General features: G+C 35.8%; 21 protein-coding genes across 31 annotated transcripts in view; 12 read left to right on the plus strand and 9 right to left on the minus strand.

Moving 5' to 3' along the window:
* The window catches only part of LOC131005305 (pathogenesis-related homeodomain protein), an 8,723-nt gene extending 896 nt beyond the window's left edge, over window positions 1-7,827 (plus strand). For both annotated transcript variants that reach the window (XM_057932204.1, XM_057932205.1), the window contains exons 2-9: window positions 1-852; window positions 1,258-1,423; window positions 2,235-2,358; window positions 2,470-2,582; window positions 2,657-3,214; window positions 5,236-5,529; window positions 6,768-6,857; window positions 6,955-7,827. The exon at window positions 1-852 is cut by the window's left edge. In XM_057932204.1, coding sequence (XP_057788187.1) covers window positions 1-852; window positions 1,258-1,423; window positions 2,235-2,358; window positions 2,470-2,582; window positions 2,657-3,214; window positions 5,236-5,529; window positions 6,768-6,857; window positions 6,955-7,185 — 2,428 coding nt within the window. In that variant the 3' untranslated portion in view covers window positions 7,186-7,827. The remainder of the gene's footprint in view (window positions 853-1,257; window positions 1,424-2,234; window positions 2,359-2,469; window positions 2,583-2,656; window positions 3,215-5,235; window positions 5,530-6,767; window positions 6,858-6,954) is intronic.
* Window positions 7,828-10,655: 2,828 nt separating this feature from the next.
* LOC131005306 (cyclin-A3-1-like) lies at window positions 10,656-13,487 on the plus strand. Its single transcript, XM_057932206.1, has 8 exons — window positions 10,656-11,159; window positions 11,678-11,910; window positions 11,994-12,069; window positions 12,153-12,229; window positions 12,340-12,373; window positions 12,456-12,602; window positions 12,743-12,874; window positions 12,975-13,487. Exons 1-8 carry the CDS (start codon window positions 10,851-10,853, stop codon window positions 13,044-13,046), a joined length of 1,080 nt encoding a protein of 359 aa, XP_057788189.1. The 5' UTR covers window positions 10,656-10,850; the 3' UTR covers window positions 13,047-13,487.
* Window positions 13,488-14,418: 931 nt separating this feature from the next.
* Window positions 14,419-21,090, plus strand: LOC131005307 (TIP41-like protein). Its single transcript, XM_057932207.1, has 8 exons — window positions 14,419-14,718; window positions 16,511-16,696; window positions 18,733-18,820; window positions 19,121-19,234; window positions 19,351-19,410; window positions 19,484-19,525; window positions 19,779-19,907; window positions 20,839-21,090. The coding sequence occupies exons 1-8, from the start codon at window positions 14,579-14,581 to the stop codon at window positions 20,938-20,940; spliced, it is 861 nt and encodes a 286-aa protein (XP_057788190.1). The 5' UTR covers window positions 14,419-14,578; the 3' UTR covers window positions 20,941-21,090.
* Window positions 21,091-22,862: 1,772 nt separating this feature from the next.
* LOC131005308 (zinc finger protein 1-like) lies at window positions 22,863-23,965 on the minus strand. Its single transcript, XM_057932208.1, has one exon. It carries the CDS (start codon window positions 23,524-23,526, stop codon window positions 22,999-23,001), a length of 528 nt encoding a protein of 175 aa, XP_057788191.1. The 5' UTR covers window positions 23,527-23,965; the 3' UTR covers window positions 22,863-22,998.
* A 2,156-nt stretch (window positions 23,966-26,121) lies between these two features.
* Window positions 26,122-28,676, minus strand: LOC131005309 (uncharacterized). 3 transcript variants are annotated; one of them, XM_057932209.1, is made up of 3 exons: window positions 28,405-28,676; window positions 27,955-28,073; window positions 26,122-26,449 (listed from the first exon to the last, which is right to left on the minus strand). In XM_057932209.1, the coding sequence occupies exons 1-3, from the start codon at window positions 28,560-28,562 to the stop codon at window positions 26,406-26,408; spliced, it is 321 nt and encodes a 106-aa protein (XP_057788192.1). In that variant the 5' UTR covers window positions 28,563-28,676; the 3' UTR covers window positions 26,122-26,405. The 3 variants fall into 3 exon arrangements, with proteins under 3 accessions (XP_057788192.1, XP_057788194.1, XP_057788193.1); XM_057932211.1 differs by having other exon boundaries at window positions 26,122-26,458; window positions 28,405-28,663; XM_057932210.1 differs by lacking the exon at window positions 26,122-26,449 and having other exon boundaries at window positions 27,712-28,073; window positions 28,405-28,664.
* A 2,581-nt stretch (window positions 28,677-31,257) lies between these two features.
* Window positions 31,258-37,744, minus strand: LOC131005310 (alpha-L-fucosidase 2). The gene is made up of 10 exons (XM_057932212.1): window positions 37,374-37,744; window positions 35,137-35,282; window positions 34,013-34,902; window positions 33,768-33,900; window positions 33,224-33,382; window positions 32,664-32,888; window positions 32,465-32,563; window positions 32,248-32,383; window positions 31,979-32,174; window positions 31,258-31,904 (listed from the first exon to the last, which is right to left on the minus strand). Exons 1-10 carry the CDS (start codon window positions 37,633-37,635, stop codon window positions 31,595-31,597), a joined length of 2,556 nt encoding a protein of 851 aa, XP_057788195.1. The 5' UTR covers window positions 37,636-37,744; the 3' UTR covers window positions 31,258-31,594.
* An 8,421-nt stretch (window positions 37,745-46,165) lies between these two features.
* LOC131005311 (uncharacterized) lies at window positions 46,166-48,107 on the minus strand. The gene has a single exon (XM_057932213.1). The coding sequence runs from the start codon at window positions 47,888-47,890 to the stop codon at window positions 46,292-46,294; it is 1,599 nt and encodes a 532-aa protein (XP_057788196.1). The 5' UTR covers window positions 47,891-48,107; the 3' UTR covers window positions 46,166-46,291.
* A 1,139-nt stretch (window positions 48,108-49,246) lies between these two features.
* LOC131005312 (LYR motif-containing protein At3g19508) lies at window positions 49,247-50,267 on the plus strand. The gene is made up of 2 exons (XM_057932214.1): window positions 49,247-49,949; window positions 50,026-50,267. Exons 1-2 carry the CDS (start codon window positions 49,740-49,742, stop codon window positions 50,077-50,079), a joined length of 264 nt encoding a protein of 87 aa, XP_057788197.1. The 5' UTR covers window positions 49,247-49,739; the 3' UTR covers window positions 50,080-50,267.
* Window positions 50,268-52,177: 1,910 nt separating this feature from the next.
* Window positions 52,178-52,849, plus strand: LOC131011979 (uncharacterized). Its single transcript, XM_057939887.1, has one exon. The coding sequence runs from the start codon at window positions 52,178-52,180 to the stop codon at window positions 52,847-52,849; it is 672 nt and encodes a 223-aa protein (XP_057795870.1).
* A 3,141-nt stretch (window positions 52,850-55,990) lies between these two features.
* LOC131011986 (uncharacterized) lies at window positions 55,991-56,491 on the plus strand. The gene is made up of 2 exons (XM_057939897.1): window positions 55,991-56,215; window positions 56,309-56,491. The coding sequence occupies exons 1-2, from the start codon at window positions 55,991-55,993 to the stop codon at window positions 56,489-56,491; spliced, it is 408 nt and encodes a 135-aa protein (XP_057795880.1).
* A 5,378-nt stretch (window positions 56,492-61,869) lies between these two features.
* On the plus strand, window positions 61,870-62,629 carry LOC131011998 (uncharacterized). Its single transcript, XM_057939908.1, has one exon. It carries the CDS (start codon window positions 61,937-61,939, stop codon window positions 62,627-62,629), a length of 693 nt encoding a protein of 230 aa, XP_057795891.1. The 5' UTR covers window positions 61,870-61,936.
* A 3,186-nt stretch (window positions 62,630-65,815) lies between these two features.
* LOC131005313 (uncharacterized) lies at window positions 65,816-66,751 on the plus strand. The gene has a single exon (XM_057932215.1). The coding sequence runs from the start codon at window positions 65,915-65,917 to the stop codon at window positions 66,593-66,595; it is 681 nt and encodes a 226-aa protein (XP_057788198.1). The 5' UTR covers window positions 65,816-65,914; the 3' UTR covers window positions 66,596-66,751.
* Window positions 66,752-68,078: 1,327 nt separating this feature from the next.
* Window positions 68,079-72,026, plus strand: LOC131005314 (triacylglycerol lipase 1). Its single transcript, XM_057932216.1, has 9 exons — window positions 68,079-68,532; window positions 68,835-68,942; window positions 69,952-70,092; window positions 70,588-70,698; window positions 70,780-70,923; window positions 71,032-71,072; window positions 71,159-71,235; window positions 71,384-71,479; window positions 71,585-72,026. The coding sequence occupies exons 1-9, from the start codon at window positions 68,353-68,355 to the stop codon at window positions 71,905-71,907; spliced, it is 1,221 nt and encodes a 406-aa protein (XP_057788199.1). The 5' UTR covers window positions 68,079-68,352; the 3' UTR covers window positions 71,908-72,026.
* Window positions 72,027-73,710: 1,684 nt separating this feature from the next.
* On the plus strand, window positions 73,711-78,084 carry LOC131012004 (uncharacterized). Its single transcript, XM_057939916.1, has 6 exons — window positions 73,711-73,728; window positions 74,803-75,639; window positions 75,721-77,022; window positions 77,094-77,201; window positions 77,276-77,479; window positions 77,560-78,084. The coding sequence occupies exons 1-6, from the start codon at window positions 73,711-73,713 to the stop codon at window positions 78,013-78,015; spliced, it is 2,925 nt and encodes a 974-aa protein (XP_057795899.1). The 3' UTR covers window positions 78,016-78,084.
* Window positions 78,085-78,138: 54 nt separating this feature from the next.
* On the minus strand, window positions 78,139-81,418 carry LOC131005315 (uncharacterized). The gene is made up of 2 exons (XM_057932217.1): window positions 78,560-81,418; window positions 78,139-78,491 (listed from the first exon to the last, which is right to left on the minus strand). Exons 1-2 carry the CDS (start codon window positions 80,839-80,841, stop codon window positions 78,155-78,157), a joined length of 2,619 nt encoding a protein of 872 aa, XP_057788200.1. The 5' UTR covers window positions 80,842-81,418; the 3' UTR covers window positions 78,139-78,154.
* A 4,081-nt stretch (window positions 81,419-85,499) lies between these two features.
* Window positions 85,500-88,173, minus strand: LOC131005316 (gallate 1-beta-glucosyltransferase 84A24-like). The gene is made up of 2 exons (XM_057932218.1): window positions 87,024-88,173; window positions 85,500-86,475 (listed from the first exon to the last, which is right to left on the minus strand). Exons 1-2 carry the CDS (start codon window positions 87,927-87,929, stop codon window positions 85,924-85,926), a joined length of 1,458 nt encoding a protein of 485 aa, XP_057788201.1. The 5' UTR covers window positions 87,930-88,173; the 3' UTR covers window positions 85,500-85,923.
* A 17,806-nt stretch (window positions 88,174-105,979) lies between these two features.
* LOC131005317 (cinnamyl alcohol dehydrogenase 1) lies at window positions 105,980-108,837 on the plus strand. The gene is made up of 5 exons (XM_057932219.1): window positions 105,980-106,268; window positions 106,401-106,514; window positions 107,266-107,493; window positions 107,560-107,999; window positions 108,420-108,837. Exons 1-5 carry the CDS (start codon window positions 106,180-106,182, stop codon window positions 108,620-108,622), a joined length of 1,074 nt encoding a protein of 357 aa, XP_057788202.1. The 5' UTR covers window positions 105,980-106,179; the 3' UTR covers window positions 108,623-108,837.
* Window positions 108,838-111,847: 3,010 nt separating this feature from the next.
* On the minus strand, window positions 111,848-117,783 carry LOC131005319 (uncharacterized). Of its 7 annotated transcripts, none has more exons than XM_057932221.1 (10): window positions 117,503-117,783; window positions 115,812-115,879; window positions 115,132-115,157; window positions 114,239-114,329; window positions 114,005-114,100; window positions 113,161-113,229; window positions 112,808-112,866; window positions 112,613-112,735; window positions 112,324-112,395; window positions 111,848-112,245 (listed from the first exon to the last, which is right to left on the minus strand). In XM_057932221.1, the coding sequence occupies exons 1-10, from the start codon at window positions 117,590-117,592 to the stop codon at window positions 112,181-112,183; spliced, it is 759 nt and encodes a 252-aa protein (XP_057788204.1). In that variant the 5' UTR covers window positions 117,593-117,783; the 3' UTR covers window positions 111,848-112,180. The 7 variants fall into 7 exon arrangements, with proteins under 7 accessions (XP_057788204.1, XP_057788208.1, XP_057788209.1 ...); XM_057932225.1 differs by having other exon boundaries at window positions 114,037-114,100; window positions 115,812-115,948; window positions 117,503-117,747; XM_057932226.1 differs by having other exon boundaries at window positions 115,812-115,948; window positions 117,503-117,741.
* A 437-nt stretch (window positions 117,784-118,220) lies between these two features.
* On the minus strand, window positions 118,221-119,612 carry LOC131005318 (transcription factor MYB44-like). Its single transcript, XM_057932220.1, has one exon. The coding sequence runs from the start codon at window positions 119,447-119,449 to the stop codon at window positions 118,589-118,591; it is 861 nt and encodes a 286-aa protein (XP_057788203.1). The 5' UTR covers window positions 119,450-119,612; the 3' UTR covers window positions 118,221-118,588.
* A 7,084-nt stretch (window positions 119,613-126,696) lies between these two features.
* On the minus strand, window positions 126,697-132,946 carry LOC131005320 (tubulin-folding cofactor B). Of its 2 annotated transcripts, XM_057932230.1 has the most exons (10): window positions 132,809-132,863; window positions 132,656-132,698; window positions 132,234-132,365; window positions 131,510-131,661; window positions 130,895-131,013; window positions 130,473-130,531; window positions 130,115-130,156; window positions 129,183-129,316; window positions 127,995-128,064; window positions 126,697-127,017 (listed from the first exon to the last, which is right to left on the minus strand). In XM_057932230.1, the coding sequence occupies exons 3-10, from the start codon at window positions 132,333-132,335 to the stop codon at window positions 126,970-126,972; spliced, it is 726 nt and encodes a 241-aa protein (XP_057788213.1). In that variant the 5' UTR covers window positions 132,336-132,365; window positions 132,656-132,698; window positions 132,809-132,863; the 3' UTR covers window positions 126,697-126,969. The 2 variants fall into 2 exon arrangements, with proteins under 2 accessions (XP_057788213.1, XP_057788212.1); XM_057932229.1 differs by lacking the exon at window positions 132,656-132,698 and having other exon boundaries at window positions 132,809-132,946.
* A 6,602-nt stretch (window positions 132,947-139,548) lies between these two features.
* Window positions 139,549-140,830, plus strand: part of LOC131005330 (uncharacterized) — a 2,951-nt gene continuing 1,669 nt past the window's right edge. Inside the window, exon 1 of the mRNA XM_057932246.1 lies at window positions 139,549-140,083. Coding sequence (XP_057788229.1) covers window positions 139,817-140,083 — 267 coding nt within the window. The 5' untranslated portion in view covers window positions 139,549-139,816. The remainder of the gene's footprint in view (window positions 140,084-140,830) is intronic.

Consider the following 140,830-nt stretch of genomic DNA (forward strand, 5'->3'; position numbering starts at 1 on the left):
GGCAGCACAACCTGAGTCTAACATGGTAGAACAGCCGAGAACTCCTAAAGATCCAGCTCGAGATAAAAAATATGATCCACCATATGACTGTCGAATGGATCACAAAAGGTGTGTTGGTGAAACAATGGAGCAAAAAGAGATGAGTGAAGCTCAATATATTGAAAGGACATCAGTTTCAGCACAGGAAGAATCACATGATATTCGAGAAATAGGACTGAATACAAATAATAGAGAGACTCCCCATAATGAAGATACAAACAAACAAGAACCCACATTGGAAAATGTGAGTATTTTTTCAGATTCTAAATATTTGGAGTTTGCATCCCAGAATGGGCTCGGGTGTCTTGAAGATATGGTTATACCTCCTGGGACAACTTCTGTTAATCCTGGCTGTGGAACACTAGTACCGCTGAACGTAGAAGCTACTAACGATTCTGTTCTCCTGGAAAATGGTGATCGAGGGTCTTCCGGGGAAAGTCCTGGCTGTGGAAAGCTAATACCACTGAAGGTGGAAGCTACTAATGATTCTGTTCTCCTGGAAAACGATGGAATTGGTTCTTCCAGACAGCGAGTAAGGAGAAATGCTAAATTAGAAGGTCCATCAAGTAGTTCATGGCTTTTGCGTTCAAGATCGCAAGAAAAAACTAAGGCCCCTGAGCCTGTTGAGAATGTCAACGAAGGCAGTGCTATTGGAGAAAAGAAAAAGAGGGGAAGAAAACCAAAGAATATGCAGAAAACTACTGTCAGTGAGTTCTCTAGTAAAAAAACTCATCTAAGATATTTGATGCACAGGATAAACTATGAGCAAAACTTAATTGATGCTTATTCTGCTGAAGGCTGGAGAGGGCAAAGGTACATGTTGTATTTGTATGTATATTTTAATTTGTTTGCATTATTTTGTTGAAGCTGTTTCTAACTGTAGATGGGGCCTTCCGCTGCAATATATTGACAGTATCATGATTTGGATTAAGATAAGATGAAGTTCTGTGTGTTTCAGCCTCTATCGGTTGGGGAATTGAGTTTAAGATAACATACCATATGTAGTTCTTTGCTCTTCTTGGTAGAGATGGTATCGTATGATTCAATAGTTAAAGCGAAATTTTGCAGATTAAATGTAACATGTAGCGGAATTTTTCTGGACCTTTACAGATTAATCGAAACTTTGGCAGACTATGTTTGCGTGTCAAGTTTTATTTTACTTCTACAAGACATCTCTTTTTGTCAGAGAAAATCTTTCTCATCTCTCTGGATTTGCAGCTTGGACAAATTAAAGCCAGAGAAGGAGCTCGAGAAGGCTAAATCCCGGATTTTGCATTACAAATTGAAGATAAGAGCATTATTTCAGAGCCTTGATCAGTCACTCGCCATGGGAAAGCTTCCGGAATCTCTGTTTGACGCACAAGGAGAGATTGACAGCGAAGATGTAGGAAATAGTTATACGTTTTTCTTCTCTATTTAACTTGCACTAAACTGGAACTTGCTCACATTGCTTAATTCTATTGAAGTATGCAAATCTTGTCCGTGCAGAGATATGTCGCTCCAATGCTAAACACTCTATTCTGTTTCAGGAAACCTTCCCAAAGAGTGCTTAAATTAGCCTTTTGACTTTTTATGTAGAAAGTGTGTACTTTATGAAGAGTCTTGGGCTTTGGGATTCAATCTGGGGGTGGTAAGACAATAGGAAAAGGTCCTGACCTAGGACATACATATTCTATCCTTGGATTTTTCTTCGTTCTCTTTCAATTATTTTTTGTACTGTAGATAGATTTGGAGTAGTTTTCGTGCATATCATTTACATCCAAACAAAAGTATGATAAGAAAGGTTATTGCTTCTTGAGATCTGCAGTTGAGGTTAAATTGTTTGTTCTGAACCTTTTACTTTTGTTTCTCCCACCCGGATGATCTTAACTCATTTCCACGCAGATTCCCATGAGTACATAAATTGTCAAAACCTGATGACGGTAGATATGGGGTGCTTTTATGTATTGGATTTTTGGTCTGTCATTAAATAAATTGGCACAAACACTCTCACTATGAAGTGTTATGCATGCTATTCCATTTATGATCTGAAAGTACCATCTAAGGTTTAATGCTTTTCTTAAGGAAAATGGTAGTCTTACTTTTGCCTGGAGTAATGCTTTTTATGATTATATTTCTGTCGACATGAATTGACATCAAGCTTTATTATAGAAATTGGGCTTATAAGACTCTTGAGTTGTATCTTCTGGGTGCAGATTTTCTGTGCAAAATGTGGGTCTAAGGATCTGACTCTTGATAATGATATCATTCTATGTGATGGTGCCTGCGAACGAGGATTCCATCAATTCTGCTTGGAACCGCCTCTCTTAAAAACAGACAGTAATATCATGGCACTGAGTTGATTTTTATTTCTCTTACAATTTCCATATCAAGTTGTATCAAGTTGTTGATTTTTATTTCCTTCACTCTTTTTGGTGTGTGCATATATAGTTCCTCCGGGCGACGAAAGCTGGCTTTGCCCTGGATGTGATTGTAAAGCTGATTGCATTGACATGCTTAAGGATTTTCAAGAAACAAAAATTTCTATCGTTGATAGTTGGGAGGTCTAGTCTGTTCCAGATATGATTTTCTTTATAGTTGAAATTAGTTGCTCATTATTCATTGCTCTGATTTACAGAAGATCTTTCCTGAAGCTGCTGCTGCTGCATCAGGAAAGAAAATGGATGACGGTTCTGGGTCATCATCAGATGATTCTGAGGATGAGGAATATGATCCTGATAAGCCTGATAGTTCGGAGAAGGTTGAAGGAAATAAATCGAGTTCAGATGAATCTAGCTACATCTCTGCATCTGATGATTTGGATGCTTCTAATAATAATGAAAAGTATCTGGGGCTTCCTTCTGATGATTCAGAAGATGATGATTTTAATCCCTCTGCTACAAATCGAGATAATCAGGTGAAGCAGGGTAGTTCAAGTTCTGATTTTACCTCTGATTCAGAGGACCTTAGAGCTCTGATTGAAGATGAAACTGCCACTAGTGAAGATCCCTGGCAAACCTCATCTTCAGCACATCACAAACAAAAATCCGAAGGCTTTGGTGAAGAAATTTCCAATTTAGGTAGGAAAAAGAGGCAATCACTAAAAGATGAGTTGTCGTACCTTATGGAGGCTAGTGCAGAACCTCTATCCAGAAAAAGACATGTAGAACGGCTGGACTACAAAAAATTGAATGATGTCAGTCTCTTATTTCTCCCACTTTTATGTTTTACATGACATGTGCACATGGCATTAGATGTTTACACTTTGTAGTGGGTTATTTAATTAGGGTCGTATTAAGGGTTGCTTGCATCTGCATCCATTTTCACTGGATTTTAAGGCAATTTTGAGCTTTTATGGCGTGAATACAGATTAATCCATTTGTTATTGCTTGGCAGAGTTTCCCGATAGAGTTATTCATGTGTGTTTTTACAATGCAAAACTTAGAACTCGACTTAGTTGTCATTCTAGTTGCATTTAATAATCATGCTAACCAACATGGGAAAAGGGTTATGGTCAGATACCTGTTATTTCCTCTTTCATCTGTCTGAATGTTTAGGCAATATTCAGAAAAAAGGGGGAAGGTAAATGAAGTTGGTGTTTAGGTAGGATATTCTCTTTGACAGTTTTAAAACTCTTAGGGGGCGTTTACTTTGGAGGATTAGTCTTAATGGATAAAAATAGTAAGGCTAATTCCTTGTTTACTTTGATGGATTGAAACTTTGGAATATCCCAAGGTCCTTGATTATTTTTATCATTTAAGCTAGTTTTGCTTGATTCGTATCCCATTGAAAGGGTGGGATTGTAGAAATCCTACTCTTGAGGATAAAAATACTCAATCATGCATCTTATCAATCATGCAAAGTATATGCCCCCTTAGTATGATACTGCTATTATTATCTGCACCAAGGGGTATGCTATTTCTTTTATTTTTGCTTTCTGGTCAAATGCACAAGTCTAAATAGTTTAAGTAGAACTAGGATTTTGTTTGTCCAGTATGTTTACATGTTTATTAGTATTACTTTCTGGAGAGTCTTCTTCAGTACCTTGGCTGTCTTTAAGTTCTTAATACCGACGTCTTTTAAATGGTGTGTTGTTGGATGTTTTCTTATTGTGTTTTAGCTGCAAGAAAGCATAATATCTTGGTTGTATTCGTCAAGAGGGAAAATTATGTAGTATCTTGCTATATGAGGTTTTAAGAACATTACAGACTATATTTCTCAAGATAATGGAAAAGGTTGGGGCCATAACATGATCTTCTAGTTAATTGTTTATCAATGTCTTTCTCAACTCAATGCACTCGTTATTTTACATCTTTCCGGTTGATGCTTTTTCCTTAAGACATAGAAAGAGAATTTTAAGTTCTTACTGGACGGGACAAGTCCATTTCCACCTCTGCTCTTCACCAGGAAAGACTGGAGCAAATATTAAGTCTGTCCATAATGAATTGCTAGCAGGAGAAGACTGGTTGATGCTAGAAGCAGGTCATTTGGTTATTGTTTTAGTTGGTTCTCTGTGCGTCAAACAATAACTCACTATTACAATCTAGCTGGATTAGGCTATTATATGTCATCTGATGGGGTTTGATAGGGTTTGATAAAGCTCCTAAAAAACACCTAATGTTTTTTCATTCTCCTCATGTGGAAGAAAGGGCTGCTATATCTTCTTTTCCCCAATATGGTTCTTTTCCTGATTCTTTGTATTTTATCTTATGCGCCTCTTAAATTAATACTTAGCTAACGAAAACTTTGTCATACTCTTGCATGGACTTTTCGGATTGGTAAAGTAGTTTCATTTTCATGGTGAAAAATAGATGGAACGACGAGACCTTGCCTGCCAATTTGACTCACTAAAACACATGATACACATATGATGCAATGACACTTCATTATATGTGGAAATGTCTAGAATGTGAATGCTAAGTGCTATTTTACCTTAGTACAAACTTAAAGTCAAAGTCATTACGAGTTAAATGATTGGTTGAAGTTAATTGTGGAGAAATTTTGCAGGGAAGTAGGTTTCTCATTTTAAGCTAGAGAGAAGTTTCTTACTTGATCTTAATCAGCTTCATATTAACTAACAATTTCTTTCTTTAGATTTCATTTTTGTTTAATGATTCTCATTTTTAATTATATAGTATTCCAATTCATAACTTGTCTGACATGCTTTCTCTATTTCCCGGCTACCTTTTGTGGAAAATGATGCTCTAATTCTCAAAGGAAACATATGGGAATTCTTCTTCTGATTCAAGTGATGAGGATTTTGATGATACCATCACTCGGAAGAGAACAAAAAGTGATCGGGATGAGGTGAAGTTCTCAGATGAAACTCTTGTTACACCGAGTAACACACACAAAGAGGATGAAAACCAAATAGAGAAGAAACATTTTCCTAAACGAACCCGGAGAAATCGTTCCGATGGACACACAACTGAATCATCAGCCAAAGTTGGTTCTGCTAGTGCGAGTGCTAAAAAATCAACTCATAAACGGCTTGGAGAAGCTACAACACAGGTAGTTATTGAATAAACTTCTCTAAGCATTACTTGTGTGTCTGTGTTGGCCTAGCGGTAGGTGGTTAATGCCCAAGGCCTGAGGCCCTGGGTTCGAGTCTACCGTCGTGCGGTCTTTAAATTTCTTTATTTACTTGTGTAATTTATATATATATATATATGCACACACACACATATATATGCTTCTCTGAGCATTACTAGTGTCACAATCCATTTGATTGTAACATTTGTAATTTGTTCCATAATATATGTTTCGAACATTTTCCCCCTCTAGGGTGGGTGAAATGTAATCGACCACTCATCTGTGTGAATTGTTCCAGCTACAGATAAATCTAGAGGGAGGGCCAACTGCCAAAGGGGCAGTGGGACCCGCTTAAATTTTTACCAAGTATAGGGGTATTTAAGTATTTAACAATATTTAGTTAAAAATTAGAAGGGAAAATTCTACACTAATCTTATATACCAAGTCATTGTTTATTTAGATGAGTGCTAGCATCTTTTTTCGTTTCATTCATAATCTTATTAATGCATTTAGAAACTTATCAAGATTCACCTTAAACCTACGTACACTCATTTTAAGTTTTTGTAAACGCGTTTGTAGTTTCTTGCATTTTGCCAATCTTTATTTTTCCTTTTTTTTTTTTCCATCCTTGAGTGTGTTTTCTATATAAAGTTTACTTCATTTCCCAATTGGGTCGCTTAAATTAAAATTCTTTGCATTTATTATTCATAGGTTTTTCGTTGTATTAAAATTTAAATATGTTTAGTTGCAACTTACATGCGATAATCAATTTAGCTTGTCCCAACAACAATGTTATGTCACACGACCAATTTTAAATGTAGAAAATTTTATTAGAACTCAGCCATCTGTAAATTTACCAAGTTATGAGGTGATTATATTACCATTTGAATCTTTAATGTTGAAATGTAATTAAGATGATACTAGGACTTCATCGCTATTGTAACCCACTTGTTATTTCATTTGAGAGTTAATATGTTAGAAAATCTTGTATCATGTTAAGTCTCTCTCCCCCCCCCCCCCCCCCCCCCTTCTTCTACCATCACTTGTTCCAGCATGGTAAATGTTATATATCAATTGTATGTGGTATCTTGGACAATAATACATACCTGCAGTCTCTGTCATGGCAAGCCTTGAAATGCTTTGTATTTAGCTGTTTGTTCCATTTAGTTTAGGGATTTCTGATGGTGATTTTCAATAATGGATCTATGTTGGTACAGAGACTACTTGCATACTTTAATCTGGACCAGTACCCTGACAGAGTTGTCAAAGAAAATCTGGCGAAAGAATTAGGGCTCGCCGTCCGACAGGTCTGTCCGTGTTTATTATGATTAGTTTCTAATTTATGCAGGTTTGTTAAATTATTTTGCATCTTTGTTGTAATTAAGCCGGACATCTCTTGTGAAGGTTGGTAAATGGTTTGAGAATGCACGTTGGAGCTATAATCACAGACCTCGAGTGGAATCAGACTCATCCCATCAGAACGCCGAGTCAAGTGCGATCTCAGCACAGAACCATATTGCAAAATTGAGAGGGGGAGATTTGGTAACTGATACCAGTGGAGATTCTCCAGGAACACCGGCAACTAAAAAGAGGAAAGGTAATTTAGATCAGGCTCCAGGTGAAGAGGAAAGGTAATTTACATCAGGCTCCAGGTGACGAGCAGAATGGGCTACGGAATACCTTCATAGCAGCAACGCTGTTTCTTGGTCGTGCATTTGATGTTCCGTGCAGTTGCAGAATATGTTCGACTTCCATAGAACTCATGACATTTGCCTGTTGCTTTGTGTCCTAAAAAGTTACCTTGTGGCTCACATTTGAAATTCAATGCTCAGAAAATGCTCCTTGCCTCAAAATCGAATGCTCTTACGTCTCAGCAGCCAGGCTGCGATGGTCCTCTGCTTCATGGATCTGAACCAGTTTGGGCTCCAGCCCCCTGAGAATGGTGGAATTTGTCTGTCGTAACTCGATCTGGGAGTCGAAGCTTCGATACCAATGGTGAGAGTCTTTAGCGTGGCGATGAATCTCAAGTTCAAGCTCAACTTATCTGTTTTATTATACCGCCTTTGTAAAATGATGTACGCTCTCAGTTTTTTGAGCAGTCATTCGCTAAGTCTAATTGGTGGGGCCCGTAAAACATGGATTCATTTCGAGTTTAATCGAGCATAATTTTTACGAGTAACTGCCCGATTTATTACTTGGGGGTGAATAGTCTAATACTAATACCTGTCTATTTGATTACAGATGATCATTAGACTATTAATGTCAAATCTTTTAATATCTTGAGGCTTGATAGAGCTTGCGACTCTATTGAACTTAATATTGTTAAGTTCTTATTTTACTGGCATTTCTGTTTGCTATGTGCATCTATTGTAGGTTTTTTTTTTTTTTTTTTTAGTACAATGTTTTTTAAAGCTGTTATTATTGTTTTGATAGTAGACATTGTTTTTGGACTCCCAACTCCTATGAGAGTCAAGTTGTAGCATCAAATACATTCAGAACTCGTTTGGTACAGTGAGGGGTATAATGACACTCTAATGTTTTGTTGATAAGAAATAATATGAAACACACGGTTCGAAAATATTATACTGATTTGAGTGATTATGTATACCACTTACGACTATGGATATATTTGGTTTGGAGTTGGTTCATTTGCTGGTTTATTTCGTAAATAATAGTTGTAGGATTAGAATATCGCGTTTTATATTCATTTTTCACCACATTTAATCATTCTCTCTCTCTCTCTCTCTCTCTCTCTCTATATATATATATACTTTTCTCATCAATAAAAAAATAATTCTAGATAGGGACAACATGAATTTTAATAAAAATACTTGAATGTTTGAGAGTGGTGAAGGGGTACCACCTATAAAGTAGTTAATAATGATAATTAATTGTATCGTGAGTGAAAAAATGAGCACATCATATGATAGAAAGTTTTCAAAAATAAAAATGGACGTCTCAAAATTCAAAAAGGAACTACTTCTTCCGTCCCACTTATCTTGACACTTTTGATTTGGACACGATTAGGAATAAATGATTAAGAGTGTAAAGTGAGTAGGGCTCACTTATGTGTAGAGAAGGTACCATTTTTGGAAAGTGCCATTATAAATGAGACAAACTAAAAAGGAAAGTGTGCCGTGATAAGTGGAACGGATAAAGTACTATTTTTGTGGACGAAGGGAATATTCCCTCAGTCCAATTCAATAGGTCATAAAGCCTAGACACATATATTAAGAAACAAATAGTTTGTACTCCATCCGTTCGCGATATCGTTTCCACATTGTGGACGACACAAGTTTTAACAAAAATGATGGATAGCAGTAGATAGTAGTGAATATTGTAGTGAGTGAACTTTGAGCCCCACAATAAAGGTGAAAATATAAGGTTAAGAGAATAAAATATTATGTGGACCCTACAACTATAAATGTAAGTGGAAACCATATCGCGGACCAAGGAAGTAGTAATAAAATATGAATGATAAAATAAACTTTTCTGAGGTTAAATTTGAGCAAAATATATATATTCTTTATATTGAAAAGATAGATAACTATGTGTGAACCACAATGACATTTGTTGTAAATAATATAATAAGTTATGTGAAAATATTTAATATTGATTTTCTATTTTAAAAAGTGACATATTACAATGAAACATTGAAATAAGAAAATGTGGTTTGTTGAATTCAAACAGATATAATGAAATATTATTCAAATTAGCTTTTTATATATCGACAGAAATGGAATTATTTTGCGCAACATTGCATAATTGATTTTTATTTTGGGCTAATGGCCGCTAAATTCTATAACTATTTTGGTTTTCGCGTTTTGCATCGTTTTCAAAAAATCTGCCTCAGTATATCACAACTAATCCTCTTGTCGCAATTTGCATCATGCGAAGTTTTTTGGCAAAATTGAAGTTAACTTGGCAGCCGGACTAATCTACGTGGCATAGAATTCCGATAGGCAACGCGGCATCGTTTTGCTTCACGTTTATTTGATTTTATTACAATCAAAACGTCGTCGTTTTTGGTCTTTTCAGAATTTACATCCCTAATCTTATAACTAGGGTTCCGTTGGATTGAACCTCACCATCGCCGGAGCTTTCTCAAAGGAAGAGGAGGACGTTGGCGTGCGTCCGACGGACCTCAGAAACAGCAAGCATCGCCGGATTTGAGAGAAAGGCAACAACGGGTTCGATTTCATAAATGAGAGGAAGACTCCCTTCCCCTCTTCTCCAATTGATTGTGGGAGAGAGGCGACTTGAGAGAGAGGGAGAAGAAGCCACAACGGTGGCGGCGGCGACCCCTAAATTGGAAGAATTAGGGCTTGCCCCTCTGCCTTGAGCGTGGGTATTCGGAGAGGTCGTTGGGCAAGGATGTGGCGCCGACATTCGTCGGAGAAGAAGCCACAACGGTGGCGTCGGCGACCCCCTAAATTGGAAGAATTAGGGCTTGCCCCTCTTCCTTGAGTCGTTGAGCGTGGGTATTCAGAGAGGTCGTTGGGCAAGGATGTGGTGCTGACAGCAGTCAATGGCCGCCGGATTCGAGAGGCGGGCGGCAGCAGCGGGACTCACGAGAAAGAGGGAAGTGGGTCGTGCGTATTTGAGAAACGGTGTGAGTTGAGACTCAACAGGGGATTTGGAATTGAGAAGAGAGATTGATGGGTGGCAGTACAGCCTCGCCGACCCTCAGCTGCGGCGCCGCTGCCATAATTTCAAGGAAGGTGGCGGAGCTTCTAAAATTTTACCGCGCCTGTGAAACGACGTCGTTTCACTACACGTCATTAAAAAAATAAACAGGTAATTGCCATGTAGATGATAATCAACCTTGTCAGCAGATAAAATGCCACATAGATTAAGTTATGTTGCCGGAAAACTTCGCCGCATGCAAATCGCGACTGGAGGATTAATTGTGATATACTGAGGCAGATTTTCTGAAAACGATGCAAAACGCGAAAACCAAAATAGTTATAGGATTTAGAGGCCATTAACCCTTTTATTTTTGAGGTAAATTCATATTGTGTTTTTGAAAAAGAAAAAGAAAAATAGGAGTGTGGCAGCGATATCCACAGCGCGGTAAAACAAGCTTTTTGAATTGTGGAAATGGCGGTATCACTGTCTCCCTCTCACGCCCAAAACAAATAGTAAAATGCAAATTGAATGCGTCTTCTTCGCTCTTATAGTCTTATTCACCCCTCCAAAAACAGCTTTAAAATCATCCGTTTCTTCCACGAAAATAAGCGCTCAATAATCGGCCCAGGCATCCGCCAAAACGCTAACTCAACTCGAGAAAGATAGCCCTAATGGCTGGTGAAGAGAACCAAATACAGACCAGAAGCAAAGCATCTCGCAAACGGCGCAGTCAAGCTGCGGAAGGGAATCCGATGACGAAGAAGCGGGTCGTATTGGGGGAGATAACTAATGTATCATCCAATGTCTCTGGATCGAATAAAACTTCGAGTGAGGGGAAGGCCCTGAAACTCAAACCTGAATCCGTTTTGGATAAGTCGGGAAATGAAGTTAATCACGAGATAGCTGTCAGCCAGGGATCCGATGAGCCGCAAAAATACGGATGTGCTCCTTCGATGTTACAGTATTTAAGATCTCTAGAGGTATTCTCTCTTTCTTTTCTTTTTTTTTTCTTTTTTTTTCTGTTTAATTTGGAAACAAGTTTATTGATTGCTAAATTGTGGAGCTATAGAATGACAATTTAGGAAAATGAAAACTAGGATTTGTAGTGTTCATCGTGCTAAACAGAATACTTCATTACTTCTATGTATTCTCTTTATTGGTATCATATAAATTTGGATTGCCTGAACTTTGGAATAAAAGCATGTTATGATGAAGCTTTAGGCTGTATTTGGAATGGAATGTAATGGATGCAGATCGTACACTTTAATGTTTGAAGCTTCTGACAACTTATTATTATCCAAATGTAGGCAAACTTATTTTTGATTAGATGTGGATCTGTTAAGTTTTTGATGTTAATCTGCTATTTCTTTCGGTATCTATGAATTGATTGATAACATGAACCATAACTACTTTTAGGATTATAGATTGCTGATTAAATCTTGGTGATTCTCTGGTTGGTTAATATGATTGTTGCCTTACTATGGTATCTGTGTACTAGGTTGAGGCAAGAAGGAGACCTCTGTCTAACTACATGGAAAAGGTTCAGGATGACATAAACCCAGTCATGAGAGCAATTCTGGTGGATTGGTTGGTGGAGGTTGCCGAAGAGTACAAACTTGTTTCGGACACCCTGTATCTTACTGTAAACTATATTGACAGATACCTGTCTGCGCATAAACTGGCTAGGAATAAGCTTCAGCTTCTTGGAGTATCTTGCATGCTTGTTGCATCGTAAGTTCATTATTTCCTGCTGTAAATAATCTAGTATATTAATATTACGTGCATTTTCTTATTATTGTGGATACAAATTGCAGTAAATATGAAGAAATCAGTCCCCCAAACATTGAGGACTTTTGCTACATATCTGACAATACGTACACAAAAGGAGAGGTCAGTTTTGTCAGATGAATTTATCCTACAGTTGTCTAGTTGTAAGCGTAGTACATGTTTGCTTACTCATGACTGTATAACAGATTGCTCAAATGGAGAGAGAAGTACTAAGGTTTTTAGATTTTGAGCTGGGTAATCCAACTACTAAAACTTTTCTAAGGTTAGAATCCACAAATGATGCTCTACCCACACCTATTTTAAATAGGATCCTATCACTCAGTACTAAGATTGAAGAATAATAAGATCCCCCTTTTTTTTTGCTATTTGCAGGATCTTTACTAAAGCTTCTGAAGATATACCAATGGTAGGCTGATGTGCTGGAACTCTTTTCATATTATTACTATCAAAGTTCTTGCATATGCTGACCTTGCACTTGTTTTTCACAGTTCTCAGATCTTGAGTTCGACTTTTTGTGTTGTTATGTTGCTGAGCTGAGTTTACTAGATTATGGTTGTGCTCGCTACATTTCATCAATGGTTGCTGCATCAGCCATCTTTCTTGCAAAGTTTATTTTGCAGCCAAAAGTTCAATGGGTAAGCTATATACTATTTAAAGTGCTGCAATTGAAGTCCCTGTGTACCAGGCTGATTTTCCTGAACTGCTTCTCTAGGAAGCCTTTAACTGTACTACTGCTAAATAAACTCTTTTAATTCTTTGATGGCGCCTTTTGCAGACTCTAGCATTGCAACAGCGTACAGGTTATAAACCATATGAACTGAAAGAGTGTGTCCTCAGACTTCACCATTTGGTACTCAGAAGTGAGTCATCTGCACGGGCTGTTCGACAGAAATATTCAGATCATAAGGTATGCTGTCTCCCCTTTTCAAATGTTAACAGTGAAGTATACTCAACCCCATAATAAAGCTGTCATATCTGATTCACATTCTGTTATTTTCATGGATCAGTTCAAATGTGTTTCATCATTGAATCCACCTGCCCGAATTCCAGCATACCTTTTTGAATTCTCAAGTGAGTGAATTATCATGATCTACTCTATAAAGAGAACAGCCATAAGCATATCTATATGAAGAATGAGAGCTGTCAGTGCCACCAATTAGCGTTCTCTTTCAACCCATAGACTTGTGAAGGCATTCTTTATCTCCTGTATGCTGGAACAATTCCTTCGTAGCTTGACTTGAAGTTCATAGAGCATGCGACGTCTGCATCTTCAGCATCTCAGTCGTGTGGAAATTGGATCAGTAAATAAAGCAGGGCGATTATACTGTGCACCGTTGAGGAAGAGTAGTAACTGTATATACTTCTACATTTTGGTGAAATGAATAGCATTAGTTTATGGTTTGTCTACTTTTTCAGCTTTACACTTCAAGTCTGTAAACTTGGCTTGTTCATGATAGAATTAAGGGGTCTGCAACTGCAAGACATGAATAAGATAAATCAGTTTGGAATTTAATTTTCTACAGTGCCCACTAGGGGTGAGCAAAATATCCGAAATCCGAATATCCGATCCGAACCAAACCGAAATTTAAAATTTGGTTCGGATTTTTCGGATTTTCGGATCGGATTGAATTTTAAGCAAATTTCGGATTTTCGGATCGGATCGGATTGGCACCTTAAAAATCCGAAAAAATCCGAAATCCGAATTATATTTATAATATAATTAATATTATAATATTATAAATAAATATATATAATTATTAGTTTTTAAATAGTTAAATATTTCTAAATTCTAACCCTATACTCCCATTTTGGTTGATTATAATTAATGGCTTGTTAATTATGACCTTAATTTGATTGTAATTATTTAATATGTTAGATTGACATCTATTTTGGATTTTTCGAATTTTTTCGGTTTTCGGATTTTTTTTTGACATTTTGAATTTTTTTTCACATTTCGGGTTTTTCGGTTCGGATCAGATTTTATCCGAAATTTTTTGAATTTTCGAATTCGGATTTTCGGATAATACGGTTCGGATCGGATTGAATTTTAGAAAATTTTCGGATTTTCGGATCGGATCGGATCAGGCAAAAATTCGATCCGAAATCCGAATGCTCACCCCTAGTGCCCACACTGCTTTATTTTGCTAACCTCAAGATATTATCATTTATAGATTATTTGTATTAAGTTGTGATATCAAACTATGTGTTTAAAGATGTACTCATCAAACATCTAAGCAAGTCAAGTTATCAATAAATTTAAAAAAAAATGGTGGAAAAATATTATCATTAAAATATTATTATTAAAAAAATGGTGGACTAGTTATTACCTTATTTGAAAATGTGTCAAAATTCGTAAGACGATTAAAAAAAAAAATACGTGTCAAGATTCGTGGGACGTGTGAAGTATTTAACTTAGTAATGACTTATGAGTTATGAGCATTAGCTCCCGAGTGGAGGTGGAGGCCGCATTAACGTGTTTGTGTACACTGAAAGCGCGAGTCATGGAAAAGTCAAAACAATTGCAATTGGGAGCCAAGAATAAAAAAAAACATTCATCGTCTCATAGTAATTGTTAAAAACTTTCTTTTTAAAACTTCAAAATTAATCCGAGATGGAATGGGAAAGCGACGAGCGGGAGCTGAAGGCGGCCGGCGCTGTGGCGCTTGGCGGCGGACGCGTCGGATTCCTCATTCGTGGTTGGGAGATCGAGACCTCCAAGCGTTCAATTCTCAATTCCTCTCTTCTCCAACAGTACTGTCTTCTTACCCTTATATACTGAAAATTTAATTGTTTGTTTGTCAGTGAACTGCTGCAACTTATGTTGAAACTAGTTCGTAGGTCACAATATTTATTGCGAAATAAGATGTTCTTGATGATAATGATTCCGTTGTTGGCTTTGCTTTTATGCGCTTTTGAATTGAAAATGTTTGACTGTCATCAAAAGAGTTACACGGTTAGGGAGTTTGTTGATTGAGTTTGAAACTTTAGTATGTTTAGTTTGGTAAATAAGACTACTTTAATCTTCCATTTTCAATGCAAGAGATTATCCTTGTGCTACTGTCTCTAATTGATCTAGCGCAGCATCTTTTAATAAGGGGGAAGAACACTGGAAAAGAAAATACATTATGTTGGAATTGGAAAAATAAAAGAGGCAGATTTACAGGGTAAACCTGAAGAAGAATAGAAAGAGGAATGTACCAGCACTTATGAATGGGAGGATCAATAGAAAGGAAAATGTATTCTGTAAGTGTGACTATATCATGGAAACTAACTACCCAAAAATACAGATATTGAATAAACCAATTCTCCCCCTCAAGATGGGAGGGTAGATTTGTGGTAACTTCCATCTTGCAAATTAGAGACTGGAAAGCAGAAGCAGGCAACGACTTAGAGAGCACAAGATGAAATATGCTATTGTTTGTGTATGCCAGACTGTTTGTGGCCATCTGACAATCGATCTCAACATGTCTCATCCACTCTTGAAACTAAGGGCTTAAAAGCAATAAATGGACGGTTATATAGCATTGCAGCAAAAAATTGTAATTGGTTTGGGATGCAAATTGTGAAGAGCCTTGGTAAGGAAAGAATCCGAATAATCTCTAGTTTGTAAGGAAGAATCCTTGCATGAGCCATAAATTGATATTTGAATTCAGTAGAGGAACAAGAGACAATTGATTTATTTTATTATTTTCATTAGATTAATTTACTACCAAATAAAACACCTGATGAGTAGCAATGAGTATCCATGTAAGTGGCCCAATTAGCACAGGTGAATGCTGACAAAAAAAAAGAAGTAGTGGTAGAATAAGCAAGCCCTGGCTGATTGAACTGTTAATATAGCACAAGAAGTGAGAAGCGCCAGCAGCTGTGACTGACTAAGTTGATTAGGGAGAAAGTTAGCTGCGTAATGGAGGTAAAAGCTGAGAGATAAGACGATGGTAAATCATGACATTAGGGAGAAGAACATCTTTATCTTTTTGATAGAATATATTTGAACCCAAACGTGTTTTACATCCCTACATTCCAATTTCATTTAGAATCCATAGCACATTTGCATTGACACACAGGCTTTGAGAACTAAGAAAGTGTTTCAAGTATCCTGATAAAGTCAGGGTACTCGATCAACAGACAAGCCAACCAGAAACTAATTATCCCATATTAAATGGGAAACAATTGAAAATTTCACTTTTGATGTCATGGGACATGACACTGAATAATCGAGTCAGAGATCTGAATTCGTGAAATAGGCCTGTGAAACTGATGTAACAACTCTTGAATGGCAGGAGTGGGTTATTTTCGAGCACAATTTTCTTGATTGGTTCTCTAGCATTGACACAGAATCACCAGCGCTTGTTTTCCTTACAATTTACAAACTAGTAGTACTAAAATGGCACGGGGACTGGAACTTGGCTAAATAAGGGTTCATTGGTGATCTGCTGGATACGAACTATTGCTTCCTGATGACCCATATTATACTATTTCTTATATACAATTTGCTTGCCTCAAACTGTTACAAGCATGAAGCACCTTTCTGTACCTGCAGGTGGGAGGAGAAGCTTCAGACAACCCATTTGCCGGAGATGGTTTTTGGTGAGAGTTGTTTGATTCTTAAGCACGTGAACAGTGGCATTAAACTTCATTTTAATGCCTTTGATGCTCTACGCGGCTGGAAGCTGGAAGCATTGCCTCCAGTTGAAGTTCCAGCAGCTGCTCTTTGGAAATTCCGGTGGTATGCATTTTCATCTATTGATTTTGATAACTTTGTACTATGGTGTTATATTAACTTTGTGTCATAAACTGCTATGAACTTATATATTTAAATGTAATGACCTTGGTTGTCACCTCTTGGTGGGCTAGAGAACTAATATAGATTTAGGAAATACGTTCTTAGTTTAATTCCTATTGTCTACTCAAAATTTGAAACCTTTAACTTATGTTTGGTACTCTGTACTCAAGCATGACCTGAGGAATGTGTGCTCCTGCCAAAATATCTATTTAGTCTAGTTGTGTGATCACTTGTGAAGTATGGGTGACAACAAATCTGCTGAGGGCAATGCGAGTTCTGGCATGAAGGTTGAATACTGACTTCTGTCGTAGTCAAGGTAACTTCTGGCTTAGCCGCGGGACTTTTGACTTCTATGATGAGGTTCTGGCACGCAGACCTGTTCCAGTCAGACGTGTTCCAAGCCAGAGGTGCAACATTTCAGATGTGTTATGGGCCAGAAGTGTTACAAGCCAACTTATGGAGTTTTGTTCTTTCAAGTCTTTTTGACGCCAGATCTCATTATGACCTTTGTGACTTATAACTTTTTTCTATATATAACTGTGTAACCATATTAACTTAGCACAATTTACACACATTATCTGTTTCAGAGATTAGGTTACACAGATAGGAAGTGATTTGTGTAATGGCGAATAGTTGCCGGGTTTCGGTTTCTCTTTCCGTTTGTACTGTAAATCTCCCGTGATAGAATCCCCTTCGTTTGACCTCCCGTGGACGTAGGCATTTTGTCAAACCACGTAAAATTCTCTTGTCTTTCGTTTTACCATTTTATTCATTTTGTCACCCCTGCATCAAGTTAAGACTTTGAATTTGCTGGAAATATCAGGGACTTGGTCATTTGGCTGAAAACTGATCTCTGAGATGATCATCTTCATACAATTGAGAAAACCTAGTATCAGAAGTTTTCTCAGCTGGTTTGTTCAAATTATTATTTGATGGGCTTAGTGAAAAGGTTGATTAGTAAAGAATCTGAATGACTAGAATATTGCCCAATTTTTTATAGCAGTGCGCTATATTCATACATAAAATGTTAGAAAGAGATACTATACTAATAATTCTAAAAAAAAGTGTTAAGCAGGATCATTTTGCTAAAATTATTGTTGTTAATGCAGTTGTAAACTTTTAGTCAATCCATGGTAAGCATTTGGTTACCTGGAGGGGGGGGGGGGGGCTAATCTATTTTCATTTTTAGTGAATTCTGCAATTTTCTTTGAGTCCAGGAATGTTAACTTTTCCTGTGTTCTTTATGAACTAATTCAGTCGACAAAAGCAATTCTGCGACCTGTCCCAATAAGTGACTTTTTAAATGATCAAAGGTAGCATCAAAAGCATTTCACTGTCTTGGCCATTGGTTAGAATATTGATTGAGGGGAATTTGAGGGTAGTTACCTTTTTGTATCGGTCCTATATCCTGTATCCATGTCTTTAGCTTAAAGTACTCAGTACTCACATTTGAAAATTTGTGGAATGGTTTGTTGTCAGAAGTCTTTATTACTATTACTTTAAAAAAAATATATGAATTGTTAGGAAAAGTCTTACATGATCAAGGTAGAACTTTTGATGGTTGCTCCTTTTTTTGAATAATTGCAGTGCTATGACTTCCATCTTTGGATAAGATATTCTACAGCACATTTTGGAAATATTTAATGTGAATGAATCTTTGAGGTTGAGACTTCAAAATGGTTAAACTATCCCTTGTATACTACTTCAAAGATGTTTAACATGACTCTGGCCAGTTACATGTACGTGACTACGTGTGTTCTACAAATATTTGGTGAACATGTCTCATTTTACATATGGTTAATGCCAATTATAGGTCAAAACAGATCATCCAACAGATTGAATGACGGCTTTCTATTTCTGAATTGAGGAATAAAAACCTAGACTAGAGCCCAACCTAACTCGTTAAGCTTAACTAATCGGCACTTAAAGATTTCTCTCACTATTCCTCTTATCATTATTTGTTTTTCTAAATCCCACAGCAAGCCTACTGATCAGGTGATACTGGATTATGACTATACGTTCACAACACCATACTCTGGAAGTTTTGTTGTTGAAAAAAGTCCTGAGGTGTGTCTTATTTCTCTTATGCATCTCTGCTTTGTTTTCTTAAGTAAAGGATTCATAGATTTATTGAGTTTTGACGTTGTCATTGATTTTGAGATAGCAAGAAAATCAGTCATTTTGGCCACTTTATCTCTAATTCTCAGACACTTACTTTTGCTCCTAACATGCCTGGTTGCAACTTCATGTAGACTCCTGAGAAAATGGAAGGCCTTGCAAGTTTTATTGACGTATTTGTTATAGTTTGTCTTGATCTACTTCCTTTTCTCAATTGAATACTTAGAGGCTGTCTTATTTGTTGATTAGTCTGGAAGAGGGCCTCCTGAGGAAAGAAGCTGCAGTCCTCATTGGGAAGATTGCGAGGAACAAATTGATATGGTTGCATTATCAGCTAAAGAACCCATTCTTTTCTACGATGAAGTATGTAATTAGTTGATGGGTCATTCCAGGAGCTTTTACACCAGATTCTAAATGAAAATTCATTTCTGATTTAGTTTCTTAAGCTATGGCCAACATCATCTTTAATTTGCCAACAGGTCGTATTGTATGAAGATGAATTGGCTGATAATGGTGTCTCTCTTTTGACGGTTAAAGTGGTAAAATCTTGTCTTCGGTAAATTGTTATCTTCTTTTTTTCCGCATGAAAGGACTGATGGGTTAATATTGCAGAGAGTTATGCCAAGTGGATGGTTTCTTCTCTTGCGCTTCTGGGTGAGTCTAAGATCTCTCATATGTCCTTGAGCAGACAGCATATTAACCAACAAAATTTCTCTTTCATTTCTGAGTTTCCACAAGTGCGCAACAAACTTACTTTAATACTTCCTTTTCCCTTTATTTATGACTCTTATAGTGTGCATCTATGTTAGGGTGGCATATTTTTTGGACCCAAGTATATGGATAACATGTGTGTTACAACTGTTGCTTCTGTGATTTTTCATATTCAGTGTTGGACATTGTCTTACAGCTCAGAGTTGATGGAGTGCTCGTGAGATTGAGGGACACTCGTATGCATTGCAGTTTCAAGGAGAGTACAGAACCAGTTATTCTACGAGAAATCTGCTGGAGAGAAGCCACCTTTAAAGCCTTGTCATCTGTGAGTGTTATTCTATTTTCGTTAAGCCTTGTCATCTGTGAGTGTTATTCTATTTTCTATCTGCTTTCTTGGGTCTATATTTTGATTCATTACATTTGTTAATGCATTATTTTTTCTTTGTCTGAATTTTGGTTTATATGTCCTCAGAGTAAAAAATGATATTTTAACCTAGTTTTGCATTCATTTTTTAGGGTAAATATCCATTTAAATCCTAAACTATTAGAGTTTTCAAACAAATGTATCAATCAAAGACACGAAGTATTAAGAAAGTAACAAAAATGTTCCGAGCGTCATTTTTCAGTCCCCGAATGTTGACCAGCTGGATGACACATGGATTTACGTGGTATAAGAGTTGGTGATTAAGAATCAGCAGAAATATTTAATAATTTTGTGAAAAGAAATAAACTTTGATGTGAAACTTTTGAAAGAAATAAACATGGATTCAATTTATTCTCTTTCTATCACTGAAGTTCTATTAAAAAGGCATGAACTTTTATGGTGTTTTATGGAAAAAAGACTATCGCTTCCGTGCGCCATCGCCATATCACCGATTGTGTTCGGCTCGAGCTGGTAGTCCAGGCGGGAGTGATTAGGGGAAGTGGAACTGATGGAGATGGCAGAAGGATTTGATTTTAAGTTTTTTAGTTTTTTATTTAATTAATGATATGTATTTATTAAGAAGTTAGCCTAAATCCCACGTAAGCATCAGGCTAGACACGTCACTCTATCAGGGCTGGAAATGACCTTCAGGACATTTTTGTTAACTTCTGTATAGTTCCTGCTTATAATTGATAGTATTATCGACATTTTTTTGTGAAAACGCTAATAGTTTAGGATTTAAATGGATATTTACCCTTCATTTTAATAGGTATCATTCCTTAACTGTTTCCTTTTTTATCCTTTGAATGTTACTCTATGTCAATTGTTGCAGAAAGGATATCCTACAGATTCTGCTGCATACAGTGATCCTGGTATCATTAGTGAAAGGCTCCCAATGGCCATGCGCAAGACCCAAAAGCTTATAGTAAAATAAATACTGTAAGCTATAACAAGACTTACTGTTATTTAAATAACTGAAGACATACTCGTCAATCTTCGTGAAGATTTAGAGCGATATGTGATGTAGATTTCGAACTTGTTTTGAGGAAACTATAACCTATTTGATGTGAAGTTTCGGTCTTAATTATTCTTCTAAGTTATTTTTTATTTTATTTTTTTCCTTTTTTTTTAAACGATCTCTTTAATATTTGGTAAATGTTGAGTAGCCACTGGGTGATTGAAAGAAATCGGAGTCTATGTTGCATGTGTATGGTTTTCTTGATAAGAAACATTAAATGGCAATGAGAGCTCTGCTTGAAAATGTAAAAGTCTGACAGATGATGATGTATTGCACATAGGGGGAAGCATGGTTGGTTGTTTACAACTTAGCTAATCATGAAAGATGCTCATGACACTTTCTGGTGGAGCCAATAATTATTTAATCACATGCTATTCGAGTCAATCATATATCCCCAAGTGGTGTATTATGCAGTAATACCTAGAGCCATGTATGTTAAATTTTTGTTGACATCAACAGAAAGTGAGATAGTATTAAGTCCTGCCTTGCCATATTCATTTGCTTCCTGGAAGATGAAAGACTCATGAACTAGGCTTTAGAAACTTAAGTACGGATCCGTGGACCGTAGTTGATTATTAAGACAAGACATTTGAGCCAATTTTGTTGACCCAACTGCAGCTTATGTACAGTATGCCTTTTTCATATTTTATCATCCTTCAGTGCTGCCAATTACCACCTCTTTGCCTCTCAAAACTGCCTGCCTCTTGAAAGTTGAAACAAAACTGCTGCTTGAGGTCCCACTTGTCACTCCTCACCATGAGCTCCTCAATCCTCCAAAATCTCTTCAAAAGATCAGATCTATCACCTGAGTTTCTGAAATGGGGACTAAATTAGTATTTTGGTTATATATTCTCTGTAATTAGTCTCCATAAATTAAGGATGCACATTTCATCTATAGAACTCGGCAGATGCAACAATTGATGGGTGAATTTTTGTTGGTTGCTATGTGAGCCTGTACAATTACAGGGGGGATGTTCAGTACCAATTCTTATAGTACTGTTTGAGGAGTCGATAAACTAATCCCATGCATTTTTCATCTGGCATGATCTAGCTTCTCATTCCTATGGCAATCTCATAATTTCATGGATAGGGATCCATATGCTGCCAGCTTGCGTTGCTGCTTCTTCAGCTGTAAATTTGGTTTTCTCATTTTCAGTCTTCTAAGCACAACCCTTTTGACTTATACTAATGATTGCTATCCACCTAAATTACCCTTGATTTTTGAACTATTTTTAATGTGGCTTAGAGATGCTAAAGGTCGATGAGTGTATTTCTTGCGCTCCTATCCTTTAAGCTATGAGATTTCCGTGACATATGCCTACCCCTTCAATATGTTTTGGGTTAACGTGATAATTTGCATGTCTGTGGAATCAGTAATGAAAGTTTTATTGTACTGTGCATCTTATGTAAGAAGCACACATGAGAAAAAGTAACAGTATATACTCTGACACAGTATAATGTTGAGGGGTATTTTATGCTTGGAACTATTCATAGGCCGTTAGAAATGCAAAATAAATGGATATTCGATCAAATTAAATGAATTTATGGAACTTATGTTATGTGATCAATCACGGAAACAGTTGCTGCACTGAGATTTTTCAATGTAATGTTTTAACAGACATTTGTAAGAAGAAACTAAGACACTGTTACGGCTAAACAGATATTGCTGCTAATGCTCTTCTTTCATTTGTGCACACACCCAGTAGAATATAGTGTTGACTTTTGACAGGGAAACATGCAGTGCAAGAAGTGCTTAGGGATTGAGGTGTCTAATAACAGCCAGTAATTTATTGTTTACTCACTAGAATACTAGATCACAAATAAAGAGTTGGGAGTTCTTTTCAGCCAGAAACTTCAGTAATGATGCATTGAAGTGAGCTTTTAAGTAGTCACTCTTCTTATCTTCTGGAAATTCTCTGGAAAGCATAGGTTACAATACAATCTATAATATTTGCCCTAACACATACAGAATTTTCAAAGTTTGAGATTTAAGTCGAGCATAGTTGAGTTGGATGATTTCTGCTCTGGTTGTTGGGGTTCCGATCTGAAACTTCCAGGCCACATCAAATCTGCTGCTCCTTCCAGTGTGCCTTGCTGCCGTGCTATGTCAAATCTTGTGGTAGCCTCACTAAATCTGGCTACAGTCGTATTTCCATCTCTGCCAGGTTTGTGCACAAGGGAATGGGCTTGGACCCCAAGTGATCTGAACATGGAGGTACGGATAGGCATGGGCAGGGCCATCATCGCCATCATTTTGTGTGACTGGTAATGTCGTACTGCGCCTCTTTCCCTTTTGTGAGCATTCTGGTGTCCACCCAATGCTTGTGAGCTGTAGAACTTACGCATGCAGAAGTTGCATGAGAAAACCTTGGCTGAAGCAAGTCTTGATTGTACCTCAGATTCTTTGGATGCTTGTGATGGATCCCCTCCGAGGCTCAAATTCAACCACTCTCCTGGATTCAGTTGTGGTGTGCCTTGATTACCAGTTTCTTCACTTGGCATCTTAGCTTGTAGTAGCTGCCAATTCCTTCCTTGGAGAAATCTTCTTTTCCTAATGCTCAGCTCACTTGTTGGTGCTGAATGGAGGTAATCTGTTGAATCCTTCTCCTGACTCTCAAATTGGTTCTATATATGAGGGATGGAATAATTTGAGACTGACAAGATGAAGCAGTGTGGTATAAGACATCGTAGATCTATCATATGTCTCTTCACTGTCCCCACCAGGTGATGCTTGGGTCTTCCCAAGGGGATGGTTACGTCATCTTTAATCGTTTCCTCTGTCAAGTTTGAGATTCCCCACTCACCAATTTTTCTCCTTATCTGTTGAAAGCACTTCAACTTTAATTGGTTTCTATTGGATCAGTTAAAAGTAAACTAATGTTGCCACTCCTATAGTCCTATGACATTTCCACTTACAGTCAAATCAAATCCTTGTGATTTTCTTTTATGCCTGCCATGATTTGAGCTTTTTCAAATTTATTACAACTTTATATGATTGGTGGTAAAGAGTTCATAAATGATGTTATCTTGATCTGCTTTAGAAAACCTGATCTTAAACCAAAAGCTATTGGAATAAATTTCAGCTATTAATTTAATCTGGATCTCTTGTGGTAATTTTTTTCCATGTATTTCTCTTAGGTTGACATGAGTTTCTAAAAGCTCTCAGGCCAGGTAGGTATGAAAGATAATGGAGGTGGAACCCACTTATAAAATGTGTTCCCCTCTATAATGGAAGTGTTGTGAGTGAATAATAAGATTGATTTAGAATATAGATGTGGGGAGCTAGTGGTTGCGGAATTATGTTGAACTGTGTGTTTCGGTGTTTGATCCATAAAATTATCGTCGAAAGTAGTGGGTCTGGAAACTTGGTAATAGTGTTTGGAATAGTAGGGAAAATAAAAAGAGATTTGTGGGTATCTTAAGCAGTAGTTTTTTTAGTTTTATATGAGAACATGAGTATCAAGGTGGGGCGCCTTGCTGTTGGGGGCTTCTTGGCAGTTTTTGTGCCTTTCTGGCATTCAGTGAGCACTGTGTGCTTTGATCTTAAACAGTTAAACTTTTCATCTTATGTGTTGGATAAAGCAGGAGAGGAGAAAGCCTATTATTTCTCATCTTCAACTGTCTGATTTATCAGCTTTATTCTGTAGTGAGTGTGTATTACGTTATTGGGGCCTCTAATCACACACACACACCAAGCATATCTTTCTTATCCTATGCTGAGGTGGTGTCCACCACATACACCTTAATTTGAGCTCTATGTTAAGGGTTTTTAGTATCAGTGTCACATGCCACTTATAAGCATAGTGTAATGGTGTTTTCGCTTCGAAATTGAAAATATTGAGGATAGAGCAAATTACTTTGCGATTCTTGTTTCTGCACTTGGTGAAGGATCATAAATTTTGAGTACCATGATTTTCTGTGGGAAATTGGCAGTCCAATAAATACCAGGGAAAGAAATGAGCTCTACTCGGCAAAGACATAAACTTGTGTGCATTCTAATGTACGGTGTATCATCCATCCTAATTAAATTTAAGTAGGGTTCATTAATTTTTAATTGAGTTTATAAATCTTGACATGAGATGAAGTGATGTTGACTTGAGGGACATGATACAGATGGCGTTGTCAACGGAAGTGGTTGTTTTTAGGAGGTGTTGAGAGTTGAAAAGCTAAGTAGAAAGGAAAAGGAAGAGATTAGGTTGCAGAGTGGAAGAATCAGCTCTGAACATCATGTGGAAGGAAATGAGAATATTAGATTATGATTACGTCGCCCCTTCTTATCTCAAGGCCACATCTTCTTATCGGATAAAATAGGAATATGTTGGATATAATTTTGTAGTTGTATTAGTTGAATGATTTGCAAAATGGAGAGATTCGAAAGTGGAGCTGGAGCAGGAGGAATCTTGATCTTGAGTTGCCCCTCAAACACAGAGATCCTATGAATTATTGATGAGGTATTAGAGGACAAGTAAACAGCATCTGAAAGGACCAGTTTGAAGAAGATGCTTTAGTACTTGTGTTTGGCCGACTAAAGCTTTGTCATAGGATAAGTTTGATGCTTCTATACTATTCCACCTAATGGCACGTTACCATAATTTATGTGTGGCCCCAAAATTATTGGCCATTCAAGCTTACAGTAGGACCACATTGTAGCTCCACTCCAATAATATCTACTGCTTAACTCCATTGCTTTCACTGTATTCTGGGCCTAACACCTTTTTCCTTCATGTGGTGGACATGTGTTTCGTCTTCATATCGGGTGTTGTCTTGATACTTCATACTCGTCTCGTTTCTTCAGTTTGGTGCGATGAAACGAAATACGAGGTCAGATGATGAACAATGGCAGAATTCAAACAGTCCCTTATCTGTTTGAGATGCCTCTGCCTCTACTTGGATTTTATTATAATCTTAACATCATTCAACGTAGTTTTCAAGATCAACAAATGGATAATTTGCTCACGTTCAACAAAACTTCATACGAAACCATGCCGATTAAAAAAAGGCTAAGATTATAATTGCAAGTGACAATTTACTAATTCACACTCCTTGCTATATAAGAAAAGGCCTCAGTCGGAATTACTCGAGCACCAGAAATGCAAATTTCTCTAGTAAAATTGTGACAGCATGGTATAACAGTTTGTTGGTGGATAAATGTACTAAACAAGTTTACAAAACCGAGCAACAACAAACTGTTATACCATGCTGTCACAATTTTACTAGATAAAGTATTCAGCTGCCTAAAAAAATGTCTTAAATTTACTCTACCTGAAATAGTCTAAACTAAGAAAACATGAAAATGAATAACCAGAACCACCTATTTATTAGTTTTTTCAATTTTTCCCCAAAAGGGAAAAATTCCTGCAGAACCACCAATTAACCAAGTCCTAGATTTGAGCACCGGCTCTTCTGGTCCAAATATGTTCAGGACCTCAGGTACCTGCAACAATCCAAAACTCGATATATTAATGGGGATGACAAGAACTTTGGGGTCCTGTGTCTACCTAAAAAAATTGAAATTAGGTTAAAAGAACATGAAGATGTCTGTCTGCTTAGAATATGCTTGTGAGTCATTAGTCACTTCAAGAAGCATTAGTATGTAGAGCCACTTGTGTTTCCATTACTAATGTAGTGGAGCTGAACAGACATCCTAAAGGCCACAAACTAAGCAACAAATGCCAGAGTACTTTAACAGTTCTAAAAACGGCTCATGGAAAGGTCCTACAGCAAACATGCCTGTTTCTCATTTCTTTGCCCAATTTTCTCTCGTCCACAATTTCTAGAAGATAAGCCATCACACGATGAGTTTGCCAGATTCAGTTAAATTAACCAGATTTTACCAACAGCTTATCTAGGTAAACATCGTGGGACTTATATATTAATGATAAGTGTTAATAAAAAAAACCCGATAACACTCGATTTTTATGCAGAACAAATAAGAAAAGCATGGGAAAATACAGACTCTATACCTAAGCTAGATTGAAATTATGAAAGCATACATGTCTGACTAACTAACCGTAGCCTCTGATGGGTACCACAAAGCATGAAGTAAAAGCCAGTTACACAGGTAAAATAAATAGATAATAGCCACACATAGAACCCCCCCCCCCCCTCCCCCCAAAAAAAAAAAAATTCAGCTACCATAATCCTAAAATGAAAGTGAACAGAAATGGTTTCACAGAGAGCCAGAGACCATATAATCTTTCTTCAACCAATAGAAGCTAGAACCAGGGCTGAGGTTGTATTCTATTAATTTGAAAGAAAGACGGGACTTTAACTTTGATCAGCTACCGTGATCAGCATAACTGAAATTAATTTCTCCCCAATAGAAGTAGAAAATGCACGTTAATTTAACTCCATTTATTAAAAATTAAAATAATAGTGATTTTATTAGTTTACTTGAGTAAAAATAATAAATATCTATTAGTACATTGTGGTGTGATTGTTACATAATCAGTTTGCATAACTGGATATGTTAGTAACTTATGATACTTTTTGCTACTATTGAATTCACTAACAGTCTAACCTACTGCCCATGATACATAAAGTAGTCAAAGATATCCTCCACTAGATCAACTTACAAGTTCATAAGAGAAAAGAACCTCAAAGTTTCACAAAGAAAAACCTAAAAAGTCAGTCAGTCCGCGCTTCTATTAAATGAAATATCTGCTAACCTTACCATTATTCAACTCCTATGATCATCAATAAATTCTAAATTCTAACTTGTTATCAACTAATAACGTGAAACAAAATCATAATTACACCCTTTTTCAGCAGAACATTAACATATAGCACCATTGGTAGCAGTAGGGCAACTATAGCAACAAAAGTTTTCAGTTTATACACATGCATCTACCACCAGTGCAATCCTAATGACAATAGCATTAGACTCACAAAGAAACTATTAGCGATCCTGACAAGAACGGCAGAGGGTACCATGGGACAGCTCACAGAAAGCTCGGACATTATCAGCCAAATGAGACGTCGACCGTGCTCCGGCCACTGTCCTATGCAGTGACAATAGTGATTGGGCGCATCCCAGCTCCCCCAGTGTGCTGCATCAAATTATCAAACTGGAAGCATCAGCAAGACAGTAATCAAGCAGATAAGTTCCACACGACCCAATGAGCCGGGAAACGAGAATAATCACAGCTCAAGTACAACCTTCAGGTACTAAGCTTCAAATTGATTAGCAAGTCAGATGTTTCTCCCGGGAAACAAAATGAAATTCTCGTTCAGGAAAGCCAAATACATACAAAGATGTGAAAATATTTTTTTATACTTCCAAACTTAGAAAACGTGCGAGAACAGATTCAACACCGGATTGATAAAGCGTTTCCCTAAAATTCGAAGATACAATGAATGGGGTGAACACAAAATTTAGACCTGGGATTGGAAAAGGAGAGGCGGCGTGAGTTGAGGCGAGTGGACGAAACGGGAGGAGAACGCAGGGTGCGTAGGGTGGAGAGCGGCGGCGATGAGCGGGAGGCGGAAGCCCTAGCGGTGGACATGAGTGACCGGGAAAGCGAGCCGCGCCAAGCCATTGTTGCTGCTTCGTGTGAAATTAGGGAGAAATGCGAGGGTTTTAGAAAATGATGCAGGATAGTCTATAGCGCGGTCACTCATTTTTCAAAATTAATCTTAACTACATTAATAATTCTTCAAATCTGAAATAATTATACTAAGATTTTAGACGACTGTCTCATAATTGTTTTTTCTTTTAAGCAATCTCATATATATTTTTTTTTTTCTGAAGGAAGTATCTCATAATTTTGAGACTACTAATTAAGGAAAATAAATCAATTCCCATAAAAAAATATGACCTGTACTTTAACTAATTTTTGTATCCAGTTAATTTTTTTTTGGGAAGGTTTTTTTTTATACAGATACTCCTATTAGACAGAATAGGTCTTGACAATTAAAAGTCAATCCACTTTTATACTTGCGGGCCAAATAAATTTGAGTTAAAAACCCTAGCCCAGAAAAAAAAAAAAAAAAGCTTTCGATAAATTTGCTTTAAATATAAATTAATTTTTTTTGTAGCTGTTAGATTATAAAAATATTTTTTTAAATGAATTTTTAGTTATGATTCAAATTACATAAGGGCCAACTTTTTGTTTTTTGAATTCGTCTTATTACTCATAAAATTTAGAGTGGATTTTTAAAATGGCCACTTTCATATTGTAAAGATAAAAAATGTCCACTAAAATAAAAAACATAAAAAATGTCCACTGTTACCAAAATACCCTTCACATTAAAAATTAAAAAAATGTCCACTTTACATCACCCCTTTAAAAAATCCCGCAATTCACAACCAGTGTGAATTCACAACCAAATTGGTTGTGAATTCACACTGGTTGTGAATTGTGAATTCACAACCAATCGAATTCACAACCAGAATTTTTTGTTTGTGAATTCACAACCAATCGAATTCACAATCAAAATTTAATTCACAACCAAATTTTTTTGTTTGCGAATTCACAACCTAAATTTAATTCACAATCAGAATTTTTTGATTGTGAATTCACAACCAAAATTTAATTCACAACCAGAATTTTTTTTGTTGTGAATTCACAACCAGAAATTATTTTGGTTGTGAATTCAAGGAGTTGTGAATTTGAGTTTTTAAAGTTTGAATTCACAACTGAAATTAGAATTTATTTTGGTTGTGAATTCGAGTTTTAGTTGTGAATTCGAGAATATTAAGTTGTGAATTCATCGAGCTGATTGTGAATTCAAAAACATTAAGTTGTGAATTCATCGAATTGGTTGTGAATTCATAGATCTAGTTGTGAATTTAAAAACATTAAGTTGTGAATTTATAAATGTGATTGTGAATTTAAGAAAATTAAATTGTGAATTCATAAATCTCATAAACACCATTGCAAAACCGCATCTTGAAATAGCTTCAACATCTCATTGAGGACTTCCATCAAACAGGTTGCATTCAATATCATTATGTGAGAAAAAAAAAAATTTAGTCCAAGCAAGGGAATCAAATCTACATCCCATCTAGGAAATTCCCGTCAATTCAGTAGTGAATAAACAAAAAATACAGTAAATAGCACCAGAATTTATTCCAAATGTCGAACAAATGTAGCAAAATAGGTTGAGCCGAACGTTCCGCCGCGCCGGCAGCCTCCATGCGCCGGCGGCGGCTGAGCCACCTGCTGCAAATCATGACCTCAGCTCCTCCAATTCTACTTCCGCCGACTCCGATCTGAGCTCGTACGAAGCGGCGTGCCGCTCCGACCCCGACCTCCAAAACTTCGACTCGAAGCTCCAGATCCGCACAAGCCGCGCCATCAACTCCATCTCCGTGGTCCTCGACGTCTGCTCCCTCCCCCTCGACTCCCTCCGCGAAGTCACCGAATACCTCCTCGAGATGAACCAGGAGGTCGTCACAATCATCCTCCAAAACAAGCGCGACATTTGGAAAGACGACGAATTCTCCGATCTCGTCGTCTTTGAGAATTGCCTCCTCACCTTGGATTTTTGCACCACCCTGCGATTCGTGCCTCAAACGCGCCGCGCGCATCGAATCCATCGTCAACGTCGCCCTCCGCAAATTCGACGACGACCGAGCAAATGCGGGGAGGAATTACTCGAGAACTCTGGCGGAATTGAGGAATTTCAGCGCCGTCCGTCGCAGGAGAGAGAGGAGAGAGGGAGTGGGGCATACCAGTGGCTGAACGTGTAGCGGAGCAGAAGAAATAGCGTGAGAGAGAATTTCTCATATGAAGCTACAGTGACAGCGCAGCTGGCGGCGATCGACGGCAACGCCACTCCAGATCTCCGGCGATCGATGGTGGCTGTGCGGCGTTTGAATCTAGATGGGCGGCGTCGTTTTCGGCGTTGCTATGGGCGGAGATGACGAGGCCGGGGCGGCGGCGCTTCGCCGGAGGAGAGAAAGAAGAAGGGAGGGGAGAGAGAGGGCGAGAGAATTGAGCGAGCGTAGAGAGAGACAAAGTGTAGCTAATTTTTTTAATTTTAAAGGAGGGTATTTCCGTCTTTTCAATTAAAAAGTGGACAGTTTTTATTATTTTTATCTTAGTGGACAATTTTTATCTTTACAATATGAAAGTGGATAGTTTTATATATTAACTCTAAAATTTATCATAATTTTACACTAATTTTTATTTTTATTTTAAAATTGATTTGTAGCTATACCACCCCATAGGATTTATACATATTTAGGCCAAGTAAATGATTGTTTTCGACGAACTACACAAGGCCCAATTTTAGGAACTTTCTAAAATTTATTAATTAGAATTTTAAAAATAGATTTTTTGTCTTGCACTAGAAGTAGAAAGAAATGTGCTTCACTATCTGCCATTTCAATGATACACTAATATCATATCTCTTGTACATATAAGATTCAACATGAAGTGGCCATCTTTTTTAGCATCAACATCTACAATAATTATATGTGGTCAGATATATAGATGGCGAACTTCTATTACAATTGCACTTCAATCTCTAAAGCCACATACCAAGGGAGAGGTTTGGTGGCAATAATTCTTCAAATGAAATCAACAAAGTTTTGAGTCATTCTTTGTGAAGCGTGAAGATCCATTTACAAGAGTGTACGCTTGTCTACGCATTCCAAGTGGTGGTTGAAAGTGTAAAGCATGCCCGATGAGATATTAGCAGTGACCGTAGTTCCTCTATAATGCAACCTCTTCAAACCATTTCCACCATTCTTGGACCAAATGCCAAGTTGATCGAGCTCTCCTCCACTCCAGCAAACACTCACAGTAAGGCTGCCGCGCACCTTGAGCCCCTTCACGCACCCGTTTGCCCATTTCTCTCGCGGAAGAGCTGGTAGCAGGTACAAGTCTCTCACGCTGCTCTGCACTAGCATCTCTGCCACTGCTGCCGAAAACCTGGTACAGAATCATTCATATCTCAGTTGTTCAGCTTCAACAGAGAGAGATTTGTTGATTTGTTGTTATGTTACCCGAAGTTTGCATCGATCTGGAAAGGTGGATGAGCAGTGAAGAGGTTGGCGTATAGCCCTCCTTCAAAGTCGCTCTCGTGGTCAGGCTCTACTAGATCGAAGAGATGCTTTACCATCCGGTATGAATGCTCACTGTTATGCAGCCGTGCCCATGATGCAGCTTTCCATGTGGTCGACCATCCCGGACCCTCCTCTCCTGCTCAAAAACACGATGAATCAGGTTCAAGCGAGGCAACTAATAATTATTTGAAGTTCGTTACACCACAAACCTCTTTTGATTAAGGTGTTCTCAGCTGCTTTACATAGATCAGGGGTCTGCTCGATGTTGATGCTATGCCCGGGGAAAAGCCCAAATAGATGTGACAGATGCCTGTGGTGCACCTCTGGATCTGCAAACTCCTCTGCCTACAAACGGTGAAGGAACATGAAAATAAAATTAACTTACTCGCACAACTTGCAGAGGCCCGTTAGATAACTGAGACTTACCCATTCCATGATGGAGCCATCCTTTGCAACCATGGTTGGCCTAAGGCGTGCTTGAGCTTTATGGACTCGTGCAACTAGATCATCGCTTTTTCCCAGTTCCTACATTTCAGTTTTGAACTCAGTTGGCTCATAACGGCATATAGAAGTCAAGATTCTAGAGTATGTGATGTGATGTGATGATTCAGCGGAAGAGATTTACCTCAGCAGCAGAAACAATGTTGGAGAAAACCTCGCTAATAATTTGCATGTCCATGGTTGCAGAGTAGCTTACACTAGCAGGCCTACCATCCGGAGCAGTAAACATATGCTCCGGGGAGGTTGATGGATTTGTTTCAAGTCTCCCGCCAGGGCCTTCAATTAACCAATCCAGTAAAAACGATGCGCAGCCTTCCATTAATGGATATGCTTTGTTTCTTAAGAATTCCTACAAGCACGAAATTCAGATATTCAAATTTATAATCTGTGGGGCGACATGCCTTGCAAGAATAAAGGGGCAGGTGCTTTTCATGTGGCTTCTTCAGTATGCCCCTATGCAAAAATCTTGAGCAATACTTCCTCTAGACAAAGTATTTTAAATTAATGTTAAGTAGAAACATGCTTAAATAAGTAGGGAGCACCTTAGTAAATGGATGCTATACACAATATACTCTCATGAATTGATAATATCCAATATCAATAAGATGAGTCTCGTAAAACCACACATATCTAATTTGCAAATGTTAGATGTAGAAACATCTAATTTGGGGAGAGGATTCTTACTTTGTCCATTGTATAAGCATAATGCTCCCATAAATGAGTACTAAGCCATGCTCCACCCATCGGCCACAAAGCCCACACAGCTTGACCACGATCTGGAGATGTTTTGGCCCATATATCAGATACCTGATGTGTAACCCAACCGCTTGCTCCATAGTTCACCTGTAACATTCTGCAGCTAAATGCTGAAGGTTGTACAAAACAAGAAGTGTTCTTCTAAGCTAAGATAAATAGGTGTTTTCAAGAATATGCCCTCCTGAAACTTAACCACGTAACAGGCCTCTCATTGATCATGAAAAGCATAACATATAATGTCGAGGGAGGGAGAGTGGGTGGTGACTCAATATCCAGCTTAAGCTATTGCATCTAGGGAGTTTCTTTCTATGTATTTCTGTATTGAGTTGTTCATCATTTCTGTATTGAGTTGTATCTAGCCATCATTTGTTCATCATTTCTGGTTGTGAAAGGTACTTGTGAAAGAACTGAGCATATCGTGTTATAAAATTTAAGATGAAAAAATTAACAAAAAGAAACGAGACGTACGCACCTGAGCAGTTTTTTTCCCATTTACGGACAGAGAAGAAATATAGTCAAACAAAGGCTCTTGGCACTCTTTGAGGTTGCAAGAGAGAGAAGGCCAATAGTTCATTTGGAGATTGATATTCAAGTGGGGAGCACCACTGGCCAGGAAAACATAGCATAAGGTATATGATATCCACAATTATATCAAAAGGAAATTGAACTGAAAAGATTAATAAATGTGAAAGCATGTTTGCAAAGCTAGAAACATACTCCCATGCTGGCTCAATATCCTTGTTCCAGATGCCTTGAAGGTTTGCAGGCTGGGATCCAGGACGCGAACAAGCAATCAACAGGTATCGACCATACTGGAACAGAAGGTCAACTAGCGAAGGATCTTCATCAATTTTAAAAGACTTAACCCTCTCTGCAGTCGTCATCACCCCATCCTTATCATTTTTTGTAGCATTCATGGGGCTCTTGGAAAGCTGCAGTGAGACGCGATGGAAAAGTGCTTGATAGTCATTGACATGGCGTGAGTAAAGATCAGCATACGAGCGTGCTTTGGCAGCGTCCATTTTACTCAGAGACTCCGAGCTAGGATCCCTTTTGGAATCCACAGGGTTGGTAAAGGGTCCGTTAAATGTTGATGCTGCAGCAAGACGGATAACAGCCCAGTTGCAACCCACCACCTGTAGCTTTCTACCATCCACAACACGCACCTCACCTACACCATCTCCAATCTGCAAATCTAGAACTGCAAAATACTCAATCCCTGTGGGATTGGTGTTCTGAACAGGCCCGAGAGGTTCTCTATCTTTGGGACTAGAGTTTCCAAAGACATGTGGAGGGATTCTTCTGCCTGGACAGCGTCCGTCTAAAATGATTTGGCTGTTGTTATTTACATACGCATGATGATGCAGTTTGCTGTCTAGAGACACTGTAAAGTTTAGAGACGAGGACTTGTTTCCAGAAATCTTCATCACAATAACTTCATCCGGATACGAGGCAAAATAGTCCCTTTCATACTCGACTTCATTGGCAGAATACTGTACTTTAACGGTCGCCGTGTCTAAATCCAGCACCCTATGATAAGTTCCTTCATCATAAGCAGCATGATACTCATCAAACTCTAGTTTTATGTCTCCCAAGAGCTGGTACACCTATATTTTCCGAATTTTAAGAACATTAGAGATCATCAGGCAGAAATGGTAGGTTAATTTCCAAATACAAAAAATTTAGTTATAGGAAGAACCTAGTAAACATTTCATAATGCAGAGACTAAGCCAGTTTGGTTTAATGAAACTGCATTCCTTCTAACTCAATTCAACATGCGGAATATGTCGCAATCTACAAATATATTCTATCTCAAATACTGAAGTAAAGAAGCAGCTTACAGCAGAAGCATTTCCTGAGAGATTGGCTGCAACTGCAGTAGCATCTGCATATTGCCCGTTGTCGACGAGTTTCCTAACCTTAGATAGGGTGGTTGGAGCATCAGGATTTGCATAATCACCAGGAGTCCCTGTCCAAAGTGTGTCTTCTGCACCAAGAGATAAAGGAGAAGATCCAATGACTATACGTTAAACCTCTTTTCTTTAAATTGAAGTATTTCTCTATGGCATTCCCAAAATTTATGAGAAAAAGATTTACCTTGTTATAGTAGTTATCCATATGGCCCCCATGTCCCTACAAAATCGCAGAGTAATTCCGTTCATACCATCCGGCTGAGTTGATTCTGCTTTTGTGAGGTAGTAAATACTTTCGTCGTGTGGTGGGGAGTTTTAATGGGTTTGCAGTTTTATTTTCATGTTCGTAGCACATGTTTACAATTCCAAGCTGTTTAGGATTTCTCTCTTGATTCAAAATATGAGCAATTTTGTATAGCTTTGACGATTTTCATAAAATCTTCTGATTTGAATGACTCTTTTCTTAGGCGTTCTCACCGTCAAATAATTCTTTAACAAGCTATATCCCTTAAGCTTGTAGGTGCCATTAATTTGGCTTCCCAATACAATATAACTATAATAAAAGAAAAAAAAAATTAAAACAAAGTCTATCTAAATGATAAAAAAAATAATTAAAAAAAATTGTACCTCATTTGGGGTGATACAAATTATAAAATAGATCCTGAACATCGGGTGGTACATGTGTATTATTATTGACACTAAATAAATTTGTAATTACTTCACCAACTAATTCAAAATCTTTTATCTTAGATTTTTTTTATGCTTATTTTCCTGTTGGACAGAAAAATGGAAGACAACAAAGCCTTAATTTTTTTATTTTGAACATAAAATTTTCACTCAAATCAAGGTCATGTAATGAATAACTATGTTTATGTATATACCGGAAAAATTTTATAGTACTCCTTATAATACGGCGGAATACATCAAACAGACAAGTATAAGATTATGGGAATAGTACTCCTTATAATACGGCGGAATACATCAAAGAGACAAGTAAAAGATTATGCGCAAGAGTCCCGCAATTATAAACAAGGTTATTCCAATTCTGTCTAAGGTATTTCGCCGTATTATAAGGGGTATTATAAAATTTTTCCGGTATATGCATAAATAAGGTTATTCATTGCATAGTCTTGATTTGAATGAAAATTTTTATGTTCAAAACAAAAAATTAAAACTTTATTGTCTTTTATTTTTCCGTCCAGCAGGAAAACAAGCAGCAAAAAATTGAAGATAAAATATTTTGAATTACTACCTGAATTATTACGAATTTATTTAGTGTCAATAATAATACATAGGAACCGCCTGATGCTCAAGATCTACTTTATAATTAGAAACATCTCAAATGTGTACAATTTTTTTAATTATTTTTTTTGTCATTTAGATAGACTTTATTTTAATTTTTTTTTTCTTTTATTATAATCATATTGTAACGGAAAGTCAAATTAATGGCACCTATAAACTTAAGGGATATAGCTTATTAAAGAATCATTTGGCGGTGCTAACACCTAAGAAAAGAGTCATTCAAATAAGAAGATTTTATGAAAACCGTCAACGCCTATACAAAATTGCTTAAGAAGTTCAATCAAGAGAGAAATCTGGAACAGTATAGAATTGTATACATGTGCTACCAACATGAAAATAAAACTACAAACCCATCAAGCTCCCAGCAAAACTTCCCACTACACGTCCGGAGTGTTTACTACCTCACAAAAGGAGATTCAACTCAGCTAAATGTTGTGAACAGAACTACTCTGCGATTTTGTGTCAAAATTTATGCAAAACTTCAACATACCTAAAATCGGTAGAATGAAACAGAGAATTCACAATAGAAAATCCTATGCCATTTTTCAAGTGTCAAAATTTATGCAAAACTTCACCATACCTAAAATCGGTAGAATGAAACAGAGAATTCACAATAGAAAATCCTATGCCATTTTTCAAGTGTCGTACTAATACCCTTCAACACTATAATACATATCAAGATTACTACTATAAAACATCATTTTCTCTCTCTCTAATACATACACAGTCCGACTATCACTGCTCAAACCTCACCATGTAAGCAATGCAGAAAAAAGAAAGTATCTTCTCGTTTTCTTTCAACGCAAAACAGAACAGCAGCAGCTCAACATAATGGAAGTATTGAGAAAGAAAGAAAGAATTACCATTGAGATTAATAGTGTCGTTGGTAATGCCACCCCAAATCATAGCACCAAGACGCCCATTCCCAATGGGAAGAGCATCAGTCCAGTGCGCAGCAGGGGCATCGAACCTAACCTCAAGAATCCTCGCACCATTCCACCTTTCCTCCCAACTCGAGCTCCACACATCCTTATCTCGCACAGTCGCACCAACTCCAACCCACAAACTTGGCTCCACAACCAATATACTAACAAACAACAAAATGGAAAACCCTTTTGGCAACATAGTAAAAGAACTATGTCACTTTTTTAAATTAAAAAAAAAAATGCGAAAAAGACCCTTGGAGTCGGAAGCAATCATAGTCTGACACTTTGGGTGTGTATTTATAGTTGCGGGCGGCAAGCAGGGACGGAGCCAGGGGGGGGGGCTAGGGGGGGCTAGAGCCCCCTCCCAAATTTTGAGTTTTTTTTTTTTTTTTTTTTTTTTTTTTAATTTTAAAATATATAGATATATGTTTATACCTATTATAAAATAATTTTGTTTTATAAAAGAGTATCTGGTTATTATATTCTCTCATATATACTTAATTTAAGGATAATTTTGTTTTTTAAAACTATATGATCTATGAAATATTGTTTGTTATTATTACTATTATACTTGTCTTTTAATAAAAAATGCCTAATATGTATGAAATGCTAAAAAAAATTATAATGTATTGAAACTAATTTGTAATATATTGAAAATATATAATCTATGGACATGTTGTTTGTTATTATTATTATTATGCTTGCCTTTTAATAAAAAATGTCTTGAATATGCGGAATTTCCAAAAAAAGTTTTGTGATATATTGAAACTATATAATCTATGAAAATATTGTTCGTAATTATTAGTATTATGCTCGTATTTTAATTAAAAAAATACCTTAAATATACTGAATGCCTAAAAAAAAATCTCGGGGGCTACCGCCCCCGAACCCCCGTACAGGTTCAGCCCCCCCGAACTAAATTCCTGGCTCCGTCCCTGGCGGCAAGATAAGATAAATTAAAATACAAAAGGAAAATATAGTATAGAAAAGAAAGCGGAGTGTTTTGAGCGGAAGTGTATATATATGTGTATGTATAAAGTAACAGTAGCAGAGTCCGTAGCAAAGCCGGCTGCAACGGGCAGAAGGCGGTTGGTGAAGAGATGACAGCCATTGCCTTGAATGCACACGGCACCACTGTGGACCCCACCCTCTCTGGCATTGCCTATTCTTAGCATCTCATGTCATGTGCTGCACCTGCATTCCCCACTCACTCCACCCTTTTTTTCTCAACTTTCCCCACCACACCGATTTCTTCATCCAGATTTTAACATTTCATTTTTGGTCAAGTAAATGGGAATGCCAGCTACTGTATCTCCAAAGTATCCAAACATGGAACAAACTTGGGGGATGTTCTGGTTTTAATTCTACTTCCAGTTTTCAATTCCAAGTATTTTCGATGCTAGTATTTTGAAGTCTACTGATTTTTTGCTACATGGTAATGGTTTTTTTTTTTTTTTTTTTTTTGAATGTACATGTAACATGGTAATGATTTTGGTAAGACGAGTGATCTGATTCTTCTTAAAGTTATATATTTGAAGATGAAAATATGTTTGTTTGATTAAGTTTTCCATATGAAATTGTGAAAAATTAATATTTTTGTAGCTCATGAATAATATCAATATTTTTCCACTTCTTTGGGATTGAAAGAAAATAAAGCCGCTCGCATGCTATTTGGATTTCGGCTCAAAATTTTTTTATTCAAAATTATTTAGTGAAGTTCAATAAATAATTTAACCAAATTTGAGATTGATAATACTCCTGATATGTTAATTTGCGCACAAGCTTGTTAAGTGATTTAACTTGAAAATAAAAATTATTACTACTAGATACAAGTTATATTTATATATTATAATTACTAGTAATTATATTAAAATTTAAATTAACTCAATTTTTTATATTAAAATAAGGGTTAATGAAAGCTTTTACTCATTCCTGAAGAAAAAAAAAACTCAATATAAAATACTCCCTCTGTCCCGCAAAGCGTGACCCACTTTTCTTTTTGGGTTGTCCCACGAAGCTTGACCTGTTTCTAAAAATAGCAAAAAATTTACCATTTATTCACTTTTTCACTTTTTCACCTACCACACTTAACACACAAAACATCAATTTCTTAATTCCCGTGCCGAGAAGAAATGAGTCACGCTTCATGGGACGGAGGGAGTAATATTATAAAAACTACTCATTTTTTAGCTTGAAAAAAAAAGTTGTCTTTAATTAAATCTTGAACTTTGCACCAATGCTCGATCACTATAAGTCGATCAATCGAACATTTTTAAAAGTGCACCAATACTCGATATACTTGACCATTGAATGTCAAGCATCAATGATGGAGCATCAGCTCAAACTGAATTATACTCGCCTATGTGCACTGCATTGATGGCTGGTGCATGTTTGATTGACCGTTGATATTTATTAAATTTTGCAACAGTTTATTAATTTTACGATTTACTCCCTTCATCCCAATAATCGATCTTTTTTATTACACGAGAATTAAGGAAATAATGTTTTGTGTGTAGATAAGAAAGTAAAAATGTGAATAAAGAATAAATTTTTTGTCAAATAAAAAAATGTCTCAAAATAAGTGGAACGCCTAAAATAAAAATAATCTCAAGATAGGTGGAACGATGAGAATAATAATTTTATTGTACAATCCAAATTTTATTACGGTTGAATTTCATTACACAAATAGCATGTCATAAATTTGTGGGGCATACCTTACCATATTCTAACTCTATTCGTTCTCAGTAATTCAAAAAAAAAACTCTATTCGTTCTCTGTATTTGTGGTGGAGATCATCCTCGTATGTATTTAAAAAAAGTGAAAAATGACTAAAATTAAGGGTGAGTTAGAATAGGCAAATTTTCAACTTTTCATATTTATTGAGACACATAGAGAATAATTAAGAAGTGTTAATAGCTATAAACTTACATGAATTTGCCCCTTCAATTTATTTTGTTAAATTATGTGCAAAGTTTCAAAACTTCCCCAATCTTGAGCTTGATATGGCATAGCTATATCTAACATAATTGAATGATAGTTGAATATTAAATTAACGGTGAGTTAGAATTGGCAAATTTTCAACTTTTCATATTTATTGAGAAGCATATAGAATAATTAAGAAGTATTAATAGCTATAGATAATTATTTTGCTTCACAAAAAGTTAATATATTTTTTTGAATTCTAATGAGACCCTTCACATATAATGAGATTTTATATTGATTTATAGGGGACTGATTTAATGTATCTTATGGTTGATATTTATCTGAATGAGGGAAATTTGATCTGGGTTCAAATCTTGGCGGGAGCGAAAATTTTACTACTATTCAATACTATATATTGACTTATTTATTATTCATATTTCTCACGAAAAATAGCAATCTCACTAGAACATAACTATATATATAATAATATAAACAAAACATTGAAACGAAAATACAGAACTGAATTAAACAGCTTAAACGAAACCCACCTGCTACCCTGCACCTTCACCATCGGTCGTCGGCCGCTCGTACAACCATCGTCAGCTGCCGACCACCTTGTTTCTTCCACCACCGTCTGAACACCATCCAATTTGGGAGATAGGGTCCAATTTGCTATTCGAATTTCATTGTTAATTTGTGGTGAATTTGTGATGTATATATTCCACTGAATTTGTGGTGAATTTAAGCATTTTGGACTATTTGTGAATTTAAGCAAGGGAATTCCATGTTCATGCACCAGAAAATAATTAAGGAATTCCCATTGCAAGGTTTATTTGGAAAGATGAATAATTATGAGTTTGCGTTTGTGATGCACTTGACGAAATATTTACGAAACACAAATGAGCGAGTTGTCATTTGCCTTATAAAAAAATGATCAAAATATTGTGCAAATCATGTCATTGATTGATATAGTGAAATTTCAATTGCATGATTAGAATAACTAGGTGGAAAATAATTTGTGATGAAGTAAATAGATTTTGTGAGGTGAATGTTATTTCTCTGATTCGTATGGAAGACACCTTAACTCGATCCGGTTATAAAAGGCATAGCATCACCAATGATCATTATTACCGTGTGCAGATTTTTAATGATGTATTTATTTAAATTTTTTAATATTTAATTTATTTTATTTGTATTAATTATTCATGTCTTAACAATAAGTTAGGCTATTAATTTAATCATACAAGGAATGAATAAACGTTTTTCCGAAGCTAGCACCAATCTACTTAGGTGTATGGCATGTCTTGATCCGAAAATTTCTTTCTCTCAATTCGACAATGATCAACTCATACGTTTTATTGCTTGGTATTCTGAAGACTTCTTGACATGTGATTATTTGTATTTTTCACAATAATTATCATTATTAATGTGCACTTTTTAACAGGTCATTGTTTATGCCTTCCACAACAATTCCGTAATTCCATAGCATTTTTGTGGCATGATCCTCGTTTTTCTACAATCTTTGATTTGAGAAGTTTTGCTTAAGAATTAAATGGTTAAAAGTGACAATCATTTAATTTTTCAATTGGTTTATCGGGCAATTGAGTTGACATTGATTTTACATGTAACCACTGCTTATGTTGAGAGAGCATTTTCTATACTGAATAATATCAAAGTGATTTGTGAAATCATATGTAGAACGAGTGGATGAATGACCGTTTGATCGTGTATATTGAAAAATATATTTTCTCAATAATTGGTAAGATATTGTAACATTTTTAATCGATTAGTACATGTTGCAATTAATTGTCATTGATTTTCTCAAATAAAAATAATTAACTCACCAAATATTTATATTTAAATTATTTATAATGTATTGAAACTATATAACCGACCATTTAACCTCCCCAAAATAAATTATTGGCTCCTGTCCTGCCCCCACCCCGCCGCTCCCAGTTTCTTCTTCTTGCCGCCCCTAACTTAGCCATCCATTTCATTCTTCACTATCCTTGCATGCATTTTTGTCGAATTAAAACAAAGACAAGATTTTGTGAGACATATGGTCGAATGAAATATATCCTTTTTTTTTCAATGATCATTTGATTGGATAATTAATTACTCCGTATTTAATATTTGTCGCATGTTTATACGGTTTAATATGATTAATAAAAAAGAGACACGTATTACGAGTGAAATTGGGCAAGATTGTAAATTGAGTCGAACTAATCATTAGCTATCTGATGAATGCTCATATATCTGAACTCATTTATAAACACAAGCAATATCTAATTTATTAGTTGGTGAATAAAGTTGTGAAATAAAGATATTCAGCCGGAAGACGAAGCAAGATTTGATGTATTAAACAGATAAGCTGTCGCAATACCAAACGCGTTTTTCTTTTTCAGGTACCTCAAATCACATTAATATATCGATTACGAATTTACCGTGGCCACAAATGAGTAGGGATGTCAATCGGGCCAATCCACCGGGTTTTCGGGTTAGCCCTATCGGGTTTCGAGTTAGTCGGGTGCGGGCTAATCGGGTTGGAGATTTTTTCGGGTTGTAAATCTTCAACCCTAACCCTAAACTTTCGGGTTTCGGGCTAGCCCATCGGGCTAATCAGATTAAAGGCGTAAAAATAAAATTATCATTTGTATTTTATTATTCCTAATGATCTTAATGTATAATGTATAAAATATACATAGATATTAAAGATATAAATTATATAGCAAAGCCTGAAATGCAAAAATATAAGATATTCAAGATTACATAACAAAATTATATTAAAATGAGATAGTAAAATTTAACATGTATCAATGCACTAGAATCAATCTAGATTATTACTGAATAATTAGTAGATTTGCCATGCACGTCTCATTCACAGAAAAAAAAAAAAATTGGTATCACTTTAAAATGAGATAGAACATACACACACATATATATTCTAACTAATTAATTTCACTTTTTTTTAACGAGGCTACATATATATATATATATATATATATATATATATATATTTAAGCAAATACCACAGATCTAAACATAGCAGAAGTTGTAACTGGATGCATCAATCACAATTCCGTCAGCCCACCGGGTTTTCGGGCTAGCCCTATCGTGTTCCGGGTTAGTCGGGTGCGGGCTAATCGGGTTGGAGGTTTTTTCGGGTTGCGATTTTTCAACCCTAACCCTCTAATTTTGTCGGGTTATTCGGGTCGGCCCACGGGTTTTGGGCTGCATTGACATCCCTACAAATGAGGGAAGTTAAAACATTTTTTTTTGTCTTCAAGAGAACATCAAGCGGTGCGAACTCCTGTATGCAAATAATGAGGTCTAAGGTTTAAATTCCACCGGCACCGCTCCCCCTTCCTAATATATATATATATATATATATATATATATATATATATATATAATCTTTTTTAATCATAAAGCGTCATTTTTATTAAATAAAATTTCATTTGTTAATTCAAGTTTATATATGTCAATATAATAATAATAATAATAATAATAATAATAATAATAATAATAATAATCCATCGCTAGTCATTGACTCATTGGTGGGTCAGTTAGTAATACTAACTTCCAATATTTTTATTTATTAGAAGAAGTCTGTATTTTTAAAAGGGATTTGAATTATTTAGATTTCTAATAAACTCTTAAAATCCTTAAATAATAATAATAATAATAATAATAATAATAATAATAATAATAATAATAATAATAATAATAAAAGGGATTTGAATTATTCAGATTTTGTGTTAAAGTATTCACATGGCACTGAAATAGTTGGATAAATCCAACTAATTCGAGTCCAGTCCCGTCCCGTCCGTGGCATTCAAGACGCCACGAATTCATACGCCTGGTTTTGTGAGTTTTAGTTTGTTTCTAAATAGTGATGGGTCCATTCCGATGAAGACAATTCTCAACAGATAATTTCGAAAATAATGCTTATTTTTTTGGTCACAAAATCATCCCATGTAAACATCAGACGGTGCCATTTTCTACAACATTTTCTGTCATTTTTTCAAATTATCATTATGCCATGCCGTGTCCTGCGTATTGAATATCGCGTCTTATGTGTAATGTATCAAATTATAAATAGTGGAAATATATAAAACTACCCACCTTTCTCAATCTTAATTTACACTATACCCACTTTTCCTAACAATAAATCTATGTAGCCACATTGTGGCCACCCACACACTAATATAATAAGGATAATCTTGATTTATTTAATTAATTTTTTTAAATAAAAATAGGATTTAGTTATTTTATTATATTTTCTACATTGTACTTATTTTTTTAAATTTTTTTTGTATTTTTTATTTTTTATTTATTTTTTTAATAAAAATAAAAAAGTTACCAAAAAAATTGCAAAAAAATTACGATAATGTAGAGAATATGATAAAATGACTAAATCTTATTTTTATTTTAAAAAATAAGTTAAATAAATTAAATTATTTTCTACTTAAGTAAATTGTGGGTAGCCACAATGTGGCTATTTAGCATTACTCTTTTCCTAATGCATTCACTCCATACCCATTGCAATAAAAAAATTGAGAAAGGTACATAAAAGGTACATAGCTGGGCAGAACTTTTTACTTTTTGTAGTTCCAAAGTTGTGTCAGTTGACCAATTTATGATTGCGCAAAATTGATTGAGTGTCGTATAAATTGATTGCGCAAAATTGATTGAGTGTCGTTAAAATAAATGCGCAAAATTGGTTAAATGTGGTTGAAATTGAAGGCGCATAATTGGGACCAACTTTGCGCAAAAAATGATGCGGAAGAATTAATTATTATCAATTATGCGCAAAATTAAACCAACTATGCTATGCGCCCAAATTAATATCACCAGCCCAAAATTAAACCAAACTCTGCGCAAAATTAAAACAATTAACCAACTATGCGCCAAAAATTAAACCAAACTCTGCGCAAAATTAAACCAATTAAACCAACTATGCGCAAAAATAGACCAAACTCTGCGCAAAGTTAATATCACCGAATTAAACCAACTATGCGCAAAAAATTGGGTACTCTGCGCAAACAAAAATTAACTCTGCGCATATTAATTGCGCAGAGTTAAAGCTATGCGCAAGCAATAACCTGTGGACAAACTCATTACACGGAAATCCACACTGCAAATCACACGCCCAATCATTAGCCATAGCTTTTTTCAGCATAAGAAATATTAAAATAATATAATGGGTATGGGGTAAATCATTTTTAAAAAGTGGGTATACGGGAAATGTAGTTTGCAAAAGGTGGGTATTTTAGATTTCCTCCCTTATAAATAGGTGTGTAGTTAATAGTATATAATATCAATTTAAATGCCCACAAACAAAGGATCCTATCCACTTATCGTAGATTGAATGTCTGCAAAAATAGATCGGATCCCTTGTTCCCATCCTCACACCCCAATGATCACTTCATGGATCTGAGGCCTTAGTACTACTATACATAATTTTGGGGAAAATAAAATTGTCACAAAACCAAGTACGGAAATTTGCGAAGAAGAAGAACAAAAGATTGATGATAAATCGATAAATATATTCATACCCAAATTCTGTGCAGATGATAGAAATCCCAATTTTTCAGTGGAGAGTGACAATTTCAAAAAGCGAATCAGCACAATTAAGAAGGATTAAATCATTTGTTCCCAAAACGAGGCGGTATTAGACTTGGGACATGAAATGAAACAAAGGTTTGAAAACAGGGGATCCAATATAATAAAATTAATAGTAAGGCACATTACGCTATAAATTATACTCAGAAGATAAGATCTCATCCAATTAATTAGACTACATGTATCAGAATATCTTATAACCATATATATATATAGCATCAAACTAGTGAAAATTAAAATGAAGAGCATAGGTTCGTAGAGTGTATACAATATTGAGTTATGCATGTATATAATTCATGTGTGTAAAACTAAATTAAATTAGCAGTAGGTATCAAGGGCAAATCAACCTCATCACACCAGTCAATACACCTGGTCTCGTAGTAAGAAGTGGTTACTTGGTTAGGCCAATAGCTCAACCATACTTGCCCTCCAATCCTCCACTTCAACACACTCCCTTCCATCTCCTTGCTCACCCTCCACCCCACCCCCTCCCCGCACTCCTCGCCGGCAAAAACCATCCCGCCGGATTTCGTGAACGCCCGCCCATTCCCGCTATACCGTCGCCTAAAATTTATCCCTATCTCCCCACCAACACCATCGCCACCAGCCGGCGGCTTCCACGTGGCGATCTCTACTCCCGTGGTGTTGTCGCACAACGTGGCATCGAATACGGCAGCGTTTCCATCGACGTCTTGGTCCCACCTCCAATTCTTAATTTTCGACCTTGTTGCAGTCCTCGCCATTGCTTTCACCTTTGGGACCTTCAATTTTCCCGAACTGCCCTTGAACGTCTTCTGCATCTCCATCTCCATCTCCACGTTCTCGGTCGACCGCCCCAAGCTCAGCCCGCCCACGTAGCTCGCCCCGACCTCCGGACCCACCCAAACCCGGACCCTCGAGGGGAAGTGCTTCTCGTTCAACAAGCTCTCCTCGTTCTTCTTAAACCCTAGTTTCGCCACGTGGATCCTCAGATTGTCCACACGTGCGTTCACTTGGATGTAGTTCTCGTGGAATTGGACTTTATATTCCAGCTGAATCACAGCCTCCAGTTGCTGGTGAGCTAAGGCGTATTTTAGCAGGGACTCTTTAGCCTCTATCACCGCTGGGAAAAGACCGTTTTGACCATAAGACTGCATGCACTGCATGGATTTCACCGGAGCGTAGCCCTTCAAAATCCACAGCCCATGAGACTCCACGGCGTACGAGAACCCAAGGTTCTTCGACGACGGCGAAGGAGGCGCCAGGGATTTCAGCCCGACCTCGACGTCTCTTAAAATGAGCCATTTCGCTAACATGTACCCGGAGGTGCGCATGAAGCAGAGCTCCACGTCAGCCCCGACCGCGATGAAAAAGTTCCTCAGGACCGGCGCGTGGCCGCACGCGAACGTCTCGATGTTTGGCGCGAGCAGGGAGTGGAAGTAGAAGGAGCCGACGTCCGACGGCGCGTCGCACGCGCAGACCCAGAAGAGGCGCGTGAGGAGGACGAGGTTGAAGAAGCTGGAGAAGGACTCCGGCGCGTGGGAGTCGAGAATCCAGGAGACCGGCTCCGGCTTCAGCCGCTGGAGCTGGGAGCGCGGGCAGGTGCTATCCTGCGCGGTGGGGGAGCGCGACACGATTTCTTGAAGGAGTTGGAGGACGAGAGGGAGGAAGGGCTTCTCCGACGACAGAGGACACGCGTCGGAAGCCCAGATGGCCTTCTCCCCGTGGCTGAAACCCACTAATCGGACGGAGAGACGAATCGAAGCTTCCGATTCCGAGTTGAAACTGCGGTCGGCCAGGAGCTGAATGGACTGAGTGGAGTAGGTGGAACTGGGTGCGGAAGATGCGAGGGTGAAGGTGAGCTGAGAATCGGACTGGTTCCACTCGTCCGAGTTGGGGAGTTCGCATATCCATGACCAGACATCCATGATTGTCTAGTTAGAGAAATTGTGGTAGTGAAAGAATGGAGGCGAAGCAGGGAAGGATTTTGTAGAGGGAATGGGTGGCGGAGAGGAGGCCAAGATGGAGGGGGTTTTGTCCGCTGAAGAAGAAGCGATTCATATGAGGTTTACGTTTTGGGCGTCTTTAATGCAGACATCTCATGCATCATTTTTCCTTCTTTTGTTTTTTCTTTATTCTACCATGCATTTTAAGGGAAAATAAGAAAAATAATTTGATCCTTTTTTTTTTTTTTTTTTTTTTTTTTGATCGGTCAAAGTCATGTTAGATGTTAGTAGTTAGTTCCCCATCCACTCCAAGAACCACCTTATCTCTCCATTCACCAAACTCCACCTTATATCTCCAATCAGCAATTCGTTCCCAAGAGGGATCGAACCCGGGTCACTTCACTTAAGTGAGGACCCGGTGGCCAGTGGGCTAAGCCGGGTCACTTCACCTTATCTCTCCATTCACCAAACTCCACCTTATATTTCCTATTTGTATATATAGGAAATAGACAAATAAAATGATGAATTAATAGTATTTTTTTTCTTCGTTTAATGTACAAAATAAATCTTATAATGTATATATATATGTATATATATATATATATTAAATTATTAAACTATCTTGAGAAATAAAAATGGGTAAGAATAGTTAATGATTACCCATTAATTAGTTTATTTCTGATTGCTAACTGATATGATTAAAGTGAACATACCAAAACTTTGCGGGGAGTAGCAATAGAACTAGATACTACTATAACGTCAACATATAGTTTTTATCGAAAAAAAAAATTAACGTCAATATAATTATTATTGTCACATATATGCTCGCAATAAATGAAATAATGTCTAATTTTTGATGAGGTCTATAGCATGGAACGTTCATCCGGTGCTAGCTGAACAATTTGCGTGGCTGTTGAGGTCGTCTAGAACCAACACAATTACTTTAATTATATTGACTGTTCTCATTAACTAACATAAAATGATAATTCCCACTTTAAAATATGTTATATATCATACAAAATGAAATAATGAGCAAAAGATAAACAATAGCGAACAGAAATTAATAATAATATAAAACCTACTAACTAGCATGTCTCAATTCTGAATATGCCTTAAAACTTCATTGAATCGTGAATATTTCTGTAATTACATATTCGTGTTAAATCTATAATATAAAAGCTACTAGTTTCGTTTTGTATGCTTATATTGAAGAGGTATATATATATTACACACGTTCGTATTTAATCAAATTCCCAATGAACTTACGTCATTTGTGGGAATAGAATATCCCACATCGAAATAATAGGACTAGCTATATCTGTTTATCTACATCCAAAGATGTAGATATGTCGCCGAGCCTTGTGACGTGGGCTTGTAACCCAAGTTGGGGGCGCTAAGGTGTTTGGAGGCTGGGCCGAATCAACTGGTTGGGTCCTGGTGGCTGCTTTCTGGCCCGCCCATTCCAAGCTGGGTGTTGGTCTATGAGGCCCGGGCGAAGGTCCGGACTTCGTGGGCCTTAGAGAGGAGGGCACTGCGTCAGGCTGGCCTCACAGAGCAGCGACTACCTCCCGCTCTCTGCAGTGGAAGGATAACGGGCCGTTGCCATCTTGGCCCATCAAAGCCCGTGGGTTGGTCCAGTTCGACAAACACCTTTTTTTTAAATTTTTAAATTTAAATTCCATATGTATAAATTGGCAACCCGTTTTGGGGGATTTTTCGTTTTTTTATTTTAAATAAATACAAAATTCCATGTGTAAAAAATCGTAAATTTTGGGGCGATAAGTTAAATTTACCTTCATCTTTTTTAATTGCGAATTCGATCTAATTAATAATGGTTTGCCGAGAAATGCAGAAGGTGTTAAGAGCCTATGGCGAGGTGCTGCGACTGGTGCGCCGCCTGCCGGAGGACAGTAGGCCTTACTACGCTAAATTCGCTCGCGAAAACTTCGTCAATTACAGAGAAGTCGACCCCAACGATGACGTCGCCGTCGACGAACTCCTCCGCCGGACCTACAATCATTCTCTTTGGGTCCTCAACAAGGTTCCTTTCTCTCTCTCTCATATTCACATATTTCATGCAAAAATTCGTAACTGTGATGTACGGTGATTTGTTGCAGTATGGCGTGGATGAATCTGTGGCGGGTAAGCTCAAAGGGATTTGCTCGGCTTGATCGATTTGGCTTCTGCATACCAACAGTTTGTTAAAATTACTGACCGGAATTCTGTTTTGTTGCTTTCCTTTACGACTTGGATTACAAGTTGGGCTTTTGATGGGCCCAAAACAATATACTATGCTTTTGAGTAGGCCCTCAGCCGAAAAGAAGAAAATAATAATCTAAGTAGCACAATGTTTGAGCAATTTTTTGGGCAAAATAAGTAATAGTAATTGCTTAAACTTTAAGGTTAAGCCATGATTCCACATGGTAATAATCATTCTCGTCTTTAATATTAAAACCCTTCAAATATGTTGGATACTCGTGAATAAACTCTTCTTAGATTATGTGTTGCTGAACATATTTGCATTGTATTAACTAATTACTTACTGCACAAATTTATGTAGTTTGTATGTGTATCCAGTGTTCAGTGAAAGAAGTGGTCGCTCTTATTGAGGATGGCGCTTTTCTTTTTAGCAAGCTTTGAGATATTAGCTAAGGTTATAAGTCAGATCTACCAATTGTTTCCTTAACAATTGAATGAGAATTGATTATCTATATATCCAATAATGTTTATTGGTGCTTAAATGGGATTGTGTATTGGTTTATTAGGTTACTAGTTTCACTACCCGATAATCTTTTTTAAGATTTATTGGTTGTTGAATGGGAGAATTTATTGGTTTATTGATTTACTAGTTCAGCTGGTTGAACTAAAAAAAATGTGAAAATTGGACTAATACGTTATTATATTAACAATCACATGTACTCATCGCTGATGATGTGATTGTGGAATATGCGCTGCCACACGTCTAAAATATGTATATGGATAGAATTAATATCATTTTTATTTCAAACTTTATCGTTTTCAATTTCAAAAATATATATACCGCAACTTGGATATATATATATTAATAGAATAATATTCAATAAATTGATATGGTTTTCAAACCTAAATCATGCATAGTATATGCAACGCAACTGTAAAGTGGTTCGTCTCGATTTAAAATGAGATTCACTTATTGGGTAATATTGTGTCAAGATTGAAAATATGGTTTGTTTACGAAAAAAATCTGCAAAGTGATCATGTGAAATTATAAATCCTAAAATAATAAACATGATTGTGAAAGTAACGCTAGCTAGTTATGTGAAATATATATACTGAAAATGAACTCTACCAATTTTAATAGGGGGTTTACTTCAATTGATATATATGATCGTAAAAGTAATATAGATTAATATATCATATTAATCTTGATAGATTGATTAATTTTAATCAAGTGTTTTATTTATCTATAATATTACATAAAGTATACCCCTTACATTATTAATGATTCTGACTGGGTTTGCGAGTCTCATGACTACTCAAATTATTATTCAATTAATTTCTTATTTGATTTCGTCATAAGAAAAAGAAACAAAATACAGGTACCTTTGTCATAATATATAGAACCAATATGGGCGAGCGTCATTTGTGAGCATGTGACGTAAGTATAATTGATGTTAGTAAATACTCCCTTACTAACTCCCTCCTAAAGATGCGTTTACTTTGAAGGATTAGGTTTGATAGATTAAAATAATAAAACTAATCATTTTTATGAGACAGACGAAAATAAAAAATGTGATACTTTCTTATAGGACAAAAGGGAGTATTAACGTTTGTTTTCCTACTATCTCATAAATTACGACCAAAATTATCAAATTTACAGATTACATAAATATATATAATTTAGATCCGACTTATCAATTACTACATAACATTTACAACTTTTTTTAATAATAATAATAATATATATGACCCGGGGACGTCAAATCCTCTCTAATGTATACATAATTAAGTATTAATTAACTAATATATATGTATGCATAATCAAGGAGTATTATTTAATTAGTTTGCCCGTGTTTATATAGATGGCAGATTCTCATATAGCAATACAAGAAATGAAAATTGAAGTAAGTTTGACTCCGAATTGAAAATGGAAATCCAATATCTCAAATTCAAAATATGGATTCATGAAGAAATGGAATGTCACGAGGTGGCTTACCAAATCGCCATCTCCTACACTCGTATATATAATAAACACCAAGACAACACAAAATAAACCAGCAGCAGCTAGGCATGAAACCACAGCATCTCCTCCTCGTCGTCCTCCCATATTTGCCGGCCATCCTGGCCGTCAAATACGTGGCCATCAACGACGCGCAGAGCAGCCCGGGAGGGGCGAGGTTCGAGGCGGAGATCGGGATCCCCTACACATTAGAGATCATGAAGGACATCAACTACTTCATTTGGGACATTTTTCAACAATATAACGAATCGGAGAGGAAGGCCGTGGAGCTCGTGAAGGTGTTCATCCAGCAATACGACGGCGCGGAGGCCATCACCTACGGCGAGAACGTGAACGTGAGCGCGCTCTACTTGCAGGGCTACCAAGGGAACCTCAAGTGGGAGTACACCTCTCTCCTCCACCACGAGCTGACGCATGTGTTCCAGTGGAACGGCGAGGGGCAGGCGCCCGTGGGCCTCGTGGAGGGGATGGCCGATTACATGATACTCAAATCCAACTACTATCCGCCGGCGTTCGCCAAGGCCGGGACGGGGGATAGGTGGGATCAGGGCTATGATTTCACGGCCAGGTTTTTGGAGTATTGTGAGGAGCTGAGGTCGGGGTTTGTGGCGGAGTTGAATAAGAAGATGAGGCACAGCTTTTCTGAGGATTTGTTTGTGGAACTCATGGGGAAGCCGCTGCCGCAGCTGTGGGCGGAGTATAAGGCCAAGTATGCACATTAGATGATATTCTTTCTCATTTCGCGTCCAATAATACACACACTGTTCTGCACCAAAAACAATTTCATGCACAAATATATATATATATATATATATATATATATATATATATATATGAAATCTTCTATATATAGATAATTTGGAGTTGATTGTCTATTACAGGATCTTTGTTCTTGTCTTTCCTAAATTTAAGAGTACTTGATAAAATTTACATCTTGAATTTGGCGATCTCTAAATTTCCCAAAATTTAAAAGGACGCCGTTCAACTCCCACATGATATACAGATTATAGTTCGAGGCTTCGAGCTCGAAAGTTTGGGCTCATCATGCAATTTCTAAATGTTTAAATATTTTTTATTTTTTGCATTTTTTTAAACACCAGGGTGGCCATACACTACAGTTAATTAATTCAATATTTAATAAACTTAAGTAAATTGAAGTGGTCGATACAATTAAAGAAAATCAAATAATCTGATGTTTCATGTATATATATTAACAAACACAAGGGTTTCAAGTATTTATGGAGTTTAAAATTCTTTAAAGTCATTTATAAAAATAGACCTTTTTTTTTAACTTTTAAAATTATGTCAATTATTTTAAATTTCGGTGTTTTTGGTCATATTTGGGCCCAATTTGGTGTCTGTAGGCACATTTGAGCCTAAATATGAGCATAAATGTAGCCCAAAATAGCTTAATTGAGTCCGAATATGGCTCATGAACGCCGAAATTTAAAATAATTGATTTATATCTCCAAGTTCAAAAATATTGTATTTTGGAACTTAAAAAAATTTAAACTTAATATTTTTGTGTTACCTATTTCTATAATATGTTGATTCTATATATAACATTTTCATGGATTGACACTATAATAGAGAAATACAAATATATATTAACGAATTGATAGATATGAATTTAATTTAGATCATATATAGAGGCTAGTTTGCTTTTTCTTTTCTTTTAATAGGGGCTAATTTAATTTGCTTGAGAGTATATGGGACAAAATTCATTATGTTTGATTGATATGTCTTATATTGTATAAAGTATCAATATTATATTTGATTTAAATGTATTATATTATTTGTTCTATAAATAAATTATGTTAGAAAAATGAAAATTCGGTAGTTTAAATATAGGAGTATATTAATTAACAGTAAGAAGGGTAACAGTAAGAAGGGTTAAGTAATTTAATCTATTACTAAATTAATAAATGATATAATAGGATTTTTATTATGCATCCAACCTAAAAGATGATATATAAAATCTCTTTTATTTGGGAGTGTAGAAAATAAATAACGATAAATGGAAAAAGATTCAAAACCGAGGCAAGATTAAATCTCTCTCCGTAAGGCAAAATTATTTCCGCTCTGTGCTCGCGGATCTACAGTAATTGCCCCCAAGATACAACGGTTTAGGGATGATAGACAGGTCCTTAGCACTAGGAGATCGCTATTCGGTCAAACGGCTTGATACTCGGGACTGAGTATGTAAACTAAACTAATATGACAAGTTGATTATCTGAATTCGTTAGTGTTTTTAATATTGTTCTGGAGGGCTCTATTTATAGTGTTCCAAGGGTTTCCTTGAACGGACGTGACTCTTCAGTTCGAAGAGGCGCACCCTTCTGGTTCGAAGATATGTGTCTCTTCAGTCCGAAAGGGTGCACTGTTTGGGCAAACAGGTGGTCTGGATCAGCGTCTCTTTGGTCCTGAACCGCCGCCACGTGCACTGTTTGGGCAAACAGGTGGTCTGAACCAACGTGTCTCTTCGGTCCTGAACCGCCGCCACGTGCACTGTTTGGGCAAACAGGTGGTCCGAATTTTGGCTATCTTTGGGCATTAATTACTCATTCAATTCTTTATAGATTTGAACAAGTAAATATACCAAATTAATCTACTAAACATGTAGATTCCAAAAATACTTTTTAATTTCATTAGTTACAAAATAAGTATGGCATTAAATAAACTATTTATTCCAACAATCTCAAGGATCTATATAATACATATCAATCGGGTCCTAACTTTATGAAGGGCATACTTTTATTATACACCATAATCACCCCTATTAAACAAGCCCTAAGTGTATAATTAAAAAGTTAATATTATTTAGGATATTACTTACAAGTCATTTAAATTTGGGCAACACTAATAGCATTTGATATTTGAATCTCATTTTTTTTTGTATTTTGGCTCAATTATTAATTAATTATGGTCAATTAATTACATCCAACTATGGTCTATTATTATTTTTTCAACATTTCATATTTAATTTGTGATTTATATTTAACAATTTATTATTCAATAAATCGAGCATATAATTTTTTGTTCTTCAATTCGGCTGTATTTCTCTTTAGGATGTCTCATTATATTTGGCATATTTTCTTTATGATAATTAGTACTTCACAATATATATAGTATTAAATATGTGTGAGTCATCACTCGTCTACATTACAAAACAATCTTAAACTCTCAAAATAATCGTGTCAAAAGGAGATAAAGTAATTCTACGAAACAAATTAAAGAAATTAATTAATATAGAAAAATGAATATTTTATAATAAATATTATTAAAATAATAAATAATAAATTTATTACGAGAACACGGTTGTGGTCCTCGTGGAACTAAGGATTCGAACTAACTAAAACTGAATAACATGCAAAATACATTTATTACTCAAAATCTCCATTATCCCGCAAATTTGCCGATAGGCAATAGAAGGCATGCAAATCAATTAAATTACTTTGACTACATATTAAGCAAGGCAAAATCACGAATACCAAATCTATCTATCTTCGATCTATCTCTATTCCCTACTACTCTTTTTCTTTTTGGATTATCTCTGCTACTCTTATATACTCCCTCCGTCCCACTCCAAATGTTCCATTTTCTATTTTGGATTGTCCCACTCCAAATGTCTCATTTCCTTTTTTGGCAATACATTCTCTCTCTATACTTAATATTTAAACAATTTCCACCAACCCACTTTATTTACTTTATATCCACTTTATCTACTTTATACATATTTCTTAATCTCTGTGCCCAAAAGAAAGGAGACATTTGGAGCAGGACGGAGGGAATATATATATATAATCAACATCTCACATAAAAAATAACCATACGTCCTCATTTCCGTCTGCAAAGTCTTAGCCATGAAAGCACCCCATTTCTTCTTCCTCCTCCTCCTGCAACTCCTCCCGTATTTCCCGGCCATCGCCGCCGTCAAATACGTGGCCTACAACGACGCGAAGAACACTCCGGGAGGGGCGAGGTTCGAGAAGGAGATCGGAGTCCCGTACACGCTAAAGATCATGCGCGACATCAACAACTTCGTGTGGGACACTTTTCAGCAGCACAGCGAAGCCGACCGGAAACAGGTGGACACCGCGACGGTGAACATCCGGCAGTAGGACGGCGCGGAGGCCATAACCTTGGGCAACACCATCAACGTGAGCGCGCTGTACCTGCAGGGCTACCAAGGGAACCTCAAGTCTCTCCTCTACCACGAGCTGACGCATGTCTTCCAGTGGAACGGCGAGGGGCAGGCCGAATACATGATACTCAAAGCCAACTATTATCCGCCGGGATGGGGGAGAGGTGGGATCAGGGCTATGATTTCACGGCTAGGTTTTTGGAGTACTGCGAGAGGTTGAGGTTGCGGCGTTGAATAGGAAGATGAGGCATAGCTTTTCTGAGCATTTCTTTGTGGAGCTCATGGGGTGTTAGTCAAAAGCAACAATCAGCAATTGTCAAAAAGGGAAGGCAGCAATTGTAAAAAAGGGGCATCACAAATTTCCACTTATGCTGCCACCTACCACAGCTCCATTGCCTATAAATTGAGCCCCTCGCAGCAGCATTAAAACCACCCAGAACCCCACCACCCCAGAACAACACCACTAAGCAGAAGGAAAATTTTGCTAGAGAGAGAGAAAAATCTTGTGAGAGAAAACTTCAGTGTGGAAGTTATACACGAGTGATAAAAGTGAGTTGAGAGATAGCCTCTGCGTAGGCAGATACAAAATACAGTGTGGTATTTTTTGTTGTACTCCTCCTTTTGAGATTCTCTAATATATTGGTGTGGGTCCGTGGACGTAGGCAGTTTGGCCGAACCACGTTAAAAATATCGGTGTCATTTTTCTTCTCGTTTCATATCGGTCGATATCCACAATATTGAATCACACTTGATCCCGGGCGGAATTAGTTGTGTCTAATTTCCCATCAACAATCCTGGGCGGAATTATTGGCGTCTATAATTCCCAACAACTGGTATCAGAGCCACGGTGGTGGCAGATATTTTTTGATGTTTTTTCGCTGTTACTATTCACGCGAATAGTGAATTTCGTGAATAGTGAAATTTGTCGGCGGTTCCGGTTTGTCGACAAAAGGTGTTCTAAACACGGTGGTTAGCTGAAAAATCAGAAACGATCCAAGGAGTCCAGATCGAGTGGGAGCAATGTCGACAGACGATAAAATTTCCAAAATTGATAAATTCAACGATGTGAATTTTGGATTTTTTGGAAAATGCAAATGGAGGATTACTTGTACCAGAAGGACCTGTATAAGCCCTTGAAGGAAAATCCAGAAGTCAAGGACATGGACGGAGCAAGTCAAGGAATGACAGGCAGAGCTCCAGAATCCACAAGAATTCCAACAAATCAAAGTCTGTTGAATGTTGGAACTGTGGTCAGGTCGGGCACTACAGAACGCAGTGCAAAGTACCTTCAAAGGGAAACGAGAAAAAGACCGAAGCCAATGTTGTGGCTGAAGGAGAAGGACGTGAGACATATTCCAGAGTTGAGGAATAACTTGATCTCCGTCAAGCAATTGTCGAGAGAAGGATGTGATACACACCTCTCAGGTGATTGTTGGAAAATCACTAGGGGCGCAATGATTCTTGCACGTGGCAAGAATACTGGCAGCCTATACACAGCGATGAATGCGTGTGTGACAATTGCAGTTGCTGATAGCAAGAAGAATGCAAATTTGTGGCACCAAAGACTTGGGCACATGAGCCAGAAAGGGCTCAAGTATATGCATTCGAAAGGGAAACTACCAGAAGAGGGTGAGTTTCAACACAAGTGGTAGAACTCTGAAGCAAGTAAAGCTTGAGTTAGTCCACACAGTTGGGGTCCAGCAAGAGTTTCATCCATTGGCGGAAAGTCTTTACCTTTATGACTTTCATCGATGACCACTCGAAAAAGGCGTGGGTTTACTTCTTGAGACAAAAGTCAGAGGTGTTTGAGGCGTTCAAGAAGTGGAAGGCCATGGTGGAGAATGAAACTGGCTTACGGATAAAGAGATCCGATAATGGCGGAGAATACGAAGATATGGCGTTCAAGAAATTTTGTTACCGGAATGGCATCAAGTTGGAAATGCCAGAGACCCCACAACAAAATAGAGTCGCAGAACGCATGAACCGGACGTTGACAGAAAGAGCTAGGAGCATGAGGATACATGCAGAACTGCCAACACAATTTTGGGCAGAAGCTGTCAACACAACGGCATATCTCGTTAACCATGGGACATCTGTACCAGGAGTACAGAATACCGGAGGAAGTTTTGAGTGGCAAAGAAATTAAACTTTCTCACTTAAAAGTATTTGGCTGTGTCGCGTATGTACACATTAGTGATATTGCCAGGAGTAAGCTCGACTCCAAATCACTAAAATGTACTTTCATTGGATATGGTGGAGATGAGTTCGGGTGTCGTTTTTGAGATGACAAAAACAGGAAGGTCATCCGAAGTAGGGACGTAATATTCAATGAAAATGTGCTGTAAAAGGACAGGAATGCAGTGCAGTTCACCGACACAACAACGGAGGATCCAACATATGTTGATCCAGATGATACTGCAGAGTGCAGTACATCGAAGCAAACAGATGAAAGTTTGCACACGGAGGAGCCCAACTCTAAGGCTGATTCACCACAGTCTCCAGTTCCAGCTCTAACTCCTATTCCTAGGAGGTCATCTCGACCTCGGGTTCCTTGTATCGAAAGTCTTCCTGATAGTGTGGTCAGGCAGCGAGTCCCGTTGCGTGGTAACGGCGGTGCAAGATATACGGAGGTGTAACCCCAGTGAACTCACGATTGAATCCGGTGGTTCCTTGTATCGAAAGTCTTCCTGATAGTGTGGTCAGGCAGCGAGTCCCGTTGAGTGGTAACGGCGGTGCAAGATGTACGGATTGTCGTTCGAGGGAGGACATGATGTGGTCCTTGGTTTGAGGGGAGGATTTAGGAGAAGCAAAGCGAATTCTTGGGATGAGAATTTACAGAGACAAGCAAAAAGGTGTTTTGCAGTTGTCTCAGGCCAAATACGTTGATCGAATCTTGCAAAGATTCAACATGAGCAGTGCTAAGCCGGTTAGCTCAGCGTTAACTAACCATTTCCGCCTATGCAAAGAGCACTCTCAAAAGACAAAGGAGGAAAGAGACTTCATGGCTAAAATTCCTTACGCCTCAGCCATTGGAAGTCTGATGTATGTCATGGTCTGTACTAGACCAGATATCGCTCATGCAGTGGGAGTTGTGAGCAGAATTATGGCAAATCCAGGAAAGCAGCATTGGGAAGCAGTAAGGTGGATATTGAGATATCTACGTGGATCTACTGATAGATGTTTGTGCTTTCGACGAGGTGTTGTAGCACTACAAGGTTTTGTAGATGCAAATTTTGGCAGTGCGGTAGATCGCAGGAGAAACACTACCAGTTATGTCTTTACAGTTAAGACAGAAAGGCTGCTGGGTTGATCGAGGTGTGAAGACAGATTGAAATCAGTCTTCAAGTGGGAGATTGTTAGTCAAAAGCAACAATCAGCAATTGTCAAAAAGGGAAGGCAGCAATTGTCAAAAAGGGGCAGCTCAAATTTCCACTTATGCTGCCACCTACCACAGCTCCATTGCCTATAAATTGAGCCCCTCGCAGCAGCATTAAAACCACCCAGAACCCCACCACCCCAGAACAACACCACTAAGCAGATGGAAAATTTTGCTAGAGAGAGAGAAAAATCTTGTGAGAGAAAACTTCAGTGTGGAAGTTATACACGAGTGATAAAAGTGAGTTGAGAGATAGCCTCTGCGTAGGCAGATACAAAATACAGTGTGGTATTTTTGTTATACTCCTCCTTTTGAGATTCTCTAATATATTGGTGTGGGTCCGTGGACGTAGGCAGTTTGGCCGAACCACGTTAAAAATATCGGTGTCATTTTTCTTCTCGTTTCATATCGGTCGATATCCACAATATTGAATCACACTTGATCCCGGGCGGAATTAGTTGTGTCTAATTTCCCATCAACAATCCTGGGCGGAATTATTGGCGTCTATAATTCCCAACATGGGGAAGCCGGTGGCGCAGCTGTGGAAGGAGTATAAGGCTAAATATGGGCATTAGGCGATTTTCAGCTCATGCTCACAATGGAATGTAATACATCAAATAATTCATATATATGCATGTTTAAATTAAAGAACAAATATATACTAATCATTTGGTATATAAAATCCTTGGTTATGCATGTGATGTTGATTGCACGCGTGAATTCTTGATTTGGATCCGTTCCCGTTTTGTTATTGGAAATTAGTGCTCGTTTGGTTCAAGTAGAGGAATGGAAAGGGAATGGAATCAAATAAAGGAGTGGAATGGTAACAATAACCATTACTTTTATTGAGTGTTTGGTTTAACAATGGAAATGAATCATTAGTAAGGGATTCCCTTTCTTTTGTTTCCCCTCTATTTTGAGGGGTAACAAATTGGGTGATTGGGTTACCCTCAAGTAAGGGTAATGGTTAAGTCATTACCCAAACCAAACAACAAGTAATGGATTCAATTAATTGAATTCCTTTCCAACCTCTAAAAGCACCCAACCAAACGTGGGCTTAATAGAGTTTACTTAAGGTGATCAACTTTTCAAATAGTTTGACAACACACATATATATATATATATATATACACACCTTGATTTTAAACTTTTGAAACATTTTATTATATATATACTAGAGTTATAAGACATATGTCTAACCTTCGCCAATGACCGGCCACCCCGATCACAAAACACAAATTAATGAATTTTTATAATTCAGTAAAAATTAAGCAAATGAAAAAGGTATTCGTTTTTTTTTTTGAAAATTATTTATTTTAATATTTAAATTAGGGTTAATACTACAACAAAATGTTCTAGTAGTGACATAACCTTTTAAAAAATTGTTACTCTAAAAGGTCACTAATTAAATCAAATTGTGACATCTTGTGATAGGTAGGTATTAGCGTGTCACCAAAATAAAAACATGTCACAAATTAAATATATGACATTAATTTGAGGGTATATAGATCAATTTATTATTTATGTAACTAACTAAATTTACTTACATATTTTATATGTAGCAAAAGGTATGCATATAGATGCTAAGATACATGCGTAAATGCAACTAAATTTTGTTACACATGATATAGAAAATTTTGTGATACGCTTGATGTCATTAAAATGTTTCACTATTTGACAATTTGGTTGTAATATAAATTCATCTAAAAGTATAAATTATATAGAATTTATGATATGAACAAAGCATTTATTTAATTTATGATCTCAACTTCAAGTTATTCTTAAATGATCTTTGTCAGTTTTTTTTTTAATTATGACTCAGTAAAACGATTTGAATCGAAAGTCTAACCAGCGTCACCGGCCGTAAAATGTGATAATTTTTTTTTTTTTTTTTCATCTCATGTAAAACGACGTCCCATTTTCCCAGCTGATCACGAAAGAAATTAATTATAATTAAAAATTAATGTTCGTTCAAGAGCCATAACATCAATAATCTTGAATATATATCAATAATTACAGTGCAATAAAATCGACAAGAGAGAAACACAATCCTTTCCTTCAAAACAAATAAACAACAATGAGAATTATCAAATTAAATAACAGGAAAACTACATAATATCGAAATCATGCCTAAATTAATTAGTAAATCCTCCAATTTCCATAAGTTTATAAATCCATTAAATGCTACGAGGTTCCACAAATTAAGACAGCAAGAATCCAACAATATATATATAACACATGCATCAAAGCCCTAAATTCCTCCAAAAATAAAATAAAAAAACATCAAGCATGGCCAGAAGCCCCCACATTTTCCTCTCTTCACTTCTCCTCGCAGCATCAATACTCGAGGGAACCCTAGCTGCCAAAATCATCGTCACGAACAACGCCTCCACCTCCCCCGGCGGAATCCGTTTCGACCGCGAGATCGGCGCTCCCTTCACCATCGCCACCGTCAAATCCATCAACGACTTCATCTGGAAGCTGTTCCGACAGAACTCCGACGCGGAAAGAAAGCACGTTCCCGTTCTAAACGTCGTCGTCAAACACCTCGACGACGGCGCTCTGGCGGAGACGGGCGGGGACAACATCTACGTGAACGATTGGGGAATCCGGAGCTTCGGCAATGCCAGGTTTGACTTCACGGCGCTGATGTACCATGAAACCACCCACATTTTCCAGTGGTCGGGGCGGGGCACCGCGCCGGGGGGTCTGACGGAAGGAATTGCAGACTACGTGGTGATGAAATCCAAGTACTTTGTTGCGGAGGGTTATACTAAGCCCGGCGAAGGGAGCCGGTGGGATGAGGGTTACGGCGTGACGGCGAGGTTTTTGGAGTACTGTGACGGTTTGAGGGCGGGGTTTACGGTGGATTTGAATAACAAGATGAGAGAGGTGTATAGAGATGAGTATTTTCGTGATTTGTTGGGGAAACCTTTGGAACAGGTTTGGAAGGAGTATAAGGCTAAGTATGGCCGCTCATGAATTGTTAGTTTCCATGTTTTTGGATAATTGGTGTTAAATCGCTCTAACGACTTAATATATCAAAATAATCATTTATCGTATGGTAATTAAAAATCATATAGTCTTAAAATAGTCATTTTCGTATGGTAATTAAAGATAACAACATATTATTTTGACAGAGAATGGTATATACTGATTTTAAGTTAAGAAATATAAATAATCCCACTATTGTTATTATTAAATTAAATTTTATAAAGAAAAAAAAAAACCTTGAAGGCACATGAACGCAAACTGTGGACACATAAATACTCACACAACGTCGAGCATGTGAGAATGTATACATAGTCTAACGTGTATTACCCATATTTCGTGTAAGGATAAACAAGAACAAAAAACCATTGAAATGCGATTGTATTCAAGAACTCGTCGAGCTGCTATGAGGACCTTAACGAGATGATTAAAATGAAGTTTTGGTTTTGGCCTTTTGGGTATCAAATCTATTTCCTAGTATTGTTTGTTATAGTTTGAGTGATTGAATTTGTAATTCATCTTATTGTCTTAAGTTATTGTAATTTGGCTCTTAATTTTTGTCCGTGTGTAACTGTGTATTTCACTTTTGAGTTGCACTCCTAGTGCGTGAATGAAATTTTCATCTACAAAAAAAATAAAAGAACAAAAATCCATATTAATTTTAGCAGCCGCAATATATGCCGGCTACAACAACATCAATAACGATTGAATGATGAAGAGAATGGGGTGCAGATAGAGGAATGACAGAGAGTTTGGAGATTAAGGAGAGGGTTGGGGTCGTGGAGTTTTAGATGATTTCGGGGGTTTCGGAATTTGGGATGATTGCCCACGGGTTTGGAGTTTTGGGGGCTATGATTGCCGCTGGGGCGTTGCAGACAAGATCATCTGTCCCATAATTAATTAGTGTGTACCACCGTTTGTCATTTCTAATTTTTTTATTTTATAATTATTTTTTATAAAAATAAAAATTATTATTATACTATGAATTCTAATAATTATAAACTCTAATCGGATGAGTGAACCCGTGTTAATTATCTTTATATTATATTAAAACATAATAATTTAATATTAAAAAATAATTAAAAATTATAATAAATTAAGAATGGTACATGATGGTACACACTAAATTATGGGACAATGGATATAGTAACTAGCTAGTAAGATAAATTATAAACAAACAATTAAGTTATTTCAATGGAAGATGCATATGTGGTTTTGATTTAATAATTTTATGCTTCATCGAAAGTATAAACATAATTTTATTTCAATGGAGTATAAAAATAAACTCAATCTTTTGAATGAAAATTTAAAATATAAACTCTTAGGGTGCGTTCTCTTTGGTTGTAAATTTATTATGAGAAAATGAAGGATAAACAAAATTTAACCCTTTAAATCCTTTCTTTCTTTTCCCACATTTCCTACTTGACCCTTACTCATTCCTCATTTACACTACAAAGAAGAGATAATATTATCACACCATTTTTGGAGGGATAATAGTATCCCTCCTTTGTAGTGTAATTGAGGAATGAGTAAGGGTCAAATAGGAAATATGGAAAAAAAAATAATTAAAGAGTGAAATTTTAGTTATCTCTCATTTTCTCATAATAAATTTACAACCAAAGAGAACGCACGCTTATAAGTTAATTAATTGCGTATGGTGGAAAAGGAAAATAAAATCAAACACGTTCCTAAACCGGCGCTCATGAGTCATGAGTCAATTCCTGACGAGCAAAGGTCCAAATTTTAATGATGTCACCAAAATAGTAATAAAAAAGAAACAAATCAAATTTGTAAGAGTGTTAAAATATCTAGGCAACATTCTAGTGTAGCCAAAATCTTTTAGCTCTAAGAGCATCTGCAACGGGCTACTCGATGCCCCTAACTCGAGTAGCCCAATGCAGGACTTGCCTACTCGAGGGCTACTCATTTGTTCGAGTATACCCAAGAATCACCCATTTTCTCTTCTTTTTTTCTTTTTTTTTCTTTTTTTTGAAATTAGATATTTTAATGTTAGTTTTAAATATGTTTTTTAGGATTTAAGTAATTTTTAATTTATGACTTTAGGTTTTTTTAATATAATTTTTAGGATCTTTATTTTAATGCAATTTTAATTATTAGTAAACTATTTTATTTAAATTTGAGCAATTAAAATTAAATAAAAAGCATAAAAATCAAAATTAAAAAAATCAAGTAGAGTACTATCAAGTAATCTCAATGCGGCCTCCTTACTCAATGTGGTCCCCTCCTATCAAGTAAGCTATCAAGTAGGCACCAATGCGGATGCTCTAAAAAATTCTAGCCATACAAATCAAAATATAAAAATCTTTTAGCTCTAAAAAATTCTAGCCATACAAATCAAAATATAAAATAATAGTAATATTTATAACCAATGTACAATAGCGTAAAATACAATATTATTATACACTTTTTAGACGCAAAAGTGTGTAATAATGTATTTTAAATTGTTACACAATTTTACTATTATTATATACTTTTTGAGAAAAAGTGTACAATTAATTATAAAGTATAATGTTACACGATTATCGTGATTATTATACGATTTAGTGAAAATTGTGAAATAGTGTATTTTATACTATTGCACAATTTACATACTTTTACAAAAGTGTGTAATAGTCGTCATTTTAGAGGCGACAAAAGACGGTGGTGGTGAGGAGAATCAAGAAAGAGAGGGCGGGCGATTGCGGTGGCGGAGGGCAGCACAGGAGGCGACATAGATGGTGGATGGCGATGAGAAATTTGGGTTTGGGATGAGGGGGGAGGGGAAGGTCGACAGGTTTAGGGGGAGGGGGGATTTTTTTTAAAAAAAATTCTAATAATTTATTATATTAATTAAATTTTTTGAAAATTAACAAATTAAAAAGTTATTATTAGTATTCCCTTCGTCCATGATATCATTTCTATTTATTCATTTTGATTCGTCCATAATATTATTTAAATTTTTATTTATAATAATAGGGTTCATAAACTCCACTCACAATAATAATGAGACCCAAATTGTATTGACAATAATATTCACTACAATAAATTGTTATTCACCATTTCTTTTTAAATTCGTGCCGTATAAAAAATAAAGACGATCTTGTAGACGGAAAATGTATTCCATCCACATTACTTAACTTATTTATAGTATCCAAGTTGGATACTATAAAGTATAAACCAGACTATTCCACGTTGACCACGTCAACCCCTTTGGTTTCCCGCTCCATATAAACCAGACAAACGCACTTCATCTCATAACAATTAACAATCTCGAAAATGGCCAGCTTAGCGTTGATTACGCTCTCTTCTTTGGTGATTCTCTCCGCCATCGGAGGCGGCTCCGCCTTGGAATACACGGTGACCAACACCGCGGAGAACACTCCCGGCGGGGCCAAGTTCAACACCGACGTTGGCGCGCAATACAGCCGGGAAACACTAGATGCCGCCACCAATTTCATATGGGGTATCTTCCAGCAGACTAACCCCGCCGACAGGAAATCCGTCGCCAGAGTTAGCTTGTTCATCGACGACATGGATGGCGTTGCCTATGCTAATTCCAACAACGAAATCCATGTCAGCGCCAGGTACATCAACGGTTTGTCCGGCGACGTGAGGAGGGAGATAACGGGCGTGCTGTACCATGAGATGACACACGTGTGGCAGTGGAACGGGAGCGGCCAAGCTCCGGTACTTCTGATTGAAGGAATAGCGGACTTTGTGAGGCTCAAGGCGGGATACGCGCCGGCACACTGGGTGGGCCCCGGTGGGGGAGACCGGTGGGATCAGGGCTACGACGTCACGGCGAGGTTCCTCGACTACTGCGACGGGCTGAGGAGTGGCAGCTTTGTGGCGGAGCTGAACAAGAAGATGAGAGGCGGTTATAGTCCGATCTTCTTTCAGGAGTTGCTTGGAAAATCTGTCGACACGCTCTGGGCAGATTATAAAGCTAGCACCTAATTCTTCTCACCTACACATGCATATACTACAATATTCAAATAAGGCTAGGCTCCCTCCCATCCCATTTTGTAACACTCCATTGAATTTTACGTTTCATGTATTTCTATTTTAAAACAACTTTGATACAAAATAATTTTTATTTTATATCACAATAAATAAGTTATGTATATATATATATATATATAAAAGAAATTATTAATCTTATAATTTTTAAAATAATCTCATAAGTATATCAAACTTTATTATAAGAATACATAAATACGTAAAAGTGACACGTGACAATCGTTACAGGGCCTCATATTTCTAAGAGAAAATATATTTCAATTCTAATCAATAAAATTAAGTACTTTATGATTTGTAATAAACATATATATTATTACAAATTTAATACTAGCACTTATAATAAAACTCTCTAAACATATGGGTGTTTAAGTAAGGTTATTTTAGAAAACTTATAAGCTTTTGAAGCTTACAAGATGTTTCAAGAATTTATAAAATATATTGGATCAAAAGTTTATATGCACTGGCGGATGCAGCTTGGAACATGGGGGTGCAGCTGCATCCCCCCCCCCCCCCCAAAAAAAATAAATTAGTAGTATTAATATTCATATATAAATTATTTTAGATTTAGTTTTTGCACCCCAATTAAAAGTTTTAATCCAAAATAAAAGAGAAATTCAGTTTTTAAAATCCTAAATTCCATTGGCCCAACTAAAAAGAGAGCTCATCATCTCTTTCTTTTTCATTCTTTTGATCAAGCCCATCATTTAATCAATCAATTACCTCAATTCTTAATTAAACAAAAAAGTTGAAAGTATACATTTTGCATTTGGAATGCAAAGTTATTACTATTATATTTGTATTTTAGTAAAAAAAATGTCTAAAATGTATTGAAGGCCTAAAAAAAAAAAAAAAAAACCGTAGAAGTTCAACTCCCTCAAAAAAATCCTAGCTCCACCAGTGTTTATAAGATTATTTTTTGCATCCCCAATTTAGAAATCCTGGATCCGCCACTGTTTATATGTTGTCAATATTTTGTAGATAATTGAGTTTATAAGTTAGTGAAATAATTCGAGTTAAAAAGAGAAATGAGAGAATAAATTGAAAATGTATAAATGTTGAGGCACCCAAAGACTCTCCTCGGTGAGAGGTCTTGGGTTCAATCTCACATGTGTGCGGTGATGTGTTCCCACTTTTAGATGATGCTTTATTCCCGCCTGTGTGCGGTGTAGCTTTCCCACAGTTGTGTGATGTTGAGGTCTCGCCTGCATGCAAAGGTCTATACTGAAAATAACAAATTATTTTGGAGTTATATTAGTAAATTAATTGTTACATATATCATTAAAAAAAACTTAATGAAATTGAAGAACTTCTTTTATGAACTTATAAATTATTGAAAATTATTTTTATAACTTTAAAAAAAGAAAGTATTTTTACCTTATTATTTGAATTTGTTGATGGATCCAAATCGATATTGTGTGAGAGATCAGGTCCGACTGAAATTGGGCCTAAAAATCAAAATAAAAATTGGGAGCCCATTTCCGCACCTAATTATGGCAGCTTATACTCTCTCTCTCTTTTCGCACGTGCTGTTTGGAGCAACGCGCCGTTGCAGCGCGTGACTTAAGATTTCGCACCACACTGCAAATTGCTTAGATATTGTAACTGAAGATTTCAACGCACTCCCAACTGATACAACTAGGTGGTGGTTGGTGGAGATCTCTTCCCGCCATCGCCTCCACGGAAAGACCCAAACCATGGAGTTCCCGGCAGTGGCGATCGACGTGACGGTGGCGCTATTCATTTTGTTCGCATCTACCGCAGTTTATTCAACTCAAGACTTTGCCGTCGCCTCGAAGCTCCGCTTCAAGTCGTCCACAGCCGGTCTTTGCGCTAATGTCATCGAGCCTTCTGGATTCCCTTGCACCGAACACACTGTAAATTCTCGCTTCGGATAATGATATCCATATCGGTAGTTCAATTTAATTGGCAGTCTAACTTCTTTTGATTGCTTTTTATGTTACTGCTGATTTTCCCTTAATTGCGGAGTTTCTTATGTTGATAAATGCTGCGAAAAAATCGTGTACCTGCTACTTTGTGATCACGATTAGAGTATTTATTTAGCTGATCAATTTTTGTAAAGCATGGTCAAGGACGGTATTTTGTGTAGGAGTGTCGTATGAAATTTCTTGTTGAATTATTGGTTAATTGTGATGTATGTTTTATAAAACTGTTGCAGACTCGGACAAAAGATGGATATGTATTGGGACTTCAGCGTGTTACATCTCCTTCCGTAACTGTGCAGGAATGGACCCCTCCAGTTTTGCTCATTCATGGACTTTTTATGGTATTTGCTTTCGTGGCTTTGGTTTTTAGTTAATATGTATATGGAATGTGAATACATGGAGATTATTTGAGCTGAGAGTAACGGTTGATTGTTGTTTTTGTATGACATTATTAGTTAACAGCGTGCTTCTCACTTCCGATTTCTGGATCACAGTTCAGTGGTAGAACACATTGTTTTGATGGAAATGACAAATTTCGTTGAATCTGAGGAACTGTAGTAGCTTTTGTTTTCCTATTTCTTCACTAGATGGTGACTAGATTCATGTAGATGCCAGTGCAGTATTGTCAATGTTAATAGATGAATATTACATATTAATATGTAGATAGTGATTCTAAAAAAAAAAAAAAAATGTAGATAGTCTATCAGACCCCATTGATATGTTCAGTTTTCTTTTGTTTCATCCTGGCCTACCACTCTCTATCAAGAAAAATAGTTCGATTTGCTATGCAATATTGTAGTGCTCTTTCTTTGTAGACTGAGGTTAGACAGTTGGTATAAGAATTAGGCAATTAAACTGAAACCCCTAAATGATGGTAACAACTGCAACCTTTCTAGGTATTTTTATAAAAATATATACTTCGAATGGAAATTTGAAGAATAAACTGGAGCAAACTTACAGAGATTATACCAAAGAAGTCTTTTTTTTCTTCTTTTCCTATATTCAGGCTGATCTTCTCTTGGAAGTGGATTTTTAGAAACAGAGAATATTTAGTTATTCAAAATAGCATTCTCTGTATGTAGGGATCCTTTGTACATTCTTCCCATCAAATCAAACTACATATTTTTGCTCCATGTGCTTGGCATTTAGTCTAGTTTTACCTGTAACTATACATGTAGAGTAATTGCTTGCCTTCTCTATTTTGTTTGTCAATAATGCAACTTTCTATCAAATGTTTCTTTTCTTGTTAGATAAGTTACTTATGTTTGTGTTAATTATTGAACCAAGTTAAAAACCATAACTTATGACCTTTTTTTCTGTTGTCCACTTTCACATTTAACAATTAAACAGGCAGGTGATGCATGGTTCTTGGATTCCCCAAATCAATCCTTGGGTTTTATCCTTGCCAACCACGGTTATGATGTTTGGGTTGGTAATGTACGTGGGACACATTGGAGTCATGGTCATGTATCTCTGTCAGAGGAAGATAAGGTAAATGTTTGTTCCTTTGGTTCTTACATTGTCAAAGCAATCAAAATATAGGCATAAGGAAATTAATTTCATCTCCTCTCTCTCTCTCTCTCTCTCTCTCTCTCTCTCTCTCTCTCTCTCTCTCTCTCTCCCCCATATTCGTATCTGGCATAAAACAATAACAACTCGATTGATATCTCAATGTGAACTAGCGAAACTTTGAACTGTACTGTCAGTTTTATCAATTAGAATATGGCTGTTCATCAAACACACTTGCATTGATAGGAGAGGTTTACTGGACTTTGATCATTCAATGGAAAACTATCATTGCCTGGATAATGCTCAAATCTATGTTAACCTTATTTCACACTGCAAGAAATGTTATTTTTGTAGTTTACTCTGTTAGACCTCATAGGTACATTAGGAAAAGGGAAGGATATCTCCTCCTTCTCACAATGATCATTGTTTTGGAGTGATTTACACTGATTTACGTTTGATGCTTTATATTTGTTTCAGGAATTCTGGGATTGGAGTTGGCAAGAGCTGGCTCTTTATGACCTGGGAGAAATGATTAATTACATATATTTAACTACAAATTCCAAAGTATTAGTTGTCGGACATTCACAGGTCTCTGATCTCGTGACACATGCAAATATTTAGCTAATCATGTTAAATTCTTATATGCGCTTCTTCTGTACATTGTTACAGGGAACAATCATGTCTCTGGCGGCCTTAACTCAACCAGATATAGCAAAAATGGTTAAGGGTGCTGCACTTCTCTGTCCTATATCATACCTGGAGCATATCACTGCTCCTTTCGTTCTAAGATTAGTTAAAATGCGTCTCGACGAGGTTTGTTTGGCGCTGCCAAAGCTCTTTCCTTTCTGAAATGCTTGTTTCCTCTGTTGGATTGATGTTTGTAAATGTTTACTCGTAGTAAAAAACAACTACTTGTTCTAGGTAATTCTGGCATTGGGCATTCATGAGCTCAATTTCAAAAGGTATACAATATTTGATCTCTCTATAATTATTACATACTGTTCAATTCTTCTCTGAGCTTTCTGCTTGTTGAATTTCAATATTTCAGTAACTGGGGCACTCGCATCATGGATATGATGTGCGATGGACATCTGGACTGTGCTGACATGCTTTCTTCAGTTACAGGTCTAGGATTCTTACGAACTCCTCTTCATCTCTGTTTCATTCCCTTAGCCTTTAGGGTTACTAATCTGAAGTTTAGTTGTGACAAACATTGCTGAAGTGCAATATATATTTGATCATATTGCCTCACTAAATTTCTTATAATCTTCAGGGGAGAATTGCTGCTTCAATAGCTCGCGAATTGAATCCTATCTTGAATATGAGCCTCACCCATCATCCTCAAAGAACTTGCATCATCTCTTCCAGAGTATGTGCTTAGAAGATGGTTTGGTTCTTAGCTCTTGGTGCTCTGATGTTTGTAGCGTGACATATATATTCTGCCTCTGATGTTGGTGGTTGTTGTTCATGGCAGTGATCCGTGAAGGGACGTTTGCGATGTATGACTATGGAGTGTGGAAAAATCTAATGTACTACAGGCAGACAAAGCCACCGGCTTTCGATGTGAGCTCCATCCCCAGTTCATTGCCAATATGGATGGGATATGGGGGCAATGATGCATTAGCAGATGTTGTAGATGTGCAGCATACAATCAAGGAATTGACATCAAAGCCAGATTTGCTTTATCTTGAAAATTACGGCCACATAGATTTCCTTTTAAGTACGAGAGGTAAGGAAGATGTTTATGACAGTATGCTTGCATTCTTTAGCTCCTTGGGGAAATCTAGCTCTTATTGATTACACTACTCCCTTCGTGTCTTGTACATAACATATCCACCTAAGGTTAATGTAATACGAGGATTCATACTTCTTTTTCATGGTATCAAGGAATGCTACTCTGTTTTTGTTGGATGTCACGTATATTCTCATTTCCACTTTGAAACATTTTATGAAAGAGGTCACACTACTCGCAACAGAAAGTGAGTGCTCATCACGCCCCTCCGTTTTCCTATGAAAATATCTTCTTCTTCGCATGTTATTTGGGTAGACACGTAATTAAGGAAAGATATACAAATCGACTTTTCTAACCAGCATACGATAATTAGAAATATCGCAAAAATTTCAATTTGATTTGTTGGCTGAAACCCACTCACATCAGTTGGATTTACATATATTCACATCACTTGCATTTGATTCAGATATATTTTTCGCTTCATACTATATTTTCCCTATAGTACTTGCTACTTAAGATCAATATTTTTTTGTTTGTTTTGAATTAAAATTGATGTTTTCCTTAAATTCACGTAATTGTTTATTTTGCTACTTAATTAGATAGCGTTTTTGTTAATTAAGCACTTAAATTTTCAATCGAGTGTGAGCTATAGCATATACAAAAACGAAGAAAATGAAATGATATAGTAAAAGATAAGAGATCAGATTTCCCGATATCACACAAGAAATTTGCTTGATTCTTGTCGGTCACATTGTGCGAAACCACCACATGCATCGGCCGAAATAATAACATTATGTTAAGTGAAGTGTTAATAGGCAAAAGTGCCCCATTCCTTATTCATATTTTGAAAAATGCCCACCCTTATCATGCAAAGCTACCCATGCCCTAAATTACTAATTAACTCTTAAGTGGGTCAACATCAAATGTAATGATTTCGGTTCTCTTACACAATCTTACACATTTTTGAGTTTCAATGCATTTCTTTACAATAATGACCGAAATGATTTCAATCTGTGCATGCAATGATTTTGTAAGTCACTGTATATATATATATAGTGTTCATATCTTTAAATTGTAAATATATCGACCGGACACTAATTAACACTTAAACAATATATTAAATTAAATTCAGCAAAATAGTAAAAATTAATATAAAGATATAAATAGATAGAATACAAACTTTTATGTCGATATATCATCGATCCGGCCGGTAAAATGGCCAGAGAAATGTATCCGACCGGGTACATTTCAATTTACAAATGACCCGGCCGGATACATTTTTCCTTGACAATTACCGGCCGGATCGATGATATTTAGGCATAAAATATTCTATTTTATTCAATTTCATAAAAAAAAAAAAAAATCAAGACGCTAATAATATATATCCATGCGTATCTATCTTAAATTTTTTATTTTTTTCCCTTTAATATCTTAATTTCAATACATATATTCTTTGAAATTATTTGTATATATATATATATTTATATATATATATTGTGTTATTCTTGAATGTTGATATATAGTACTATATAACACTATATATATCGTGTAAATCAATTGATATCTTTAAATTTAAAATATACTCAATATCCGTCCCAAATAAATGCATGCTTGTTACCCAAAAAAATCATGCATGTTACCGATACATAAAGGTAAAAATATCTTTCTTCAAAATTTGATTCCCTTTTGATAGACATAAAGCCGATACAATCGGCTTCTTCACTTTTACCTACTTACTTTAAAATACTAGGGTTTTTTACTCCACCACACACCTCTATCGGCTTCTTCACTTTTACCCACCGAGAGAGAGAGTTCAAAAGATTGAAGCACAGAGAGTTCAAAAGATTGAAGCACACTCGGACTCATCCATGGCATCTTCTTCACAGGTATTTATTTTTAATTTTCATGAAATTGAATAGAATAATGTATGCTAAAACACGATCGGTCCGGCCGGTGAAGTGGCCGGATAAATCGATCCGTCCGAGAACATTATTTAAATGAAACATACGGCCGAATCGATTTATCCGGCCACTTCACCAGCCGGACCGATCGTGTTTTAGCATAAATTATTCCATTTTAATTAGTTGTATGTTTATATTAATCAGTTAGTAATTTACTGAATTTAATTTAATTATATTTGGTTAAGTAATTAGTATTGCGAGTTTTGCTGGGTATTACTGAATTTGTTTCAATCTGAAATATTTGTTTAAGTAATTATAATTGCATTGTGTATGTGGGCTTTGTGCGATTTGATAAATTAAAGTATTTTATGCCGATAGAACAACTACCCGGCCGGCACTATGCCCGGAATAATGAGTCCGGCCGGGACAGTTTCAATCTGAAATGTACCCGGCCGGATTCATTTTCCCGGACACTTCGCCGGCCGGATAGTTGTTATTTAGGTATAAAATACTTTTTTCCATGTATCTGTATGTTTACGTTAATTATTACTATTTTACTGAATTTAATTTAATTATAATTGTTGAATTATTAATTAATGAAACTGTTATTTTTTGGTATTAATTAAATTGCCGTTTTTTAATATTTTACTGAATTTAATTAAATTGCTTGGTATTAATTGCAGTTTAATATTTTACTGAATTTTTACTGAATTTAATATTAAATTGCTGAATTACTAATTTTACTGAATTTAATATTAAATTGCTGAATTTTACTGAATTTAATTGCAGTTTAATATTACTGAATTACTATTTTAATATTTTACTGAATTTGACTATTTTTCTCGAATTTTAGTATTTTACTGAATTATTGAATTTTAATATTTTGCGGAATTTAATTGCAGTTTAATATTACTGAATTTTACTGAATTTAGTATTAAATTGCAGTTTAATTAAATTGGTTGGTATTGATTAAATTGTAGTTATTTAATTATGCCTATTTGTATTATTTTTTAATTTTTTTACTGAATTTAATATGGTATTCATTTTGTAAATGAATAGGCGAATGTCCCATATCTTCGTCGCGACACTATAGACCAGACGGAGGTTGCTATCAGCACCTACTATAGGGATTCACATTTTCCGGATCTGGTTGAAACTTTAAATGTGGTCGGCGAACAGTGCAATTCAGATTTATTGGGAAGATTTAGAGCATCATGTTTTGGGCATTTCACTGATTGGAGGCCCGGCGCGAAGAGCAATAAAGCATTACACCAGATTGTATCGAGGCAGATTGTGTCAGAAGAAAATGAGATGTGCTTCTTTCTGTGCGGAGCACGAGTCAGATTTTCCCCTGCGGACTACGCATTAGTGACTGGGCTCAATTTCGGGGGATCGAGGTTCGATGCGACATTACAGCACGACTGCAGTCGCGTGGAGGCATACCGACGATTCTGCGGTGCGCGAAGCATGACCATACAGTCGCTCATCAAACGCGTGTGCGATTTGGATCGTCGAGTGGATGATGAGGATGGGAGCCTGTACCTTCGTGCTGTCCTCGTGTGTGTGGCTCACACCCTTGTTCTTGGGTTGGATGCGCGGGTACAGCCGTGGCTTTGGGTGTTGGTGGATGATCTGGCTGCATTTGATAGATTCCCCTGGGGCGCGTATTCGTATAAGATGTTATGCCATTATACGAGAGAGACAGGAAAGGGCGAGAAGTATCACTTCTACGGTCCTTCGTGGGCTTTATATGTCTGGGCATTGGAGCGCGTCCCGGGCTTCGGACACATGGTCGCAGCATCTAGCGGTGATCCGACAGCGCACCCTCGGTGTTTGAGATGGACTTTCAGGGGTAAGCCGAAGCTTCACGGTCTGCGCGATCTATTCGAGGGACAGGTAATCAGTTATTTAAGATTATCCTCCACACCGTTACTGGTTTTACTTATGTTCTAATATATTATCTTTGTTGCTTTCTAGGGTGGTGTCATGCCCCTGGACCCCGATGATGACGATCTGTCGAGTCACTACTTCATATCAGCGCTGACACCGGGCGAACTCTCGGTGAGCTTCAGGCCCCCCGACAACCCATTAGCTCGGGGTGTCCAATTTCCACAGGGCACCGGAGCCCGTGTTGTGGAGGAGCGCGGGGACGAGGAGGATGTACCTAGACAGCCTCGTACGACTCGCAGTCACAGTGTCCGGGGCCCTGTGAGGGATGCTCGACAGCACGAGCCGGCTCGTCTTTCAGTAGATCCGGGCTCGCGCCCTGTGAGGGATGCTCGACCCCACGAGCCGGCTCGTCATTCAGTAGATCCGGGCAAGCGCCCAGCGCCGCATACTTCTTCATCGTCGAGCGGATCTCGGACTGTATCCAGTCCCAGCGAGGGTGAGGTGGATCGTAAGTGGGTGAAGAAGACGATCCGTCAGGAGATTAAGAAGGCCTTCGGCAAATTCGTGGAGAAACTGAAGAGCAAGGGTAAAAAGGATAGGTGCAAGAAGAGCAAACATTTCCGAGTGCCCGACTCCCCTGATGATGATGACCAGCGACGGTCCCCTGATCCTCCACAGCCACGGTCTCCTCCACAGCCACGGTCTCCTCCACCCAGTGCTTCAGGGCCCGACGCTTCAGGGCCAAGCGTTTCACGTCCCTGCGACGACGACCCCCGCGATGAGGAACCACGCCATCCAGAGACCCAGGCCTACCCATCACGCCCTTCAGATTATGCCCATTCCCGCCCAGCAGAGACCCCGGATTACAACGAGCAGTGGCGGGCCATGAATCAGTCTGTTCAGGGCGACTACACACCGGCAGCGCAGACTTTTGACTGGTCGACCCAGGTCTACCCTCATTGGTCTTCCCCATTCCTGAAGCCGCAGTATAGGACAGAGACCCCGATATTCTTTGCTGAACCGCTCACTTCTATTGCACCACATGAGTGGGGACAGTCCAGTTCGGCAGGGCAGGCTCAGACGGAGGAGCCTGAGCCACAGGCAGAGCAGCCACAGGTACTGCTGCTGCAGCACCCAGAGCAGCCGCCAGCAGAGCTCCCGCGTCGCAGTCAGAGGGTGAGACGTCCGTCTAACTTTCAGAGATCGCCTTGGGTTAATAGCCAAATGCCACGTCCAGTGACACAAACCTGCAGTGACCATTATGAGAAGTGGATGGCTAGGTGTCGAGAGGGTAGGGGTCGTGAGATTTATGTCAAGGCAAGTGGTGGTTTGCGGGAGTACGACGACTTCGCGCGGGTGGATAATGTCAGCCAGGAATTCACAACTGGGGTAAATAATCTATTGATTTTAACATTGTTAAATTACTGTCTACTAACTTATTGATTTTAACATTGTTGCAGGATATTGACTTGTATTTCTTGACCTTGAGAAATAGACTTCGAGGTTCCCTGGATTTACTGGATGACGTAGATATGAATAACACAATCATAGTAGACACGGATTGGTTTGTAAGTAAACTTTCATTATTTATATGTTTTCATTGGTGCGGATATAAATTATTAATTACTTATTTGATCTGTAGATATACCTCAAGAAAGAGTTTGACGCTCTATTGGATAAGTGGGCAGGAAGTGAGTTCGGCCCCAAGGAGTTTCATGTATTGACTAGTACAGCACTGGCTGATGATTGGCAGCCTGCTATAGAGTGGGTCTGCCAAGTACGTGGAAAATCACTTAAGGGCCATGAACTTCCTCCTGGTCATATAGGATGGATGGATGCCGCACAGGTTATCAGTTAAACAATTATTGTTACTTGTCATTTGTGATTTATCGTTGTTTCTTATCAATTCATTGTGGTTTGTCATAGGTTCTCATGCCAGTCATAATTGGCCACCATTTTATCCTATGTCGGATTCGGTTAGGAGACGCCGTATGCGAGGTCTATGACCCAGTATTCCACAAGCTAACACCTCGACAACAGAATGATCGAGTTGGTGATTTATTACCTTTACTGAGATTGTTGCCAGCTGTCCTTCAGGTGTCGAGGTGGCTAGACGACACATCCATTGATGCGACAGTGGCAAAGAGCAAGTGGCCACTTATGACGGCAGTGTTTGCTCCAGCGGAGGTTCAGTTTCACCAGCAGGACTCTGTCAGCTGCGGGCCTTTCGTCTGCATGTATGCTGAACGACTGATATCTGGCTCTCCATCCATTGAGTGGGGTAACCACAACGTGGCGGCATACAGGGCCAAGATTGCTAGATCTATATTTTCGTTGTGTGAAACTAGGACACATCGTATCACTAGACTTGGTTTTGCATAGTTTTGTATATTGTTACATTAATGTGTGCTTCTATTTGGTTATTCAACGAGCATTATTTCCTGTAAATCATTCCAGCTTATCGAATATTAAGATAATTCAATCAATATCATTAACTGTTACAGCACACAAATGGATCCCACTACTCCCTGGGCTCAGTCGCCCTGCCAGCGCACGTTCTCTTGCTGTGTCCTTCTTCATGGCAGATGCTGCACTTCTTTGGTTTACGACGCCTGATACTAGAAGACTCATCGGCTTGTGTGCTGGTGCCTTCACCACCGCCTCGATGTCTACCTTCTTTTGGGCGCCCCGCTTGACCTTTTACAATCAGAGGTAATACAACCTGCTCCGCGATGTGCTCGGGAACCAACCACTGGCGTCTCGGCGGGAGATTATTAACTTCGCGAGAGTAAGTATCGATAAGAAAGTCATTCGTGTAGTACGAGTCTACATACTCCGCGATCGTATCACCGGCTTCACTATAAAAACAAACAAACTCCGATAGTAATCAATATAACGAACATTAGAACATATTTCATGATCGTACCTTATTGCAGCGATTGAATGAGAACAGGGCAGTTGGTCTAGCTGAAATACTCGACATTCGCATTTTTTCTTCTCTAGATCCACCTTGAAGCTTCTGTCAGCAGTTTGCACCTTATACTTCATGCCACTCAACCTTTGTGCAGTGTATCGACGACTTTTTTGGACTTCAATAGCTACCCTTTTACCAGCCTCAACAGTCAAGCCTTGCTCGATTTGTTGTGCAGCCCTTAGTCGCTCGCTGAACCATTTCTCAATAACAATTCTGATTGCCTCTAACATCGAGCATATAGGAAGTCTTCTTGCCCACAACAATCTGGAATTAAAAGCTTCAGCAGCATTTGATGTCATAAAACTGTAGCGTCGCACAGGCATAGAACACATCGAACGAGCCCACTTCTCCGGCCCAATCCCCATTAGTTTATCGTACGCGGCTCTCTTCATAACCTTCAGGGCGTTCATAGCCCTATTGAAGTCGGACTTCTCGTACGCAAATGCAGCTTGTCGATACACCTCGACCACTGCCTTACCGTAATGCTTCAGGTTATTTTGCAAATGGTAGTAGCATAGGCCGTGGGTTGCATTTGGTAACTCATTCCTGATAGCATTGGCAATGGAGATATGCTGATCAGAGACAATCAAAAGTGGATCGGCTTGGCCATAAACACGTCGAATGCGTGACATGAAATAACTCCACGATTCATCGTTTTCTTTCGGGCCAACACCATACGCGAGTGGGAACAAACTCTCGTTGCCGTCCTTCGTCACTGCAACAAACAAAATACCCCTATTCTTGCCCTTCAAGTGTGTGCCATCGACGACAATCACTGGCCGTAAGCTGAACATGAAAGGGGTAGCCGAAGCTGCAAGAGCAACAAATAAGTGTTTGAATCGGCCATCATCGTCAACTTCCCACTCCACCCTCGAACCGGGATTGGATTGTCTCAACATGTATAAGTACTTGGGCAGCATCTCGAAGGACTGATCATGTCGACCATAAACCATCTCAGTGGCTCGATTACGGGCTCGCAATGCAACATCGTACTTGATCTGTACGCCAAACTCACGTCGCAGCTCCAGCTGGATGGCCTTCGGCTTCAAGATCTCGCAATCGTCGTGTATCTTCTGTGCTAAATATGCTGCGACGACTTTTGCGGGGGCCTTTATTCGCGCTACGCGCCCTAGCTCACCGTCGCATGAGTGCTCATTGGTGAACTTATACACTCCCCAAATGACTCCATCTTGTGACGATGCATGGAGCTTGAAGGGGCACGTATCTGAATGCTTGCATTTGACGTAGACTCGTCTGCTGTCTGATTTGCTGACAGAAAATTCCTTGCCCTGCTTCATGTTCCACAGACCGATTGCAACGATCAGATCATCTTTGCTATTGAAATACATATTCTTTGACAACTCCCGAGGCAATAGCTGATAATCTTCAATATCCACAACTGTCGCTGCGGCGTCCAACGGGATAACCGGAACTAACCAATTAGTTAGTTCATCTGCTCCAGGAACCTGTTCGTCATCATCCTCGTCGATCTGCAAATTCTGCCAACCTGCATATTCAATCCCCGCCCTTCTCACGTTCTCTGGCTCCGACAAGTCTTCAGAGGCGCTTGTATCAGTCTCGGCTTCAGACGATGGAACATAATCTTCATCTACATTACCAGCATCCTCCACGAACTGAGGCTCGTACGTATATTGATCATCAGCTGGACCCCAACAACGATCAGTTATTAGGCGATCGTACTGGTACGGATTTGGCTCATCCCATGAAGGCCAACCCGTTGACTGATCATTACCCCAAGTGACCGACGGTTCAACACTTTGTTGCGCCGGTGAATCTCCGGCTGATAGGTCTAAATAAGCATATCTTTGGATTGCTTCCAATCCGTCCCCACCTTCGAATGTTGCACTGGATTCACCTCCATACCCGAAAGATTGAGGGAGATCGAACGAAGGAACATACACTCCTCCACTGTAATCGTCTTCAACAACATAAATCTCAGGAAAATGTGGCTGCGACGCCAGCAACTGAAGCAAATCATTGTCATCGGCAAGAATATTTTTACTGTATACCCTGCCATTTAATCTCTTCGTCAAATAATACAAGCTGTAATTAGTGCTCAATGAATTCTCCATCATCAGGTAATTTATCATGTACACCGTACTGGCCATTGTGTCTCCGAAAATATGCAAATTCTTAGAAGAGCCGCCGATGTACTCATAACCATTGAAGGCACCTCCATAATTAACCACAAAGTATCTCCCATATTCATTCATCTACAGAAAAAATAATAAATAAATAAATATATGATGTAAATGGAATACAATGTTAAAATACAACATATAACATGTTAATACACTCGAAAAACATCTATCCGCCCGGGGAAGTAGCCGAGGAAATGTGTCCGGCCGTGTATTACATGATATACAATTACACACGGCCGGACACATTTTCAAGGACACTTGTCCGGGCGGATACATAATTTTCGAGCATAATAACATGAGTTATGTAGCAATATATATGTATAGAACTAAAATGCAACTAATAATTACTAATTAATACTTTAAAACATGATAGAATTTGCTCTAATTCACATGTATTTCCTTCAAACGTGGCTTTAAATCATAGTATGCTATAATATGCTAATAATTCACATAAGCATATAGGATCAAACAAAACATTGAAAATAAACAATAACCAACTTAAATTACATTTCAAACGTAAAATGACATACCTTTAAACGTTCGGATGAGAGAATTCACAAATAATAGCTTCACCACTTGGAAAATATTAGAATTTCTAATGAGTTTGAGTGTTTTTTCACTTTGAGTGTTCGGATGAGAGGATGAGAGAATGAGAGAATTCACTCATATATAAACAAAGATTCCTTCATTTCAGGTGAATTTCAATGAAATTACAGTGTTTGACATGAATACTTTACTGACAAAGCTATTTCACATCATATTTGTCGTTTATCATCAATTTAAAAAAAAAAAAAAAATATGTCCCTTAATTGAAGGCTAATTAATCGATGGAATATAAATACAAAAAATTAACACAATCCATATTAGCACTCAAAACACACATAGGAACCAAAAAAACATCTATCCGACCGGAACATATATGTGTCCGCCCGGTGAAAACTTGTGTCCGGTCGGACACTTGTTTTTCCCGGTCGGACGCTTGTTTTTTTTTTCCAATGTGTGTTTTGAGTGCTAATATCGATTGTGTTAATTTTTAGTATTTATTTTCCATTGATTAATTAGCCTACGATTTACTTGTAAAACCTTCGATTTTAATTCAAAAATAAATAAATATTAACTTCTCTGTCAGTATTTCACATGTTCCAACACATATTTGACCGATTTCAATGTTTAAATTGTTGAATTGATGTTTTTCTTACACTTTAACAACTTTTGTCATAGATGTGTAAGTACTTTTGCGGAAAACAATGCACATCCATCACATTCAAAGGGCATTTTCGGTTCTTCACTTATTTAGGGCATGTAGTGCTTTGCATGATAAGGGTGGGCATTTTTCAAATTATTCATAAGAGAAAGGGCACTTTAAATTTTGCCTCTGAAGTGAATGTTTACTTTTTCTTATTAGTATATTTTCTTCAATCGTATCCTTTCAGTAGAATATGAATCAAATAACTAAGTTAGTTCAAATATTTATATAAATTATTAATATTTTGAAATATTTCAAAATTTTAATCCATTTTAATAAACTATTAGTCTATAGTATATATATGTTTTATATATCCAGGCCAATTCTTAAGATTCAGATTAGTAGTGTTTCAATATTTTTCTGTGTCTTACTCATGTCTCACTATCAAATTCTTTTTAATAATATTTAGTTTAAAATAAAATTTATTGTAATATAATGAATCGTAATTAACACTTATATACTCTGATTATGAATTTATTAATCCCAATAATTAATTATTAATTACTAAAGCAAAATTAAATATTAAAAAATAATTAAACTAAATGAAAATTACTAAAATTGAAGAAAATAAAAATAAAAAATGAAAATGATACTGAATGGGACGCAAAAAAGTAAGGCACTGAATGTTAATTAGTGTTATAATTACCCTCCAAGGAAAGGAAGGATTATCAAATAATCAAGCAAGGGATAAATTTTAACTCGGCTTCAAATTTTTTAATTATGTTGTCATGATCCTTCAATTGAAACGCTTTCGTATAGTAAACTGTAAATAAGTAATTATCTATTATATACTATATATACATCACGTATAATTGACAATTATACATCACGTGCACGTATTTATGGAGTATACATTTCATTTCTATATATAAATAAAATAAGCGTACGTTTTAGTTTGGTTTAATTTGTTATTTGCAATCAAACATTGTTAAAAAAACAACTTATGATAGTAATAGAAAATAATTGAATGGTGGTAATAAATTTATCTTCATCACCTTTCGTTTTCATTCTGAATCAGACCCATATTTGTACACGCAATTCATTAACTCAATCAGTCAATCGGTTAAATTATTTGACTGGTAGCACCCGTTTGGTGTTATTATTAATTAGTAATTAATTACTTCGTTTAACTTAGTATTTTATTTTTGATTTTTTTTACTTGGAAATTTTGTGAATCACTTTTGCTAATTTTGTGTAAAAGCTAGCACTTTTGTAAATCAATATCTATGGCTAGAAAGGACATAGGCAAAGGAACAAACAATTGCTGCTTTTATAGACAATAACGTTCTTTTCACATTTCATTTTCTGTGTATGCTTTTCTTGCCCAAGATTTACACGGCTCTTTCAATTTTCTAGGACCTCATTTATTTGACTAATAATTTATGTGGGATATCAATAATACAAACGTACTACAAAATTTCGGAAATGTTGTCTGTCTGTCCTCAAATGATCGAAAGACGCAGAAAAATAATTTTATTACATTATTTTTTGGGAAATCAATAATACAACCCCCCATTAAAATGCTCTTAGTTAAATCATTTTTCTCTCATTTTTTGCCTTTTTGTTGGAATTTTAGGGGCTGTCAATGTGAAAATCTGAACTGTTTATGTATTGATTTTATAGATGGATGATGGATGTATTTGGATGTTAATAGAGGGAAATTTAAATCCCTTCAAAAATTCTGAATGAAATATTTTGAAGCTCCAATTCTTAATTTCAACTTTTGTTTTGGTGAAATTGGGCACCAGAAATTGACGTACGGTGGAAACAAATAAGAACAACAATTTTTTAAAAAAAAATGGAATCTGAAAAGCTAATTTTTCGGTTAGTGTGGGTGTTTTCAATAAAGTGAAGGTGAAATTGTACTATTTAATTGATTTAGATTACCTAACAATTATTTTTACTAATAAAATCTTTAAACTTGCGAGCCACCACCTTTATCTTCTTAATTTTAGTGTCCCAAAAACATAGACCATGAATATTGGGATGGATATAGTATTTGTAAGTAGATCACATGCTAAATGTACTTGGATTAAACATTTTGTGTTTTAAAATTTTATTTTGGTGGTCATTCACACACACTAACTACATTCTAAGTGATTCTAACCCCTCTAAATTAAATACTTTTATTTTTAATTTTTAAATAATAGTATTGTTTACATAAGAAGTTGCTTAAATATCAATTGTAAAGCATAAACGTCGAGAGTGTTGCGTTGAGCTTATATGCTCTTGAGAAGTACTTGCTAAAATAAGCTACTCTCACCGTTTCATTTGAATCGGCCTCAAGGTTCAGACACAAATATTGTTAAGATATATGTAGTTTATTATAATAAAACATGCAAAATGTAACTATTTTGAGGGTACATTTGTCAAAACAAATAGTATCGGAGACACATATAATTATGTGTTGGATGGAATAATTGTTTGTGATCACAATGATATACGATGTAAATAATGAGTTACATATGTTGAGGTGTTTGTTATATATGTATTGAATTTTTATTTTATGCAGCGACTTATTAAAATGAAACATCAAAATAAGATAAAGTAGCCTATTGCAATGAGACGAAGGGGTACTAAACAACTTATAAGTTTTTAAAATAAATTTCTTAACATCCATCATATTTTTTTCTCATGATCTTATAAGTAAACCAAGTTTTAAAAATAATCCTAGTATGATGTGTTATTTTCCAATATATATTATTTTAGTTTAATTTCTCTTCAGTTATGTCTCTCTAATTCGCAATTCTTTCTTCAATTTATAAGTTCAATTACCTAAGCAGACACTTTGATAATTTATAAAATCTCACATTAATTACATTTGAATTATATAACAATAAATTTATGCAGTCACGTTGTGACCACCCATAATTAGTTCAATAGAAAAAAATTTGATTTATTTAATATTTATTTTTTAAATAAAAATAGAATTTAATTATTTTATTGTATTCTCTATATTGTACTTATTTTTTAATAACTTTTTTACATTTTTTAGTTTTATTTTATTTTCTAACTAAATATTATTTTTATTTTAAAAATAAGTTATATATAAATTTAAAAAAAATTCTATTTAATTAATTTGTGGGTGGCTACGTGGCTGCATCACTCTGATCTAAAATAATCTTAATCAGACTACTGATCCACCCCTTTAAATGCTACTACTGATTTCGTATATTTAGCTTGTTAAATGCTATTTTAATGAACTTCATACTTTATCTCTAAGCTATAAACCCTAGTTTCTCAATGACGTTGGATTTCCTTACTTCAAGGGTTTTTGTTTGAACCATCCCTTTTTTCTTTTTTTCTTTTAGAATTTGTTTGAACTATCATTGTTTCAAGTTTACTTCACGATATTTTTTACATTAACATGAAACGTATGTAATTACAAATTAGTAATAAACTCCTCCGGTTCCCTAATAAAAATTACTAATTTCAAAAGCAACATGTTGAAATCGTACGTATAAAGTTATAAACACATCCACATAACGGAGAACACAAACAAAAAGAAATTAAATATTAATTAAATGGATAACAAAATTACTATTTTAACATATGGTTAATTGCATATAAATTACCACTTTCAACAAATTCTCATTTTGCATATGAACTTTAAAATCTCTATTAAAATTGTTCAACTATTATTTTTTTCTCATTTTATATATTTGTCAATTTTTCATCGTGGTAACATGATATAAATATACTCGCTTGACATGAATATGTTTGTATAGTTGGATGAAAACAACGTCATTTCAAAACCTAAAATTTAATCGAAAAATGAACGAATATACAAAATGAGAAGAAATTAATAGTTGAATAATTTTAATAAAAAATTTAAAGTTTATGTGCAAAACGAGAATTTATTGAAAGTTGAATAATTTATATGCAGTTAACCCTTTAACATATTACCTCTATTTTAATTTGTCACTAAAGCGTGCCACCTCATCAACAAAGTACTGCATATTCCTATAAGACGAACCGCCCTCCGCCACCGCCGCCTCCGCCGCTTTCTTCCAGTTCAACGCATTGGTCCTCATCTCCTCCGCGCGCGGGCCGGTGACCGCCGCCTCCAACACCGTGGCCACCTCATCCCGGGGAACCAGCCTCCCCTCGGCCTCCCCCCTACACATCCTCACCCCTACCTTATAAACATCGACCAGAAACTTGGCGTTGGTGACCTGATCCCCCCACTGCGGGAACGCCACCACCGGCACCCCGCTGGCCAGCGCCTCCATCGTCGAGTTCCAGCCGCAGTGCGTCATGAAGCAGGCGGTGGATGGGTGAGCCAGCACCTCCTCCTGCGGGCTCCACTGCACAATCCTTCCCCTCTCCCCGACCCTATCCACAAACCCCTCCGGCAGAACATGCGCCTTCCAGTTCTTCTCCCGCGGCGGCGGCCTCACCACCCACAGAAACGCCACCCACGAATCCGCCAGCCCATTCGCTATCTCGTCCACCTGCTCCTGTAGTGCCAGAATCATTTTTAGAAAATTAAAAAAAAAAAAAAAAAAACATTAATCATATACTCCATGTTTTATATATCCCAGTGTTCGTAAAATAAGTCCAAAATGAACTCTCAACTTCAACGTTTTTCAACAAACGTCCCGTCATATAAAATTTGAAGGTAGAAAAAGTTTATGGAACCACATCGTGTTGGGTGTGAAATTGAGAAAAAGTTTTGATTAAATAATTCGAAAAGCTGATTCATCATTTTTAAATTGTTGAAATTTGTGTGTATATATATAGTGAAATACTTTTTGGAAAACACTGAAAAATTGTGAAGTTTTGAATAGAAAATAAAAGTTTGAGATATTTTGTGAAAAAACACTAAAAATTGAGGTAAAATAATATGATTAATTCAAAAAAATTAAAGTCACGTGCAACTCAATTAGTGAGACCTTTATCTTCCAATCAATGTAGATCATGGTTTCGAACTTTCGAGTGATCACCACATGAACTAAATGAAAAACTATTATTAATCCTCTAAAGAAAAGAAAAAAAACGAAATGACCTGCGGCAAGTGTACGATGCTCCCGAAAGATATGTACACGACCGATCGCGGCGGCTTGGAGTCGAGCCAGCCGACGCAATCCTCGGCCGCGAAGAAGTCGGCACGAAACGCCTTGGATTGGGACTGAGAAGCAGCTCCGGCGTGGCGCTCCAGCTCCTTAAAGAGTGGGCCGACAGTCTTGATGGGGCGGCCGATGAGTCCGGACATGTATTGGATGTTTTCATGTTCCAACTCTTGAAAAGTATCCATGAATACGCAAAACGGTATGGACAAATTACGGAACTGCCCCAAGATGACATCCCGTAGGACAACGTACGGGGTCCGAGGATGCAAGAAATCGGGAAACTCGTCGTGCTTGAGGAGCGGCAAACACGGCAGCTGAACGTCCGTTTCCGGGTGCTGCTCCGTCGGAAACGGAACGACGCCGTGGTAATAATGGTAGTAGGCGGAGAAACAAGCGCAGGACTGAACCCACAGCATGGCGCTGGGGATGCCTAGAGTCTTGGCCACGTCGCAAACCCACGGAATGAAGGGATTGTTGATGACGCACGAAACGGGGCGCCCTAATTCCGCCTCTTTGCCGATCAGTTGCGGGAGCTTCTCTCTGCCGACGGCCTCCAGCTGAGCCAGGTAGGCGCAGATGTCGTCGCGGTTGGGGTTGTCGAAGTCCCAACCGTCGTCGAAGAACTCGAACCGGATGGAGCCGGCGCCGCAGGGGGTGGGCTGCTCGGCGTCGCTGATCTTGCTGGCTTTGCGGATGCTCGCGCCGGCGGCTTCCGGGGCGCAGAAGGTGACGGCTGCGCCGAAGTTGGCCAGCCGCCGCCCCAGGCGGAGGAGCGGGTTGACGTGGCCTTGCGCCGGGAAGGAGACCATGAAAGCGTGGATGTTTTCACCGTTCCCGCTCATATCTACTCTCGATAGCTTCTGATAATTCTTCTTTTTTTCTTTCTTAATTTTTTATTTCTATTATTGATGTTATATTTATAATGTAGGATTGTATTTTCATACGTTTTGTTTTGCTACGTTTTAGGAGGTTTTATTTGTTTGTTTGTTTGGAGGTGTGGGGTTGAATATTAAATGTATGGCTGCGAATGACGGCGTATGTGTTTGGGTTCGAAGTGGTTATATCATAATGTCATCTGGACTTTTTCGGTTGGGGACACATTTATGTTACTCCGCTTCCCAGCTTGCCCATCATAACCAGGGGTATGTAGCTCATGTCATGTTGTAAAGTACAATTTTAGTGAGATGTCTATTGAATATTAAAATAGGCCCGTACGTAACTTTTAGTATTTTAATTTGAAAAAGAAAATTATATATTACGAAATTTGAAAATGAGGATTATAATTTTATTTTTTATATTTCCACTCCTATTTCGGGTCATGATGAAAGCTATAATTTCATAACATATAGTACTTTTTAAATTTCATATACAACATATATATAATTATATTTTTCAAAAGCACTAAAAGTTACGGTCATGTTTTAACAATTAACTCCATCTAAGGTTAGCTGAAACCGGTTGAATCGGCCCGTAATCAACATTTCGAGCTTGGAACCAACCAAACGATCATAATTAACTCTTTCTGGTTCCCTTTCACTTTCTGACTCCCCCAATCGAACGATCATAACTCTTTTTTAGATTTTCGTGTAACTCAACTTTAAGTCTATTGTATTGTTTGTAAAAACAGAATTATGTTAATTTCATCATAGTACTTCCTAGCATTTTAATGTATCCGAATACGAACAAATACGGGCAGTGCATGGATCTACAGAGACGCCGCCGCCACTAACGGCCAACGCGACCGCCACGACGACGCGGCAGGTTGCACAAGTGGCACCTACTGCTTCATTTCCATTTTTCTATATGGTTTTCATCCGCGTTAATTAATTTTAATTTAATTAATGCATTATATGTTTTTATTTGTTTCAACTGTAGCAGTAGCTGTGACAAGAAGTAGCTACGTATTGCGACAAACATTCGCCGATTTGCTGATTCAAACGAGCTGCGCATTCCAGATTTATATAATCTCTAGCTACATCATTATTGTTTATTGGATATAAATTAATTCTCGAGAATAAACTTTGCCAAGCACCAGTCATTTCTATCTTAAAATTAGTATTGGCAATGCGAATCATGCATAGGGGTTCATAGAGTTTTCCTAATAAATGATATCCATCGTAGTCTCTCTCTCTCTCTCTATTTTTGTCTTCTTTACGCGTCGCTATATACTCCTTTTGTTTAGAGGGATTTACATTCAATTCCTTTAGTTTCAAATTAAATGAGATCCTAGAATTGTCAAAATTAATTGTACTACATTAATACATAATGGCGGACCCACATATAGGTTAGGTTGAGTTGAAGGCCACCTCCAATTTTTATTTTTTTTTTTAGATTTTATAACATGTATGAACAATTTTCTTTTTTTAGAATTTATAACATGTATGAACCATTTTAGGTTGTTAATCTAATCATATGAGAGATGAACAATCACAATCGTTTCTTCAGGTTGTTAATCTAATCATATGAGAGATGAACAAATATCACAATCACTCACTACAAGAAAAATATAAAAAGACTACACCTAAAAGATAAATGTTTTAACAAAAAACCGTGATCGTAGACTCTAAAAGCGTTGTTGTATATAAAACCGTGGTCTATTAGCATCTTTTTATGCTAAAAGACTACGATTTTTTAGTAGCCTTGTCGTCGTTTCAGTGTGGTGGTACTTATTTTACGACAACGCTTTTAAAAAACACATGTTAAAGAGCTAAAAAATGTAGTCTTTTTGAATTAATTTAATAAATAAGTAAAAAATAGCAAAAACAATTTAAAATATCCCTAACCTATCCCAAACACTCAAACGCGCTAATTCTCTCTTTGAAGAAGCTAGCGTTGATCTATTCAAATGCATAGCATATCTTGATTTGAGATATTATTTTTTGCAATTCAACATTGATTAATTCGTGTGATTTATTACTTTGTATCATAAAAACTTCGCTACAAGTGATTGTTTATACTTCTCACAATAATTCTATAATTTCATTATTAATGTGCACTTTTTAATATGAGTAATTGTTTATATCTTCCACAACAGTTCCTTAATTATATTTCATAGCATCAATTTTCTACATCAATTAGTAATTTGGGAAGCTTCTTGCTCACAACGTGATTAAAAGTGACAATCATTTAATTTTTCAATTGATTTATCGAATAATTGAGTTTACATTGATTTTAACCATAGTTGAGAGATCATTCTATGAGCAATGAAGTTTGTCAAAAATAATTTACGAAATTATAGTCAAAAAGCTCTTGCAATACTTTTACGATTTAAACATTCAAAATGGTTTATTGAAAGGAGGAGGAATCCGCATAATGTCATATCTCACTATATATAGAATTGAATAGGTGAGTATGAGTTGCAGGGTGGTATTATCGTGTGCAGGTTCATTGATGCTATAGACTGCAGGGTGGGATTATTACGTGCAGGTTGCCGTCACCCGTGATGCGCCAGAATAACCCACTTGACCAATCACAAATCGTATACGTTGATAAAAAAAAATATATATATATCATTAGACGAGAACGATTATATTATAGTTCTTCATTCGTCCCAATATATGACCTACTATTTAATTATATTATTAATTAATTTAAGTATTATTAATTAAGTAATAGGCAATTCTTTAAAATTATGTTGTCGACGTCGCTCTCAATACCGGCGAGCCCGGCGCCGTCAGCGCCGCCTTCCCTTTACCTCGTCTGTCCTCGTCGTCTCCCTCCACCGGAAATGTCTATCCTAGGCCGAAGTGTGGTAGGCTGGGACGTTGATCTCATGACACGTCATTTGTTGTGGAGAACCGGTCCTTTTCACTTTACTCAACCCAGGCCGGTACTATAGTAACTTTGAATACCACCTTTGGATTTATGTACTGTTTTGGTGTTAAAGAATCGCTCCTTTTTTTGAATATACATACAAACACACAAACTAGACAAGCACATTCAAAGTAGATACTGAGAAACATAATATAGAAAATATATTAATTTAGTCTAATACAGTAGTTATCTATATTCCTAACAAAACTATTTAATAGTGTTATTTACGGAGGATTCCCGTTGAGTTTTATTTAAGCTTACTTCTTTATAAAAAAATAAAAAACTATTTAATAGTGTTAATTCCACAATTATGCACGATATATAATGTGGAAAATACATTAATGTAGTCTGATACGATCTTTAATTTGTAACATGGTTATTGGCGTATAAATACATGAACTTTACTCAATTTTTGGTATTTAATATGAACTTTAAATCCTAATTATAAATATATGAACTTTACTCATTTTTTATATTTAACATACACTTTAAAATATAGTTATAAATACATGAACTTTAAATTTATTCAATTTTAACATGTTTTTCATTTTTCTCAAATTAAAGCTGACTTGGAATGCTTGAATCTTAATGTGGACAATTCGGCGTTGAGATACGACGGCATCATTTTTTGTTAGAGAAAAATAACCCAAAACTAAAATATGAAAGTGAACGATAAAAATTTGTGTACAAATTTCACAAATTCAGAAAAAAAAAATCGTCTTTAAGATTTGGGGATTTCATAAAGCCAATTTAATCATTCAGAAAGCCAAATTTAGAAATTCGGAATATAAAAAATAGATCAAAAATTGAACCGTGAAGATTAATTTTTATAGAGAGAAATTGTCCTCGTCAAAATTCAGGCATTCCAAGTCAACTTTAATTTGGGAAAAAATGAAAAACGAGTAAAAAATTTAGTAAGTTTAAAGTTCATGTATTTATAACTATACTTTAAAGTTCATGTTAAATACCAAAAGAAAGTAAAGTTCATATATTTATAACTATGATTTAAAATTCATGTTAAATACCAAAAAGTGAGTAAAGTTCGTGTACTTGTACACCAATTACCCTTTGTAATATATTAAAAGGTCAAATTTCAATTTGAAATTAATTTTAAATCAATTTTATAATTAAATGATAATTTGTACTTATAAAAAAAATTAAAATTTATTTGTAAAGTATATATTTTTTTTCATTATTTATAAAAAAAATTAAAATTTATTTGTACTTATCTTCATTTTTTCAAGTGTGATTAGTGAAAATCAAATCGAGGATTATGAAATTCAAGTGTGATTAGTGAAAATTGAATCGAGGATTATGACATTCAAGTTTGATTAGTGAAAATTGAATAGAGTATTATTAAAGTTCCCACTAATCATATTTGAATCTGAAAATTCCCAATCGATTTCCCACTAATTATACTTGAATTAGAGAATCCCCAATTCATTTTCCACTAATCATACTTGAATTTGATAATCCCCAATTCATTTCCCACTAATCATACTTGAATTTGATAATCTCCAATTGATTTTTCACTAATCATACTTAAATTTGAGAATCTTCAATCGATTTCCCACTAATCATACTTGGATTTGAGAATCCCCAATCGATTTCCCACTAATCATACTTAAATTTGAGATTCTCCAATCGATTTCCCACTAATTATACCTGAATTTGAGAATCCCCAATTAATTTTTCACTAATCATACTTGAATGTGAAAATCCTCAATCGATTTTTCACTAATCATTCTTGAATTTGAGAATTCCTAATCGATTCTCCACTAATCATACTTGAATTTGAGAATCTCCAATTGATTTTCTACTAATCATACTTGAATTTGAGAATCCTCAATCGATTTTCCACTAATCATACTTGATTTTGAGATTCTCCAATCGATTTCCCACTAATTATACTTGAATTTGAGAATCCCCAATTAATTTTTCACTAATCATACTTGAATGTGAAAATCCTCAATCGATTTTTCACTAATCATTCTTGAATTTGAGAATTCCTAATCGATTCTCCACTAATCATACTTGAATTTGAGAATCTCCAATTGATTTTCCACAAATCATACTTGAATTTGAGAATCCCCAATCGATTTTCCACTAATCATACTTGATTTTAAGAATCTCCAATTGATTTCCCACTAATCATACTTGAATTTGAGAATCCCCTATTGATCTTCCACTAATCATACTTGAATTTGGAAATCCCCAATCGATTTCCCACTAATTATACTTGAATTTGAGAATCCCCAATTGATTTTCCACAATCGATTCTCCACTAATCATACTTAAATTTGAGAATCCTCAATTGATTTCCCACTAATCATGCTTAAATTTGAAAATCCTCAATCGATTTTCAACTAATCATACTTGGATTTGAGAATCCCCAATGAATCTCTCACTAATCATACTTGAATTTGAGAATCCCCAATCGATTTCCCACTAATCATACTTGAATTTGAGAATCCCCAATCGATTTCCCACTAATCATACTTAAATTTGAGAATCCTCAATCGATTTTCCACTAATCATAATTGAATCTGAAAATTCCCAATCGATTCTCCACTAATCATACTTGAATTTGAGAATCCTCAATTGATTTTCCACTAATCATACTTAAATTTGAGAATCCTCAATCGATTCTCCACTAATCATACTTGGATTTGAGAATCCTCAATGAATTTCTCACTAATCATACTTGAATTTCAGAATCCCCAATCGATTTCCCACTAATCATACTTGGATTTGAGAATCCTCAATTAATTTCTCACTAATCATACTTGAATTTCAGAATCCCCAATCGATTTTCCACTAATCATACTTGAATTTGAGAATTCCCAATCGATTTCCCACTAATCATACTTAAATTTGAGAATCCCCAATTGATTTTCCACTAATTATACTTGAATTTGAGAATCCCCAATTGATTTTTCACTAATCATACTTGAATGTGAAAATCCTCAATCGATTTTTCACTAATCATTCTTGAATTTGAGAATTCCTAATCGATTCTCCACTAATCATACTTGAATTTGGGAATCCTCAATCGATTTCCCACTAATTATACTTGAATTTGAGAATCCCCAATTGATTTCCCACAATCGATTCTCCACTAATCATACTTGAATTTGAGAATCCTCAATTGATTTTCCACTAATCATACTTAAATTTGAGAATCCCCAATCGATTTTTCACTAATCATACTTGGATTTGAGAATCCTCAATGAATTTCTCACTAATCATACTTGAATTTCAGAATCCCCAATCGATTTCCCACTAATCATACTTGAATTTGAGAATCCCCAATCGATTTCCCACTAATCATACTTAAATTTGAGAATCCTCAATCGATTTTCCATTAATCATAATTGAATCTGAAAATTTCCAATCGATTTCCTACTAATTATACTTGAATTTGAGAATCCACAATTCATTTTCCACTAATCATACTTGAATAGTATAATCCCCAATTCATTTTCCACTAATCATACTTGAATTTGATAATCTCCAATTGATTTTTCACTAATCATACTTAAATTTGAGAATCTTCAATCGATTTCCCACTAATCATACTTGGATTTGAGAATCCCCAATCGATTTCCCACTAATCATACTTAAATTTGAGAATCCCCAATCGATTTCCCACTAATTATACTTGAATTTGAGAATCCCCAATTGATTTTTCACTAATCATGCTCTATTTCACATATATTCCTTAATAACTTTGGTTTAAATAATAAAACATGCCAAGAATTCACATTTATAACTAATCTCAAATTTAAATAATATAACATGCAAATTTATTCAATAAAACATATCTTAAACCATAGCGAAGTCCCCCCATTAGAATTATGCAAATTGAGATTTAATCTAAATGAATTGATTTTCAATAGTGAAATCACCCATTTAAATTTATCTAAGTGAAGGTCTAGATTACATAACAATTTTATCGTATTATTATCAAAATTATTAATATAATACCTATACATTATGTCATGGTTACCCAATTGAAAGCACCTCCATGATTAACCGTAAAGCATATTGTATATTAATCCATCTAAACCAAATACAATAAATAAATAAAAATATGATTTATAGGGAATTTAATGTCAAAATCTAGTAAGTATCATGTTATAATGCACGAATATCATTTGACTGCCTGAAGAAGTGACCGGAAAAATATGACTGGTCATAAACTACATCATTTTCAATGACATACGGTCGAACACATTTTCGGGGCCACTTTAACAGGCGATCAGATGATTTTTGTTCATTTTATCATGTATTATCAATGAATTAGTGTCTATTACTAATATAAATATAGAACCGATCATCTACTCACTGTGGGCAAGCATAACGTGCTCACCACTGATATGACAATTTCAACTAATGTCACTACATCATGTCATGTTTGCCTAATAGTCTAATAAATGTCAAAATTCAATAAATAATCTCTAATACTATTTAATTTTCTAAATTCTAAATTTCATTAATTACAACGTTTACATTCACATATAATATTACATATCCCTGTCACTAATTAACTACTAATATTAATTAGCATACATTTGCAAAGTGTCAATAATAATAATAATAATAATAATTTGATATATAAATTAAATATACTAAAAGAATGAGATGTCATAGTTACTAGTACTACTCCCTTGGCTTTTTGATATATAAATTGAATTATTTTTCTCTCTCACACGTGTCTTCCCAGCATCCATTTTTTTTTTTCTCTCCCTTGGCTTTTCTCCCACATCTCCATTTTCTCTCTCTTCTACCTTGTCCCTCCAGAATAGAAAAAAAACGTCTTTCTTCTCTCTCTTTCTGGCTTTGCTTCTCTATTTACAAAGCCAATTAATTTATTCTGCAATTTCAGATGGATTTTGCAAAATTCGTCGGAAATTTCTTCGTTCCCGCCCAAGGAGACGCGCATTTTCTTCTCTTTTTCAAGGAGGGAGACACGGTAAGTCCTGCTGGAAGGGCTGGAGATGGTGCCGGCGTAGAATTTCGGCGCCGGAGAAGAGCCTGCTTCTGTTGAGGCCGTCGAACTCGTTGATGGCGGTCACCACCATGGAGTCCGCCGTGGAGACCACGATTTTGGCGGAGGGGAAGTCTTTCTTCGAGTAAATCGCACTCATGCTTGGATGTTGGTAGACTCAGAGAATCAATTCAACCAGATTTTTGATATTTCTGATAGTGAAGGAATTCTACTGTAACTGGTTTGAAAAAAATGGGAGAGATTTAGAAAGAGGGGAGACCGCAGCCGAGGGATACCGAGAAGGGGAACCGGCGGCGAGTCGGCGATGAGGCGAAAGGCGAGACCCAAAAAGATAATGAAATTAAAAAATAAACAAAAATTAAATTAAAACTTGCATTTAATCATGGTAAATGCATTTAGAATAAAACATTTTGTGCTAGGATCGAATTTCCCCTCAAATACTAACTTAGAAGGGCACAAATTTCGAAACAAAAAGCTGCTTATTAAACCAGCAGTACAAATACCACTGGTGGTATTGTTTTGGGGGAAACCGGTCTGGTTAATCAATTGGAATTGAACCGCTACTTTTAACTTTTGACGTGTCGTGAGATCAACGTCCCAGCCTACCACACATCGGCCTAGGATAGACATTTCCCCCTCCACCCGCTATACACAATCATTCAAACAACCAATAAAATGTGTTTCCCAAATTTAGAAGTGTTTAAAGAAATTCAAGAAATGGGCAACAAAGACACCATCATTTTCCCCAAATACAAGAAGTGTTTAAAGAAATTATATAAATTTAAGGAAATTAATGAAACACCCCATCATTCTTCATTAAGAAATTCTGCAAATTTCTTTATTAAACAACAACAGAACAGCAACAAGTAAAGCAACAATTAAATCAGGTAATTGAATCTAGCCGCCATTGCCGACGACGTCCCCCAGATCCACAAAAAAGAGAAGCGATCGGCAGAGGGCACTCTCCGTCGCCGCTGCAACTAGTCCAGTGAGCGAATCAGTGGAGGAGAAGGACAACGGTGAAGGAGAGGGAATGCGACGGATGAGAGGCAGCGGAAGAGAGGCGGTGGATGAGAGGCATTAATGGAGGAGGCGGGGAGAGAGAGAATCTATTAGGGTCAATAACTTTATTTACATGGCTTAATTAATTATAATCAAACTCTAATAATAACTCGAAAAGAAAACAAACTATGCATATTGAAAAAAACACAAAAAGGACAACAAGCCATGAATATTGGAATTAATGGAGTAACCATTTTCATTTAATTTATACTCTCTCGGTCCCTATAAATTATGGGCTAATGGAGATGACACGAATTTTAAAGAAAAGTGCGATAATTATATTTTGAGTGGATATTGAGTTTCACGCACACATTTTTTTTAAATAGTGAGTAAGAAAGTTTGCGAGTCATCTTTAAATAGAAAAATACCATAATTTTTAAAGACATACTAATATAGTAGTTAATGGGCTCAATTAGCACTTCTTGGATAAGAAAAGGAAAAAATGTCCACCCAAATAAAAATATGGAAAAACTAGCCTTTTTTAATGTAAATGTACAATTATACCCTTAATACTGTTACACACTTTTTCGGAAAAGTGTGTAATAACGTAAAAGTGTGTAATTGCAAAAAAGTGTGTAACAGTGTAAAATACAATGTTACACACTTTTTCAAAAATCGTGTAATAGTGTATTTTACAATGTTACACACTTTTTCTCAAAAATGTGTAATTACGTAAAAGTGTGATTGCGAAAAAGTGTGTAACAATGTATTTTACATTGTTACACACTTTTTCGCTTATAAAATGTGTGTAATAGAGTATTTTATACTGTTACACACTAAAAGGGTAGTTCAGTAAAAAATGCTATTATTTCCATATTTTTATTTGTATGGCTAGAATTTCCTATAACTAAAAGGTTTTGGCTAGAGTATGATGCTGCCTCTAGTAATAAAATTACAGTTTTTAGCGACAGAGGGAGTATTAATTATTTACCGACATTCAACGAATTATTCTAACTTTCTTGATTAAAAGATACTAGTATCATTTTTCAGGGGGATTTGTCTATTGCATGGGGTATTGTTTGTGAGGGCCGAACCAAAGTACTGTAGATAGATTTAAGAATGACATGCCAAAATTATTGAGGATAAGGCCACAACAAAGGAACATGTAAAATTCCATGTCTTTGATAGCACTCCGGAAAAAAAAAGGATGGAATTAGAAAAATTGTAAAAATGGTGATTTAATTCGCTACAATTCAAAAGTCACATTAAAAATTATAATTTCAAAATATTCATGATTTTATCTGTCAAAATCCCTTTAAATTGTTATGCTCTAATATATTATCTATCACTAATTACAAAAATTAAATTGAAATAATGTTTTTCAAATAAAAAAAATTGTTGTAAAAAATATATTTTAAGATCAAATATATACAATGTTCAAATTGTAATTTGATTAAAATTAAAATAAAAATTTAATTAAACTCAATCGCCTAATTAATAGAATTCATAATCTATATCTATAAACATAAATTCAACAAAAAACACACACATGCCTCGCACCTTTTCTATGCACATTCATTTAATAATTAAAAAACTTATATGTATGCAAATATTTGAAAAATAACCTCCAGTCCAATGTTTATAGGGATTCCAGCTCAGAATAATTATAGAAAATTAGTCACATTTAGTAATAATATTCGAAACATATTTATATGGTACATCTATTATTCCCTTTGTCTCGATTCAGTAGAACATATTTTTTTTATTTGGACGTCTCATTGTGACCCAAAAATAATAATATCTCTTTTCACTTATATATATATATATATATATATATATATCATATTTTCTCTTCTTTTTTTTACAAATATATTCGCAAAAAAAATATTTTACCTTTTCAATTATATTATAAATTATTTTTTTCTTAACATTCATGTCTAAGTTTTGTGGTTTATTGAATTAGGGCAGATGAAGTATTAATTTATTGATAATTTGATCAAGAGCTATACTCGTTCGGTTTGAAGGATGAGATTGGATTATATTAGATTAATCTTATGATATCTTGTTCGGTTGGATGGATACGGCCCGGTATTCAATCTCGAGATAACGTCACGTTGGATTAGTCTTGGATTAGGAGTCTTGACTTATCCCTGTGACTAAATTAAACTCAAGCTAATTCAATTTCGAGTAAATTCGGGCCAATTTAATCTCGACATTCGAACGCGGATCAAATTGTAAATTGTTAAATCAATGTGGATCAGGATGGGCTGGTCCATTTGCTAAATCAATATTAGTTAAACATATTCAGTATGAACTCGCCCAATGCCTCCATTAGCTTATTAGGATGGGCTGGCCCATTTTGTAATTTCTGTCCTATTTCCTAATTAAAATTTTCAAGTGCAGGAAAATATAATTTCGGATGAATTTAGCAACTATTCCCTCCGTTCACGAAAAAACTTCCTAGGAGGGAGTAACGAATTTAAAGAAAAAAATTATTGAATATATTGAGAGTGGAGAAAAGGTTTTGGGTGTATTAAGAATGATGAAAATGTGTTTTAATTAGTATTGGAGTGGTGAAAATGTGATAAGTAAGGGTAAATGAGATACTCCCTCCGTCCACGAAATGAGTACCCATTTGTGGACGGCACGGGTTTTAAGAAATGTATGGAGTGTAGTGTGAATAGTTTAAGGGTTCCACTTTTTGAGTGTATTAATTAAAGAGATGTGTGGGACACACTTGCCAAAAAGGGAAATGGGTACTCATTTCGTGGACGGACGAAAAAGGAAATATGGGTACTCATTTCGTGGACGGAGGGAGTATTTATGAATGGTGGGGTATAGTCCAAAAATAGGTAGGAAGTTCTTTTGTGGATGTCCCAAAAAGAAAAAGTAAAAAGTTCTTTCATGGACGGAATGAATACTAATTTAATTCTCCATTTAAAATAACAATAATAATAATAAATAAATAAAAAATTACTATTTTATCATGTACATCATAGCCCCAAAAATAATACACCGTATAGCCCATAGCCCTAATTAAATAATGTATTTTTTATTATTATTTGTTCTTCCTTTTAAGAATCGTGCTATGCAATTTTCTTAATTTGCATTACCTCTTGAAATTCTGGTATATTATTATTATTATTAAAGTTCTGGTATATATTATCTCAATTTGCATTACCTCTTGAAATTTAACAATCATCGTCATTCATGCATGTTGCATCTCCAAGTCCAATTATTGACATAATTTTTTTAAAGAGGAGATGCCCGAATTTCAACAAGCTGTTAGATGCCTAAAAATATGAAGCCAAATTTCAGTTGTTCTTATGATCTTGATCCTCTCAATTGCTTTTATGATCTTAATATAAAAATAATTTTATCAATGAATAAGGTAAAATAAATCCATATAAACTCGACGAGTTACATGCTATTATAAATTAGTTGAGTTAGACTCCAGAAACACTAATTTATTGGTGTGTAAAGACTTTTATTTGGTTCTCAACATCATCATTGTCAAGCCTCAGTGAGTCGTTTTGACTTTTTGGTCTCAAAATAATCTCAAGACACGGTATATATAATATACGTATGCATGCAAATATAATTAGTTTTATCAAAGATTCTTCGGAAGAATTAATTTCGCTTATATTTTTCTCATATTGTCGTCAATCGTCAATTCGTCATCAATTCATCATATATAGATACCCTTAACCACTCTTCAGTGGTATTTTAATTATTTTCTTCTTGCAATTCTTTATAATTATTTTTAGTAGATGGAATACTTTTAATCAGGTTAACAATATCAATTTATCGTGCACGTGGATGTGCATAGGGGTGACACGGTACGGTATACCTTATTAAATCGATCATACCTTATACCTTACCTTTACCTTCGGTATGGAGAAAATTCATACCTTTACCTTACCTTTACCTACGGTATACCTTAGTTCGGTATACCTTAAGTACGGTATGGAGAATATACAAAACCTTTACCGTACCTTTATTTCGGTATACCTTACCGAATTTCGGTATACCGTACTTTCACGGTATACCGCACTTTAACGGTATACCAAAATAATCGGTATTATCAAAATCAAAAAAATTCAATTGGTATACCGTACTTTATATTCGCATACTTGTATGCATTCATGTAATATATAATAAATTATATAAATGTTATAAGTTACATATAATTTATATGTCAGAAGTAATATTATTTATAATATAATACTAATATTATAACTATGCTATTATATATGTAACTATTATAAGTTAGATGTATAATTTATTGTAAAACAATAATTTTAGTTATATATTATAACTATACTATAATATCAAAATAAATAATTTTATTTTATTGTATAACTTATACTATATACTATATTTTATTTGTTTTTGTATCATTTGATGATATTTATAAATTTATAAGTTATATAGTATATACTATATACTATATAGATGTTATAAGTTATATGAGATTTATAAGTTAGATGTAATCTAAGTTATAATATAATATCAATATTAATTATAGATATGCTATTATATACATAGATGTTACACGTCAGATGTATAATTTATTGTAGAACAATAATCTTAGTTATATAATATAGAATATTATATTATAATTGTGTTATAATATCAATATAAATAATTCAGTTATATTAAATTATATAACTTACATACTATATTATATTTTATTCACTTTTATATCATTTGATGATATTTATATTCGCATACTTGTATGCATTCATGTAGTAATATATAGTAAATTATATAGATGTTATAAGTTACATATAATTTATATGTTAGACGTAATATTATTTATAATATAATACTAATATTATAACTATGCTATTATATATGTAACTATTATAAGTTAGATGTATAATCTATTGTAAAACAATAATTTTAGTTATATATTATAACTATACTATAATATCAAAATAAACAATTTTATTTTATTGTATGACTTATACTATATACTATATTTTATTTATTTTTGTATCATTTGATGATATTTATAAATTCATGTACAATTGTATATATTCATATAATATAGATTATATACACCATTTTATAAAATTTATAAATATTTTTAAAAATATAGACATAAAAATAAATATTATATATTTTAAAACTATAGATTTTGATACGATATATACCGCGATTTTCGGTATACCAATATATGCGGACAACTGCGGTATATCAGAATAAGGTATTGTACCTTATTACCGGTATATACCGAATATTAAGGTATACCAGAATAAGGTATGATACCGCATCACCGGTATATGCAGTAATATTCGGTATACCAGTAATACGGTATCATACCGTATTCTGGTATATACCTTTAATACGGTATTTATTGATTTTTTCGATATATACCGCGGTATCGGTATACACCGGTATACCCCGGTATTTGGAAAATCCATACCTTTACCTTACCGTAAATCTTCGGTACGGTATCATACCTTACCAAAAAAATCGGTATACCTTAAATTCGGTATTTTGCGGTATTTTACGGTACGATATGACCGGTATACCGAATTTTCGGTATATTTTTCCAGCCCTAGATGTGCATATATATAAATAGATACTCTTTATTAGTTGGTACATAAATTTAAACTTGAACCATATATATATTTTATATATGCGATCTTACCCATTTGAAGTGTGGGACCTTAAAAGATAGAAGTAAAATAAAGAAAACTGACGTGGCATATCTTGTAATATATAAACATATAAAATGAAGGATTTTAGGTAGAAATGTGGATGATGAGATTGAGAATTGTTGAGTAGCTTTGCCTCAAGGACAAAAACAACCCTACCACAAAAGATATTTAAAAGAAAAACACACACACTGAAGAAATTGATGCTGACGTCTGGGTGACGTTTGAGTTGCACCTACTACCTAATTGCTGTTGTCTAATTTTTAACTTAATATACTTCAATTTATAATCTTAATTAAATTTGTTAGGATAAGGCATTGAGTAATTGCTACCCCTCTTTCGCATAAAGTGGGCGATATATTTAAGACATTTTCACAGGCATGAAAGTTTGGGGTAAGAATAGCTGATAAATCTTATTTACTATCATTCTTCTTACTTTTTTTTCAATGAAAATTTTATAATTGAAGTAAACGCATTCTCGAGAGAAGTCATTGAGTAATTACTAAATTTACTATCCCTCTTTTACAATACAAATAAATCTATACAGTTACATTGTGGCCACCCACACACTAGCATGATAAGAAAAATTTTGATTTGTTTAATTTATTTTTTAAAATAAAAATAGGATTTAGTTATTAACAATATTGCTGGTTCAATGGGTATCTAACTAAGTTCAAGGAAATGCCTCACACTCGAAAAGGAAGAAATCTAGATATATACTTCTATTTTTTCCGCATAGTAAAAAAATTAAGAACTTTCATATTTGATTTTGACTTATCAATTTCTTGCATGTACAAGTAATTGTTCGCTATCAAAAGTAACAAGTAGTTGTTTACATGGAAATAATGCAATTAAAAACGTCACTCAAACTGATTTGGTGTCGACAAGCAAACCACCTTTTGCAGATAAAAATTGGTCCAAGTGTACGTTGTTTATTACTATTATTAATTACTATTAGGGTAAAATCATCTTAAATTTCAGTAGCGACACCCTTATGCACTTTCAACACAATATCCACAAAACGGGTTCAAGCCGTAGATATAATGATTTTAGATATTGTTTAATCACAAAAAATTTTGTATGCCCGAGTATACCGTACACTTGGGTTGACCCGTACTCAAATCTTGATCCGCATGCTAATCCAAACCCGCATTCTGACGCAAATTATGTAAATGACACTGCTTATAATTGATACTATTCAATTATATAAATGACACTGTAACATTTTAAAATGTTATAGTGTCATTTTCAATCTTATAGTATTATTTAAAATATTATAGTATCATTTATAATTTTATAGTATCAATTACGGGAAGTGTCATTTATATTTCTGAATAGTATCAATTATACACATTATCATTTACAATATTATAGTGTCATTTGTACACAGTGTCATTTGTATAACAGAATAGTGTCAATTACAGACAATATCATTTGTATAATCAAATAGTGTCATCTACACGATTTGAATCAGAATACGGGTCAGGAATTAGGTATGGGTCAAGCCAAGTGTACGGTACGGTGCACTTGGATTTACCCAGCACCACCTCTTGTTTAATAGGCGCACATCTATATATATATATATTCCATGTTTGTACTTTTATAGTTATTAGTGTTTGATAGGGGTTTGAATTCGAATTTTCGACGCATGTTTAAAGAAATTAGTAGGGAAATTAGTTGGTTCAATTTTATTGGGTTTAATGTTTTTTGGGATTGAATGTCGACATAGAAAGTTTATGAGAAAAATAACTCTTTGAGAAATAATCATTGACATGCATTTTCTTATATGTTTTTTTTTTTTAACTTCATGTCAAAACGTTTACATAAAATAATAAGTATAACTTTCGAATATTAAATCAAAACACATCCTATAAGTATATGAAAATGATCAAATAACAAGGCATTTTTTGTTAATCAAGTCGACACACTCGATTTTTTTTTCTCCAATCCTACCGAATTCATGCTATTTTCAAATCACTTTTATTTAATTGTCGAATTATTTGATAATGGATCATTCAAACTAATAAAAATCGAGTTAAATTTTCCCAACTCCAATCCTACCAGATTCGTGCTATTTGCGAATCAATTTTTTTATCGTCAAATTATTTGATTATGGATCATTCAAACTAAAAAAGTTTAAGTCAAAATTTCACGACTTTAAGAGCATCGCGGTATTGGTTAAGCCTCTAATTGGCTCAACCATGCTCCGGCATTTATTTGACTCATCATGTTGGCTCATATGAATTAGTTTTGATTTAATTCAAATTCAAAAATGACAACAATTGAAATAAAATGAAATTACATTAACAAATGTGCTCGACCAAATCTACTTGAAGCATTGCGGCCATTAGTCTATCTTTGAGAGCCGAATATCTCACCAAATAGGCTTCGAAACAAGGCAGAAGCGATTGGAGAGAATTTGTGAAGAATGAATAAAAGAAATTAAGAGGAAATGGTGTAAAAATGGTGTAGGGAATGGTATTATTTATAGATGAATTAAAAAAAATGGAGAAATAGCCAGTTATCTTATTTTTTTTTAATGCAAACATGTACAATACACAAATCTATTGTGTGCCACATCGATCGGCTCATCATCAAAATTAGCTCGAGCCCGGCGATGAATCGCACTGCCGCGGTAACCTTTGTTCAGAGCAACCAATGACCAACAAATTGAATTGACATTCTCACGGGTAACCCCATTTCCATATTAATATGAAACTAATTCACACACGACACTTTGGATTAACATTTAAGAGGTATGTAATGTTTATTGTCGTAAATTTATATAGTAACAAAATAAAGGATAAACAATATTTTTTCCTTTAAATCCATTTTTTTGTATATAATTTTTTTTTTTTTTTTACCATTTCTCATTCATCCATTCTCTTTGAGAGGGATAATATTATCACTCCAAATTTGAGGTGATAATATTATCTCATCTTAAAGTGAAAAAAAATGGTGGATTTTTTTTGTATAAACGAGGGAAAAGAAATAAAATTTAAAGAGATAATTGTTATTATCTTCTTTTTTTTCATAATAAATTTATAATATAAGAGAACACATCTGATAGATTAAATGCATATTAAATCACAAATTTTAATACCGCATGCAATTACAACATCATTTTCAAAGTGTAACCCATGATATATAATCAACCTATTTTATGTTCGGAATTGAAATCATCCCCAATATTTCTTGCTGTCGAAAATATTTGGGTGATTACTATTACAAAAAAAAATTAAAAATATAAAATTGAATATATATTTGGTATAGTTTGAATTTAATGTTATAATTATAATTGACCGATCATATATAGATTAGACTCTAATGAAGTAATGATCTGATGTATGAAATTAACTCAATATTAAAGAGTTGAGCCGCGCTCACCAACCCCCGAAATGGCTAAATCCCCACTATCGTAATGATTGATGAAATGTCGCATAATACAATAAAATAATACTTGTATTTTTCCTTTAATATTGTTCTAACTCTTCCATTTTAGCCTTTCCCATGTCCCTATATATATGCGTCTTTATTCAGCCACTTTGACAGCATTCTCCAAGGAATCTTTCCTCACAGAATTTCAGACCAAACTTCAACATGGGCAGTTTGGAAGTGGAAAGAAATACAGTGGGCTGGGCTGCAAGAGACCCTTCAGGTGTTCTCTCGCCCTATACATACACTCTCAGGTATTTCAAGATCAATTTTTTCATGGGGTTTTATTGAGAATTACTGCATGTTCTTCTCTCTCCGATGTTTATTTCCTTAGTTTATATGAAAAGTTTGGTTTTTGATGGAAAAAAAAATTGATGCATGTGCAGAAACACAGGGCCTAAAGATGTTTATTTGAAGGTAATGTGCTGTGGAATTTGCCACACCGATATTCACCAGATTAAGAATGACCTCGGCATGTCCAATTACCCCATGGTTCCCGGGTATATCATCTCTCTCTCTCTCTCTCTCTCTCTCTCTCTCTCTCTCTCTCTCTCTCTCTCTCTCTCTCGATTGTTTTGTGTGTGTGTTTAAGTTTAAGTGTTGCTTTTCTGATTTTGATGTGTGTTTTCTTATAAGTCCTGGTTTTCTAATTGTTTTTTATGGCTGTGGATACTATTTTCGTATCACAGGGTGTGTGTGTGTGTGTGTGAGGACACTGCCTCAAGAATATTTATTGGATCCTGGGCCAATTAATTCTGAAATGAAGATTGATGGATTTGAATTAGGTTTGAGTTTGATGTCGTGGGGTCCATTTCATTTTCTATCACCTCCTCCATTTTGTGGCTGAATTAGCATTGACTATGCATTTTACACACCTTTGTTTGTGATTTTTTTTTTCTAAATGAACTAGAACAGGTGTGAGGGTCTAATTCACTTAGAAGGATTTCACTTCTTTCATCATGGTAAATGGTAGATTTTGAGGAATCAATTTTTTTTTTTTTTTTGTGCATCTTCTGGTGCAGTTTGATGTTCTAATTATGTCTACCTCATCTAGATTGCCATTTTTTCATGCTAATTATTTATATCTAAACCTAGTAGCTCTTAATAGCTGGATAGAATGCATGCTAGATCGTATTGAGTTTTCTGCATTGGCAAAATATAATTCTTTATTTGTCAAATGTTGGTGACCATATCAGGGTTATTAGTTAATATTCCAAACTTTAAGATTACTTCTCTTTTGTTCATATATAGGCATGAAGTGGTGGGTGAGGTGGTTGAGGTTGGATCAGATGTGACCAAATTCAGGGCTGGTGATGTGGTTGGAGTTGGCTGCATCGTCGGGTGCTGTGGCAGCTGTCGCCCGTGCAAGGCAGACATCGAGCAATACTGCAACAAGAAGATTTGGTCCTACAATGACGTTTACACTGATGGCAAGCCAACTCAAGGGGGTTTTGCTAGTGCTATGGTTGTTGATCAGAAGTAAGCATGATTCAAACTAGCTGTATGGATCCTTCTTCGTTCGTCTCTAATTGCTTTGCTTAACAGATTCGTGGTGAAAATCCCGGATGGAATGGCACCGGAGCAGGCTGCACCACTGCTATGTGCAGGGGTGACTGTGTACAGTCCCCTCAACCATTTTGGGCTTAAACAGAGCGGCCTAAGAGGCGGTATCTTGGGGCTTGGTGGGGTCGGGCATATGGGAGTGAAGATCGCGAAGGCCATGGGCCACCACGTTACGGTTATCAGCTCCTCCGATAGGAAGAGGGTGGAGGCATTGGATCACCTAGGCGCTGATGACTACTTGGTGAGCTCGGATGCTGCTCAGATGCAAGAGGCTGCTGACTCACTAGACTACATAATCGACACGATCCCTGCAAACCATCCGCTGGAGCCTTACCTCTCTCTGTTGAAAATCGATGGCAAGCTGATCTTGATGGGAGTTATCAATACTCCTTTGCAATTTGTCAGCCCAATGGTCATGCTTGGTGAGTTTCCTACCTCAACAACCCTTATACCTATTTTGTTTATTTATTGATTCTCATTTTAAATGTTTCCATAAACTTGTGTGCATTTGAACGTACGATGCATCCATCCAATTAGGGCTCATTAATCCTCAATTAGTGTTTGTCAACCGAAGTTTGTTCTATTTATCCTCATTATTAGGATCTCTCCAATCATATCCTCTCAACGGGATGTGAATCAATCAAAACTAGCTCAAATTATAGAGATTATCAAGGCCCTTGGGATATCTTAAAGTTTCAATCCATCTTAATAAACAATGGATTAGTATTTTTAACTATCTAGACTAATCCTCAAAAGTAAACAACCCCTCACATTACTAGGCGTATTGATTGTATTAGTAGCATCTTAGGTCTTAATTAATAGCACATTAATGATGTGATTAGGGAGGAAGAGTATCACGGGAAGCTTCATTGGGAGCATGAATGAGTTGGAGGAAATGCTGGAGTTCTGCAGGGATAAGAACCTTTCTTCCACCATTGAGATTGTGAAGATGGATTATATCAACACTGCCTTTGAGAGACTCGAAAAGAACGATGTTCGATACAGATTTGTGGTGGATGTTGCAGGAAGCAAACTTGACCAGTGAAGCCAAATCACATATATATTCACAAATACTTTGTTTCACATGTTTTAAGATATTGGCTTATACTTATTTCTTGATAAGGTTGTTGTTTTGTGTCATCTTGGGATTTATTACACCTGCATATTTTGTGTGTAAGAAAAGAGTTGGTGTGATTGTGAAAGATGGCAACTGATAAACATTATTCTCTATGCATAAATATTATTGAGAATAGTCTGTCACTTTGACTTGATACAATATTTGCTTGGTTGGTGACTTGGTGTGATTTGGATTTTCTGGAAGAAGCTTAAATTTTTTATTCATGATTCAAGAACCAAAGTTAGGTTGATTCTTGATTATGACTCATCATCTCCTTAAGAATTATTTAATGGAAATTTATTAACATAGTATCGTGATTTTAAATTTTTTAAGTTTTTAACTTCTTCGAATGATGCAATTTATTTTCTAATGATTTTATTTTGATTTCCGAAAACGATCGCTGCGCTTGCTGCATGTTTTTTTTTTTTTTTTTTTTTTGGAGTTACATAGTACTAGTATGTTTTTTCTTTCTTTTTTTCAGAGTTATAATTCACATGCACTCATACTCTCATACTCATGCATAACAGATGACTCAGAGGGTGTTTAGCTAAGTTTATTTTAAAGAGTTTATAAATTCTTTTAGCTTATAAGATATTTTAAAAGCTTACAAGATGTACGTAGTTTCTTAAAAGCTTATAAGTTATTAAGGTGTTTGGATAATTTAGCTTATAAACTAGAGAGGAAATTTTAAGTGAGAAAGAAAAAATCGAAAAGAGATGAAATTATAATGATATACGATGAAAATAAAAAATCATAATTGAGTTATTTTTGTAAAATGAGTGTTGCTTATAAGATAATGAGAAAATAAGTTAGCGTAGAAGAATTTATTTTTACAAGTTATAAGCTCATTAGAAGCTTATCTTGTAAAACACTTTAAAAGAACCTATAAGCTCTTAAACAACTTATAAACTGTTTTAAAGAGCTTATAAGCTCAGCCAAACACCTTCTCAAACTCTGCTTTTGAACTTAGGAAAATGTCTTACCAATTGAGTTGAGGTTGCTATATGTTGACGCGCATAATTTGTTACTAGTTTTAATCCTATGTTACTTACCTACTCTGTGTCCTAATTATTTATTGTATGTGTAGTAGTAATGTCACGATACACACATAAATACATGTTGAGAAAAACGTATAAAAGACGTGATACTCCAAGTTTGTGCATAGTCCAAGTTTCTGTGTTTTCTTTCTTTTAGAAAAATAAAATATGTGCAGTATAAAAGGAGTACATAAAATCAGCAAAGTGCATTAGATTTAGACCGATATTATTCAATTTCCCACCTAATTACTTGAAAATAGGAAATCCCTCCAAGACTTGGTGGATGGGGGGTCCCCTTCACCAACCACCCACGCTCTCAAATTCCTCAACTTTTACTTTCTTTTTTCTATTTATGCGACGAAACTTTAATTTAATTGCATTGATTGATTGAGATATAGAAGGCGTGCTGGGTTTTCTCTCATCAAATTTCTCAAGCATGGCATCATCTGGTCCCTCCAACATGGACGGAAAGACTACTTCACACTTAATTTTGGTGGAATAACTGAAAATAATTATTTGTTCTCACAATTATTAAAGATTCTTGTTCGAACCATTTTTTGAATTGTATTCAAATCTCCTTCTTTGGACATTCAGGTCTCTTCTTTGGATATCTTATATAAACATATATTTGTTGTTGAATTTTTTTTGTAGTTAAATGATTACTAATATTAATCTAAATTTGTAATTTTTTACACGATTTTAAAAATGTTGCGAACACCACCTTTTATTTTATTCTTTTGCAATTACAGTCAACATCTCCGGCTTTTTCCAACAAAATTTCACTGGTGTGTAAATTGTAATTCTGAAATGCGTTGTTTTTTACCCATAAAAATGATGTAGTTTAATTATTGAAGAACATTACGAATGTTTTAATTGCAAAAAAACAAATTGGACTTAGTGTTATAATTGAAAAGTTGTGCGAAAATTGCCAGTTCGGATAAGTGCTGTGTTATTTGCAGCATTTTTTTTTCTACTTAAAATAATAATTTATCTCTTTAAATGTTGACTCATGTCATGTGCATTAGCATTTAGCAATGCAAATGGACTTGCATCATCTAGAAATCATATTGTAACCACTCAACTATAGATATTGTGTCATTGTCATAAGAATAGGTTGTGGTGCAAGACCAAGTCACTCTAAAGTGTAAACAATATCAGGCGGGTTAGGTACCAACTCCTAAATGTCATCTATGAAACGCTAATCGTCGTTTTATTGAAAGTTTTAAATGTTTGGACAAAAATGCTACCTTAATCATGCGATGTAAGTGGCCGTCTTTATCAATTAATCATCCTATAATCTGTGGTGTGGGGTTCCACCACTTAAGTTCAATCCATATCTCATATCCATTCAATGGACATCTAGATAGTTGGTTATCTAAATAATGTAACAAAAGAAGTTACGAATATTACTACATAGTAATGCTATATTAGGGATTAAATTGTTGCTAAATGAGTATCACTATTACATACCTAGTCTGTTATGTATTCTTTGAGGGTGTGTTCTCTTGATAAAAAAAAGGTGGAATACATATATTTTCTCATTTTTTATTATTCTTTTTACACGTTTTCTTAGTTAAAAAATTTTCTCTGGGCAGGCATTTTTTTTAGCAGCCCTTTTTTCACTTTTTTATTTCAATTCATGATAATATTTTTTATTATCACACAGTTATATATGATAATATTTTCTCATATTGTATATTTTTTCATTCTTTCAATTTTACCCTCAAAATATATACTGAGTATTATTTTCATAGTTTATTTTTCCATCAAACAGAACATGAAATAAAAAGAGTGAAGATCACTAAAAAAATGATAAACCATTTTTCTGTTTCATTTTTTTCTAACTATAAACTTACAACAAAAAAGAAGAAAGTATTCACACTTTTCTTTTAAGCGTTCTTTTACTCAACCAAGAACTAGCTTTTTGTCGAATAGTCATAAAAAAAAGTTTTTTTTTTCCTAGAAATTTAGTTTTTCCTTAAAACAGTTATTACCTTTACTTTCAACATTACTTTTCCATAAGAACAATTTCCCCTTCCAAATATATATATACATATATACCACGCTTAGACACTCGCAAGCGCGCACACACACAAAACAGTAACAAACATTCAAGTGAAGCAGATCAGAGTAAACCCTTTTCTTCCACCCCATTACATTGTATTGTTATATATAGTGTATGAAAGGCTCAGTAGGCAAAAATCATTGCAATTAAATCTTCACTAATATACTTTGCAGAAAGCCACTCAAGAAGAGCCTCCCTCTATTTGCAATATCACTTACTATGTAAATGCCTAAATATACAAACTCAATGTTTCCCCCAATCATCTAATCTCCTCCCATCCATGTTAAGAGAGAGAGAAAGAGCAAGTAAAAAAAATGCATCAACTGGCCTCATTTAGGAAGGATCTCCTTGGGTTTCATGTTCTGTACGAGGTGTTAGTAGCATCTATACCAGTCGACTAAAGTACATGTTCATGAAATACCTCGACGGATTGAAGCCACACAAGATTACTGCAAACAAGAGTAATTATTCATCTCTTTAGTAAAATATCTCACAGCATGTTAATAAGATAAAATAGCGGTGCTTACAGATAGGGGAAAGGACAATGAATACCCCAATTGGGTACAAGAAAAAGTCAGTTCTGTCCAAGAAGGGTAATACTGCATCAGAAAAGAAATAGAATTAGCACAATACGTAGTTCTTGAAACTCAAAAACTCTTTCCATGTCCAACACTTCTTACTAAAGGGTTTGGGCCAAGTGTACCAGTCGACTAAGTGCAGTAAATCTATCTAATATTTATTTACAAAGAAATAAGGAAATTTATTGATACAAAATATCACTGTTTGTATAAGTTCTTTAGTTGAAATGCATCTTACCTGCATAACCTAAAAAATTTAGGTAATGATAATAGGAAATGGCTGCCATGAAGAGCAAATTTGACAGTAACACGGGTATAAAACCATGAGCAACCAAAAGTGGTGATATAAAATAATGAACAACTGCAAAATATACAAAAACATCAGTAGCCATCTATCAAGGAGTTCCCAGTAAGACATCCACTTTACGCTTACCATAAAGCAACAGGAACATAGGGAAGAAAGAGTTGCAGTGAACATCAAAGGCATACAACCTTCACAAGAGACAGGGGGTCACAAAATTAGCAAAAGAATAAACAACTAAACCCAACGTGCGTGCCACACCAAACAAAAGAATAAGACTGGGGAAAAAAAACAAGAAAAGGGAGTAAAAAAGAAAGAAAGAAAAAGGGAGCTAGAAGTCTAGTACAAACAAAAATCAATAACAAAAGTAATTTGCAGACACCAGCAAAAATAAGCACACTAACATAATTACAGAAACAGTAACAAGCAATAACCTTGCAAATACAGATTAAAAAATAATAATTAAAAAAGAAAAGAGAACTTGCCATTCCACCCGTTGCTCTACCACATGACTGTTTGGCGCTTCCTCTCGAAGATAATTGTTAGTGAAGAACCTGAAAAGAGTTCCAAAACAAATTTTCAATTACACTATCTTCTCATATATGAGAATCATATCTTTCTAAGTAAACAAGAAGATGTAAAACAACGGCTAGAAAACTCAAATGAAAAAGTCAGACACAACGAGGAGTTGAAGAACATCAAGGTAAAATGCAATACTTTATCTCAACTACTGATTTTAGTTCAAATATAATATTACGTTTTCTACATTCAACATTGCTGTCAGGAAAAAAAATATCATTCACTTTAGCACATTGTTTTTAATAGTATATAGAAAGTAGTGCAGTCAAGATCAAGAGAATAAATGTTAACACACAACAGAAAGTACTACTTTAATGATATTTTACATGAAAGGTTCATTGGTCTTTAATGTTCAAGTTCAAAACAATGTGGCCGTTACTGAAATGAAGCGAGGTTTACCATTGATCTTCAGTCTATCATCTATGAACTCATTACTTGATTGGAATGAACTATTTGTCAACAATTTGTTGAAAAGAAGAGCTTAACTCAACAAGGACTTTGGGTTAAAACACTAAAACCTAAGACAGACAGCACTTTCCTTTGTTATCCTTCATGACAAAACTCAATTATGCACTGACAAGTCCTTTTTGGGTTGGTAAAGGTCTCAATCTCCAATTAAAAATCAATGGCTGAAGGACTTTAAGTTAGTCTGAGCACTATGTTGAGGAAGTTAATTGAACAGAACTGAGCAAAGTAGTTTAGCAAGAGCATTTAATAGCTAGCCCTTCCTTTTATTCTTGTTGTACATACCAACAAAAAGTAGCTAAAATAGCGCCTGTTACCAGGAAGTGGAAAAGCAATACTGAAATAACAACAAAAGCAGCATGTCCAGCGCTATGATCATACCTGAAACAGAGGAAAGACAGCTGTAATATAGAAGAGAATGACATTAAGTACACATAAATTTGTGGAAGCATAACAAAATTTCCAACCACTAAGTTCTAACAATTCAACATGAAAAGGAGCCATAAAGAAGATACTTACGTAGCACAATAAGCAACCGTAGATAACGACAAAAGAAGACTACACACGACGACAAATGCAGGATCATCACGTGCCCATTGGTTCTTTGTTTCTAGAGAAGAGAAGAAATGGTTATCGAAAATTGATACTTTATCATGATATCAAATAGCTAAAAGATGAAGGGTGGCCTAAAAATAAGAAAAATAACCCAATGTATGGGACACTATTAATCTTGCACACTTAGTGGAACGGTGGAAGGAACATGAGAAGTATGTCATACATATGAAACACCAATATGTCACTAGGAATCAAGATCTTCCCAGAAAGGATAAATCCAAGCATGATGACAGAATCTGCAGTCCCAAATTCAAAGTAGTCTCTGCATGTATTTACACTAATTTGTCTAGAGGACTCCTGTTCAGAGAAGAATCACCTAAAAATTATTTGAATGCTGGTCAGAGAAAATCGAGTCACTGTTTAGTTTCACCAGAAATTGATTTCTAAGGGTTGTGAGAAGCCAATTTTTGCTATATATTCAGTGGATTCACTCCGGATAGGACTCCACAATAAAAGATCAAGAATATCAGGTAATATAGATTGATTCCATGAGAAGATAGAAACAGGGAGAAACATTCTGATGGAATAATGAAGAAACAGTTGGTAATAATGTGAGTGATGCACGCAAATCTTGGGTAACAATTGCTAGAAATGAATTTTGAGTACTGTAGGTAAAAGAAAATTGATTTTTAGAAATGACAAATATTAGGCAAGTCAGAGCATGAAGAAACATACCAAGAGTAATAAGGAAAAATGAACTCAAAACCAAGAACTTAAATTCAAAGCAATAAACAGGATAAGAGCTTGGCAACACATTGACGAAGAACACTGAAGACCAAGGAAAAAGGAAAACTTACGTTTGTGATATTTTGTGTGTTGGTATCTGCATTGGTTGCACAGTCTCACATTTCACATGCAAAATGGATAAAGAATGTCATTCAAAAACTTACAAGTACAAAAAAAAATAAAAATTGAACCAATAGTTTTTTTTAATTCTTTTTTTCCGTAAATTAACAATTAGATTTAAAGACTGCGCCACGGTGGACTTGAATCCAAGCCATTGGCCTCAGGCATTAACCACCCTAAATTTAAATTTTGAACCAATAGTTTATTGCCCAAAGTGTCATTTATCATTTGTTTCTGAAAATATAACTAAGACCAGCATATATCTAGTACTAAAATGTTCTGTCTCAACATATGACAAGTAGCCGAAAAGGCAGACCCATCCAAATATTATCCAATTGATCAGACTTTGTAAGATACTACATACAATCTTCTCTTTATTTATCGGATTATTCAGAGATGGTTTCTGGCTAAGAAAATGCTTGTATTTTGTGGCCTATGGCATAATATTCCCTGTTAACAACATAAGCTAAAATTATAAGCATAGTTGGATTACATAAAATCATTCTCTCTGCAGAAGAGCTTTGCAGACAGGTTATCATAATCATATATCTGATTAAAATCACATACAAGCAACCATATATATTATAAAAATAAATGTAGGACCCCAAGGAACAATCTGAAGGAAACTCACACAACTTTTGGCGCTGTACATAAGTGAAGCATTTGCCAAAAGGTATATTCAATGTCCATTTGTTGCCACTACATTGAACCACCCAGAACAAATGCATGTCAATTCGAGAGAAAAATGTGTTGTGGGGGGGATGCAGTCTACAGGATATCCAGAGAACATTAAAAAAACATTATTTCAATCAGGCTTCTGAAAAACATATAAATTCAGAAAATAAATATGAGCACAGCTAAGTTGAAACCCATGCTGAGCCAAATTGAGAGTCCAAAACTTACATCAAAGGAACAAAACTACATAATGGTCATAAAAAACTGACTGAAACACAAATTTCACAATATAGTCAAACGCTCTCTCATCTTCCTTAACTTCTAATCATGAGGGAAGGACAGGTTCAGGATGATCAGCAAAACATTGACCAAAACAGAAAGCTGACATCTGAGTAAACTTATTCCTCTCCTCTTCCATTAACATTTGATCAGTCAGAAGGGAATTCAAATTCAGTACTTGAATACCTTTTGTTATACCTGTATCCACGGCTCATCATTCTAGCTTGCATCTAGACCAACTTGTTAGGTTCTATATTCATTGAATAACTTTCTGCATTTCTCACGTCATCCGTAGTCCTTAGAAACAAGTATGTGTAAGCAGGTATATAGTGAAACACTTTAGATTCCAACACATTCAAACTGCAACCTTAGGCCTAGACTTAGCTTGTTGACTTCCAAGGCAAACTGAGTTTGAAACATCATTGAGCGCCTGCACATAGCTATGTGATTGACGGGCATATTCATCCCCTCCGCCCTCTTGTCAGATATGCTTTGACTTCCATTGATGTCTGATAATTTAGTTGGGACCCCCAAGTTGGATAAAAGATAACCATATATTCTTTGTGTCCCTAAGTTTTAACAAGTGTACGAGCACTTTGTTTACATTCAGCATTTGAATAGCGCAGATCAGAGATCTAAATTAACATCAGCAGGTAAAAAAAAACCACTCAGGAAAGCATGAACAGCCTCTAGATTTTAGTTTAATCAATGTGACTTTTACAGAAAATTGCCGCAATCTACTTCAGAGGCCAATCATGCCTTGTCCATTGTCTTATGCGGATAGAATATATTTTCTTTAAAAAAAATTACCATGTAGAAACTCTACATCAACTTTCAGGAGGCTTGGGACTAATAATCTCTCTAACAAAGATCAGAAACTTGTTGCCCCCTTTCTCCTATGACATTCAGCCTCATAAAATAGTTAAAACTCAATACTCTATAAGTTTTTAAGGTACAGACTGAAAGTGTGTACTAATTTCAAATTTCCAGTAGGCTTTACACAATCATTGGACAGCTCACAAGCATCACATTGTTAGCAGATATTCAAGTTTTCACTCCGTTAACCAGATTACCATATCTGCTCGTCAATAATAAAGACGACACCATATTAGTACGACAGCATTGTCTTTCATGAGCTCATGACATGCATCTCCCCATCCCTCTCTCTCTTTCTATCTCTCCTCAATCCTCATATCAAACACAAACAAAGTAATCACAAAATCTCCAGTTACACGCTATGAAGCAGTAATCAAGAGGCAATCCGACAAATTATCGGCATGTGATCGAAGATCAGATCTAAAATTCAGCAAACTCTCACATATTCCGCAGTAAGCATGCATCGACATAGTTTGTGCGGGAAGAAAATACCTTGACAATTCTACGGAGGTAGTGAGGGAGGGAATTGGGCCGAGTATGAGGCCCCGAACGCCCCTTTACGGATGAAGATGTGGGCAGCATCTCCTTCTTCCTTCTCCGATGAAATTACAACAACTTTTCTGAACTTGCAATGTGTTGTTGAATTGGAAGGTTTCTTCAATTTCACTGCTATTTCTCTCTCTCTCTCTGGAAAATGGAAATGCTCTCGAGGCTGATGACTCTGTTGGGTTTGGGCTTCATTTTGGATTAAGAGGCCCTTCTTGTAGCCCAATCAAAAGAGCTATATTTTTTTCACGCTCGTTTATAGATTATAGTCGAATTTTGAAACTTTTCGATTGAAAATGCTTTAATAGATTTCATTAAGTAAAATATTCTTGTGAATTAATTGTATATTTAATGTGTTTTTCTCCGTTGGATCATGTTAAAAACACAATATAACTGTCTGAATTGTTCGAGATTGTAGTAAAAGAAGAGACAGATGTTCGAGATTAAGAGACATAAAACACCAATATTTATATTTTTTTATTGGGCCGTCTTTTAGCCCAGAAATGTAAGTTATATGTTAATTTATGGAGCGGTTATAACAGATCTAACAAAAGTACAACAATCTCAACTTTAAATAAATAAAATAAAATAAAAGTATAACAGATCTAACAGTTTCTCAACTTAAAAGCATCTCCTTTTACTATTTCTCATCGATGATAGAAAGTTGAGGAAAGAATATACTGAATTAAAGACCCAAAAACAAGTAAATAACATTTTAGCTCAAACTCAAAATCCAACCACCCAACATTGGCTTACCACAGTCCTACTCTTGTGCTTGCAGTTGCAAGGTACAACCACTTAAACAAAACTAAATGAACTTATCAAACTAAAATTGACAAGATGAGGCGAAAAACTGAAAGTTGTTCCAGAAAAAATTTACACCAATTCTCATCACTCTTCACGCAATTTATTCTTTGAGGCGCTTTACGTTGTACTGTCGCATAGAATTAACTCAAAATTTAATATCCAACAACCGGAAAAACGCAGTCACCCGCTAATTAATGATTAATCTGGCTAATTATGGCCGTGCGTTCAACTCCAGGGTATAATCTCTCTATGTCCTGAAAGGTAATTTCTCACTTCCGTCTTGATCATATCTTGCATTACTGCAACCAACTCCGGATTCAACGACACTGATTTCATCTTCCTAATATCTTCCTCCGCCGTCGGAGACTCACTGCTCTCGCTAAGGCGGCGGCGGTGGCTCTGATGAGTAGGTAACGCTTCTTTTTGAACGGTCGCATTTGCAGGCGAAACGCTTCCGATCCCTGGCAAACAAAGAGTCAGAGCGGTGAACTCACCGTCGAAGTCTTCAACACCCGCCGCCGCGGGCGGCGATTCCGCCCGCGGCACCACCACCGCGCTCGTCGCGATCGGAAACGAGAGCTCCGCATTGTATCCGGAGTCGCTGATGTCGGAGTCGGAACGGCTCGATCTCTCAGGCGGACTCAACTTCAGGCCGTTCATCATCGCCGTCGAGACGTCGCCGCTGTCGGCTCGCCTCAAAACCTGCGAGAGGCGCTCCTCCCCGCCGCCGGACGAGTCCGCGGAGAACCTCCGCTTCAGCGTGGAGTTCCAATGGTTCTTAATCGCGTTGTCCGTACGTCCGTTGAGCAGCCTGGCGATCGTCGCCCACTTGTTCCCGATCTCCTCGTGCGCCTTGAGAATAATCTCGTCCTCCTCCGGCGTGAACGGGCGGTGCTCGACCTCCGGCGAGAGCTGGTTGCACCACCTCAGGCGGCACGACTTCCCCGATCTCCCCTGAATGGACTTGCTTATGAGCGACCAATTCCTGGCGCCGTGCTGCTGCACCAGTTCCCGCAGGCGGTTGTCCTCGGCCGGACTCCAGGGCCCCTTGATCCTATCGGCGGAGTCGTTCTTCCCAGCCGCCATGAATAGTGGCAAAACCCTAAGCCTCTGGTAACTGTGGATTAATTGGCGATCTAGATATATATATATAGAGAGAGAGAGAGAGAGAGAGAGTTTGGTTTAAATTGAATTGAAGATATAGTAGTATCGGAGTTGGTTAAGAAGGGATGAGGAGGGAGGTATATAAAGCGTGATATGGGTAACTGATAGAACCGGTTAAAGAGGGGGGAGCGTTACGGTTACCGGTTGGGATAGGTTAGAGGTAGAGGGACAGCTGGAAGGACACGTGTCGAGGTGGTTTTTGAAAAAGATTTCGCCCTTTGGGAGCGTTATTTTACCTATTTGGACTCGTGCCGTTATGGAAGTTTGCTTTTTTTGTGATGCAGGGAACCATATTTTGTTTCTAGTCGTTGGGATATTTTCCTCTCTTTTAACAAATTTCAAATTCAAATTTAAAAACCCTTTCGCAATCTCACCCCTAATATTTTTATTACTTTCTTGCCGATTACGCACATTTAATCTTAGATTGTTTAATCTTTAATACGAATATAATTCACATCATAGATTATCAACTATCAATAGGTAGTAGTATTTTCGAGCTACATTAACTTTTGTATTTCAAAATATTCTTATTTTTCCATCTCAGAAGTTTCGATTGGTAGAACAGCATCGCAAAAGATTTACATATGTTCTACGTAACGGCGGCAGCCTATGACTGTAGGGTAGAATGAAGTTAAAAATAAACTTTTTTTTTTTATCAGTAAAATTAAATTTTTATTGAGATAAAAAGTAAGGCACAAGAGATGCCAATCAAAACAAGAATGAAAGATTGAAACCCTTTGAGCACCACATGGTGAAAGGGATTCTCAACTCCAAAACTTTATAAACCTCATTCCAACTCCAAAGTCTACCCTTGATCTGCAAAACAAGTCTCTCAATATCCCAAATTTTTCCTTGAAAACGACTCTCGTTTCTTTTTTCCCAAAGCGTCCAAACCGTTCCCACCCATAACGCATTTAGCAATCTTCTTCCTTTCTTCTTCCTTTCTTCCCTAATTTAATAAGATATAAATTTTATTCAGTTTTACCATAATATCCTTATCAGTGGGGCCAGTGACAGAGCCAGATTTTCGATTTAGATTTCACAATATTTCTCTCCTATTTTCATGTTTTGAAATATCTACATAATATTTTATCAGTAATATTTACAAATACATTTTTTTGATGTAAGATACTAAGCAATTATTTAAAATATTGACTCTAATACGATTTTAAATAACACTTTTGATGATCGTCAACCAAGAAGAAACAGAATTAAGGCTCAAATGGATTGAGAAACTATCATCACTTAATCATAATCACATTATCAAAATTTTAATCACCGTCAATCCATCTTTTCAATATCAAATAGAAAAGCAAAAAGATAATCTTTCTACTAAAAAGAAACACACTGAAATGGGCAGAGCAAAACCAAATTATAATCCAAATCAAACAAATTTATATCGATAAACTCAAGTTGAAAATAAGAGAAGGAAATTCATGTCCATTAATTAGGAACAATTAACACAAATTCAATCGAATGAAAAAAAAAGTTACAATTGCTTCAACATCTCATAGTGGTTTATTTATAACAACATGCTTTCTTAGTTAAATCAAGAATTTTGAGGGATAAAACAAGGATAAGAAATTTTTCATAGATTAGGGATAGAAGATGAAAAAGATTAATTTTACAAATTAATACAAAACTTATATTTTTCTAATTTTTATAACATATATGTGAAACTAAGAAAATATCCCTACTAAAATTACAAAATCCCAAGAGGATGGTCCAGTGATCCCACCGGCCCCCTCTGACTCTGCTCCTGCTTACATCCTCTTATTCCATAATGTTTGGATGAAGAAATTTTCCTTGAGTATGTTCTATTTGATTGTAAATTTATTATAAAAATAAAGGTTTCCCTCTCTCTATATTCTTCCTTTCTTCTTTTTCATTTTCTACAAAAGAGAATTTCACCCCTCTCCATTCATCTTTCTTCACTCCAATAAAAATAATATTATCAACAAAAACGAAGGGATAATATTATTCTTTGTTGGAGCGAAAATGAGGAATAGAAATAGTGAAATTTTATTTTATAGAAAATAAGGGAAAAGAAATAAGGAATTTTAAAGGATATTTTTTTTATCTCTCATTTTTTCATGATAAATTTACCATCAAAGAGAACACATAAATAAATAAATATTTTTCATTAAAAAGAGATGATTGTCAATATTGCACGATAACCTTGCACCTTGCTAGTGCCGAAAAAATGGTGCATGGCACTCTTCATTGTTGAACCATGCTAAATTATTCCACCAAATTCACATAATTTTATTTTATTTTGTTCCTTGATTGGTTTAGTCATAGATATATATATATGATTGACTCTATATATTGTATTTATAATAATATATTGCTTCACGTGTAACAAGTGAAAGGCCAACTAACATTATATTTATGGTGGATTTACACATATAAAAACGAGAGAGAGAGAGAGAGAGCCTGAAGAATCACTGCAAAAGCCCAAAAAACAAGCAGGTGTTTTTTATGTCAAACGTCCTCTAAAGTTTAAATTACTGTGTAAAAAACAAAGGATATCCTGTGAGAGTTTGAAATTCAGAAAATATGTACTTCCTCCGTCCACGAAATGAGTATCCATATTTCCTTTTTCGTTCGTCCACGAAATGAGTACTCATTTCCCTTTTTGACAAGTGTACCCCATACATCTCTTTAATTAATACACTCAAAAAGTGGGACCCTTAAACTATTCACACTATACTCCATACATTTCTTAAAACCCGTGCCGTCCACAAATGGGTACTCATTTTGTGGACGGAGGGAGTATAACTTTGTAACTTGAACTATATATGTTCCACACTGCATTAATATGATCACTCTTTGTAATTTAATTTAGCAAGATATTGAGTTCAAAGTAACTTGTTGCTCAAATTCGAAAAATCAATTTTTCTATAAAAACTATGTAATTTTTTTTTTCAAAGAATTGTCTCCATTGAAAAACCCTAGGCGAATACTAATTAAAATAAAACCAATTTCTAAGCCCAATATATATAAATAACAATATATAGTCATATTTGGGCTATTTTTTTTAAAATGTAAATCAGATACCAACATTATATTTGATTAAGTATATTGAATCATTTAATTAAACAATTTCTTAGGAGATGTGATACATGACACATATTTAATTAGATGAGCGCTTTATAAATGGTTTGAATTTTAAAACTAAATAAGATAATAATCTATTAATTATTGGTATATATCGCACCCTTTATCACATATCACACTTACATGCCATCATTTCTCCTGTCACGCATTTTGATATATAGTAGGCAAAACAGCATGGATATGGGTTACACATACATATAAATAAATTATTTTGGTATCTACATATGCACATATTATATATCTATTGTGATACATGCATCCGCACCTTATTCATTAATAAGATTCTTTTCATAAAAAAATAGATTTAGATATGTTATAGATGAGACCACATCCACCTAAAATGAAACGTAGAATACCATCCAACTTTAGAATTAATTGAATGAAGCTGAAGCTTTTAGATAAATGGGAAGGATTTTTCTGGACTTCTAAATCATGACGATGATTGTAACAAAAGTTAGATACGAGAATAGTAATGTGTAATTAGATTGGGATGGAGGTGCCAGGCTGGACAGCAAATACGTAGACGACGAGAAGTTAATTTTATACAAGAGGTGTACAAGCAGACAAATTTGTGGTTGCAGACAATGCCAAATATCTTATTTGCTCACACTTAGCCTGTGGCTCTCCCCACTTGGACCAGTCAATCTTTTTATATCCACAAATTTTTTTCTAAAATAAATAAATCATCAACTGCTTTTTGTGAATACTAATATCCTCTTCCTAAAGTTTTATTATGCAAAAGCTAATGTTAGCCTATATCGTATCGTATCAATGAAAATCTAATTGTATTTACAGTTTTCTAAGTTGGTGTCTGTATTACATAATTATTGTGTATTGAATGTAAGTTTTTGTGATAATCAAAACAAAATAGAATCATAGACATGCAGGGATAAATATTTAATGTGTGTTGAAAATGTATAGGAGATAAATATTTGTAGTGTGTGAAACAATGCAAGGCTTCTGAAGTTGTGTGTGAGTTGAAAGAAACTCTTTTTCATCTTTTGAGATATAAAAGAGGAGTGCAACTATTTCTTACGAGAAGCTGCTATCAACTTTTTAACAATAAGGGATACTCTTTCTCTCTCTCTCTCGAGTTGGGTAATTAATGGGTATACCTTTTCGATGTTTATGATATATTTACTTAATATATATATATATATATATATATAGGGAGAGGTTCAGGAAAGAACCATAAATAAAAGAAGACCAGAGAACCATTTTCAGTCATTCGATCATCAAGATCTACGGTGGATGCATCATCTTGTTGGATGAATGCAGATCCTGGATTCGAATCCTGAAGGGAGCATTTTTTTTTTATTTTTTTGAGTGCATTAATTTTAACAGCGGATGCATTAATTTTTACAGTGAATGCATTAGATTTGATGGTTCTCCCGTTCTCACAAATAATGTAGTTCTCTCTAGAACCACACCCCTATATATATATATATATATATATATATATATATATATATATAGGGAGAGGTTCAGGAAAGAACCATAAATAAAAGAAGACCGGAGAACCATTTTCAGCCATTCGATCATCAAGATCTACGGTGGATGCATCATCTTGTTGGATGAATGCAGATCCTGGGTTCGAATCCTGAAGGGAGCATTTTATTTTTATTTTTTTGAGTGCATTAATTTTAACAGCGGATGCATTAATTTTTACAGTGAATGCATTAGATTTGATGGTTCTCCCGTTCTCACAAATAATGTAGTTCTCTCTAGAACCACACCCTATTTGTGGTTTAGGGTGTGGTTATATATATATAATTTGCACTACAAAAATTATATCAACATTGATTGAGTAGTATGTGTGTTGGTCAAATATCGATTGAATAAAATATATTAGCGAATTTTTTTTATGAGATTTTCTTATCCCCGACATCAGAAAAAAATTCGAATATCTTCATCTTGTATATACAGATGTTAACCAAATAAAGCTTATTGGGATCAGATTTGTATTGTTTGATTGTGACTTAATTTTTAATAGGGTTAATAGCCAAAAGAGATCAATATTTCAAAAAAATTGGATAATAGAAGTTTTTTAAAATTGACAATTTAGTCATACTTTGTCAATTAAGTAAAAGTTGCGGGTAAATCATTATTTTGGTCAAAATTAAATCAAAATTTTGCCACGTGCAGCTTTGTATCGGAATAGTAATGATTTGTACATAATCGACAAAGTTTTTCGGGAATAATATTTGGAGTAGAATTTCAGCAAAAATACTTTAATTTTAGGGAAATATCACCAAAACTATTGTGGTTTTGCGAAATTCGCATATTTCCCTTGACCTTCAAAAGGTAGTGATTAAATCCTTGAACTTAATCTTGATTCTTATTTTTCCCATAAAATTGATCGGCTCCTAAACTTATACTGACATGGCTGTCGAAAATCCATGTAGGATTAAATTTTCGGCGAATCACTGATTGTGTTTGAGCGAGACCATTAAACGTCGTCGTTTTAAATGAAATTAGGGTTCTTCAAACATGATCTGCTCATCTCCTCTCGTCTCATTCGGCCGCCGCGACCAAGCCGCCGGTCGCTTCTCTCCCGCTAACCCCTTTCTCCTCTCTTTACAGATCCCCTCTCCTCTCTTCTCCTCCGGCAACCGCGACCAAGCCGCTTCTCTCCCGTTACCCCCTCTCTCCTCTCTTTACAGATCCCCTCTCATCTCTTCTTCTCCGGCCGCCACGCATACACAAGCACGAGGCGGCCACCACTGTAACTCCGGCGAGGAGCGTCGGCCTCATCCTTCGTATGTACTCCCTCAATCTGAAACACCCTCTGAATCTCTCTCTCTCTCTGTCCTCTCCATTCCGCCCTTGGCTGAGCAGCGCAGCGACACCGCCGCCGCCGCCTCCCTCATCTCTCTCAACTCTGCTCCTAAGTCAGACGACGACACACAACCGCCAACCGCCTTGTTCCCTCAACCAAACCAAACACCCTCAACAAGAAGCTCAGCAAAACGGCGAGAAAACATCATTTTAAGGTCAAGGAAAAAATGAGAATCGCACCAAACTTCAAATATTTTGATGATATTATGTTAGACGCAAAACGACATCGTTTAGCTTCTAATTAATCTACTCAGCATAAGTGTGCCACGTTGGTGACACATCATTTAATTAATGGTCGAAAAACGTCACTTAAGGGAAAAACGAGAATCGAAGTAACGATTAAGGATTTTATCAATACCTTTTGAAGGTCAAGAGAAATATGCGAATTTCGCGAAACCACGAGGATTTTGATGTTATTTTCCCTTTATTTTATTGAGGGCTCTAGTGCTGACATCAGCATAGGCATATCACTCACATACTTTCTGCAAATATGTGAGTGATCTACACCTATGAACCAATTGTACGAGAGAATTTATATCTTTTACTTTATAATTTAACTTTTATATGCTTCAATTTATTGGGGGCCTTTACGTTTAATTTATATATTTTGTCTCTTGTATCTTATAAATTTGTCATACCCAATTATTTCCCTCAAAAAAAAAAACACACTACATAAAGCAGGGAAGAAAGTCTGAGTAGGAAAAAGAAAGTACATATAGGGTGAATGCGACAAAAGGAAGGAAAAAAGAAATTGAAAATGCAGCTGTAAAAGTAAATAGTACTATGGTTAACTTTAACAAAAGAAAATCTTCTCAAAAAAAAAAAAAAAAAAAACGAGACAAAAATAGAAAAAATAAAGCATATGGGTAAAATGTTGCACGAAATCCATAAAAATACACAGCTCCTCCTTTTAAAAAACATTTACCTCACCTCAAAAAAAAAAAAAAGTCATTCATCCAGAATAAACTCACTCAGTTGCCTATTGGCACTCCAAATTGCTAACACAACCATGATTCCAAAATGAGGATAATCTCGTGTTTTTGTGCTTCAAGGAAATTCGCTGGATAATTTCTATTTCTTGCATAAACCCACAAATTACAGCCATCCCTTTATAGACACTGTTGCTGATACCAACCTATACGCTTAATTAAACTGCCCAGTTATATGCTATTGAACCATTGCAACTTTTGTATATAAAGACACCATGGGAATATTTTATCATTCCTATTTTTTTATACCATGTTCATCTTCAGTAACACCTCCCCATAATCAGGTTCTTACTAACAATACAATTCAAACACATCGCCAGAAGAAAAGCTGTATTGGCTCAACGCCGTACCAATAACTAAGTTTAGAATTCAATTCATTTCCAATACAATTTACCATCTCATCACTCAAAACCGAAAAAAGATTCCTACAACACTATAAATGAATTCAAACATTGCGAGAAAGTTTGGCGTACCTTTGATATGAGTTGCCTCAACTTAGATTTCATCTTCTTCGAAAGGATCTCGTTCTGGGTAGTCCCCAACCTAAAAATTGTGAAATGAAAAACAACCAATGACAACGCATATTCGGCCATACATGAATAAGAATATTCAGCAGAAACAAACAATCAACCTCAGCAGAAACATTTCACGTTTTTCCTATTGAAAATATAAATTTGTCCAGGACTAATATAACCCATGGCAAATTATACCTAATTCAAATCAATGTTGTAAAAGTCTTAAGGTGTATTTGAGGCGTTTTGTCTCAGCGAGGCAAGGTGGTCCGAGGCGTAAGACTCGGAATAAAGAAAAAAAGTTTGTAAAAATTATGAAATGATTATAAAACATAGATAACAAACCCAACATTAAACTTAATTGTTTAGAAGTCTCAAAAACATCAAATTAAAGACATAAAGTGTTCATAATGTTACTCAGTTATAAGATCAAATCATAATCAAACATCATAGTCATCTAACTCATCATCAACGACACCATTAGAGTCCTCATCAGTACACATCTACATCCAATCTTGTTCGTTTCATCTCCTCAACAATAGGAGCTTGATGCCACTGCATAACTTTCTTTTCTTTTTGTTTAGTTAGGCTTATTATTAGTATTTGAGTTTAGATGGGTTCAGCGTTTATGCTTAATATTTATTGGGCATTCAATTTTTATTGTTTTTGAATTAGGTAGGCCAGAAAAACCCGACCCAACTAAACCCAAAAACCTTGAATGTTGCTTTTTTGCTGAGGCGGGCTTCACGCCTTGGGGCATTTTACCCTGAGGTGTACGAAAAGGTGTAGGCCTCACCAGCAGCCACAAAGGTGTAAGGCCTGAGGCGTTCTCCAATAGCCTTGGCTTGAGGCGGGCCTCAAGGCTAGCCTCAACAGCATTTTACAACACTGATTCAAATATGATTTTATTCAACATAATCTCAACCTTCTAAGCTATAATTACAATGAAGCAGTTATTGTTCTAATACAAGAATGCAAGGATACCAAATTTAGTGGTTGAGAACAAACCTTTACTTTATCTGGTCTGACCATTGCACCACAAAGAGGAGGGCATTGAAAATAACGCTTTCCTTTTACCCTGCAAACGTAAAAATTGAAGCATGTTCAGATGTGAAAAACATCCTCAAGCTATTCCATAGCTTCCCAATTACCACCTAAATAGAAATGAATACACCAAGAAATCCCCATCCTATTGATTGCCAGACAGCATCACTACCATGTTACACGCATGGGCATGGTGACTGAATGGAAGAGACATTTGGTTTGCAAAATTCATCCAAACACCAGAGCATTGGGATTAGTGTAGCCCACGAGCCGGAAATCATCGGTTTTGGGCCTGACCCGGCAGTTCACAGTTCACCATGGAGGTGAACCGTAACCGGCCTATTAAAAAGAGTAGAAGGTTCTTGGCTGGGCCCGAAACTGGCGGTACAGGTTCAGGTCCGAACTGCCGGCTTTCGTATTTTTTTATTGTGTTTGAGATTGAGAGTATACTTTGCATTACATTTAATTTAATAGTTAAAGACTATAAATGAAATAAAATTATAGTATCACTCAACCATATTAAAATTTGTCTTATTATTAAATTAATTTTGTCTTTCAAATTAATTTAATAAATAAATCAAAACTAAAATACAATGTTTGAATTTGATTTTAAAAATGGGAAAATCTGATTTTAAAATTTAAATTTGAATTTGGAAAAAAAAAAAAAAACACTTTTAAAAACAGTGGGAGCTGCCAGTTCATGAGCCACTGAATGCTTGAACCTTAACCGGCCCGTCCCTTTCATGGTTCCAGTTCCGTCCGGCCCAGAACCATGGTCAACAGTTCAAACACCGTTGACCGGCAGGCCATTTAGTTTGGGCAACAGTAATTGGGATATGTTTGGATATTATCGACCTCAACCAAATCCATAAGATCTTGTCAATCATAACTCCAGATAAGAAGAAAGACTGAAACAGTGCACAATTTAATTATAGAAAACAAGAAAAAAAATGGATAAAACTTCAATGCTTAATTTCCATCCAAGCACAATGATGGCATGGAATCAATAGCCTAGATTAATGTCATGACAGGATTTTCATTTTATATTTATTTTGACCATTATAAATCTAAGTGCATCAAGGTTTACTGCCTCATTAGTAAAATATCATGAACGTTATTGTAGAAAATGACATGGAGTTGAGAATCACGCACATGCCATCATTTTTTCCCAGAGGTTCATCATACTGGATTCCAACCCAAAAACCAGGTGGAAGCGTTTCTGCCTGACCCACGAATTTGACAGTGCCTCGTTTCTCCCCTGGCTCAACTTGGCATCTATCTCCCACCTATTTGAGTTGATGGAAAACGGAGGAAGAATAAACCAAATAAGTTAGCATTGTGCTGATCAATTATTCTCATCAGAGTCAACAGAAGTATGTTATTTGAGTGTAATTGCCAAGAGCATTTCAAGAAATTACTATTTAGATAAAAAGTAAAATTAGTAGTGACAAAAGTATCAAAGGAACGAGAGAAGAAGAAAAGGTTGATATTTGAGTAAGATAAAAGGTTGGATTCATAATTTGGACCAAACCATGGAAAGCATGCCATACATACATCATTCTCTTAGTTGCACGACATCTCACATATCTAGATTTATGCAAATTTTCATCTGTTCCTTACTAATAGGCCTGTTGATTCACACAACCAATGAGTGATTATAAACAGCCAGCCAAAAACACATATGTAATGTGAAATGTGTTACCTTTTGATATTCAGATTTAAGACAGCAGTAGAGTACATCAATTACCCAAGACAGCTTAACAGGCATATTTGAACATAGATATTTTGCCTTAATCACATTTTTAGCAATCTAAATAAGACAAGATCAATCAAAGTAATGATTAGCAAATGATTCGCAAGGAGATGTTCAAGTAAATATAAAAGAAATGGGCCAAGCACAGTGCACCCCATGAAAATGCGTGCACCCCTTAACATAAGCCCTCATTAGGCTTATGTTAACATGAAAATTATGACAACTGCCCACAAAATGTGCCTTGTAATTAGAACTTCCATGTGCAATCTCTTTAAAAGATTACAAGTATTATAACATAAAGAAGATATGAAGAGTTCTACGCAAAACAAACCTTTATGTTTGCACAGAGATCCTCCATGTAGTTGTCCGGAATCTGTCAACAAGAAAGGAAAAATAGAATAAAGAACAAGAATCGTACAGGTGCAGAAAGACAAGAGCTACCGTTTAGCAATAATTTTATATGAGATAAGAAGCACTGTAAATAATAAAAATATAAAACTTATGTAGCCTCATACAGAAGAATCTGTGTTGTCATAAAGCCAACTTAATCACTAAAGGGCAAGACAACAGTAGTTTCATTCTTACGGAAGTCAAACAACGTTAAACCAACTACAGGAATACCATGCTGAAAGAATCTTGGAAAGTAAGAGCAAACCGCAAGTAGATTGAGCAAAATACAAAAGGCATACTCTAGACTCCAGATTTGAATGTTGAGGTCCCATTTTTTCCTTGAACTTTTTATAAGTACCTGAAACAAATAATAATTTAATTCTTCCTGACCCCAAAGATTAGGGAATAAAATATCACAACTAAAACTATTACATCCATATTATGGAAAATGAAATTGCAGGGTGGAAAATGAAATTGTTGCAAAAAATGTGAAATAAAATTTGACAGATTCAGATTACAGAAGAAGCCACATAACTTCACCCATTTCATAGCTTATCATTTCACCATGATTTTAACTCACAACATCTTCTCTACTGGCATAAGTCACCATGAAACAGTTTGGTCATTCATAAGAAGACATGCAAAACTATGATCCTGAATGTCATCTTCGAGCTAAGATAATTGCATATAAGGAGAGACTGAAACAATGACTAAGACATACCATCAAGTTTGTTATATGCCTCATCGGAAATTTTGTATTTCTCCACAAGGGAAGTATCTTCCAGCCAACCACCCGATGTTACTGATGAAGGATCGAGATCAACAACGTGAAGCCGGAAACTAAGAAAAAAAAATGGAAAAACCTATTAGAATGGAGTCAATGGACACAGTAACGAAAAATAAGTATCTATCGGAAATAAAGTTTACAAAGTCATTAAAAAATAATAACAGAATAAAGGGCATTGAAAACAAGGAGTTAAAGCTAACAACCTTAGCTACAACACAGTTTCAATTAGTTAGCAGAATCTGATAAACATATGGGTATAAATGCATTTGGTCCAAAATTCTGTCAACGATTTAACCTACTTCCTCATATTACTTACGAAATACATCTCAGTGCTTCTTAATCTTGTTTACCTTATATCATTAATTTTTTTACCAAGACATTATCCAGAAAAACTAAGACCCAGATAAACAAATATTCCAAATAATGATACTATTAGTAATAAGAATAACAAACTAATTGATTAGAAATGATAATAGAACCACCAGAATGTCAAGAAACCTTGGACAAAAAGAAGAAATGAAGAATGCTGAATAAAATATCAAAACTAACCCATCTTGTGGAGAATAGAAACCAAAGGGTCTTGTGTTATCAGCTAGATCTGAAACTTTAGCACCCGTATCATCATAAAGCTCGAGGCACATTGACTCAACAGAAGTGCCACACTTTTTCCATAGCTTATCTTTTACAGCTTCTACTGTCATCTGATAAGAAAGATGAAAATAATTATGCATCAAGCACATAAGAAACAAGCTATAGTTAATCTATTGGGTAGCAAGTTTCTGGATTAGGACACTGGTGCATTTAAGCATATATTTTCAGGCATAAATTTAAAGAAAGTTTTCACTTAACATTTTGTATATAATGTTGTCATGGCTCCCCCTGCCATCTGTCCGACAAAAGGCAGAAGCTTCTGGCATGTAGCATAAGTCCCAATACTAAAATCAGATTAGTTAAGCAATCAGTAATTGCTTCCATGTGCCGATCCAGTGATGATACTATAACAGATCATTTAGTGTCTGGGACTCAGGTTTCGAACATATTCAGGTCATTTGCTATCTAAATAAGGAAATAAAGAATACTCCCCTTCAACAAATATAGACCAAGAAGGAAAAAGAGGAACTCTCTTTATCATAATTCATAAGGTTATCGTTTATCACTACAATTCATTAAACCAACTTACTTATTGTTGATTAGTGCAAATCAGGAGTAAGCCACAGAACTAAATGAAAAACCAAGCATCAGCCAAATAAAATGATTGGTACAATTCGCATACCTGCAGAGAGAACCGAACATCAGAAGCAAAACTCTTGATGTTGGAGTGAGTGACACGTAAAAGAACCGACTCATCTCCTTGAACTTGTAACTTACTAGCCATATCCTTCAGCGCTCGCTTAGCTTATGCGTCCTGTTTAACAAGCAAAACAACAGAATCCTTAATAGAGGTAGCAAATGGGGCCGGGTTGGAACAGCACATTGGGACAATGAAGGAAAACGTGTTGCCCTAATTCATAGCAGCTGATCCGGACTGAGATAAGCATTCACAAACAACATTATCTATCCGCCATCACACTACTGAAATCAGAATCCCTGTTTCTGCGCTATTTCTAAGCCAAACTAGCAAATTGTTCTAGTTTCATTAAACAACTTTATGTTTCAGAAATTGCAATAAGATTAAGTAGAGGATAGAAACAGAACCTAGTTCATAAGTAAGTGGGAATAACGCATTCGGATTCGAAATCTGAAATAAGGATTGACATTCACTTGCTCTTCTCTCGCATCAGTTTCAGAAAGAAATGCGGTTGCTCCTAAAAAACTAAAAATTGAAAATCAAAACAGCAGAAATCGGACCTGCAGCGGATGAAGCAAGCGCCAAGCTCTTGTGAGAGGACAAAGATGCCTGATTCTCAGACTCGATCGTCGCGGGGTATCCAAAATTTAATACTCTCCACTAGTCCATTTTAAATTTATTTACTTTTCTTTTTTTTGGTGCGGGGTTTATTTTTTTGAGGGGTTTATAACAGAGTGAAAATTTAAAATATTCACTTTCGTAATTTATGTATTTATTTTTAAATATATAGTTTCTATTCAAATTAACTAAATCTATATATTATATAAAAGAGCAGTATAACGGCTATTTTTTCCCACCAAAATTTCTCTCTCTTCATTTTTCTTTTTTTATTTTGATTCTTTTATAAAAATCGTCAACTTTGATTAATAAAAAGATATTCAACATAGATGTTAAATTAAAGATAATGAAAAGATCTTTAATTTGATATAAAAAATAAATTTAAAACGAATAAGTTATTATCAATTAAAGTTATAAAATTATTTTTTTTCTCTCTCATCTTTTATCTCTCCTTTCTCTTTTGTAATTTCTTTTAATTATCAATAAAAATCAATTAATTGGTAATTGAAAATACAAAATTAAAAATTTATATATTTTCAAATTCGTGTTTTTTATTGAAATTATATCGTGGATAATTTAAATTTTTTATTTAGATTTATATTTATATTTATATTTAAATTATAGTATATATTTAATATGCATATTTATTTATTTAAAATATCGTTCAGTTTCGAATATTGATCGTGCATCGCACGAGTGGGCGTGTGCTAGTTATATTTAATGTTTCACTCATAATTATATTTAGGGCTAAGGTGCAGATTGGTCCCTGAACTCGACCCCCCTAGAGCGTTGAGCCCCCCATACTCGGTCAAGGCGCGTTGACCTCCCTGAACTCCCGAGAAAAAGGTGCAACTAAACCCACGAGTTTAACGGCGGTTTAACGCCGTTAAACGTTTTTTTTTATCATCTTCTCCGGCTGGATTTCTTCAATTTTCCGGCGTCATTCATCTGTCGAAAGGGGAAATCTTGCCGACGCCACTTCTTCTCCGACGAGCGCCCTACCCCAACCAAATGCGAGGCGTAACTGGAGCAGAAATCTGTAGCGACGACTCCTCCTTGGTCGTTCGCTGCCGGAAACGCGAGAGAGGGATGAGGGGGAGGCGGGCGGCGGCGGCGGCGCTCCATCCTTGGTCGTCCGCTGTCGGAGATGCGAGAGAGAGAAAGAGAGAACAGATCTGTTGCCGAAAACACGAGAGAGGGATGAGGGGGAAGCGAGCGGCAGCGGCGCTCCATCCTTGGCCGTCCGGCGCTGTCGGAGATGCGAGAGAGAAAGAGAGGACAGATCTGTTGCCGAAAACGCGAGAAATGGATGAGGGGGGGGCGAGCAGCGGCGACGACGCTCCATCCTTGGTCGTCCGCTGTCAGAGATGCGAGAGAGAGAGGGAAGACAGATCCGTTGCCGGAAACGCGAGAGAGGGATGAGGGGATGGCGAGCGGCGACGGCGGCACTCCATCCTTGGCCGTCCAAGCTGGTGGTTCTCTCTTTCTCTCTTCTCGCCGGAGAAGATAACCAGAAAATTAAAAAAAAAAAAACAAAAAAAAAACGTTTAACGGCGTTAAACCGCCGTTAAACTTGTGGATTTAGTTGCACCTTTTTCTCGGGAGTTCAGGGAGGTCAACGCGCCTTGACCGAGTATGGGGGCTCAACGCTCTAGGGGGGTAGAGTTCAGGGACCAATCTGCATCTTTGCCCTTATATTTATAAAACAAAATTTTATACAATCTACATTTTTCTTACATATTTTATAGTTTTCATCCAAATATTTGGAAATTTAATCCCCCTTTACCGAATTATGAAGATTATAATCTTGTGTATGGTGCATTATTAATTTCACGACTACGTAAATTTATTTATTTTTCTTATTGAATCACACCACGGTTATACAATCTATCTATATTATATATATATATATATATAAAAGTAAAATAAGCTTCATCCTACGTGGCGAAATAGAATCACTCTATTCTAATTTTCCTCAATTCTCATTCATTCTTATTTTTTCTAAATTTTTAATCAACAAATTTTTATATATCTAATTTCGAACCTATCATCAACAAATTTCTATATCTAATTTGTTATGCATTAATTATATCTCAATCATATATATCTAATTTCGGCCTCATGCAGCCATGTTTGAGCTCTTATTTTATTTACTTCAACCTATCATCTTTATCTCTTTCTCTTGATTTTATCTATAAATTTATTTATTTATATATATTATAGCAAAATAAATCTTATCATACGTGGCATCGTATAATCACTTCATTCTAATTTTTCTCAATTCTAATTCATTCTTATTTATTTATATATTTTTAATCAATCAATTTTTACATTATTGAGGAAAAGATGGTAGTAGTAAAATGAAGACTGAATTTGGATATTCATAGCCAAATCCTGTGCAGGAGATGGAATTCTCTCGTTTTTGTGGAGATAGAAATTGTCCAAATGAGAACAAATATGAATTTGATTTGCTAAGGAAAGAGAAAGATCAAGATTGGCGGCTTGAATGAACTCAAGCTTAGCATCAACAGATTTTGTTCAATTAAAGGGGCGAATTTATTATTTGCAAAACTATGTAGTTTAAGGTTGGGACACGGAGTGGTACACAGTTTGGGGACAGAGGATCCGAACTGATATACAGGGCGTGGGCCAACATACACTGCGATGGTCGTAAGGAACAAGTGAAAAAAAAATAATTTTAATATGATTATAAATTAAAAAAATAAAACATTTAATAGATTTTTTATTTTATTTTTTAAATATAACAAAAAATATTGTAGATACTAGATAATTAAAAATAAAATGAGGCCCCACATTGAAGTAGACCCCTGGATGTATAGTATTTAAGTCTAAAAAGATGTTTTCTCGTTGCTGTAGACCCCTGCGCGTCTACTTTAAACACTTAGCCATATTTATATTAATTGTTCTCGGATTTTCCTAAAAAAAAATATATGTTCTTGGATTGCAATAGACCCATGGGTGTATAACATTTAAATTGAAAAAAAAGTTCGAATTTAAATTGTATTCTACCTGCTAAGTTAACTGATGTACTTGAACAAGTTTGTATTCAAAACAAACTTTTTCACAAAGAGAAGCATGAGAAACATTAAATCACTTGGGTTTACAACATCGGAAATGGTGTGCTACAAAATTTAACATTGGGTTTACATCCCTCAATCCTGGTTATACACACAGCAGTTTTTGTTACTAAAGCATTAGTTTGTTCATTGGTACAGAGATTCTAACGTTACCGTTTTATGTTTTATTTTATTTGACCTGCGATTATTCCTTGATGGTCTCCTAACCACTGCAATACTGCATCATGAGGTGTAAACTTTTCAGGAGGTATACCCCTATTATTCCTTGATGGAAGTTGCCTTCTTACAACCATTGCATCATGAGGTGTTTGGTCCTGCTCCGAGTGGGACCTCAAGTTATCGTCATTAGCCAAGAATTCATGTGCCTGCACTATCAATTCAAAGTGAGATGAATCTTTGAAATTGCAGACTTTGCAGTATCTGGACCTTTATACTCCTCGCAGTAATGTCTCAAGCATGTCATACTTCACAATAATATACTCAGTTTTTTTGTTCCAACACTTCACTTGAATCTTGTTTTCATCAAGATAATATTGGCAATATTGGCAAACTATTCAAACGATCTTCCTCAAGGGCAAATTTTTTTGGCACCTTTGAGGACAATGATACTCCATGATGTTGAAGCAATGAAGAATGGTGTAAGTTTAACTGGCGTACAGTTACCCTCTCATATCATCGGGCACATTTTCAGCTAGTCCGTCGTTGTAAGACAACCACTTGATCTAGCAAGAAGTGGCAGATCAGCATCTGTTTGAGGAGGTTGACCTATATACAGGGCGTAGGTCAACATCCACTGCGATGGTTGTAAGCAACAAGTGAAAAAAATTTAAGGCGATCAATATCTAGTTGAAGAGGTTCTGGATCAACTAGATTTTAATGAATATTTTGGAAGATGGATACTCTTGAAGAGAGTCATAAGATCAGCATCTGTTTGAGAAGGTTGACCTATATACAGGCTGTGGGCCAACATACACTGCGATGGTTGTAAGGAACAAGTGAAGAAAATTTAAGGCGTTCAATATCTAGTTGAAGAGGAACAAGTGAAGAAAATTTAAGGGCGTTCAATATCTAGTTGAAGAGGTTCTGGATCAACTAGATTTTGATGAATATTTTGGAAAATGAATACTCTTGAATAGAGTCATAAGATCAGCATCTGTTTGAGAAGGTTGATCTATATATAGGCCATGGGCCAACATACACTGCAATGGTTCTAATGAACATGTGAAGAAAATTTAAGGCGTTCAATATCTAGTTGAAGAGGTTCTGGATCAACTAGATTTTGATGAATATGCATGTGTTTGAGGAGGTTGACCTATATACAGGGCGTAGGTCAACATCCACTGCGATGGTTGTAAGCAACAAGTGAAAAAAATTTAAGGCGATCAATATCTAGTTGAAGAGGTTCTGGATCAACTAGATTTTAATGAATATTTTGGAAGATGGATACTCTTGAAGAGAGTCATAAGATCAGCATCTGTTTGACAAGGTTGACCTATATACAGGCCGTGGGCTAACATACACTGCGATGGTTGTAAAGAACAAGTGAAGAAAATTTAAGGCATTCAATATCTAGTTGAAGAGGAACAAGTGAAGAAAATTTAAGGCGTTCAATATCTAGTTGAAGAGGTTCTGGATCAACTAGATTTTGATGAATATGCATCTGTTTGAGGAGGTTGACCTATATACAAGGCGTAGGTCAACATCCACTGCGATGGTTGTAAGCAACAAGTGAAAAAAATTTAAGGCGATCAATATCTAGTTGAAGAGGTTCTGGATCAACTAGATTTTAATGAATATTTTGGAAGATGGATACTCTTGAAGAGAGTCATAAGATCAGCATCTGTTTGAGAAGGTTGACCTATATACAGGCCGTGGGCCAACATACACTGCGATGGTTGTAAAGAACAAGTGAAGAAAATTTAAGGCGTTCAATATCTAGTTGAAGAGGAACAAGTGAAGAAAATTTAAGGCGTTCAATATCTAGTTGAAGAGGTTATGGATCAACTAGATTTTGATGAATATTTTGGAAAATGAATACTCTTGAATAGAGTCATAAGATCAGCATCTGTTTGAGAAGGTTGATCTATATATAGGCCATGGGCCAACATACACTGCAATGGTTCTAATGAACACGTGAAGAAAATTTAAGGCGTTCAATATCTAGTTGAAGAGGTTCTGAATCAACTAGATTTTGATGAATATTCTGGACGATGAATAGTCTTGAAGAGAGTCATAAGATCAACATCTATTTGAAGAGGTTGACCTATATACAAGGCTTGGGGAACATACACTGCGATGGTTGTAAGGAACAAGTAGAAAAAATTTAAGGCATTCAATATCTATTGAAGAGGTTCTGGATCAACTAGATTTTGATTAATATTCTGGAGGATGGATACTCTTGAAGAGAGTCATAAGATCAACATCTGTTTGAGGAGGTTGACTTTTGAAGAGAGTCATAAGATCAACATCTATTTGAGGAGGTTGACCTATATACAAGGCTTGGGGAACATACACTGCGATGGTGGTAAGGAACAAGTAGAAAAAATTTAAGACATTCAATATCTATTGAAGAGGTTCTAGATCAACTAGATTTTGATGAATATTCTGGAGGATGGATACTCTTGAAGAGAGTTATAAGATCAACATCTGTTTGAGAAGGTTGATCTATATACAGGGCGTGGGCCAACATACACTACGATGATTGTAAGGAACAAGTGAAAAAAAATTAATTTTAATATGGTTATAAATCAAATAATAAAATATTTAATAGATTTTTTTATTTTATTTTTCAAATATAACAAAAAATATTATAGATACTAGATAATTAAAAATAAAGTGAGACCCCACATTGAAGTAGACCCCTGGGTGTATAGTATTTAAGTCTAAAAAAATATTTTCTCATTGGTGTAGTCCCTGCGTGTCTACTTTAAACACTTAGCCATATTCATATTAATTGTTCTCGGATTTCCCTAAAAAAAATACTATATGTTCTTGGATTGCAATAGACCCCTAGGTGTATACCATTTAAATTGAAAAGAAAGTTATAATTTAAATTGTATTATACCTCCTAAGTTAACTGATGTATTGCAATAGACCCTTTAAATTGAAAAGAAAGTTATAATTTAAATTGTATTATACCTCCTAAGTAGTTAACTGAAAAGAAAGTTATAATTTAAATTGTATTATACCTCCTAAGTAGTTAACTGAAGTATTGCATTAGACCTCTAGGTGTATACCATTTTAACTGATGTATTGCAATAGACCCTGGGTGTGACCCCTAGGTGTATACCATTTAAATTGAAAAAAAAGTTATAATTTAAATTGTATTATACAATGTAACGTGAAATGCTAAGTCAAAATCCATTTAGGTGGACCTTATGGTATACACCATTCTTCATTGGTCCACTTATAGAGGATCACACTTGATTGTTCCTTTATGTTAGAGACCACTTTATAAATAGCTTATAACTTCCTTGTTTTTTAAAGTTAGAAAATATATAAAATGACCAAAAAGTTCAATTATGTGCGCACATGTTATATGTGTGTGGCAGTACTCTTTATTATAATACTCTTTATTATAATACTCCATGATTATTCCCTTAATTATAAATTGATGCGCGAGAAAGTCCGGAAAATACAATGCTACTACTATTATGTGAAGGATAAATTCCCAAAATTATTTGAAATACTCCAAGTTCCCATAATCTCTAGGTTGAATTCGATCAATTACAGCTCCTGATCACTACCAATCCACCGATTTAATTTCAAACCACAGCTCTCGCCGTCAAATTACCGCGAAAAAACCGAAAATCCAAACCCTAGGGTTCAGGTTTTTTGCAGAAAAATTCACAAATGTCATCGTCGGGAAGGCCGACGTCCGTCGCCGCCGGTGATATGCAGATGGTTGTGGTGGCGGACAGAGCACCTGCCACTCTGCCACCACGTCCTCCGCCTCCTTCATCTTCGTCCTCAGCTCTGGTAGAGTATACACCGCCTGCAGCCAACCCCGAGGATGAGGACCTTGAAGTTAAGCTCCGGCGCATTATTGAATGCGTCCCTGTTCGCGTCAGCAATACCTCAGGAAGTTCAGCCGGTTCCGGCTCTGGTGATTTCCATCAGGTATTCCTTGCTTCTTGTTTCAATGCAATGTATGCAAACTGAAGTGCTGTAAACGTTGATTGATATATCATATATGTCACTTGGAGGTTTGTGGTTGGAGTTTTTGACATCTATATTAGATAAAGTAGAGAAGTTTGTATTTTGAAATGAACTGTTATGGTTGAATATATGTGCCAAACATTAATCAGAATGCTGCTTTCTTTAGTTTAGGACAGCACATGTTGAAAATGATTCATGGAAGTTATGTGGTGTGATGGTTCCTGTCGTTCTATGTATTCCTTTGCTGTATGAGTGGAGTATCAGGGATGACTTATTAGGCATGAGATGATAGATGTTGGCGGTTTTTGTCTACTACATTGGAAGTACTTCAGAGCATGTATAGCTCCTTGCATGATGGCTTAGTTACTTCACTAGAAATCTAGAACCGACTAGACAGTCATAATTTAATGGTTGTATTTCAAGTTTATTGAAGAAAGTTTTGTGGTATACTTATAAAAGCATATGTGTCTCTCTATCTTTGTCAAGAATCAGGCTTATGCATGAATATTTGGTTATTGACTTAGTAATTTAGTACCTGAGATGTCAGACCTGTTCACTTTACCTGATTCTGGTGTTGATGTTGGTTGGCTATAAACAAATACTACCAATTGCATAGCTGTTGGAATTCTCACCTTAGTTTTTGTGCTCCAATTGGTGATGGAGGTCTGTCAGGATAAACCTTCATGTCATTTGAGTTGATGCTAAACT

Source organism: Salvia miltiorrhiza, chromosome 1 (assembly GCF_028751815.1).
Source record: "Salvia miltiorrhiza cultivar Shanhuang (shh) chromosome 1, IMPLAD_Smil_shh, whole genome shotgun sequence".
Classification (NCBI taxonomy): domain Eukaryota; kingdom Viridiplantae; phylum Streptophyta; class Magnoliopsida; order Lamiales; family Lamiaceae; genus Salvia; species Salvia miltiorrhiza.

Coding starts and splice junctions, on each gene's coding strand:
- LOC131005306 (XM_057932206.1), top strand. CDS start 10,851: ATGGCTGGTGAAGAGAACCAAATACAGACCAGAAGCAAAGCATCTCGC. Junction 12,230..12,339: donor ACTACTAAAACTTTTCTAAG/GTTAGAATCCAC, acceptor TGCTATTTGCAG/GATCTTTACTAAAGCTTCTG. Junction 12,875..12,974: donor AGAAATATTCAGATCATAAG/GTATGCTGTCTC, acceptor TTCATGGATCAG/TTCAAATGTGTTTCATCATT.
- LOC131005307 (XM_057932207.1), top strand. CDS start 14,579: ATGGAATGGGAAAGCGACGAGCGGGAGCTGAAGGCGGCCGGCGCTGTG. Junction 16,697..18,732: donor GCTCTTTGGAAATTCCGGTG/GTATGCATTTTC, acceptor TAAATCCCACAG/CAAGCCTACTGATCAGGTGA. Junction 19,411..19,483: donor CTCTTTTGACGGTTAAAGTG/GTAAAATCTTGT, acceptor TTAATATTGCAG/AGAGTTATGCCAAGTGGATG.
- LOC131005308 (XM_057932208.1), bottom strand. CDS start 23,526: ATGCCAAGTGAAGAAACTGGTAATCAAGGCACACCACAACTGAATCCA.
- LOC131005309 (XM_057932209.1), bottom strand. CDS start 28,562: ATGGCTTGGCGCGGCTCGCTTTCCCGGTCACTCATGTCCACCGCTAGG. Junction 28,074..28,404: donor CTCTCCTTTTCCAATCCCAG/GTCTAAATTTTG, acceptor AATTTGATGCAG/CACACTGGGGGAGCTGGGAT. Junction 26,450..27,954: donor TTTCTGTGAGCTGTCCCATG/GTACCCTCTGCC, acceptor CAGGTACCTGAG/GTCCTGAACATATTTGGACC.
- LOC131005310 (XM_057932212.1), bottom strand. CDS start 37,635: ATGTTGCCAAAAGGGTTTTCCATTTTGTTGTTTGTTAGTATATTGGTT. Junction 32,564..32,663: donor ACATTGTTTCTGCTGCTGAG/GTAAATCTCTTC, acceptor ACTGAAATGTAG/GAACTGGGAAAAAGCGATGA. Junction 32,175..32,247: donor GAACACCTTAATCAAAAGAG/GTTTGTGGTGTA, acceptor GTTTTTGAGCAG/GAGAGGAGGGTCCGGGATGG.
- LOC131005311 (XM_057932213.1), bottom strand. CDS start 47,890: ATGGATGTCTGGTCATGGATATGCGAACTCCCCAACTCGGACGAGTGG.
- LOC131005312 (XM_057932214.1), top strand. CDS start 49,740: ATGGTTTGCCGAGAAATGCAGAAGGTGTTAAGAGCCTATGGCGAGGTG. Junction 49,950..50,025: donor CTCTTTGGGTCCTCAACAAG/GTTCCTTTCTCT, acceptor GATTTGTTGCAG/TATGGCGTGGATGAATCTGT.
- LOC131011979 (XM_057939887.1), top strand. CDS start 52,178: ATGAAACCACAGCATCTCCTCCTCGTCGTCCTCCCATATTTGCCGGCC.
- LOC131011986 (XM_057939897.1), top strand. CDS start 55,991: ATGAAAGCACCCCATTTCTTCTTCCTCCTCCTCCTGCAACTCCTCCCG. Junction 56,216..56,308: donor GCGAAGCCGACCGGAAACAG/GTGGACACCGCG, acceptor CTGTACCTGCAG/GGCTACCAAGGGAACCTCAA.
- LOC131011998 (XM_057939908.1), top strand. CDS start 61,937: ATGGCCAGAAGCCCCCACATTTTCCTCTCTTCACTTCTCCTCGCAGCA.
- LOC131005313 (XM_057932215.1), top strand. CDS start 65,915: ATGGCCAGCTTAGCGTTGATTACGCTCTCTTCTTTGGTGATTCTCTCC.
- LOC131005314 (XM_057932216.1), top strand. CDS start 68,353: ATGGAGTTCCCGGCAGTGGCGATCGACGTGACGGTGGCGCTATTCATT. Junction 70,924..71,031: donor TTAAAATGCGTCTCGACGAG/GTTTGTTTGGCG, acceptor TACTTGTTCTAG/GTAATTCTGGCATTGGGCAT. Junction 71,236..71,383: donor CATGCTTTCTTCAGTTACAG/GTCTAGGATTCT, acceptor TATAATCTTCAG/GGGAGAATTGCTGCTTCAAT.
- LOC131012004 (XM_057939916.1), top strand. Junction 75,640..75,720: donor GCGATCTATTCGAGGGACAG/GTAATCAGTTAT, acceptor GTTGCTTTCTAG/GGTGGTGTCATGCCCCTGGA. Junction 77,023..77,093: donor GCCAGGAATTCACAACTGGG/GTAAATAATCTA, acceptor ACATTGTTGCAG/GATATTGACTTGTATTTCTT.
- LOC131005315 (XM_057932217.1), bottom strand. CDS start 80,841: ATGAATGAATATGGGAGATACTTTGTGGTTAATTATGGAGGTGCCTTC. Junction 78,492..78,559: donor CATTCAATCGCTGCAATAAG/GTACGATCATGA, acceptor TTGTTTTTATAG/TGAAGCCGGTGATACGATCG.
- LOC131005316 (XM_057932218.1), bottom strand. CDS start 87,929: ATGAGCGGGAACGGTGAAAACATCCACGCTTTCATGGTCTCCTTCCCG. Junction 86,476..87,023: donor GCATCGTACACTTGCCGCAG/GTCATTTCGTTT, acceptor CTGGCACTACAG/GAGCAGGTGGACGAGATAGC.
- LOC131005317 (XM_057932219.1), top strand. CDS start 106,180: ATGGGCAGTTTGGAAGTGGAAAGAAATACAGTGGGCTGGGCTGCAAGA. Junction 106,515..107,265: donor AATTACCCCATGGTTCCCGG/GTATATCATCTC, acceptor GTTCATATATAG/GCATGAAGTGGTGGGTGAGG. Junction 108,000..108,419: donor CAGCCCAATGGTCATGCTTG/GTGAGTTTCCTA, acceptor TGATGTGATTAG/GGAGGAAGAGTATCACGGGA.
- LOC131005319 (XM_057932221.1), bottom strand. CDS start 117,592: ATGCTGCCCACATCTTCATCCGTAAAGGGGCGTTCGGGGCCTCATACT. Junction 112,736..112,807: donor TATGTTCCTGTTGCTTTATG/GTAAGCGTAAAG, acceptor TATATTTTGCAG/TTGTTCATTATTTTATATCA. Junction 112,246..112,323: donor CATTGTCCTTTCCCCTATCT/GTAAGCACCGCT, acceptor TCTTGTTTGCAG/TAATCTTGTGTGGCTTCAAT.
- LOC131005318 (XM_057932220.1), bottom strand. CDS start 119,449: ATGGCGGCTGGGAAGAACGACTCCGCCGATAGGATCAAGGGGCCCTGG.
- LOC131005320 (XM_057932229.1), bottom strand. CDS start 132,335: ATGGCTAGTAAGTTACAAGTTCAAGGAGATGAGTCGGTTCTTTTACGT. Junction 131,662..132,233: donor ATGTTCGGTTCTCTCTGCAG/GTATGCGAATTG, acceptor CTTTCTTATCAG/ATGACAGTAGAAGCTGTAAA. Junction 129,317..130,114: donor ATCTCTGTGCAAACATAAAG/GTTTGTTTTGCG, acceptor CAACTCAAATAG/GTGGGAGATAGATGCCAAGT.